General features: G+C 41.0%; 1 protein-coding gene and 1 long non-coding RNA gene across 2 annotated transcripts; one reads left to right on the top strand and one right to left on the bottom strand.

Annotated features, from left to right (window-relative positions):
* Nucleotides 1-39467: 39467 nt before the first annotated feature.
* LOC142071897 (uncharacterized) lies at nucleotides 39468-123967 on the bottom strand. Its single transcript, XR_012668110.1, has 2 exons — nucleotides 123747-123967; nucleotides 39468-39951 (listed from the first exon to the last, which is right to left on the bottom strand). It is a non-coding gene; the product is annotated as an uncharacterized LOC142071897 (long non-coding RNA).
* Nucleotides 123937-142236, top strand: CTSO (cathepsin O). The gene is made up of 8 exons (XM_048847479.2): nucleotides 123937-124195; nucleotides 126880-126988; nucleotides 128870-129003; nucleotides 132505-132672; nucleotides 133660-133781; nucleotides 137238-137401; nucleotides 137933-138025; nucleotides 140224-142236. The coding sequence occupies exons 1-8, from the start codon at nucleotides 124013-124015 to the stop codon at nucleotides 140256-140258; spliced, it is 1008 nt and encodes a 335-aa protein (XP_048703436.2). The 5' UTR covers nucleotides 123937-124012; the 3' UTR covers nucleotides 140259-142236.
* Nucleotides 142237-144179: the final 1943 nt, after the last annotated feature.

Here is a 144179-nt window from a genome sequence, read left to right as displayed (position 1 = left end):
TAATGAGTCATCTCTGAACTAGAGCCTGATTAAGCCACATGTGGTGATAAGTCATTTCTTTGCTAGGCTCTAGCCAATCCACAAGCCAGAAGCTGGTCTGGTGACTCTCACAGCAAGCATATAAGCCACACCAGTGAAACAGCAGCTCAGTCTGCCCCGTGTCACTTCATGACTTAGAATTCTCTTGCCTGGTAGTGGTGACAGATTCCACAGGGCTGCTCTTGCTCCAGCCCTGGTCTAATTTCAGCCTTGTTCCCAGTCCTGCTCTAGCAATGCCTTTGCTCCAACCCTACTCTTACTTTGTTCTGAACTTACTCTTGACTCATGATTCCAGCTCCAACCTTGGGCTCCAGTTCCTGTCCTGGCTGCCACTACTCACACCACTAGGCCTGACCCTCCATATCTTGGTTTCTGACAGATATTTCAGTACAACTGCTAATTTTAGGCAAACATATTTCCATATATGAAGTGTTCAAACTACTTGAGCTGTTTTGATTCAACACATAGGTCCAGGTTTCCATTCCCTGACACGATGAGCTTGACATCATCGGCTCAATGTCTAGTTGGCAGCTGGTATCAAGAGGAGTGCCACAGGGGTTGGTCCCGGGCCGGTTTGGTTAAACTTCTTTATTAATGATCTAGATGATGGGATGAATTGCACCCTCAGCAAGTTTGCAGATGACACTAAGACGGGGGGAGAGGTAGATATGCTGGAGGGTAGGGATAGGGTCCAGAGTGACCTAGACAAATTGGAGGATTGGGCCAAAAGAAATCTGATGAGGTTCAACAAGGACAAGCGTGGAGACCTGCACTTAGGAAGGAAGAATCCCATGCACCACTACGGACTGGGGTCTGACTGGCTAAGCAGCAGTTCTGCAGAAAAGGACCTGGGGATTACAGTGGACAAGAAGCTGGATATGAGTCAGCAGTGTGTCCTTGTTGCCAAGAAGGCCAACGGCATAGTGGGCTGTATTAGTAGGAGCATTGCCAGCAGATTGAGGGAAGTGATTATTCCCCTCTAATTGGCACTGGTGAGGCCACGCCTGGAATAGTGTCCAGTTTTGGTCCCCCCTACTATAGAAGGGATGTGGACAAATTGGCGAGAGTCCAGTGGAGGGCAACAAAAATTATTAGGGGGCTGGGGCACATGACTTACGCGGAGAGGCTGAGGGAACTGGGGTTATTTAGTCTGCAGAAGAGAAGAGTGAGGGGGGATTTGATAGCAGCATTCAACTACCTGAAGGGAGGTTCCAAAGAGGATGGAGCTAGGCTGTTCTCAGTAGTGGCGGATGACAGAACAAGAAGCAATGGTCCCAAGTTGCAGTGGGGGAGGTCTAGGTTGGATATTAGCAAACACTATTTCACTAAGAGGGTGGTGAAGCACTGGAATATCTTACCTAGGGAGATGGTGGAATCTCCATCCTTAGAGGTTTTTAAGGCCCGGGTTAACAAAGCCCTGGCTGGGATGATTTAGTTGGGGATTGGTCCTGCTTTGAGCAGGGGATTGGACTAGATGACCTCCTGAGGTCCCTTCCAACCCTAAAATTCTATGATTCTATGACATTGTAAATGAGAATATTCACACAAGAAAGTAGGCAAATTTTGAAATTTGCTTTTCAACAAATATTCTCCAATATTTACTTAAAGTGTATTATTCTGGCAATCTTTCCTGCCAGTGAGCTTGTTTTCTGGGACACCCACAAAAAGCAAACAAAAGGCACAAATACAGGTAAAGTGGACACATTTAATGTTGGGAACAAATATTTACAAGTAATTTTTCAGCACCTGTCCCATTCTAGTCTTGAGTGAAGTTTCAAATATGAGAAGTTATGTTGTGGTTTCTAATTCACAATAGTCCTAGGATGATCCCATCAAACACTTTGAATTCTGACAGGAGACAGAATTTGAGCACAGATTTACCGAAGTTGACAGCTTGTGCACTAACCGACTGATATGGCAAGTTCTTGGCACTGTTTTACTTACACATTACTATCTTCTATGACTAGATAATAGCAGTCTCTTCAGAGAAGGAGTTGTGAATGTCTGCAAAAAATTTTCATTTCAAAATACGGAACTCAAATTCTCAAAGATTATGGCACATTCCTGCCATCATCTCTGGACTGTACAATTTAACTTTCAAAGTCTAAACAATTATCCCGCTGAGCAAAGTGTGTGAAAATTGGGCCTCCAATCCAGTTTGTAGGGCACTGCCTGAGAGTTCAAGGTGGCTCTTGTTAGTGAGTGACTCATGTCCACTGTGGTTTCTTATTAAGACTTTATATTATTCTTTCCTTACTGTTCCCTTTACAGTAAAAATCATCCAGACTTAAAGTCCATTATTGCTCTTTCTCTATGAAAAAAACATAAAATAGTGCACATCTTTTACCAGATGGGAGAATGCAAGAAGAATTAAGCTATCAGAGCTGCAATATAAACAATTACTGCAACTAGGAGATAAGCAGGTTTAACTCTTGAGACATATTTTTCATAAAACTGTTAAGACTCCAAATTTAAGGCTCAACTGCGAGTTCTTCAGCCCAGTATCTTTTTTTTATAAGCCCACAGGTAAACTGTTAAAGTGGCTAATGGGAGCAGTGAGGAGTTAGCCATGCGACTCCAGTGGACGTTTCACAGTAAAATCAACAGGAAGGGCTTGGAAAATGTATCCCTAACATTAACCATTTGATTCTCCCGACTCTCTTTTGTTCCTTTTTGGTTCCAGGTACGTAGCTGAATTGCCCACCTCACTCCAAAGAAAACTACACACTCTGGTTCCAGTTCTGCAATGTACTGAATCAGGTGCCTAACTTTGGCCTCCTATGAACAGCCCCATTGAAAAGAAATTCAAGTCAGTGGAGTATCATATTTCAGGAAACATTGGCAGTCAGCTACATCCCATTTTTGTTATTACAGCAACACTAAAGAATGTAATCAGATTTGTGGGTCCAATTTGTGCTAGGACTGTACAAACCATGTGAAAATTTCCTGCCCCAAAGAGTTTATGATCAAAGAAGGTCCTGATGTACTTTATGCCACTAATCCTCCTCCTTCCCCCAGAAAAAAACAATTATATTCAGAACATGACCACTGGATCCCTTTCTTGAAAAACATTCAGTTTCCTCATGGCCCGATGCTCCAGTTTTGTGGCCAAATTTTCTAACATAGTACCTGATCTTTATTATTGCAGGTACAGCTGTATTTCCATAATCACTCATGGAGTGCATTTGCTTGGGTGCTCTCACTTGAACACTCAAGTGATGGAATTTATATGCACAAAGTCCATCTCTTGGCTCCATCACAATGGAGTTATACTGGATTTATACTAGCTAAGGATCTGGCCCCATATATTGAAAATTTGGACTTAAATGTATTCCTTGGGTTGATCTTTGTAGCAAAACAGTGCATGAATTCAGGCTTACCATAAAAAAAAGTGGCTACCATGCAAATACTGTAAATCTAGACGTAGGGGACCCTCTATCTGAACTTTCTTTTGTGGTTATTTAAGTGAAAATTGGATTGAAAGTCCTTATAAAGAGTAATAAATTTTCCTGTCTTTCCCTTCATCCCATACATTTGAGATGAGAATTTTATGACTAGGGCATGGGTACTTTATTACTGATCTTCTGGCAATAGCTATCAGTTGAAGATTGCTGCTTCTTCACCACCTTTTCACCATAGTGAAATGACGCAATTTGCCAGATATAATTTCAACCTTATGCTTGCAAACAGACTGTTTAAGTAATTGCCTGCATGAACCATTCAGACCATTATTTTAAAGCTAAAGGCAAAGAAGGTTATAGTCTTTGCCAGTTACTAAAACTGCTGTGGAAGGACTATGTGTGATAGTATTATCACTTTACACATCAGCCCTAAGAAAACCAGTAGCTAAAGTGAGAATGCTGATTGTTTTTTTCCAGAATTGGCTTTTCCTTGCCAATTTAAAAAAAAAAAAAGATTTTTCATGTCACAAAAATGTGACCATGTTTTAGTAGGGTTAGTGTCAGGTACCTTTTTTCTGAATCCTGCTATCTACCCTGCATCTTTCACAATCAAGAAAAGAAAAACGTGTTTCATTGTAGAAGTATTTAAACTGAAGAATCTGTTCAACTATCATGAAGAGCATCTCTATTTTTCAGTGAGATGAGCTGGGTCAGAAATACAGTTTTCCTGCCTGAGCCCGTTTCCATGTACAGAAATGCTCCATCTGTGGGAGATTAGATACTCTAACACGCTCCCCACAAAGGCTTTCAGGTTACTGTCAGTGCCATTGGATGGCAACCACTACACTGAATGCCTTATAAAGCCATATTAATGGTCCCCCACTGAACATCGTATGCTCAAGGACTGAAAAGAATGATTAATTATACACAAAATAATTGACATGGGGGCAGATTTTGATTCCCTTACTCACTCAGGTAGCACCTTACTCTCCAAGTAGCCACTGTAGCCAAGGGTATCACAAGCTGTCCCTTAAGAAAGAATGTTCAGGTTTCAAGCAGGAAAATGGTAAAATGACTTACTGTAAACAGCATCTGAATGGTGTATTAGAAACAAGGGCTTGAAAGAGCTGCTGGAACATCTTTCCCATCACAAATACAGACATGCCCTTTATATTAAATCCCTCTGTACCTTTTGTCTAGTCTATTCCTGAATACTTCTAGTCATGGTGCAGCAATGATCACCCTTAGCAATTTATTCCATTATCTAGCCAGCCCAACTCTCAGAACTCTTTTCAAAGTTAATAGAAGTGTGAATTTTTAACTGCACTGAGATGTTCACAGGCGTTTCAAAGAATAAATGAAAAGCCCTCTATAAAGCTCATGAGCCAACTAGACCCAGAGCCACATTGGTGATATCCCCACAGAGTGTTCTTATCTAGACCCACAGGACCAGATTTTCAAAGATATTTAGGTGACTAAAGATGCAGATAGGTACGTAGTGGGATTTTCAAAAGCAACTTCTACATCCATAGGACTCTAAATAACTTTAAAATCTGGCCCATAGATAAAAGGGACATCTGAGCACAATATAAGCAGTAAATCTGGGAAAAGTACTTGAAGGCATTAAATTTTATATATTTATAAAGTATCTGGTAGGTGGGTAAGCTAATGAATATTGCTCTGATTTAGTGATGCCAGGAGCACCATTAATGCCCAGTTGGATAGCAACAGGGTTGGATGGAAATATGCCATGGAGAATGTCATGGAGAATATGACCCTATTCTAACTTTGCCCTGTCTCTAAACACTTTAGGTGAAATCTGTGTCCACTGAAACTCCCATTGACTTCAGTGGAACTAAGATTTCTCCTGCAGACTCTAAACCAGGGGTAGTCAATTATTTTTTGTCAAGGTCCAAATTTCTTGGTCAAGGTATAGTCAAGGTCCAGTCTCCAGAGAAAATAATAATAAAAACAATAATGATAATAAGTACATTCAAAGAGTTTAGGGTCTGTTCAAAAGTGTCTGGTGGTCTGGATTTGGCCTGCGGTCTGGCCCCTTGCTCTTATCCCTTTAGATCACAAGATGAAAAAACATTATTATACTACTAATGCCAGCATATTTCTGATTGCTTAGTTTAGTAGATTGAATTCCATTTAATAGGAATTTATTAACTTGACAGCACTTGGAATGGAAACCCCCAAGAGAGAATAAATATGGATCAGCATTACATTGCCTGTTATTAATCACTTTTGATCAACAGCCAAATGGGGGGTTTTTTGGTTTGTTTTTTTAATCAAACATGACAGATAAGGCTTTATTTGGAAGTGAGCATATTTCATTGTAACTGAGAGTAACTTTTAATTAAGCTCTTGGACTTGTGATCTTTGTTTTGAGGCAAACTTCCAAATCAGTTCTGTTTTACAATCTCTCGCAGCTTTACAGTTCAACATTAGCCTTACCTCAGACAATATTTGTTGTCAATTCTGAGTGGGTGTGCAATTCCACAGAACATTGTACTGGACTGGTCACCTTCATTCAAGTGTGTCTGTTGTGCAGCTCTGGATGTATGAAGTTGTGGGGGTGGAAGAAAAAGTAATTGTTTTCCTTTTCATGCCAAAGTACCTTTCTGAAGTTTGATACCTCAGCTTAATAAATGTGCCATTCTACAGTGAATTACAATTGGTTCTTTAATGGGTTTGATACACCTAAGTGTGCAGAACCAATGAATAATGGTATTTTGATAGCTTTATCATCCACATGAAACTTCCTTTAATGTCTGTTGTGGGATCGAGTCTCTTACTTATACTGTGGACTTGACTGAAAGATCATTAAGTGTATTTATTTTCTTTTTTTGTAGGCAGAATCATCTCTATCTGTGAGCTGAGAACACCATACCCACTATCACAGTGCCATGCATGACCTTGTGCATTGTATTTTATATGGTATTAGTTGAAAGAAAGTACTTTTACTAATAATACAGTTCTGTTCTTGCTCTATTGTCAGCCTTGAGTCATCCCTCAACACAGATCCTCTCTTCAGACACCAGCTATTTGAAAAGCTAACATAAAGAAAGGTCTCCAGCAAAGTTTTTAGTGTTACCAGTGTCATTCCATAGCTTGAATGCTACCATTCAAAATCTAAGCCACACAATGGCTCGGGCTTGATCTTCTAGGCCACTCTATTGATCCAGTCTTGCGTATATATATTTTTTTTTTTTTGCAATTTGTAGTGTTGTTTGATAAAGAGTTTATGCTGAATAATTTGAGATATTTAACATTACTCACAATAGTTATATTTCATGCACTGAGGAAAAGGCCACCTTTTCTGTATAAAATGCTATTTTTAAGGAGTTCATAAGACTAAGCCAGAATAATTGCATATATAAAAAAAGAACAGATCAAAACAACCAATAATATAAGAAGCTGATCTTGTCCAGTGAAGTCAGTAAGAGTTTTGCCATTGACTTTGATGGGAGCAGGATGAGGCCCTAAAAGACTTAATCTGAATAACTTTTTTTGCAGTTGGACCTAATCCTACTTTCTTTGGAGTCAATAACATTTTTGCAAGTAAATTAAAATGGAAGACTGATCAGGCCTATTTTCAGACATCTTATGGGACCTTATTCAGACAATAGTTTCAAGGTAACATAAATAACCTCACAAGGGGAAAAGGCATTTCTATAAAAGCTTCATTTTAAGCTTGAGAATGTGCAAATAATGTGACCTCTTTAAAAATAGTCTCTCACACCTGGTGCATTTCTTCCTTTTCCTTGGCATAGAAAACTGACCCCATTCTGACTGGTTTCTAAAAATATTTTCAATGAACTGCACCTCTTTGGTTCGGTATCTTGGTGGTGATAAGATGACTGAGCACTCCATAAAAGAAGTTCATAAAAAAAAATGGAGAGAGAGTTTGGATGGGAGACCGGGGCTGCAGAACTATATCCAATCTGTACCGATTTCTACCATTAAGTACTAAAATAAAAGAAAACAATGAAGATGAACTGTTAGACACTAAAGGCACTCTAAAAGAACTCAGCCTTGATTTTTGTGTGTGTGGAAGAAGAGTAGGTTACCTAGGAAATGTTATATGTATTGCTAACTGAGAAGCAAGTGTTTTTAGGAAGCCTCCCTATCCCCCATTAAAATGATGGCAGTGCATCACCCTTTGCATTCCCATTAGTGCAGGACTCCAAATGTGCTTGACACTTGCATGGCAGGTGAAAAAGATTGTACCCCTGCTCCCCTGAATACAAAGGCCTGACACACATGAACTGAGTGATGCACAGCCCTGGACAGTAAAGCCACTGGAGATAGACCCTCGGTTAGTGTAAATTGTCACACCTCCATTTAAGTCAATAGAGCTGACAATTTATACCAGTTGGGGATCTGCCCCATGGTACTGAGGATATCTTCCATATGATCTTCAAACTTCTACCAAGAAGATCACTAGAAGAAAGGAATGACCAATTCTTGCACTTAGATTCAGTCTGAAAGATACCACCTCTGGCAACACTTTTTATTCATCACCCAAATTGTGCTAGGCATTTTACATGAGAAAACAACAAGGCTCTTCAGTTTAAATTAGACAATGATCAGTCAAAGGATGGTGTAATAAAAGTACAAGTGACTGAGAAGTTCTGAACAGAGTTTGTCGTCTTAGTTCCAGATTTTTTAGTGCATATCTCAGAAACAGGACCAGGGTTTATGGGAAAAGTGTGTTTTAAGAAGGGACTTAGCAGTGAACTGCATTGCAGGGTCAGGAAATGAAGTCTTAGGAGACCTGACCCAATGTGACCTAAAAGTCACAGCAGAACTACAAGAGGCCTTCCATCTTCCTGATGTTTTCCTTTTAAAATACACGTCTTCAATTATACCCCCTTTACACTGAATATGAGCAGTTTTGTCCTATGTAGAAGCCCTGATGCAAAATTACAAAATAGTTGTTACTAGCTCAGATCTATAAAATGATTTAGATTTAAAGTCTTTGTGGAAAAAATAATCACAAAATAAAATTGCATAGAGCATTACTGATGTTCTGGAGCCCTCAGCAAATTACTGTAAATATCTAGGCAATCATTCGCTCTCAGCTATTAAGCAAAAAAGAGTCATTTCCATAGTAACCGCTATACTCATAAATTACACTGTATGCTGATAAAAAGCAACTTCTTCAGTAAATCTACACGGTTATGTGAAGGGAGCTAAGCGGGTTGGGTGGGGTTTAGTTAGTTATTTGAAATGTCTAAGAGCAAATCTTGTAGATTCATATCTCAAAGCTGACTGTCCTAATTAGAGCTATGCAAATAACTGATTCTTTTGGTTCTCTGGAAGTTCCAAGACATCCCCAAAAAATCATTCTGACACAAAATGAAGCATTTTGTTTTGACTGAGCTTTATGTAGCCTCAATAGTCTATCTTGATTACATAATGATGAAATTTTGTGTTGTACCTCATAGATTTCAGGCACAAAGTGCACCCATATATATGGAATCTGAAGCCTCAGCTCAGTTGAAAATATTTAAGTTCACATTTCCTTGATTAGTGTAGAATATTTGCCTAGGGAATTTAATATGGATGAAGTAAATAAGATTCTATAGAAATTTCACTAAAAAAAATCCATAATACTTAGTAAACAAAGGAAAATTCATATATAGATAGATTATATCTATCTCTAGATCTTAGAGAGAGTTTGACATTCATAGGAGGTTTTTAAAAGATTCTAGAAAGTATCTTTCTCCCCTTATGGAAAATACCTGCAGAATTTAATAGGGATGTAACCAATAAGATTCAGTAGAAATTCCTCTAAAACCCTAACTAAAAAAAAAAATCAGAAATTAATGGAAAATGATTAGAGTATTCATATAAATAGATATTTTTAGAATATAGAGACTTCTATACCATACTATAGAATTATGAAGTTGGGTTTAAAATTCTATACTATAAACTTTTCTATGGGAAAAAGTAATGTCTTTTTAATGAGACTTTTTTTGGCAAAGCAAAACATCCTCTCTGTAGTACTACATGTCAATATACTATTTTTCATAACCTATTCCAAACCTCAATCTGAAGGCTCCCAATCCTCCACATAAAATTGCTATACCAACAAACTAGTGTGACTTTATCATTAACATAACAAAGATCAAAGTGTAAACAATTTGTTAAGGAACAAGTTTGCAATACTATCTTCACATATAAAGATCTATGAACTTAAAAACTGTATCACTATAAACACCAAATTTATTTTCAGTTATGGCTCTATAAGAACAATCGAACTCTAAATTGGGAAAATGAAACAAAACCTGATGGCAGATTTCGCAAATACGAACAAGGATTTTACTTCCTTTGACAGAACTAAAACAAACTTTTTAAAAAATCTTCCTAAAAGTGGTACTGAACTATTCCTGGGTTTAAGTCTCATTGTCCTTTCACACAAGCATGCTCACTCAGTATTTGTGTTCCAGGACAAAAATAAAGAAAAATTAATTTTAATAGCTTGGCAGGTACATGAACCTGAGGGTAAGGAAAACTTATTAAAGCAGAGGATGTGGTGAATCATCACAACCACTATGGGAAACAGTATCACCTCGTCACAGATTCCTTGGTAATCATTTTTTTCCACTCTATGACTCACCATTCGTCAATGAAGCAGAAAATGTAACTCCTTGTATCTGGACACTTTCAGTGCCAAGTCTTGAAAATTGATCTTCATCTGATGGATGTCATTAGCATTTTGGAACACCTTTTCTGTCTAGGGCTTGTGGCTATACTTAACACAGAAGGGGGTTTTGACCTTTGGAGACAGCATTAGTCAATGTGACAGTGTTATCTGTAACTTTGGCAGAAATACTGGAACAGCCTTTTCTTTATACCAATGGTTAAAATTAAAATACTAACCTGAAAATAGACTATATAAACTTATCTTTTATTAGGGTGGCAAGAAGATGATCTTCAGTAAAGAGTAGTGAAAAGCAAACTGGGATCAATGCCATGCATACCTGAATGATATTTCTTTTTCCTAGCTAGTCTGATTTTTTCCATATTGTATGTAAAGGGAACCAACTCTTCCTTAGTTCACCTAGGGAACCTACCGCCCTAACTCCCCCTAGTATTGTGATAGAAATATAGTTTACCGCACTATGACCTATAGATGTAATGTGCTGGGCTAGGGCATGGGATCAGATTTTCTCCAGTGGTTGGTTCTAGCACCTATATCTTCTATTACTATCCCTCAACTAAAGTACATATTCTTTAGTTCAAGGGGGAAAATGTATAGAATCATAAAAAAGGAGAGCTGGAAGGGACCTTGACAGGTGTCATCTAGACCAGCTCCATGTGCTGAGGCAGGACTAAGTATAACTAGACCGTCCTTAATCAGTATTTGTCTAACTTGTTCTTAGAAACCTCCAACAACAGGGATTTCACAGCCTCCTTGGTATCCTATTCCAGTACTGAATTATCCTTACAGCTAGAAAGCTTTTCTTAATATTGACCTAAATTAAGCAAATTACTTCCTATTCCACTTGCAGTGGACATGGAAAACAATTCATCCTTGTCCTCTTTATAACCATCCCTAACATATCTGAAGACATGTCCCCCTCCACCCCACCTCCATTTTCTGTTCTGTCAAGACTAAACATGCCCAGTTTTTTAAAATCTTTCCTCCTAGGTCAGGTTTTCTTAACCTTTTATCATTTTTGTTGCTTTCCTCTGGACTTTCTCCAATTTGTCCATAGGACACAATACTTCAGCTGAGACCTCAAGAGTGTTGAGTTCTGAAAGACAATGACCCCCTGTTTCTTACATACAACACTCTTGTTAATATACCCCAGAATGATATTAGCCTTTTTCATAACTTCATGACTTTGTTGACTCTTATTCAATTTATGATCCACTATTACCCCCAGATCCTTTTCAGCGGTACTACTACCTAGCCAGTTATTCCCCATTTTGTAATTGTGCATTTGATTTTTCCTTGCTAAGTGTTTTGGTACTTGTCTTCACTGAATTTCATCTTGACAAATTGGAGATTTGGTCTGAATTCAACAAGGTCATTTTGAATTCTAATCCTGTCCTCCAAAGTGCTTGCAACTCCTCACAGTTTTGTGTCTGCAAATTTTATAAGCACACATTCCACTCTGTTATCCAAGTCATTAATAAAAATCTTGACTAGTACCAGAGTCAGGACATAACCTCTGGGGGATCCCACTCCACAGCAAACCATTGATAACTATTGTTTGAATACAATCTTTCAAATGGTTTTGCACCCACTTTATAGTAATTTAATCTAGACCACATTTCCCTAGTTTGCTTATGAGAATGTCATTTCAGACTGTGTCAAAGCTTTACTAAAAATCAAGATATTTCACATCTGTAGCTGATCCCCAGGCACTAGGCCAGTGACCTTGTTAAAGAAGGAAGTTAGGTAGATTTGGCCTGATTTATAATTTTGGTCCTGAAGTTCCAAATTCATTTCTCATTGATGACCGTGGTTTCTGTATGTATTGGACAGTTGTGGTTACAGAAGCATTAAGTGGAAGCCAGTAGTTGATGTTTTACAAGCCGCAGGTGAAACAGAGCAGCTATAAGAAAGCAGAAAAGTGAGACAGAAGCTAGCCTTCAAGCAGCTTTATCAAACAAGCTGTATGCTGACTGATTGGCTGTAGAAACCTGAAGTAAAGTCGATATACAAGTTTCTTAAGGAGAGCTGAAAAGGTTTCTGGGAGTCTTCAGGTCTATGAAAACCCAACTGACCACAAACTCAGTACAACTGAGGGAAAACCACAGAGCCACTTCCTGTATCAGAACCAAAGCACTGGCAAAGTCCGACAGAGAAAAACATGATGGGAGGAAAAAAAGATCTGAGGACTGAAGAAACACTGAGATGTTGGGTAAAAGCAGAGTCTTTTGGCCTTTGAATAAACAGTGAATATTCTTGTCTGCAATAAAAAGAATTGCTATAGAGTTAGCACACTTCAAAATGTTATTACATTTGTTCAGCCACAGAACTGTTCTCACGGAAATCAGTCACAATCTTTCTAAGCTCCCTTCCTTGTCTGATCAACAGAGCCCCCTTTTCACTGTTAAAAGAAAAGGAGGACTTGTGGCACCTTAGAGACTAACCAATTTATTTGAGCATGAGCTTTCGTGAGCTACAGCTCACTTCATCAGATGTATACCGTGGAAACTGCAGCAGACTTTATATACACACAGAGAATATGAAACAATACCTCCTCCCACCCCACTGTCCTGCTGGTAATAGCTTATCTAAAGTGATCAACAGGTGGGCCATTTCCAGCACAAATCCAGGTTTTCTCACCCTCCACCCCCCCACACAAATTCACTCTCCTGCTGGTGCTAGCCCATCCAAAGTGACAACTCTTTACATAATCAAGTCGGGCTATTTCCTGCATAGATCCAGGTTTTCTCACATCCCCCCCACCCCCATACACACACAAACTCACTCTCCTGCTGGTAATAGCTCATCTAAACTGACCACTCTCCAAGTTTAAATCCAAGTTAAACCAGAACATCGGGGGGGGGGGTAGGAAAAAACAAGAGGAAACAGGCTACCTTGCATAATGACTTAGCCACTCCCAGTCTCTATTTAAGCCTAAATTAATAGTATCCAATTTGCAAATGAATTCCAATTTAGCAGTTTCTCGCTGGAGTCTGGATTTGAAGTTTTTTTGTTTTAAGATAGCGACCTTCATGTCTGTGATTGCGTGACCAGAGAGATTGAAGTGTTCTCCGACTGGTTTATGAATGTTATAATTCTTGACATCTGATTTGTGTCCATTTATTCTTTTACATAGAGACTGTCCAGTTTGACCAATGTACATGGCAGAGGGGCATTGCTGGCACATGATGGCATATATCACATTGGTGGATGTGCAGGTGAACGAGCCTCTGATAGTGTGGCTGATGTTATTAGGCCCTGTGATGGTGTCCCCTGAATAGATATGTGGGCACAATTGGCAACGGGCTTTGTTGCAAGGATAAGTTCCTGGGTTAGTGGTTCTGTTGTGTGGTATGCAAACTTCCTCGTGGCTGGATTTTACTAAAACTAGACAAGCCATTTACAACGCACACTTTGCTTCTCTACAAAAGAAAAGGGACACTAAACTTTCTAAACTACTACATGCTACAAGGGGCCACAGCAATGGTTCCCTCACCCCACCTAGCAATATTGTTAACCTATCCAACTATACTCTCAGCCCAGCAGAAGCAGCTGTTCTATCTCGGGGCCTCTCCTTCTGCCCCTCCACCCCCACGAACATGATACAGTTCTGTGGTGACCTAGAATCCTATTTTCGACGTCTCCGTCTCAAGGAATATTTCCAAAATACCTCTGAACAACATACTAATCCACAGAGGTCTCCCTGCCAACACTACAGAAAGAGGGATTCTAGATGGACTCCTCCTGAAGGTCGAAACAGCAGACTGGACTTCTACATAGAGTGCTTCCGCCGACGTGCACGGGCTGAAATTGTGGAAAAGCAGCATCACTTGCCCCATAACCTCAGCCATGCGGAACGCAATGCCATCCACAGCCTCAGAAACAACTCTGACATCATAATCAAAAAGGCTGACAAAGGAGGTGCTGTTGTCATCATGAATAGGTCGGAATATGAACAAGAGGCTGCTCGGCAGCTCTCCAACACCACTTTCTACAAGCCATTACCCTATGATCCCACTGAGAGTTACCAAAAGCAACTACAGCATTTGCTCAAGAAACTTCCTGAAAAAGCACAAGATCAAATCCGCACAGACACACCCCTGGAATCCCGACCTGGGATATTCTATCTACTACCCAAGATCCATAAACCTGGAAATCCTGGGCGCCCCATCATCTCAGGCATTGACACCCTGACAGCAGGATTGTCTGGCTATGTAGACTCCCTCCTCAGGCCCTACGCTACCAGCACTCCCAGCTACCTTCGAGACACCACTGACTTCCTGAGGAAACTTCAATCCATCGGTGATCTTCCTGATAACACCATCCTGGCTACTATGGATGTAGAAGCCCTCTACACCAACATTCCACACAAAGATGGACTACAAGCCGTCAAGAACACTATCCCCGATAATGTCACGGCTAACCTGGTGGCTGAACTTTGTGACTTTGTCCTTACCCATAACTATTTCACATTTGGGGACAATGTATACCTTCAGATCAGCGGCACTGCTATGGGTACCCGCATGGCCCCACAGTATGCCAACATTTTTATGGCTGACTTAGAACAACGCTTCCTCAGCTCTCGTCCCCTAAAGCCCCTACTCTACTTGCGCTATATTGATGACATCTTCATCATCTGGACCCATGGAAAAGAAGCCCTTGAGGAATTCCACCATGATTTCAACAATTTCCATCCCACCACCAACCTCAGCCTGGTCCAGTCCACACAAGAGATCCACTTCCTGGACACTACAGTGCTAATAAACAATGGCCACATAAACACCACCCTATACCGGAAACCTACTGACCGCTATTCCTACCTGCATGCCTCCAGCTTTCACCCTGACCACACCACACGATCCATCGTCTACAGCCAAGCTCTGCGATACAACCGCATTTGCTCCAACCCCTCAGACAGAGACAAACACCTACAAGATCTCTGTCAAGCTTTCTTACAACTACAATACCCACCTGCAGAAGTAAAGAAACAGATTGATAGAGCCAGAAGAGTTCCCAGAAGTTACCTACTACAGGACAGGCCTAACAAAGAAAATAACAGAACGCCACTAGCGGTCACCTTCAGCCCCCAACTAAAACCCCTCCAACGCATTATTAAGGATCTACAACCTATCCTAAAGGATGACCCAACACTCTCACAAGTCTTGGGAGACAGGCCAGTCCTTGCCTACAGACAGCCCCGCAACCTGAAGCAAATACTCACCAACAACCACATACCACACAACAGAACCACTAACCCAGGAACTTATCCTTGCAACAAAGCCCGTTGCCAATTGTGCCCACATATCTATTCAGGGGACACCATCACAGGGCCTAATAACATCAGCCACACTATCAGAGGCTCGTTCACCTGCACATCCACCAATGTGATATATGCCATCATGTGCCAGCAATGCCCCTCTGCCATGTACATTGGTCAAACTGGACAGTCTCTACGTAAAAGAATAAATGGACACAAATCAGATGTCAAGAATTATAACATTCATAAATCAGTCGGAGAACACTTCAATCTCTCTGGTCATGCAATCACAGACATGAAGGTCGCTATCTTAAAACAAAAAAACTTCAAATCCAGACTCCAGCGAGAAACTGCTGAATTGGAATTCATTTGCAAATTGGATACTATTAATTTAGGCTTAAATAGAGACTGGGAGTGGCTAAGTCATTATGCAAGGTAGCCTGTTTCCTCTTGTTTTTTCCTACCCCCCCCCCCGATGTTCTGGTTTAACTTGGAGAGTGGTCAGTTTAGATGAGCTATTACCAGCAGGAGAGTGAGTTTGTGTGTGTATGGGGGTGGGGGGGATGTGAGAAAACCTGGATCTATACAGGAAATAGCCCGACTTGATTATGTAAAGAGTTGTCACTTTGGATGGGCTAGCACCAGCAGGAGAGTGAATTTGTGTGGGGGGGTGGAGGGTGAGAAAACCTGGATTTGTGCTGGAAATGGCCCACCTGTTGATCACTTTAGATAAGCTATTACCAGCAGGACAGTGGGGTGGGAGGAGGTATTGTTTCATATTCTCTGTGTGTATATAAAGTCTGCTGCAGTTTCCACGGTATACATCTGATGAAGTGAGCTGTAGCTCACGAAAGCTCATGCTCAAATAAATTGGTTAGTCTCTAAGGTGCCACAAGTCCTCCTTTTCTTTTTGCGAATACAGACTAACACGGCTGTTCCTCTGAAACTTTTCACTGTTGTTTCTACTGTGTACATTAGGTAATCATCATCCTGCCTCTACTTGCTACAGGACTCCTGTGAGGGATACAAGCTTTTCTATGCATGTATCATCAGCTAAACCATGCCCTTGGTTAGTAAGGCAATTAGTCGTGTACAGCAGGGGGCAGCCATGTTTGTTCACCTCTTTACACTCATGCGGGTAATGTAGACTTTTAAATGTTTCAAAACAATCTATTTTTATTCATAAAAGAACTATTGAATTCTTATCAGCTATGTTGTTTTGTCCTAAATACATACCTATGGAGCAAGCAACAGTGAAATGGTTGACCTATGCTAGCCTCACTTGGGGAGGGAATTTCCTATCCTGACAAGTGCGGCTGCTATTTCTCTGCTACTGATTTTTTATTTCTTACTGTGTACTGGCCAGGCTATAGGAACTGTAACAGCATCTCCCTGTATTATGTTACAGATATCCCTAGTGCTGCGCTTGAAGCCCTGAGTCTCTCTCCCCCTCTCCCCACATCCCGCTGATCTCAGACAACAGAACTATGGCTTTTACAGCCAGTGAGTGGAAATTCCCATAAATTTCCTTTATTATACTGTATGTTACCCTACTGCAGTACACCCCGTTCTTGGTGTACAACTGTGCAGAGGTTACTATACTTTTGTAGTGTCCTACCTTTTGAGACCCGGCCTTGACCATGATGGTCTTGCCTGAGCCTTGAGAGAAAACTAAATATATTTCACAATGTGGTTAATGTCAATATTTCTGTAAATGTGATGGAATACCAGGCAGTGTTTTGAGGTGCCAGTTGTCTGTCTTGGCATGATGTCATCTTAATTTCTGTAAGTCCTGTCCATGAGGGTGAGCTAATTCATTAAGCTAGGTGTAAAGCAAGTTTTTATGCTGTTCTTCTGCTTGAAGAAATCATTCCTGCCACTATTTTGAATAAATATTGTTCATGTGATAATTATGATGGGTCAAAGGGTAACTTTGCATTTCCTAGTAATGGCAAGGCTACAGGAGACTAATTCATTTACAGCAGATTAATTCAACATATTGCTGGTAACCAGAAACACATTAAAGCTCATATTAATGCTTTCATTCAGTCCCTTTATAGACAATGAAATGTACAGTAGGACAATTTCATTTGTTATTTGAACTTCTGCCTATCATCCCAACTCTATGATGGCACTCTTAGGGCGCTTCTGGGCGCCCAGAGCAATAGGGTCACCTATGCACAAGATTTCAGGAAAATATGGATATGAATTAATACTTGGATGTTCCACTTCAGCCTCCAACTCCACTGCACATCCTAAATTTAGAATAAGTAAATAAGCATATGAGTTAGGCAGTCCCATTGACTTCAGTAGTACTACTTCCATGTTTTACTGTTTTCCAGAATCTAGGACTTAGAAATTGTTGACCTAAAAAGAGACACTTTTACTTGCACTATCCTGTACTGTTGAAACGGAGTTAGGATTTTACCCCACTATGCTCTTGCTAAAATATCCATTGTATTGTATCATTTTAGGACAGGGAATGATAAATTACTTCACTTTAGCCACTATCCATGAGTAACTCCAACACACAGTACTAAGTAAGGATTTAGTGTATCCAACTAATCCTTAAATCTGGGTCAACTCATGCCTAAATGGTCAGGATCTCAGTACATGTCATCTACTTCTTGTCCTCTCTACCAGCTTCAGAGCGCATATTGAACCAAACTAGATTTTTTAATAACGGGTAGCTTGAGATCTGCCTTTTTAACTCACCTTGAATGTTTTGCTTTACTCAGTAAAGAGGTATTTCTGGAGCTGCTGCTGTCTCCTATAATCATAGAAATGTAGGGCTGGAAGGGACCTAGAGAGGTCACCAAGTCCAACCTTCTGCACTGAGGCAGGACCAAGTAAATCTAGACCATCCCTAACTCATCTGTTCTTAAAAGCCTTCAATGACGGGGATTCCACGACCTCCCTTGGAAGCCTATTTCAGAACTTAATTAGCCTTATAGTTTGAAAGCTTTTCCTAATATCTAACCTAAATCTCCCTTATTGCATATTACACCCATTACTTTTTGCCCTACCTTCAGTGAGCATGGAGAACAAGTTATCACTGTCCTCTGTATAAAAGCTTATCAGGTCCTCCCCATCAGTATTCTTTTCTCAACTCTAAACATACCCAATTTAATTTTTGCACATAGGTCAGGTTTTCTAACCCTTTCATAATTTTTGTTGCTCTCTGGTGGACCCTCTTCAATTTGCCCACATCTTTAGTAAACTATGGCACTCAGAACTGGACATGGTACTCCAGCTGAGATCTCACCTGTGCCAAGTAGAGCAGGACAATTACCTCCTGTTTCTTACATACAGAACTCCTGTTAATATACCCCAGAATCATACTCTTTCACAACTGCATGACATTGTTGACTCATTCAATTTGTGATTACTATAATCCCCAGATCCTTTTCAGCAGTACTACTGCCTAGCCAGTTATTTCCCATTTTGTAGTTATGCATTGATTTTTCCTTCCTAAGTATAGTAGTTAGTACGTCCCTTTATTGAATTTCATCCTGTTGATTGCAGACCAATTCTCTGATTTGTTAATGTCATTTTGAATTCTAATTCCGTCTTACAAAGTGCTTGCAAACCCTGCCCCCGCAACTTGCTGTCATCCACAAATTTTTAAGCACTCTCTCCACTCTATTAACCAAGTCATTAATGAAAATATTGACTAGTACAAAACCCAGGGCTGGCCCCTGTTGGACCCCACTAGATATGCCCTTCCAGTTTCAAAGCAAATCCTTGGTAACTACGCTGAGTATGGTCTTTGAACCTCTTTTGAACTTGCCATATAAAAATTTCATCTAGACCTCATTTCCCTATTTTGCTCATGAGAATGTCATGTAGGATTGTGTCAAAAGCCTTACAAAATCAAGAGCATGATCCTAATTACTCATTACTGATCAAATCTGACAGGTTTCACAAGTTATTTAGTTATTTAGTTCTAGTATTAAATACTTTTTTATGAGTCAGAGTGATCAAGGGGCTTATAATGGAATGCAGCTTTTCACTTTTAAGTCACTACCTTGATTTAAGTACAAATGGATGTTGCCAAGAGATGGGTGAACCAAAAAGGATTTTGGTTTGTATATGCATACAGAATTTCAGAAGCAGTGCTGAGCTTATGAATCACAGAAGTTAGACATGAAAAACAAATGGAAAAGTGATGAACATCCTAGAAGTTAAAGATGGAAATGATATTTTTCATCTCTACCCAGACTTGCCAATGCAGGACATTAGTCATAGAAATAAGTCCAAAAATAATTTTGAATAATGAACAAAATTCAAGGAAGTCACAGTTCACTCAAGGACAGTTAGGTTAAGATTTTCAAAGGACTCAGCTTTTGCCTGACTTCACTACCAGTAAAGTCAGTGGGAATTTTATCACAGACTTTAAATGGGAACAGAGTTCAGTCAACACTGAGCACCTTTAAAAAATACACTCAGTTATTTGTGCCAACACTAGTCTGTACCATTTGGGGTGGGTTGGAATAACTGACAGAGGCTGTCAGATGAACCTAAAATTGTTTATGCTATTCTAATATGTTTAGTGCAATATAACCTTAGAATCATAGAAGATTAGAGTTGGAAGAGACCCCAGGAGGTCATCTAGTCCAACCCCAACTAAATCATCCCAGCCAGGGCTTTGCCAAGCTGGGCCTTGAAAACCTCTAAGGATGGAGATTCCACTACCTCCATAGATAACCTTGTTGAAGTTCATTAACACTGCATGTTCTAAATTATATTGTTTCTGATCTTGGAGACTATTTGTTTCGGGTAAAATTTAAAATATATTATCTATTTGCTAAGCACGTGTATAGAAATAATCCAAGTTATTGAAGCTGTAATAGCAAGAACCAGCAAGAACCACTATTAAAAATAGACTTGGCTGTATTTCTTAAGCATTAAGTGTTAAGCACTTAGCCACTAAACTGCTAGTCTGTTGATCCTTCAACCAGTCAGGAAGCCTACTACAAGCCAGCTACACTCATTAGGTTACCTAGAGACTGAGTCTGCTGCAGGCCCTGATTCCTGTCACCCAGAGAGAATAATCTTCCTTCAGGCTTCTGCAAGAATCTGTTTATAATTACTAGTGTCTCTTACAAAAGATACTCAGGAATTAAAAGCATATATTTTTTAGTGTTCTGTCCAGTATGGCACGGAGTATTTGTTTTAAGTGATGTAGGTAGAACCCATCTGCTCTCTTAGCATTTAACTCTAGGTAGATAGTACATTTTTACTGACATTTATAGTGCCTTACAAGATAACATTGCCTTTGGAAATTCTGTTTTAAATTGAGTTAATTGAACCTGTAGAAAGTGTGGTAAGTATGCTATGAATCAGCAGCACTGGCTATGACTTTCAAAGGGCAACACAACATAGAAATTGATTTTTTCAGGCTCCCTGAAAAGGAATCCACTTGTATTAAAAAAAAAGTAATCACTGATAGTAAAAAATTAAAGAATGAATAAGCTTGTAGCTACACTAAACCCAGCATGTGGCTTTAACTCAATATTTCAGGCTAGCAATAAGTATTTGTTCTAGTTTTTCCAATGTACCTTGAGAATATGTAATATAGTGAATTCAAAGACAGACATGTCTCACATGTGGGAGACTAAAGCTTTGTGAGTTTAAAATGGAAGGAATTATAGAAACAAAAGTTATTACTAGTTATTAGAAGAGAATACAGAGCCTTTTACTTAGAAGTCACTGGTCTGAATCCAGCCCAGACAAGTAGTGAACAAATGGTAATGTCATTTTGTGCTTGAGATGAATGGATGGTCTCAGTTGAGTGATCATTGGGCAGGGCCCACTAATAAAAGACACCACCACACTTTGCACTAATTAGCAGTCTCACTGAAGTGGCCAAGGATCCAAACTAACTCTTGCTATAGAAGGACTGTTTATGTAAAGTTAGAAAACAAAATATTACAGCAGAGCAATAGCTCTGCTATAGTTAAGATTCAGATCAGCTTTCTGTTTAAAGCTAGACTATGTGCTCTAAAATCTACATGGTTACCTGCATTGAAATTTGGTATGCCTCATGGTGCTGCAGGGTTCTTTAGTTATCTAACTTTGGAGCCAAAGGGTTCCTGAGGTAAAGCACCCCTCCAAAAGCAGCTTTTCTTGAAGTTGAGAGATTCTGGCAACAGTCTTTTGTTCACAGATGGAGATCAACGTAGGCCTCAGATCATTGCACAGGATCTCCAGTACTTGAAGGTAGCAAACAGAGTGCATGGCACCAACCAACCCTTTCTGAAAAATCAAATATTTGAAGAATATTTTTGCTTCTATTAGGTTCACTGAAAGACGCATGTGCTTCTTACTCCTAATAGATTACACTGAGCATGCGCAGATAGAGGAATTAACAGAATTAATTGTTAGCATGAAAATTAGGAGGCGAACTGGATAGCTCAAGTGGATAAAGAGTAGTCTTTCTGAACCTGACCCACCTAGAGAATATCAGCTTAAATTTCACCTTAGGCAGAAATCTGGAAAAGATTGTGAGGCATATTGCTAAAAATCTGTCTATCCTTATTTGTTTGGGGTTTTTTGTTGGGAAGGGGTACTTATCACAAGGAATGGTGGAATGAGGTGGAGAAGGAGTGACATACACACGACTTCTCACATGCTTAAAAAGTTACTTTAACTACCAGGTAATAAAAAGTAAATAAAAAAGAGGGCTAATGTTTTGAGACATAGATCATGGATGAGGTTTCTCTCATTGACTCTGTTAGCAACTATACATTGCAAACATTTCACTATAACAATATGTACAAGAGGTGGGAGGAGCACATAGCCATATGGCCTAGTGGAAACACCAGTGGACTGGGACTAATCCTAGCTCTGCTATTGGCCTGTTGGGTGATGTTGGGAAAGTCACTTCACCTCTGTGCCTCAGTTTCTCATCTGTAAAAAGGGGGATAATGATGTAACTTTGAAATATACCAATGAAAAGCACTATATAAAAGCTTGATCTTTGATCATTGCCTAGCAACAGTAGCATATCAACTGCAAACCTAGTTAAGAACTGCAACAAGCTCCTATCAACATTTCCTTTCAGCTTAAAGAACTAGGAAATTGAATAGCAAAAAACTTCATTAACACAGAGCTAAGATTGCCCTGTGATAGCTTCCAGATTGTTGAGTTCAGCAAAACTCAAACTTCTGAAAGCCAGGAGACAGAGTTAAGGTAAATGTCCACGCAACATTAACTTTGCCCTCTTTGAACGGTGCCCCACAACTCCCATAACACACACTCACATTGTAGTGGACAGGTGCTACCTGTCAGGAATCAGGGCCTGCAGCACTGGCAGGCTCAAGGCAACCAAATGTGTATAGCTGGCCTACTTAGTTGGAAGAGGCAGCAGACTGGCTTTCAAGCCAGCAGCTTACCATCTACACAAAGTATTTGCCCATAGCTACGATAGCACTTCTGCCTTTCTCAGGCCTGGTCTGGCCCCTGCTCCTGTCTTGACTCATTTCAAGTAAACTGGTTTTGACCCTTGGCTCTGGCACCAGGCTACTGACTGATCATGAGGCATGACTACCCACGTCCTAGTCACATAATATCATCTGCGCTTGCCCTACACTCAAACACAGAGCCTACTCCTCTGAAAGAATACCACACTTATCAATTTTAACAACCCCTTCACACTTACACAAAGCATACTTTTATTTCCTGGTTTTTGAAAGTTGAGTTTCACGGAACTTGACATTCTGGAAGGGCACAAGCTATCACCAGGCAACCTCAGCCATTCATTAATGATGGTTTTTTGACATTTAACATACAAAATCTTCCCAAAACAAAAGTTAACCTGGAGTAAGCTGTTAAATATTATTCACCCTAAGTACTTAACAGATATTGAGAATGTACAGAGGATCAAAATGTCAAGTGCTGGAGGGTAACACAAAGATTAACTAAAACAAGTATGCTTGGGCTTTTCCACTATCCTACTCTGTATGGAGGTCAATTAAACCCCCGTACAGAGAGAGTGTAAAATGCTATCTGATAAGAATCTGTTATACCCACTTTGCACAGATGTAAGTGACTACACAAGGCACAGGACAACAAAATCAGGCCCACTGTGTGTTTCGGTAGGTGCTCCTCCCACCCTTTTTTTTGGACAAAAGTCAACATTTTCTGCTGAAGGAAACATTTTCTGATTAGCTCTAGTTAAGTCTACTTAAGGGAGTTAAGTCTACTTAAGGGAGCAAATGAAGAGTTGTAAAGAGATAGTGGCAGGAGGCTTAGCCAATCCAAACAAAATGACAGAACACCAAATCTGAAGATGAGAACTCTGAAGCAAAACAAAACAAACAATAGATCAAACTGAAAAACCACAGGCCAAGTTTGTGACAAAGGATCTATCAGATCTTCTCCCCAGATTATTTCATTCTGCACCTTTACATTTCATTGTTTCTCTTAATGGACCTTTATAATCACAATCAGAGCCTACCAAATCCCCTGCCTGTATAACCCGTTTACATGCTTGAATTGAAGAGATTGTTGGGTTATTTTCCTTTGTGGAAGTAGAACATTGTATAAGTATAACGTTGTATAAGGGGACATGCTGGATACATTGTATATGAGAGGGCATGCCAAAACATGTTACAAAGTATCTGAGGGAGCACACATAGGGACAGTTAGCTTTTGAATGGAGAAGCAATTAAGATAGAGCCAGCACGTCTAAGAAGCAGGCATCAGAATGGAAGGTGTGAAGGGCAATTAGTTAAGTTAACTGGAAGCTGTTAAAGGAGATTGTTAAGGGTGGCAGGTAATTGAAGATACGTGACGGGTCTCAGGGATCTCGAAGGGTGTTGACTAAAATCTTTTTCTTCTTTTGTCTGTAACTTCTCTGTAACTTGTTCTCCAAAAAACTGTATAAATTAAGAGACACAAGCCCCACTCGGGGGGCTCACTTCTAAATGTATTAGCAGAGCAGCTTTGCTAATAAAACAGAGTGGTCTGATAAATTGTGAGTCTGAGTCAAACTTTGACACCTTCCTATTACATTAATGAGCAAATCTTTGTGAATGCAAACAATGCTAAGGAAGAGCTTCATTTTGGTTCCGCAGTATTTACTGTTCTCATTTTCTACTGCTCTTCCCAGACATGGGTATTAGACAAAATAGAATGACTAAGTAAAGAAAAAAGGAAAACCTCTCTTACCGACTCTATGAAACTGCTTCCTGAAGCATACACCTCACAAGAATGAACTCCAAATGCAAAAAAGCTTGTTTCTATTTGTCCATTTAGTGAAATCAAAAGATGTTTTGTAAGAAAACAGAATACTTTATTAAAGGAACAGTTAGAAACAGTATAAGCCTTACACAAAAGTCAACACAATCAAGGATCATCAATTTCATCACATGCCTCCAGTTGACATCAGCCTTTGATTTTGGTTTTTGCTCACTGACTATTTATAATGGTGCCCTTACTTCATGAAGCAGAAAAACTAGTCCTGTTCTACAGCACATGGGAAGAGTTTGATTTGAAGGGACAGCAAACAGGATGCACACTCTTGCATGGCATGCTGCACAGCTCAAGGCAGAGTCACAAGGTGTCAGCACACAGGTGTTGGGTGGAAGTAAGGGAAGAGCAGTATCAAAGGGACAGTGAGAAAGCAAAGTATCCTTGTTTTTTCCTCCCTCATACAGTTCAGGCTTGTTAGGAGATACAAAGAGCTCATCTTCTGCCTCTGTGGAGCAGCTCCACAGCCTTGGGTAGAGGAAGCTTTCTTCCATTCCTCCCACAACTTCCCAGCATCCAATCAACCTTCTGTCTGGGCTTAAGTCAGGGCTGAATTTGTCCCATTAGTAGAGCTGGCTAAAACTTTTCCATCAGAAAATTGGGCTTTGGAGCTAAATGAAGGTTTCAGTGAAACCTGTGCGCTTTCCACTGAAAATGTGTGTTTTTTTGGTAAAATGTTAGTTAGGCTAAGCCACTGTGGTGCCTCATGGGAGTTGTAGTTTAGTTGCCTCATGTCCTCGTTCTCCTCTGTGGGCTAGGCTCCCCAGCAGGACTTCATTTCATGAAGAACCATGGCTTTGGGACTCCCACAATGCACCAAGAGGTGAGATCATGGTGCATAGCAGGCGATTAGTCAAACTAGGGATCTTGGCCTCTAGAGAAAAATGGGAGCATGAGCTACACCTTACTGATATTTCCAAACTGAACTATTTTTAAGATTTACATCAACAACAAAAAAACCCCAACATTTTCCATGGAAAATTCATGAAAGTTAATTTTATTTTTCCTTGAAGTTTTCTGTGGAAACAAAACATTTTTCCAACCAGCTGAGCCCCTTAGCTAGATTCCCTACAGTTTGATCAGAAACCAGAGCACAGCTTCCATTGACTCGAATAAGAAATTTGTGTATATAGTATTCTCAAAGAAGACGCTTTGCTGCATCAGACAAAAATAAGCTATTTGAACTACTGTACACTGTCTCTATACTAACGTAACACTTATTACATTTGCTGAGAGGTGGAACAGACTGCCATTTTGCTATATACATAAGAATTGGAGCTGCTACATTTTATTCAGCAGAATTTTGACATTAACTTCAGAAGATTCTCAGTGACATTAATCCATGGTCTTAGTTGCAGCATCTTTACTTTGGTAGATCTTTGATAATAGAGGAATAATGAGAGGAAGATGGTGCTTCAGTGAAATCACTGGACTGGGACTCCAGCGTAGCTACAGACTTCCTGTGTGACCTTCAGTAAATCACTTAATCTGTATGTCAATTCTCCATCTGTAAAATGTGGATAATGCTACATCACACGCGTGTTAGGATAAATCTCTCTTTTGTGAAGTGCTCAGATGCTATAATAAGCACCAGAGAAAATCCCCTAAATAAACCATTAGACTAATAGCAATGTATAACATCTAGCACATTTTCTGGTACAAAGTGTGATGGATTTATTGCATGTTTACTGTTGATTGGACAGAATGTCATACATGTAGGCTTGGTTACATGAATGGCTGTATCTTTGCCACTTCGTTAGGCACCATTGCTGTAAATAAAAACCATACATGACTTAAAAATATTCTCTGCTATTTCTGCAGGAAATTTGTTGCATTTGCATGATAACTGCATTTCAGTTCCTATGTACAAGCCATGGTAATAATGATTAAGGAAGACACCTGTAAATTTTATATTAAGCTGACACAGTTTTCCTGTTAGATTTTTCACCAGTTCTCCTGTTGTGTAGCTGTCTTCTTAGATCTGCCCTTCTCACTTGTATGATTTGTTCAATGACTCCTTCGAGATTGTTTTGTTCACCCCAGCAGTCCTACTGAAGGCTGCCAAAGAAAGCATGCCACACGCAATTTTGTAGTTAGAATCATAGAATATCAGGGTTGGATGGGACCTCAGGAGGTCATCTAGTCCAACACCCTGTTCAAAGCAGGAACAATCCCCAACTAAATCATCCCAGCCAGGGCTTTGTCAAGCCGGACCTTAAAAACTTCTAAGGAAGGAGATTCCACCACCTCCCTAGGTAACGCATTCCAGTGTTTCACCACTCTCCTAGTGAAAACGTTTTTCCTAATATCCAACCTAAACCTCCCCCACTGCAACTTGAGACCATTACTCCTTGTTCTGTCATCTGCTACCACTGAGAACAGTCTAGAGCCATCCTCTTTGGAATTCCCTTTCAGGTAGTTGAAAGCAGCTATCAAATCCCCCCTCATTCTTCTCTTCCACAGACTAAACAGTTCCCTCAGCCTCTCCTCATAAGTCATGTGTTCCAGTCCCCTAATCATTTTTGTTGCCTTCCGCTGGACTGTCTCCAATTTATCCACATCCTTCTTGTAGTGTGGGGCCCAAAACTGGACACAGGACTCCAGAGGAGGCCTCACCAATGTCAAATAGAGGGGAACGATCACGTCCCTCGATCTGCTGGCAATGCCCCTACTTATACATCCCAAAAGGCCATTGGCCTTCTTGGCAACAACGGCACACTGTTGACTCATATCCAGCTTCTCGTCCACTGTAACCCCTAGGTCCTTTTTTGCAGAACTGCTGCCGAGCGATTCGGTCCCTTGTCTGTAGCGGTGCATGGGATTCTTCCGTTCTAAGTGCAGGACTCTGCACTTGTCCTTGTTGAACCTCATCAGATTTCTTTTAGCCCAATCCTCTAATTTGTCTAGGGCCCTCTGTATCCTATCTACCTCTTCTCCCAGTTTAGTGTCATCTGCAAACTTGCTGAGGGTGCAATCCACACCATCCTCCAGATCATTAATGAAGATTTTGAACAAAACCGGCCTGAGGACCGACCCTTGGGGCACTCCACTTGATACCGGCTGCCAACTAGACATGGAGCCATTGATCACTACCCGTTGAGCCCGACAATCTAGCCAACTTTCTACCCACCTTATAGTGCATTCATCCAGCCCATACTTTTTTAACTTGCTGACAAGAATACTGTGGGATACCGTGTCAAAAACCTTGCTAAAGTCAAGGAACAACATGTCTACTGCTTTCCCCTCATCCACAGAGCCAGTTATCTCATCATAGAAGGCAATTAGATTAGTCAGGCATGACTTGCCCTTGGTGAATCCGTGCTGATTGTTCCTGATCACTTTCCTCTCCTCTAAGTGCTTCAGAATTGATTCCTTGAGGACCTGCTCCATGATTTTTCCAGGGACTGAGGTGAGGCCGACTGGCCTGTAGTTCCCAGGATCCTCCTTCTCGCCCCCTTCCCCCGCCTTTTTTTTTTGCTCCCCACTTCTTAACCAAGAGATTTTTTCCTCCCTGTGAAGAAACAAATCTATTTGCTTTTGTAAGATGATTCACTTAAATTGTAATGGTTTACTTGTTAGCGTTTCATCTCTAAGCCGAAGCTGTCGTCAAACTGATTTTGGTTACATTCAATATTCAGATAAATTCACTCATGGTTTAGTTCCACTTGAACTAACACTGGAAGCTCTGCATCCTTTATACTTTGTAATAATTTTATAAGCATAATGGAAGCACATGGCATCTGCAAAATGAAGTATTTTAATTGCCTTTGTGAAGTCTCAAGGAGTTAGAGAGTATAGGACTGTCCTCTGTGGCACTATACTGACTCTTTTAGAAACAGCTTTTGTTCATTTGAGTCTATGACTTCAAGTACCACATATTCTTTTAAATGTTTTGTAACAAAGTCTCATTGCATAAAATTGATTTTAAAACCTTCAGAATTGAAAGGGACCAGTTTCTCAGTAAGCAATTTAGTATGAACTCAAAAGTCTTCAAGGGTAGTTTAGATTATAGAATAGATTATATTTAGTCATGCTTGTATTCAGCCAACCTGTTCTTCTCAGATTAAAGACATAAGCAATTACAGTGCAGTCAGGAAAACAAGGACAAGAAGGTTCACATAATATCCTGAAAACTGAAGAGATACCAGATATTCTGTAGTTCTCATTGTCTTTGAGGAAAATGGCCTTCTTTTCACAGGTAAACCAAATGGCTAATCATGAAAAACTGGCATTGATCTCTTTTACATTTAAGCATCTGGGGCAATGTGCTGTCCCTCTCTTCTCATACAGATTGCTAACAAAAGCAAAGGCTACAAACAATAAGTGAGGTTTTGTTGCTTGATCTCACAGTAACTTTAGATGTTTAATCACCACACAGAGGAGTCTTTACTTCCTCTGGTCTGCCAGCCTTCTGGATTTGAAGCCCAGTATACTAAACATCCTTCTCCCTTTACATCCATGCACACTTTTAAAAACTGAAATAAAAAAGTTTTAAATAGCTGTTTTGTTCAAATATTTTATACTAATAAAGAGAACAATGGAGAGACATACCTACATGCCAGATTTAAACAGGTGCATTTTTATTGGTTTAAGTGGAATTGCACCTGCTTTGATTAAATTATGTTACACCACTACCATTTTACTAGCCTAACGCATGATTAGCAAGTCTGCCATTAGATTTTGTGTCTTGGACACTGCTGTCTGTGTTGCAGTAACCTTATTGTTTACAGGGAAGACTCTTGTCATAACGTCGTTCTTCCATCTGGGCAATACTGAACTAATCTAGATTACGTTGGACCATGAAGATTGTTTTGGTGACTCACCTTGATACTTATATTTCAGTAGTTGCTATCCACTTCATGCGCAACTACATATGGTTTGTGCACAGAAAGCTCTGTAATAGGAGGCACCCCACATGTCTATATTCATCCTGGGGCCTGAAGTTTTAGCAGCTTTTTCTTTTGTGCTTGGGCATTATATCCTTACTGAGCCTCAGTCTTGCTGTTGCATGACTTAAGAATCAGACTCAGAAACCGGTGATTGGTCCAGTTCAAGACTGTTGAAGCCCTGCAGCACCTTTTCATAGACCAGGGGTCGGCAACCTTTCAGAAGCGGTGTGCTGAGTCTTCATTTATTCACTCTAATTTAAAGTTTCGCGTGCCAGTAATACATTAACATTTTTAGAAGTTCTCTTTCTATAAGGCTATAATATATAAACTAAACTATTGTTGTATGTAAAGTAAATAAGGGTTTTAAAATGTTTAAGAAGCTTCATTTAACATTAAAATGCAGAGCTCCCCCCCCCCCCCCAGATCAGTGGCTAGGACCCGGGCAGTGTGAGTGCCACTGAAAATCCGCTCACGTGCCATAGGTTGCCTACCCCTGTCACAGACCATCATCATTTAAATCAAAACCTAAACTATTTTTGATGTAAACTACCCTAAGAACCGTTATAATCTTTAGCCCAATGATTAGGGAATTCAATCAGGATGTTGGAGACCCTGATTCAATTCCCTTCTCCTGCCATGCCTGATGTGGGGGGGGGGGAAGGGATTTGTGATGCTTCCCAGGATCATGAGGCACCTCTCCACCATCTGCCCTTAACATGGAGGAAGTCTTGTCTGCCTGCTGTGAATCAGCTCCCTGAAGCCACCACCTCTGGCAATACAAGCACTATTTTCCAGGCCTTGCTCTCTGTGCGCAGGCTAACAATAGGCACATAACCACTGTGTCCTCCAAGCATCCCCCTGGAGCATCCAGCCCCTGTTCTGTGCTACACACTCATAACTGCTATTCCCAAAGAAATATTACATGTCACCTTGTAGGATTCAACTCAGGATCACCTCTTCATGTAACACACAGCACTTTATATAAAGAGATATACAGATTACATTATGTAGATATATTGACAATAAGTTTATCAAAGACCAGAGACAAGTGATAGTGAGAATATTGGAAACAAATGGTTACATAAGACAATCATAACATGCTTTCCAGACTCTAACAAGATAACTTACCATAAGTCCTTCCCCTGCATTTTCAACCACATTGGTTAAGATTCCTTCTCATAAGATCAAGCCCACTGGCAACTTGTCCTTCCATATCGAAAGAAGGAGGGTCTATCTCCATACCCCTAGTTACACCACTAAAAATTCCATTCTCCTTTACATGTAAGCAGAGCTTTCCCCTGCTGGTTCCCTTCTTCCTGTAAATTTTCTCTTTAATGATTTCAGTCTTTCATTAGCACTTGGCCCGGACTGTAAAGGGATGCCCATTGTGAACTATACAATACTTAATTTCAGTGTAAACAGAAACGTTTCTTTCCTGAAAGAAAGCCTGTGTTTTTCACCTTTCTGGTGACCAGTCCCTAGTCACAGAACTTACCATCATTTTTAATCTCTCTCTGTCTCTCACACACACACACACACAATCTTTTGCAATGATCATAATTACCATTGTGACACAGGCTCACACATTCATTTCATTACACATGACATTCTTTTGGTGAAACCAGAGGATCCCTCTGCCAGCTGGTATCCGGAGGTTCCTGGGTCATATGATTTAAACTGGGGTTTCCCCACCTTAGTGGGGAACCACTGGACTACAGGGAGATTCTGACGTGTGTCTCCAGTTGAAGTTGTTTCACTTTCCTTAAATAAATATGCATTAGGTCTGAGAGAATGACTCTTTAGAGCCCAGATCCACAAAGGGACTTAGGTACCTAGAGTCCAATTTGAGTTTCATTTACACCATCGGTAACTCCATTGTGGATGAGATCTGAATCATTTATTTTCTAGTCTATGATATGCATAGCAAGGTTAAACCATAAAGAAGAACGGAGATAGGAAAACAGACATCAAGCCAGCTGACATTTTATTTAACTTGTACAAGGAGAGCAGCAACCTCCTGTTCATTCATTCTTTCACAATTTTTACACGCAATTAGATTTAAAAACAAAACCTCCTCAAATAGGTTTCAAGTCAATATAAATTTCATTTGAGTGAATTCTGATAGATTGTATCAGGTCTATGAAGACAGTGAAGTCTCTTCCCCTCTCCCCCCCCCCCCTCCATATCTGTACCTTCAACACTTAAAGTACTTAGGAAAATGAGAAATGCAAACTTCCTAACAGGCCTCTTGTTAATCATTAAGATAGCTATAACATCTTTAAACACTTAGCAAAATGGTTTCTAGTGGTACAGAACAGTTTCCCAGCATTTGACATTATAACAAAAGGAGTTTGGGGAGAGTAACAAAAGCTTATTTGTTTTATGGACTTAGAAACTTAACTGTAATCACTTCTTTTATGAGATGTCTGAAATATTTCATGTATTTGCATGGTCCAAATTCTATTTTCTTAATGAATGTAGATCCATTGTATTGTAAAAAAATATACGCTGATATGCAAGCATCCTGGGCAAGCATGCAAGATTCCAGTGAATGACCCAGCAATAATTTTTCACTTGCTGTACTGCTATATAGGAAATATCTTTACAGAATACAGAAGTTTGGACACTGAAGTCATCACAGAATAGCAAGAGTGAAAGAGACATTCTGGAAGAACAAACCATCAGCTGAGAAAGGACATATGTCTGAAGCCTAAATTCCAACTCTTAAAAATGGAAATTTGCTGTGTTAAATCATAGAACTGGAAGGGACCTCGAGAGGTCATCTAGTCCAGTACCCTGCACTCGTGGCAGGACTAATTATCTTGACCATTCCTGACGGGTGTTTGTCTAACCTGCTCTTAAAAATCTCCAATGATGGAGATTCCACAACCTCCCTAGGCAATTTATTCCTGTGCTCGACCACTCTGACAGGAAGTTTTTCCTAATGTTCAACCTAAACCTCCCTTGCTGCAATTTAAACCCATTGCTTCTTGTCCTATTCTCAGAGGTTAAGAAGAACAATTTTTCTTCCTTCTCCTTGAAACAACTTTTACATACTTGAAAAGGTATGTCCCTTTTCAGTCTTCTCTTTTCAAGACTAAACACACAATTTTTTTTCAATCTTCCCTCAGAGGTCATGTTTTCTAGACCTTTAATCATTTTTGTTGCTCTTCTCTGCACGCTCTCCAATTTGTCCATATCCTTCCTGAAGTGTGGAGCCCAGAACTGGACACAATACTCCACTTGAGGCCTACCTAATCAGAGTAGAGCAGAGTGGAAAAATTACTTCTCATGTCTTGCTTACAACACTCCTGCTAATACATCCCAGAATGTTCACTTACTTTGTAACAGCGTTACACTGTTGACTCATTTTACTTGTGGTCTACTCTGACCCCAGATCCCTTTTCGCAGTCGTCCTCCCTAGGCAGTTAGTTCCCATTTTGTTTGTGTGCAACTGATTGTTCTTTCCTAAGTGGAGTAGCTTGCATTTGTCCTTATTGAATTTCATCCTATTTACTTCGGACCATTTCTCCAGTTTGTCCAGATCATTTTGAATTTTAATCCTATCCTCCAAAGCACATGCAACTCCTCCCAGCTTGGTATCATCTTCAAACTTTATAAATGTACTCTGTATGCCATTATCAAAATCATCGATGAAGCTATTGAACAGAACCGGACCTGATCCCTGTGGTCCCCACTCGTTATGCCCTCCATCATGACTGTGAACCACTGATAACTACTCTCTGGGAACAGTTTTCCAACCAGTTTTGCACCTATCTTATAGTAGCTCCATCTAGGCTGGATTTCCCTAGTTTATTTGTGAGACAGTCATGTGGGACAGTATCAAAAGCCTTACTAAAATCAAGATATAGCAATCGCTTCCCCCCATCCACAAGGCTTGTTACCCTGTCAAAGAAAGCTATTTGTTTTTCACAAATCCGTGGTGACTGTTATTTATCATCTTATTATGTTCTAGATATTTGCAAATTGATTGCTTAATTATTTGCTCCATTATCTTATCAGAAGTTAAGCTGACTGGTCTGTAATTCCCTGGGTTGTGATTATTTCCCTTTTATAGATGGGCACTATATTTTGTCTTTTCCAGTCTTCTGGAAACTTTCCAGTCTTCCATGACTTCTCAAAGATAATCACTAATGGCTCAGATATCTCCTTAGTCAGCTCCTTGAGTATTCTAGGATGCATTTCATCATGCCCTGGTGACTTGAAGACATCTAATTTGTCCAAGTAATTTTTACTTGTTCTTTCCCTATTTTAGCCTCTTCTGATCCTACCTCATTTTCACTGGCATTCACTACATTAGAAGTCTGGTCACCATCACCCTTCTTGGTGAAAACATAAACAAAGATGTCATTATGCACCTCTGCCATTTCCACATTTTCTGTTAGTCTCCCCCGCCACCCCACATAGAGTAATGGGCCTTCCCTGTCCTTGGTCTTCCTCTTGCTTCTAATATATTTGTAGAAGGTTTTCTTGTTACCCTTTATGTCTCTAACTAGTTTGATCTCATTTTGTGCCTTGGCCTTTCTGATTTTGTCCCTACATACTTGTGTGTGTGGTTTTTTTTTTTTTTTTTAATATATTCATCCTTTGTAATTTGACCTAGTTTCCACTTTTTGTAGGATTCTTTTTGGATTTTTAGATCATTGAAGATCGCCTGGTTAAGGGTGGTCTCTTGCCATACTTCCTATCTTTCCTTACAGCTCCAAATACTCAATGTATAGTTCGAGGATTATTAGGAAATTGATCACAATTTCATGAAACCATCTGACTTTTTTCCTTTGTGTTTCAGATTATTTATTGTGACTAATGTGTTTCAGGAACTCCAGTTTGATCAGATATTTTGAATAAATGTCATAATTAGACACACACACACACTCTATTTTTCTCTTGAAGAGGAGATCACAGTTCCCTCATAGGAGCTCCTTCATTACATTAAAAAGGCAAGATTCATAGCTTCAGAGGTTGTTGAATGTCAGGAGGTCTGTGTGTCAAAGAGCAGAGGCCATTGTAGAAAATGTACAACCAACACTCTGCAAGGAAAAGTCCTTGCAGTAACATAGTTCATACTGTTTAATCTGTGCTAAAGTTTCCTTTAAGACAATAAATTGACTGCAGAACTGGCCTAAGGTCACATTTTCATGACATATCAAAATATTGTAAAACCCAACAGCAAAGAATTAATTGGTATTTCCCAAAAATGGCACAAGACTTTTGGAGCTCAAGGAAAGCCATTCACAAAAACCAACAACAACTACTATCCTTATGTTTAAGCAATAACCAGATACAAAGGACACAGGAAATAAAAAGGACATTATCCTTCAAAATGAACAGGTTCAACTGGCTATAGATCTAATTGCCATAAGCAAACTTCTCTGAGCTCTTGTTCTGGTGGAACATTGTTATTAGTATGAATACATTTTTGGTTATAGTGGCACCTGCTAGCATTTCTGTAGTTGATGGTCTGTCAGTTTCCATTATAAACCCATATTCTCAGGAGTTTCGCTCTGCTATAAAATATTGCTCTGAGCTGTAACTTTAGAATAAAAGGCTCAGATGTGGATCTCTTATATCCTATTTCATTTAAATCACTTTAGCGTAAAGTATGTAAGCACACAATAAGGGTCTCCTATAAATTCAAAATCATTCATTTTTTAAAAATAGTAAGAGTGACTGGGCTCGTTTCATTCTTCCTCATGCTCCTTGACACTTTCTACTCTCCTTCCTATTCCATCCACTTCTCTGTCATCACTCTTCCCTCTCAAATCACTATACAAACTTGTCACTTTCTACAGAGCCATGTCTGCCTGTGAGAAAGCCTTGCTGTGGGTTGTCTACCCTGTGGGGTTTTGCACTGGGGTAGCTATATTAACAGAACAGCACTGTACTGATGGCGGGGGGGGGGGGGGGGGAACATGCCCGTGCAGTTTGCCCCTGTAGCATGACAGCTACCCTAAGGATCTGGATGGATTCAGCACCTGAACAACTACACAAATGCAAAACACCCTTATATCAACAAGCCCATGTGTAATTCTGCTCCTCCTCAGCTCTCCCTCTTTTCAAATACGATCTAAAAAATAGAGCTTTATTTCCCTGCCCCACCTCAGTTCCTTTTCCATTGTTATTTATTTATATGTAGAAAAAAATATGTTTTTAATAAGAAGAGTGAAAGTGCCACATAGATTGAGGGTGGCTGTACATCAGAGGGAAAAGATCTAAGGAAGTTATGCCATTATTAATTCATTTTTTCAAAGACATTTAAGATTTAGTTTATCAAAAAGTGTCTGGTTTTTGTTTTTTTACTCTTCGGGATTGACTGTAGGTGCAATCCTGCTATAAATACTCCCTTCCCCCAATCTAACTTGCATTTATGACATTGTGTTTGCCACCAAACACATTTTTCGAAGTTGATTGGTGTGACAAGTTGTCATATTATTTACTTCTGATGTTGAAACAGCTCTGTATTTTGTAAATGGGTCACAAGTTAATTAAAAGCTGAATGCTAAAATAAATGAAGGGCCAGGATATGAATTTGAATGAACTAGAACACTTCTAACTAAGAAGAGAAGATTCTTGAATAGCACATTTCTTTTTGTCTCATTGTCCATTACCAATGAAATGGACATAAGGCTGAGGTGACCTCTGTAGTACTTTATTTACATGTTAAGAATGAAAGTGCTGTATTTTGTTCAAGTCCAATTTTACATAAACCTACAGTGTATATATATATATATATATTTTTTTGCTGTAGATCAGTTTAACAGGGAAATAACTTCTCTATTTTAGAGTACTAATTGCTAATGATGGGAGGTTTGGACCTGATCCTGCAACGTTCTTGGTGTTTCCTGAAAGATAAGAGCCTTAAATACAACTTAAGGAAAGTCGGGGAGCACCTTGTATTGTCATACACTTTGTTTGGATAAGCATCCAAAACATTTATTCAAATCTCTTTAGCTATATGGCTAAAATTTCACATGACCCAGGTCTTGCTAAGATTTCTAGTATTTCCATATTCCATCTCACTGCTACTTTGGTTATTTGTTTTTGTCAATGCTTTGTATGAGAAAGCTATAGTCAAGTTTTAGTCCTATCGTATCTTGCAGCCTCTTTCTGGGAGTGGTATAAAACCCACGATTAGTCTTTATTTTAAGTAGGACTTGCAAAAATAGAGCAGGTTGGAAAATTATGAGAACACTAATGTCAAAACAAATTTGCAAATATGTGGCACAAGCCAAACGTAAAGGCCCCCATGTAAATATTTAAAATTAGAGGGAAACAAAACGACAAAACACTTTTTAGTTTAGGTGCTTCTCACTCTGTAGAGGGGAATGTCCTACTTCCTTTCTACCCCAGAAAGACCGAAGGAACATTAACCAGTGGACCAGCCCCTGGCAGTTGTCAAGGGACCAGGGAAGGCTGGAGGGTTCACAAGGAAGACTAGAGCATAGAGCCTTCACATGGATAGCTGTTTTCCGAAGCTGATTTCCAGAAACTGTGAGGAGGGGTGGGGAGGAGAGATAGAAAAATCTAGTCAACAACAACAACAAAAAAAAGGAGTTTCTTATATGGGTCTCTCATGAAGGTGCAATCTGACCCCCATCATTTCTGAACATGGAAACACTTAAGGGGGCTGATCCCCGTTTTAAACCAGTGAAGGAGGAGCAAATCGTGTCAGGTTAACATTAGCAGAGTTTAAGATTAAAGATTGAGTGATCATCTGATTAAGTCATAAATCTGGGTTTGGATGTAAATGCACTTGGAGTAAACAAGTACATTGGTGAAATCATTATGACTTCCCTGCATTGCTCACAGAGAGCAGCTTCCAACTGAGACAAGCTTACCACAGCTGCTACTGCCTCAGGGAAAGATCTAGGTTCACTTCCTAGCTCTGCTTCAGAGTTCCAACAACACCTGAATAAATCACTTACAGATGGGAACTGAGGCACAGAGAGTAAAAGGGAGATGGCACAAGGAAGGGTTACTATCTGGCTTGCCTATTTAGACAGAAAACACGTTGAAGTGACATTTGATTATATATGTAGTAATTGACAAATCAGAGGAACTGTCCCAGATTGAGGTGTCAATAGAGGAGATTTTGGAACAAAAGTTGATAAGTTAAACAGTATTAAGTCACCAGGACCAGAAGGTATTCACCCAAGAGTTCTGCAATTTCATATCTGAGTTCCTTCAGAACAACTAAGTATGGTATGTAATTTATCACTTAAAATCACCCTCCAGTCCTCTGATACAGAGGCTATCTAATGAAATGCCTATTTTAGAAATGCTCCAGAGATGATCCTGCTAATTACAGGATAATAACCAAACTTCGGTACCAGACAAATTGGTTGAAAACTACAGTGAAGGACATAGGTGCTAGAACTAGGGGTGTGGGGCGTGCTGCCACATCCCCTGGCTTGAAGAGGTTGTGATGGTTTGGACCCCCTGTACTGGGATTTCATGAGCCTCTCTTGCTCAACCAGCCTGTGTTCCCTTTCCCTGCTTTGCTGAATTAGGCTCTTCAGCCTCTTGAATCACGCGTGCGCGCGCACACACACACACACACACACACACACGTAGGGCCACACCCCACTGGAGTCATCGAATATCAGGGTTGGAAGGGACCTCAGGAGGTCATCTAGTCCAACCCCCTGCTCAAAGCAGGACCAATCCCCAACTAAATCATCCCAGCAAGGACTTTGTCAAGCCTGACCTTAAAAACCTCAAAGGAAGGAGATTCCACCACCTCCCTAGGTAACGCATTCCAGTGTTTCACCACCCTCCTAGTGAAAAAGTTTTTCCTAATACCGAACCTAAACCTCCCCCACTGCAACTTGAGACCATTACTCCTTGTTCTGTCATCAGCTACCACTGAGAACAGTCTAGATCCATCCTCTTTGGAACTCCCTTTCACGTAGTTGAAAGCAGCTATCAAATACCCCCTCATTCTTCTCTTCCGCAGACTAAACATCCCTAGTTCCCTCAGCCTCTCCTCATAAGTCATGTGTTCCAGTCCCCTAATCATTTTTATTGCCCTCCGCTGGACTCTTTCCAATTTTTCCACATCCTTCTTGTAGTGTGGGGCCCAAAACTGGACACAGTACTCCAGATGAGGCCTCACCAATGTCAAATAGAGGGGAACGATCACATCCCTCGATCTGCTGGCAATGCCCCTACTTATACATCCCAAAAGGCCATTGGCCTTCTTGGCAACAACGGCACACTGTTGACTCATATCCAGCTTCTCGTCCACTGTAACCCCTAGGTCCTTTTTTGCAGAACTGCTGCCGAGCCATTCGGTCCCTTGTCTGTAGCGGTGCATGGGATTCTTCCGTTCTAAGTGCAGGACTCTGCACTTGTCCTTGTTGAACCTCATCAGATTTCTTTTGGCCCAATCCTCTAATTTGTCTAGGGCCCTCTGTATCCTATCTACCTCTCCTCCCAGTTTAGTGTCATCTGCAAACTTGCTGAGGGTACAATCCACACCATCCTCCAGATCATTTATGAAGATATTGAACAAGACAGGCCCGAGGACCGACCCTTGGGGCACTCCACTTGATACCGGCTGCCAACTAGACATGGAGCCATTGATCACTACCCGTTGAGCCCAACAATCTAGCCAACTTTCTATCCACCTTATAGTCCATTCATCCAGCCCATACTACTTTAACTTGCTGACAAGAATACTTTGGGAGACTGTGTCAAAAGCTTTGCTAAAGTCAAGGAACATCATCAGTCACAGACTGAAGTCAGCTCTGTGTGAGAGGACTCTCCCAGCACTCACATGCACGCTCATTTTGGGAGATAAACCCAAAATAATACTGTCTTGCGCTGTATGGAAAAATCTACCCTCTTCCTTAATGCGAAGAGAGATGTGCATGACTCCCCCCCCCCCGCCACCCTGTTAGAAATTACATGAAGTGGGTATCATCAACTACAAAAAGGTGAATTTTAAATGGTTAAAGGGATAGCAAACAGAACAAAGCAAATTACATTAGTAAATACACAAGAACTGAAGAGTGAGCTTAACACACTAGATAGGCAGGATACAAATTAACAAATTCTCACCCTGAGTGATAAACAAGCTGGCAGATTCTTAAGGCACAAGTTGCCTTGGCTTTCCCAGGTTTTCTTACATAGGCTAAAGATATTAGCCGTGGACCATCACTTCTCACAGTTCAGTCTTTGTTCCTCAGGTGTTCTATAGGGAGAGTGAGGACCCCTCATGTTGTCATTGTACATCTTTTATATCTTCCCCGCATTTATAGAAAAGCTTTTTTGCTGTGACCTGGGTCAAACAGTTCCCATTGTATAGAGCTATCTCAGAGGTTTCTCTTCCACACAGTTCCTGGGGTAATGTTTGTGTGCATTTCTTCAACGAGCCACTAACATTGTTTGGCTTCATCCAACATTGCACGTCTGAAATACAGAGACATGGTCAATATTCCCAGCTTCAGATATAAAAAATGATACATGCATACAAATTGGATAAACACATTCAGTAAATCATAACCTTTCCAATTATGCACTTTACGCAAGATGGCTCATGTAAGGTATCTCAGTTATGGGATATTCATATCATAAGCATATTTCCATAAAAAATATGGAGTGAAACATCAGCGGTTTCCACCATATACAGGGTTTATAGTGTGGTTCAATGACTCAGTGCCCCCACTATACAAATTGTTCCAGCACCCCAGTAAAGAAAAGAATTATCAGACACATAGATTAACAATTTGTTGGGGGAAAAGTCAACACAGCTTTTGTAAATGTAATTCATGCCTCACTGATTAGAATTCTCTGAGGTGGTCTGAGGCGAAGCAATGACACACCAGCATGGCTCCTCCTGCTGGTTGTCCTGGGAATTAGCTCTTCCAGCCCAGAGCGCCCTCTGCAGGCCAGTGTCTCGCCTGCCGCTGGCCCTCTGTGTCCCTCCCAGACCCTGGTGCCCTTTATCTCAGGGTTCTGCCCTCTGCAGTACCCCTGCCGTCTTTGGGTCTCCCCTTCCCAGGGAACCCCCAACCCTCTATCCCCACCTTGCCTCAGTAGCTACTGCCAATCATCATCTAGTCCCCCCACTCACTGCGGCAGACTGCAGCCTAATCCACTCATCACTGACAAGGGGGGTTTGGACCTGCTTTGGCCTTTCTATCAGGCCACTGCCTAGGAAGTCGCCAGGCCTGTGCTCCCCAGCACTGCTCCATTCTTTGTACCCTGAGCTCCCAGGCAGCCATGTCCATCTCCCTCCAAGGTGGAAGAGAGACTGACCTAGCTCCTGGCTCACAGCCCTTTTATAGGGCCAGCTTTGGCCTGATTGGGGGTGGCCCCAGCTGTGGCTGTTTCCCCAATCAGCCTAGCCTTTCACAGGAGCAGAGTAACTGCCCTGCTACATGGTCAAACAAATATGTGGACAAGGGTGATCCAGTAAATATAGTGTACTTGGGACTTTCTGAAAGCCTTTGACAAGGTCCCTCACTAAAGGCTCTTAAGCAAAGTAAGCAGTCATGGGATAAGACGGAAGGTCCTCTCATGGATCAGTAACTGCTTAAAAGACAGGAAAAAAGGGTAGGAATAAATGGTCAGTTTTCACAGTGGAGAGGAGTAAACAGCTGGATAAATGATCTGGAAAAAGGAGGTAAACAGTGAGGTGGGGAAATTTGAAAATGCCAGAAAATTACTCAATATAGTTAAGTCCAAAGCAGACTGCAAAGTGTTGCAAAGGGATCTCACAAAACTGGGGTATGAGGCAACAAAATGGCAGATGAAATTCAATGTTGATTAATGCACATCACAATCCCAAGTATACATAGAAAATGATGGGGTCTAAATTAGCTGTTAGCACTCAAAAAAGTGATCTTGGAGTCATTGTGGATAGTTCTCTGAAAAACATCCACTCAATGTGCAGCAGCAGTCAAAAAAGCTAACAAAAAAAAGTTAGGAAGCACTATATAAATCTATGATATACCCATACCTTGAATACCGTGTGCAGTTCTGGTTGCTGAATCTCCAAAAAGATATTTGAATGTGAAAAGGTACAGAGAAAGGCAACAGAAATGATTAAGGGTATAGAACAGCTTCCCTATGAGGAGAGATTAAAAAAAAAGACTGGGACTTTTGATCTTACAAAAGAGATGACTAAGGGGGAGAGGGAGAGAGAGAGAGAGAGAGAGAGAGAGAGAGAGAGAGAGAGAGATGATAGAGGTCTATAAAATCGTGATTGGTGCAAAGAAAGTGAATAGGGAAGTAATATTTACTCCTTTACATAATACAAGAAGCAGGGGTCATCCAATAAAATAGGTAGCATGTTTAAAACGAACAGGCAGTCAATCTGTGGAACTCATTGCCAGGGGATGTTGTGAAGACCAAAACTATTTTTTTTTAACCCTGGTATAGATAGGTTCATGGAGAATAGGATCATTAACGGCTTTTAGCCAAGATGCTCAGGGATGCAACCCCATGCTCTCGGTGTCCCTAGACTCTGATGGTCGGAAGTCGGGAGTGGACCACAAGGGGATGGATCACTTGAGGATGTCTGGTCTGTTCATTCCCTCTGAAGCACATGGCATTGGCCATTGTCAGAAGACAGGATACTGGGCTAGATGGACCATTGGTCTGACCCAATATAGCCATTCTTATGTTAAGTAGAAGAAACAGCCTGAGCTTCACATAAAAGTTTGACATGCAGTGCTGGCAATTAGGAAAATCATGTCTTTACTTACAAACTGATTCAAATAGATATTTACTGATTTATAATAATGAGCCCATCATCATCACTGGGTCCATTTATAGTTTTTAAATTTTATTTTGAAACACCTAAAATTGTTTTTAGTCCTGCAATTGAGAAGAGAACACACATGAACAAGTACAACACTGAACTGAGAAGGATGGTCTGTTATTACTTATGATCTAACAAGGTCACATAAGCTGAAGCGAACAGGAGCTGCAGACTGGTGGTCCAGAATATTACTGTATCCAATATAGATCATGTGGCACTCAGCAACTGGCCATAAAGGCAACATGTTTCCGTGTCAATGACTGCCCCTCATGGCTGATGCTACTTTTACAATATTGCCAACGTCAAGAGTTGAAAACTTATGAAACAAGCCCCCCCAAAATCATGAGATTGAACCAAAACAGTAAGTTTTGGGTTCTTTTTATTTACTTTCTGAGCTTTCAGGATGCATGTGGGATGCATTTTCAAGATAAATAGAGTTAAAACTTTGGGGTCTTATTTAATAAAAGCAGATATTTTCGTATGGTCACTTGGCATGGGGATTTACGTAAAGCATCAAATGTCATGAGACTCATGATTAAAAACCAAGTTAGCAACACTCCTTATAGTTTTCTCTGTGCGCATCTCTTCCATACACCCAAGTGAGCTACTAAACTTGGGTGACAGGATGACCAATTAGAACTCTAAGAAAGAGGTACTACACATTCACCACTTTCACAGGCTATCCCTATTCTATTCCATCATGCTTAACTTCCCACTAACTGGAGAATGCTGCCCCTGCAAGTCTCTCAGTTTTGTACATTTAGCTTTCTATGCACACCCATCACTATGGTATCCAAATATCAGAAGAAAAAATAAATAAAACATCAAGGTAATTCGACAGGGTCATAGGGGCAGGGATAGCTCAGTGGTTTGAGCATTGGCCTGCTAAACCCAGGTTTGTGAGTTCAATCCTTGAGGGGGCCATTTAGGGATCTGGGGGCAAAAATTGGGGATTGGTCCTGCTTTGAGCAGGGGGTTGGACTAGATGACCTCCTGAGGTCCCTTCCAACGCTGATATTCTATGATTTCCAGTAATTTATCTGGCTATACAGTAGCTCCAGTTTAAACAATTTAGGAAGATTCAGTCATGTGAAGTGCTGAACCCCCTCAATTGCCACAGACCATTTCTTCCACAATAGTTCTTTCTACTTCCTTTGTATAGGAATCAGAATCCAGTACCAAACTGGCATTATAAGGGACTAGAGTGGTTGTATTAATTCCTTCCTCAGCCCTATTCAATTAAATCATGCACTAGATCAGCTCAAGGGCCACATATCCAACAACCAGTCTTTAAAATAGGTCTCCATTCATACTGCTTGTTTCTTTTTAATTTGAGGACTTGCCTACAGTCTGGGCTAGAATGTACAAACTTTCCTTTCCCTTGAAACCTTGGTGGAGCAAAGCTAAGGCTCACTGGCATAGCACCTCCTGCTGATCATCTTGGGAATTAGCTCTCCAGCATATAGAAGGCCTCCTCCTGGCCGGTGTCTCACCTGCTGCTAGCCCCTCCCGGACCCCGGGGCCTCTTTACCTCAGGGTTCTGCCCCCAGCAATACCCCACAATCTGGGTCTCCCCACCCAAGGGAACCCCCAACCCTGTAGCCCCACACTGCCTCAGTGGCTACTGCCAGTCATCATCTAGCCCCCTCACTCACTGGGGCAGACTCCAGTCTGTAAACACTCATCACCAGCAAGAGGTTAGGACCTGCTGCCTTTGCCTATTCCCAGGCTGTATCTCTGCAGCCCCAGTACGTTTGATAGGCTTTCAACAAGGCCTTCAGCCTGGGGAGTTACCAGGCTGGAGCTCCCCAGCTCCTCTTGCCGCTCCCCAGCACTACTCTACCTCAGGTACCCATCTCTCCCAGGCAGCCAGGTTCTTCTCTCTCTCTCTCCAAAGAGAGAGAGAGAGAGAGAGAGAGAGATTGACTGACTCAACTCCTGGCTCACAGCCCTTTTATAGAGCCATTTGTTGCCCGATTGGGGCATGGCCCCAGCTGTGGCTGCTTCCCCAATCAGCCTAGCTTTTCCCAGCCACAGCCCTCTCCAGGGCTGCTTTTAGCCCCTGCTTTCTGGAGTTGGGCAGCTGCCCCACTATACTTGTGTCTAGTCATATCGTATTGGGCCATGTCATAAAACTAAAAGGAATATGGAACAACATGACATGTTGGCAAAGAAGCCAAACAGGAATTATATTAAGCCATTCTACTCTTTTCCCCCAGAGAGGCCTTATTGAGCCATATGCTGAACTGAGATATACTCCACAGAGACTCTAAACATAGATAGATGTTAAAGAGGAAAGACCACAAATCCCAGTCCAGTGTTTTTCCATACAGGCAGACATCAAGTTCTGGTAGTAATCTGAGTAAATTAAAAATTTCTCTAGAGAATTATTCCATTTTAATTATCCCTAGGTTGTTTACTTGAGTTAGTTTGCTACTTCTAGATGTGTTCAGGTGATAATTCATATCACCAGTAGTTTTGCTTGGAATCAGATATACCAGAGTGCCAAATGAACCTTAAGTACTGGTATGCATAATGCAGCTAAAATAAAATTCAGTGTGGTAGAAATAATGCACAATTGATAGCTGACATGAGCTGATTTTAGATCATGATAGACCACATAAAACCACATAGTTGTTGGTAATCAGTACATTTATGTTAGAGGAAAAAAGTAAAGAACTTTTGAAGTTAAAACAGGATATAGCTTTTATAGACAAGTCATTCTTGCTCATTAAAAAAACCTCATTCTTGTTAAATAGGGTTCTTGGACTAGATCAACAAAGGCACTCAGGCATTGCAATGGTCACTGTTGGAATACTTAATTTTAGATACCTTCGCACCCAATAGAATCCACATCCCCAAGTTAGGGACCCAGGCTCCCCTATACAAGGCATGGAGAGAGTTTAGGCCTCTAAGAATGGGATCTACAAAAACCAGCATGGTCAGCAGGGAGCCATCTAAGCTAGCCAACAGTGGTTGAGCCAGGATTTGCAACCATGGGGGCCAATGAGTAATTGGTGGTGAGGGCTGGAGACTGAGTCCACCCCACACTCACCTGGGTGTGGCAGCTCCCATCCTGCAGGCTGGGTCTAGCTCCCTACTCTGGATGTTGCAACACTCTGTCCCAGTTCCACTGAGATTTGCCCCACCTGTCCCTCCATTGTGTGCCATGTCACAACACCAGGAGCTGGGCCCAGACCCATGGAACAGGAGCCACTACTGCCAAGTGAGTGCAGGGCATGCTCACTGTTCTCCAGCCCCATGTGAAATGGATCCACATCTATACCTAAGAGATGCTGGAAGGGGGTGCGGGAGGGGTCACCCCCATGTCCCCATTAGCTCTGTTACTGCTAGCCAATAAGAAATGTCAAGGAGAGGGGTTTGGCCTTAGTCCTGTCTCTCTCAGGAAGTTAGGCACCTGAGCCTGGGCCAGAGGGAGCTGCCTATCTCAGCTCAGAATATTCAGCCATGAACCCACAGCCACGGGCAGCTGTGGGGCAGCCATGCCTGCAGACGGTGGTGTAAACAAACAGTCTCGCAGCCTGCCAGCAGATTACCCCGACGGGCTGCACGGGCTGCAGGTTGCCCACCACTGGTTTATAGCTATTAGAAAACAATCCCCTCCAAAACCTGGAATTGAACCTAGGAGTCTTAAGTCAACATTCCTCTGCTCTCAAACATCTGTTAACTGCACATGCCTCAGCCTCCTTGCATGCCTGATCCACAGATGAGGATGGCCTCACACTGCCACCAGCTATTCTGCTAACTCAAGTGGCAGTAGTTGGTCCTATGGACTTTAAAGTACCAATCCTGCTGATGACCCATGTGAGAGGGTCAATTTGGTCCACAAGACTGGTGTGGGGTTTTTTTTTAAACCTTTTAAAAAACTAGAAAATTTTACACAAAAATCTACATTAAAGAACATTAAGGTCACAAAGTCAAATACTCAAAAGTTAAGAAATGAAATAATTAAGTTTATGTAACCTTAATGTGGCTTTCTTATGTGTACACATTTCAATACATTGTTTCATTACATGAGCGCATACATATATTCCACAGGATTCCTGCCTCATTCAGGGCACAGGATGAAAAGTGCTGACTCAGAATTTTGTAGTGAATGAGTCTGTTGCCTGTAGGAACCCTTCCTGGTTTACGGGAGAAGACGGAAAGTGTGTAGTGAATAAGTAAAGAGACTGAACGTAGAGAAGGATGATTCTGTGGTTAAGGCTGTTGAGTGCCACCCAGGAAAACTGGATTCTATCACTGCCTCCGCTACAGAAGTCCTATGCGATGCTAGGCAACTTAGGCAAGTCATTTGAACCAAACTTTCACCTGTTTAATTGCGTTCCTGACTTCAGGTGTCTCAAGTTCAGCAAATTTTGGCTTCTAGTTGCCTAAGGACTGAGCTGTTATAGCTATAAACTGAAGTCAATTGGGACCCAGTTTTGAACATAGGAAGTGCTATAAAAATGCTAAGCACTCTGAAAAAGTTAGATAAAATTGTCAGTGTCCACTAATTTTGTGTGCTCAACTTGAGACACCTAGGCCCTATCTCTGTCTGTACAAAAGGGATAATACTGCCTCACCTTACAGAGGTATTAAGATAAATTCATACATTAAGTGAAATATTCATACTGTGATGAAAGCACCATGAAGAAATTGATAGTTCTATATTTAGAGCAGGTTTTGAATAGGGTTCTGTAATTAAAGAGAGGGGCCAGAGATGGAATGCGTATTAAGAGAAATATTGAATAACTACTTATTCTGTGAGCAGCATCCATCCTGTGTGCTGAATGATGAAGGGGAAAAATAATGTGATCATGTAATTGAAGACTATCATAATGCATACTCACAAGGGAAGCCAAGTTTAGGTTGTCCAGGCAACATTAATTCTAGCATTTCCTAACTTCTGAGCGCTAGACTTTGCGACCTTAACATTAACAGGTTTTTTTTTGTATTTAATTTCATAAGTAGGCTGAGATGTCAAAGTTGCCATATGCTATTTGGATGCTTAATTGCCATTAACATTGACGGGGGAGGAGGGGAAAAAAACAACAGTGGAAGCCTTTCCAATTACTTTAGAGGTCTTAACTTTATATTCCACCTGTTTTCTCATTAGGATAGTGCTCACTCATATGAACTTAAGCAAAATAAGCTATTGCATACTTAGAATATTCTATATACCTATTAATGTATGTGTTTTCTTATTCAGACCTCCCTTCAAGTTTGAATGACAGTATGTAAAAGGGATCCCAGCATGGGATTTTTTTGTCAAGTTGCTTTATCAAAGTCTTTGAGGTGTTCATGCCTTTTTTAAAAAAAATAAAAAACCCTTAATAAGTAGAAATTGCTTTAACAACAGGTGAAAGTATTTTGCTAAAGTTTGCCATGGATGAAAGTAAACACCAGCCCAGAATGGATGCCAACAAGGAGGCAGAATCAGGTCAGTGATATTGCTGCTACAGTTATTGCAAGTACAATAAAATGAGAAACAATGCTGACAATTTAAAAGTGAACACTTTTGTACTTGTGACACCACGCGAAAAATGCATGTGTCCTAAAAAAACCCCTCTTTTTAATTTAAACAGATTACCATACACATTATTCATAAATGGTTATTGCGTGGCATCACTAGAGGTCTGAGTTAAGGTTGGGAGGGTATTTAATTATACATCTCTACACTAGCATCTTTGGACATTTTAATCTTACCTCAATTCTTAATTTCCTGGGTTTATTATGCTTATTTTAGGGATATTTACAACATCCCTGTAATTCCCCCCATCCCCAGAGAAATACTCTACTGTAGCTCCATTTTAGTGTAGTGTTTCTCTGAAAACTAAACAAAATAAACATTTTCAGTTTCCTTATCATGCATCCTGAGGGAATAATAGAATTCAGTTAGAAACCCTAATATAGATAAGACTAAAATCTCGGCTCTATTTCACTTTGGAATGGTAAAATGCATCTATTCCATGATAAATAAACCTTGAATGTTCAGGCTGGCACAGAGCCATAGCAAAAAGAATTCTGGATAAACCACTTGGAGTTTGTTAATAATCAAATGTAGGAAAATTAGAATGTTTGGTGTGAAATGTATATGATTTATATCAAGATCTCAGCATCATTAATGCAAAGCCTTATTCTTATTGACAGTACGGTGCCTTTATGTTACTCAGCACGTGGTACATGAAACATGAAAGGACTCCATGCTTGTAAAACTAAACTGATTCTTTATTAAGAGAACCATTTATAAAGGTGCTGCAACTGCAGTTAGCATTCAATCCATGTGCATGTACAAATTGAGTTCTTGGTGCCTCATCCAAATTCTCCCCTTGTGTAACCTGCTGTGCTCCTCCCTCCAACTTCAAAGGGACCGGTCTTTCTCCTTATACAAGTAATGAAGTACAAGTGACAAGTAATAGCAGTGGTGCGGCTGGAAACTGAACAACAAAATCACTGGGAATTTGAGATACAAAAGATGCAATCAAAATGAAACAAAATTCAAGATCCATGAGTGCAATTTGTATATTGGTGAACTCTTACTCAAACAAGTAGCCTTATTATAATCATTTTGAATGCAAGTGAAGCCCTGCTTTCCACATCACTAATATTGTCAGTGGGACTACTTAGGAGTGTTCACAGTGTGAGTAAAGGTTACACACTTTGGCTCGTAATGTAGCTATCATCAAGCGATAAGTATACAGAATCCATTCTATATACAAATTCCTAAAAATAGGACAATGTCTATGAATTCCCTAATAAAATGTAAAATAAACTGTGTGGGTGGACACTCATTCTTTCCTCGTGAATTATAGAACCCAAAGCTGTAACTATTAAAAAGGTTTCCCCAAAAACAGAGCTTCATTAGAAGCGATACTACAGTTGAGTGCTATTTAAATTTCAACAGCTGTTAATTACTGGTGGATTGGGAATAGTGCTCTTTAAAAAGGCACTTTAATTCAAACACTGTATTCAAGGTGATTCAGCAGGAACTCATGATCAAGAATGTTAAAATCCACCAGACTTATAAAAAGAATCAAGGTAGATATTCAGCAGAATACAAATGGGTGAGGAACATTTCTGAATATAAAATTTACTGAAGTGGTACCAAAGGGTTAAGAAATGAAACTTTATTGCTCCAAATGTAGTGTTTTCCAGTATTGTTTCTAGTTGCTTAGTTTGATTTTAAATTAGGACTGAAAATGGATCTTTCCCTCTTGTAAATGGGCTCATGGGATATTTTGCTGACATTCTGTATGTTAAGTAGTTAACCTTGCAAGGTACATTGCTTATGGTGTTACTGCTGCAGCATTTTGTTTTAATAAAAGGCTCTTGTTACTAAAAGTAAATGCATATGTTCTCACTTTATGTCTGCTGGAAATATCAGTCCATTACCATTCACTACCCCTTTAAACTCATTCCCTTAGGTCTAGAAGCAGACCTGTTTCCATTCAAAATTACAAGTAATGTAAAGAAATGTTAAAAAAAAAAAAAAAACAAACCTAGGAAGAAAAAAATCTTTGCCTTTAATCTACACTAAAATTACAGCAAGGAGTGTGAATATGGACTGTGGAACAATTTGAAGGAACGCTTTTTTTAGCTTTAATTACTGCCGCAGGGCCCCCCCCGCCCCCGGTAGCCAATAAAACCCTTAAAAACCTCATACTCCTTTGTTACAACATAAAGAATATAATAGTTTCCCTTCCTATCATACAAGTAAATTGCACTCTAGTTACAAATGTCTGTATATACAAAAAAGAGAGGACTTTATGCTAGTAACTGAATGTGTCACAAGCATATTCCGCCTTAATACACATCTCCCATGAAGCCTACCATTGCCAATACGCCAAGCAATGAAGTACTGTCACCCTTGTTTACAGAGAGTAAAATACATTCTGCATTGCTTTGTGATAAATCCTTTGTCTGATTTCTAGATACTGTATATCATGTGTCAGAATGATGCCTGCTCATTTAGGCCCAAAATTAGGTATGCACTTAGGTACTTTCCTAACTTTAAGCATGTGCTTAAAGACCTATGGAAATGGATGGGACTACTCAGATGCTTGAAGTACAGTACATGCTTGAGTGATTCAGTCAGTCAATGAGACCTTAGGCACCTCTTCAGAAAAAATAAGCAAAAGCAGAAAGCATACGGGGAGTGAAAAATGGGAGGGATTAGCAAGGAAAGCTACCTTCCTAAGGTCAGAACATGTAGGGATAAAGTGAGAAGGGCCAAAAGCCATGTAGAGTTGGACCTTGCAAAGGGAATTAAAAGTAATAATAAAAGGTTCTATAGCCATATAAATAAGAAGAAAACAAAGAAAGAAAAAGTGGGACCGCTTAACACTGAGGATGGAGTGGAGGTTAAGGATAATCTAGGCATGGCCCAATATCTAAACAAATACTTTGCCTCAGTCTTTAATGCGGAGCCCAGGGATAATTGTAGGACGACAAATGGGAATGAGGATATGGAGGTAGATATTACCACATCTGACGTGGAAGCCAAACTCGAACAGCTTAATCGGACTAAACTGGGAGAGCCCGGATAATCTTCATCCAAGAATATTAAAGGAACTGGCACATGAAATTGCAAGCCCATTAGCAAGAATTTTTAATGAATCTGTAAACTCCAGGGTTGTACCGTATGACTGGAGAATTGCTAACATAGTTCCTATTTTTAAGAAAGGTAAAAAAAGCGATCCGGGTAACTACAGCCCTGTTAGTTTGCCATCTGTAGTATGCAAGGTCTTGGAAAAATTTTTGAAGGAGAAAGTAGTTAAGGACATTGAGGTCAATGGTAATTGGGACAAAATACAACATGGCTTTACAAAAGGTAGATCGTGTCAAACCAACCTGATCTCCTTCTTTAAGAAGGTAACAGATTTTATAGACAAAGGGAATGCAGTGGATCTAATTTACCTTGATTTCAGTAAGGCATTTGATACAGTTCCACATGGAGAATTATTAGTTAAATTGGAAAAGATGAGGATCAATATGAAAATTGAAAGGTAGATAAGAAACTGGTTAAAGGGGAGACTACAGCGGGTCACACTGAAAGGTGAACTGTCAGGCTGGAAGGAGGTTACTAGAGCAGTTCCTCAAGGATACGTTTTGAGACCAATCTTATTTAACCTTTTTATTACTGACCTTGGCACAAAAAGCGGGAATGTGCTAATAAAGTTCGCGGATGACACAAATCTGGGAGGTATTGCCAATACAGAGAAGGACAGACATATCATACAGGAAGATCTGGATGACCTTGTAAACTGGAGTAATAGTAATAGGATAAAATTTAATAGTGAAAAGTGCAAGGTCATGCATTTAGGATTAATAAAAGAATTTCTGTTATAAGCTGGGGACGCATCAGTTGGAAGTAACAGAGGAGGTGAAGGTCCTCGGAGTTTTGGTTGATCACAGGATGACTATGAGCCGCCAATGTGATATGGCTGTGAAAAAACTAATGCGGTCTTGGGATGCATCAGACAAGGTATTTCCAGTAGAGATAAGGAGGTGTTAGTACCGTTATACAAGGCATTGGTGAGACCTCATCTGGAATATTGTGTGTAGTTCTGGTCTCCCATGTTTAAGAAAGATAAATTCAAACTGGAACAGGTACAGAGAAGGGCTAGTAGGATGATCCGAGGAATGGAAAACCTGTCTTATGAAAGGAGACTCAAAGAGCTTGGCTTGTTTAGCCTAACCAAAAGACGGATGAGAGGAGATATGATTGCTATCTATAAATGTATCAGGGGGATAAATACCATGGAGGGAGAAGAATTATTTAAGCTCGGTACCAATGTGGACACAAGAACAAATGGATATAAACTGGCCATCAGGAAGTTTAGACTTGAAATTAAACAAAGGTTTCTAACCATCAAAGGAGTGAAGTTCTGAAACAACCTTCCAAGGGAAACAGTGGGGGCAAAAGACATATCTGGCTTCAAGACTAAGCTTGATAAGTTTATGGAGGAGATGATATGATGGGATAGCCTAATTTTGGCAATTAATTGATCTTCGACTAATAGCAGTAGATATGCTCAATGGCCTGCAATGGGATGTTAGATGGGGTGGGATCTGAGTTACTATAGAGAATTCTTTCCTGGGTGTGTGGCTGGTGAGTCTTGCCCACATGCTCAGGGTTTAGATAATGGCCATATTTGGGGTCAGGAAGGAATTTTCCTCCAGGGCAGACTGGCAGAGGCCCTGGAGGTTTTTTGCCTTCCTCTGCAGCGTGGGGCACGGGTCTCTTGCTGGAGGATTCTCTGCACCCTGAAATCTTTAAACCAAAATTTGAGGACTTCAATAACTCAGACATAAGTTAGGGGTTTGTTACAGGAGTTGGTGGGTGAGATTCTATGGCCTGCGCTGTGCAGGAGGTCAGACAAGATGATCATAATGGTCCCTTCTGACCTTAAAATCTATGATTCTATGATTTCTCACATTCTGAAAGTTAAAGTATGTGCATTAGTACTTTGCTGAATTGGAGCCTTGGATAGTTACCTGTCCCATGGGTTATCATCTTTCTTCTGCAAGTTTTGAAGAACACTGAGTAACAATTGTCACTCAGCTATAACAATCATGCTACATAGCAGCATTATTAAACAAATCAAATCAAGATTGCACATATACAGACCACAAGTCACCCTTAAATACATGGGCTCCTTCATTATTGTCATGTTCTGTTCACTTAGTACCTTAGGAATGCAGTAAATACTGAGCTAACATTATTTAGTTATCTTAGGAAACTGACAAACATTTGTAGGGTGACCAATGCGCACTGGTATGTGAGAGAGAGCCATACATGAGACGTGTAAGTAACCCTACAACCAAACTAGTTTTGCCAAAGCAGTTTGTTTGAAGGAATTATTAGTGCACATGGTTTATGACAACATATTTTAAATTTAAAAGGTGGTATTTTACAATGGCTTTTTACTGCCTTGATGGCTCATATGTTCTCTCTTTGCATTTGGATAGAGGCAGAGGTACTCTGCCAGATTTTCTTTCAATGCATAAGATGAATGGGTAAATAAGAACACATATTGTAGAAGGGCATTAGGTCAGTATTCATTCTGCAACCTATTTTATAGTTAGAGATTGTGCATATATATGTATATATATTTGCATCTTACCTTCAAAGTGAAAATAGAGGTTACACAATGTAAACAAGTCTTTATTCTGATCCATCTTAATACTTGCCAGATGTAAGGGGAACAAGAGAACACTTTCTCAGGCTACTGTTATGGCCAAGTCTAACCTCCCAAGAGAGACTTCTTCAGAGATCAGTTCCTTATGCTCATAAAACAAATGAGCTTGTGTGAACCTGTTCTTAGTAGTTGCAGAGTTAAACTATGCATGACTCTTGACTGCTCATAGCATGAGCAAATTGCAGCGTTCCATGAGTAATTTTTACCTTTGTGCTAATATTTAGGTTTTCTTGTGGCTATTTAACTTTGTAGTAATACAATCAGGCATATTTATAGTGCATAATTACATCTAAATAGCCATTCATTCTTCTGGGCTAGAGTAAAGAACCAGCGCTGTTATAAAGCTCGCTTCACCCAGTTTTAGAAGCAACAGGGTTTTCTTTGTAGTTTTTCATAATTTTCACCCCCTTATTGTTTCATATGCAGGTTTATAAGCCAGTATTAGTTCATAAGCATAGCAAGATTTTTAAAAATATAGAGAAATATATCCCCCTACAATTTAAATTACACCTCTCCTTATATAGGACTTTTCACACAGATCTCAAAGCACTTCCTATCATTATCCCCATTTTACACACCCAGATACAGGGAAAGCAACTTGGCCAGGGTCACCCAGCAAACCTGTGGCAGAACCAGGACTTGACCCTTATTCTCCCAAGTCCCACTCCAGGTCCCTATCCACAGTTTCAAGCTTCAGAGGGGTAGCCATGTTAGTCTGGATCTGTAAAAGCAGCAAAGAGTCCTGTGGCACCTTATAGACGTATTGGAGCATGAGCTTTTGTGGGTGAATACCCACTTCGTCAAGCATCCGACGAAGTGGGTATTCACCCACGGAAGCTCATGCTCCAATACGTCTGTTAGTCTATAAGGTGCCACAGGACTCTTTGCCGTTTATCCACAGTTTAATCTTTTGGCTATACTGCCTGCTGCAGTTCTGCTTAAGCACAATTATGCTACACGGAAGCAGCTCAGCACAGTACAACACATCAATAAGGAGAAGCAACAGTATTCCTAGCTTGAAATATTCAGTATTTTCTCCTTCTACGCAATCTGCAATGTATCCAGGTAAAAGTCTATAACAATTCTAAAGCCCAAACATCAGCTGCCAGAAAAATTGGAGATCATGGCTAGGAGAGAGGCAAAAGGTGGCAGTCTGTGATTATGCCAAGAGAAGAAAGTTGTAAGAAACAAGACAGCTAATTCTCTAGTAAAGGTTATGGACTCTTCTGGACCTGATCTAGATTAGCTGTTGCTAGACTGTACGTCGGGAGATGAAGCCATCAGATGTTTGTGACTGTACCTTGCTAACATACAAACAAACAAAACCAAACAGCAATACTACTTCATAATCTTAACACAGTGTACGAAGTACTTTGATTATTTAGTGTCATTTTGGTCAGAAGATTGCATTACGATACATTGAATTTTACTTTATTGTGCACTCCAGAGCAGACTGATGTTCCTCATACCAATGGACTCTTTGAAATACATTGATACTGTCTTAGTCTGCTATTTTAGAATCCCATAAACTATCAGTTCAGTGGGAATTACATGTTAATCAAAGACTGAAATTAACAGGCTAAATTCCGGCCTCCTTCGATCTTGAGTTTCAGGGAACAATCCTCTATAAGATTATATGAAGTGGTGTGGGGCAACTGTGTCTCACACACCACAGAATAACATGATGGAAACTGGGCAGAAATTTATTGAGCTCCCCTCCTCCCACACGCCCCATTTGTGAATAAGAGACTGTGCCTCATATAAGGATTACAGGATTTGATTGTCTAGCATCAGATCATACTTCCATTCTACCCCCTCTTCGTTAGCAATGAACCAACACTAAAACTTTCTCAGCATCCAGCTTCTTGTTAAAGAATGATTAAGATGAAGCATGTGGTGAACTGGCATTTGCCTGAGTACATAAGTATTTGTTTAAAAAAAGAAAAAAAAGAAAAACAATTTGAAAAATACTGTCCAGCTCAGCAGTCTTCAGATACAAGGAACAGCCACTACATAGCAATTAAAAACCACCGCCACTCCTCAGGACATTTGCAGATAAAACTAGCCACCATTTTCATGTTGTCAATGAATGGGAAACAAAACAATATCTCATTATATTCTTCTAGTAAGAGCTTATCTAAATGGAGGTCACTATCTGCTAAATGGTTTTAAATCAGCTTTTACTCCTAATGTTTATTTTACATAGGCAGAAGTTATGCCAATTTCTTACCTGGAAGTTAGCATCTTCAAGTCCTGAACTTGTTTCACCAAAAAGAACTATAAGGTATTTCATACATAATTTTCCAAAAATGTTATCTGAAAATATTTTCACTTTAAATTATGGCAGCTTCCTAACTTATAATACAGCTCTCAGATGGGAACATACATTTTTCCTTTTTTAACAGTTTGCACATTAAATAAAATGAGTTATATTTATCTTGACTCACTCTCAGGCCTTTCACAGCTTTGGTTCATTGCATTCAGAATAACCTGTTCAGTCACACAGATTTCTGTTATTAGGAAATATAATTTTCTGTAGTTATGCAAAATTGTATTTCAAATTAGACAGTGCTGCACATCACATATTAACCAAATGTATTTTGAACTAAAAAAAAAAAAATCTCTTTCTTAAGCACAGTAAGCTTCTATTTAGAATCTATGGGCCCCATCCTGCAAGCACATATGCATGTGAGTAACTTTAGTCACATGAGGAGCTCATTGTCCCCAGGTAATTGTTTGCTGGTATCTGTAAATATTTAATATATGGTAAGGATTCCCTTACTGTATCACTATTTATGGGATTGAAAGCTAAACAAGTGTTGCCTATCTATTTGATATTATTTTACACAGGGATTTATGAAAGACAAGGTGGGCAAGGTACTATCTTTTATTGGACCAACTTCTGTCAGTGAGAGAAGCTTTTGAGCTTACACAGAGCTCTTCTTCGTGTCTGGAAAATATAATCAATGTCACAGCTAAATATAAAGGTCAAAGTTTAGCATAAGTAGTTAGCACAAATTCTAAAAAGACAGTTCAAGGTGAAGTGGCCCATTAACACCCTTGTTAGGACACAAACGGGGAGGAGGGAGTTACTTGGTTACAGTTTGTTGTGATAAGCCGTAAATCCAGTGCCTTTATTAAGACCATGATTTTTAGTATCTAGCAAAACTTATTAATTTAATTTCCCAGTCTCATCTCTTGATGAAAGGGTTGAGCTGGTTTCCTTGGAGGATGAGAACGGTGTGTGTGGGGGGAGGGGAGGGCGCGGGTGTCAGATATAGACTTAACTTTGTGAAAAGTGTTCATCCACAGGTGGTTGTGTTTTGGTCTTATTTTTATCATTGTTTTGTGGGTTCATTTGAGAGCATAGTGATTGTCTGGTTTCACCCACAGTTGTTACTAGAGCATTTAGTGCACTGAATGAGGTACACCACATGTTGATAGGAACCATGAATCTTGACAAGTGTGTTGATCATTGTAGCAATGGAGATATCATAGAATCATAGAATATCAGGGTTGGAAGGGACCTCAGGAGGTCATCTAGTCCAACCCCCTGCTCAAAGCAGGACCCATCCCCAATTAAATCATCCCAGCCAGGGCTTTGTCAAGCCTGACCTTAAAAACTTCTAAGGAAGGAGATTCTACCATCTCCCTAGGTAACGCATTCCAGTGTTTCACCACCCTCCTAGTGAAAAAGTTTTTCCTAATATCCAACCTAAACCTCCCCCACTGCAACTTGAGACCACAACTCCTTGTCCTGTCATCTTCTACCACTGAGAATAGTCTAGAACCATCCTCTCTGGAACCACCTCTCAGGCAGTTGAAAGCAGCTATCAAATACCCCCTCATTCTTCTCTTCCACAGACTAAACAATCCCAGTTCCCTCAGTCTCTCCTCATAAGTCATGTGTTCCAGACCCCTAATCATTTTTGTTGCCCTTCGCTGGACTCTCTCCAATTTTTCCACATCCGTCTTGTAGCGTGGGGCCCAAAACTGGACACAGTACTCCAGATGAGGCCTCACCAATGTCGAATAGAGGGGGACGATCACGTCCCTCGATCTGCTCGCTATGCCCCTACTTATACATCCCAAAATGCCATTGGCCTTCTTGGCAACAAGGGCACACTGCTTCATATCCAGCTTCTCATCCTCTGTAACCCCTAGGTCCTTTTCCGCAGAACTGCTGCCTAGCCATTCGGTCCCTAGTCTGTAGCGGTGCATTGGGTTCTTCCGTCCTAAGTGCAGGACCCTGCACTTATCCTTATTGAACCTCATCAGATTTCTTTTGGCCCAATCCTCCAATTTGTCTAGGTCCCTCTGTATCCTATCCCTGCCCTCCAGCGTATCTACCACTCCTCCTAGTTTAGTATCATCCGCAAATTTGCTGAGAGTGCAATCCACACCATCCTCCAGATCATTTATGAAGATATTGAACAAAACCGGCCCCAGAAATGTCTGCATATTTGCATCTGTTGTTCTGGCAGGGTTTGGTGCTGCTTTGAATTGGTGTGTCCTGGTCTGTGGGGAGCTTGCTTCTGATGAGCTTGTAGAGATTGTGAGTTGTCTGACAGCCAGAAGAAGGGAGTTCAAGAAAGATTTCTTTCAGATTGGGATACCCATCGAGTATGTGTTATAGTTTGATGATCCCCTGTATGGGTTTCAGTGTGGGGTGGTATGTGACAACTAGGGGTGTGTAGTCAGAGGAGGTACTATTTTTGTATTGAAGCAGGTTCTCTCAGGGTATTTGGGTGGCCCATTTCATGATGTGATCTGCTTCTCTGGTGGAGTGTCCTTATTTTGGGAAAGTAATTTTGAGTGTGTTAAGATGTATATCCTGGACTTTTTCCTCAGAGCACATTCTATGCTATCTGAGTGCCTGGCAGTCGATAACAGATTTCTTGGTGTGTTTTGGATGGTTACTGATCAATGAACTTAGGAGTGGTGATCTGGGGATTTATTGTATATAGTTGTCCATTGTAGAAGCTGATTGTGCTGTCCAGGAAGTCGATGCTGGTGTGGGAGGGTTCCAGAGAGCTTTATGGGAGGGTGATGTTGGTTATAGTCATGATGAAAATCTGAAAGAGTTTAGGTCATCTGCCCAGAGGATGTGTCTTGGGTAGATCACTGGTTTTGTGGTACATTTGTCCAGAAATTTCTCAAGCTGGCTCATGAAGAGGTTGGCATATTGGGGAGCCACAGAATCATAGACTTTAAGGTCAGAAGGGACCATTATGATCATCTAGTCTGACCTCCTGCACAATGAAGGCCACAGAACCTCACCCACCCTCTCCTGTAACAACCCCCTGACCTATGTCTGAGCTATTGAAGTCCTCAAATCACGGTTTAAAAACTTCAAGGCGCAGAGAATCCTCCAGCAAGTGACCCATGCCCCACACTGAAGAGGAAAGGAACAGAAAACAACAAAAACAAAAACACAACCCATGGCCTCTGCCAATCTCCCCTGGAGGAAAATTCCTTCCCGACCCCAAATATGGCAATCAGCTAAACTCTGAGAATGTGGGCAAGACTCGCCAGCCAGACACCCAGTTACAGATCTGTAGTAACTCAGATCCCACCCTATCTAGTATCTCATCACAGGCCATTTGGCATATCTACCGCTAATAGTCAAAGATCAATTAATTGCCAAAATTAGGCTATCCCATCATACCATCCCCTCCATAAACTTATAAAGCTTAACCTTGAAGCCAGATAGGTCTTTTGCCTCCACTGCTCTCTTTGGAAGGCTATTCCAGAACTTCACTCCTCTGATAGTTAGAAACCCTCGTCTAATTTCAAGTCTAAAGTTCCTGATGGCCAGTTTATACCCATTTGTTCTTGTGTCCACATTGGTACTGAGCTTAAATAATTCCTCTCCCTCCCTGGTGTTTATCCCTCTGATGTATTTATAGAGAGCAATCATATCTCCCCCTCAGCCTTCTTTTAGTTAGGCTAAACAAGCCAAGCTCTTTGAGTCTCCTTCATAAGACAGTGGGGTGGGAGGAGGTATTGTTTCATATTCTCTGTGTATATATAAAGTCTGCTGCAGTTTCCACGGTATGCATCTGATGAAGTGAGCTGTAGCTCACGAAAGCTCATGCTCAAATAAATTGGTTAGTCTCTAAGGTGCCACAAGTACTCCTTTTCTTCATAAGACAGGTTTTTCATTCCTCGGATCATCCTAGTAGCCCTTCTCTATACCTGTTCCACTTTGAATTCATCCTTCTTAAACATGGGAGACCAGAACAGTACACAATATTCCAGATGAGGTCTCACCAGTGCCTTGTGTAACAGTACTAACACCTCCTTGTCTCTACTGGAAATACCTCGCCTGATGCATCCCAAGTCTGCATTAGCTTTTTTCACAGCCATATCACATTGGCGGCTCATAGTCATCCTGTGGTCCACCAATACTCCGAGGTCCTTCTCCTCCTCTGTTACTTCCAAGTGATGTGTCCCCAGTTTATAACAAAAATTCTTGTTATTAATCCCTAAATGCATGACTTTGCACTTTTCATTATTAAATTTCATCCTATTACTATTACTCCAGAAGGTCATCCAGATCTTCCTGTACGATACCCTGGTCCCTCTCTGTATTGGCAATACCTCCCAGCTTCATGTCATCCGCAAACTTTATTAGCACATTCCCTCTTTTTGTTCCAAGGTCAGTAATAAAAAGATTAAATAAGATTGGTCCCAAAACCGATCCTTGAGGAACTCCACTAGTAACCTCCTTCCAATTAACCTTTCAGTATGACCCATTGTAGTCTCCCCTTTAACCAGTTCCTTATCCACCTTTCAATTTTCATATTGATCCCTATCTTTTCCAACTTAGCTAATAATTCCCCATGTGGAACCGTATCAAATGCCTTACTGAAATCAAGGTAAATTAGATCCACTGCATTTCCTTTGTCTAAAAAAATCTGTTACCTTTTCAAAGAAGGAGATCAGGTTGGTTTGGAACGATCTACCTTTTGTAAAACCATGTTGCATTTTGTCCCAATTACCATGACCTCAATGTCCTTAACTACTTTCTCCTTCAAAAATTTTTCCAAGACCTTGCATACTACAGATGTCAAACTAACAGCTTTTAGTTACCCGAATCACGTTTTTTCCCCCTTTCTTAAAAATAGGAACTATGTTAGCAATTCTCCAGTCATATGGTACAACCCCTGAGTTTACAGATTCATTAAAAATTCTTGCTAATGGGCTTGCAATTTCATGTGCCAGTTCCTTTAATATTCTTGGATGAAGATTATCTGGGCCCCCTGATTTAGTCCCATTAAGCCGTTCGAGTTTGGCTTCTACTTCGGATGTGGTAATATCTACCTCCATATCCTCATTCCCATTTGTCATTCTACCATTATCCTTAAGCTCCTCATTAAAGACTGAGGGCAAGTATTTGTTTAGATATTGGGTCATGCCTAGATTATCCTTAACCTCCACTCCATCCTCAGTGTTTAGCGGTCCCACTTCTTCTTTCTTTGTTTTCTTCTTATTTATCTGGATATAGAACCTTTTACTATTGGTTATAATTCCCTTTGCAAGGTCCAACTCTACATGGCTTTTGGCCTTTCTCACTTTATCCCTACATGTTCTGAACTCAATAAGGTAGCTTTCCTGGCTGATCCCTCCCATCTTCCACTCCTTGTAGGCTTTCTGCTTTTTCTTAATCTCCTCTCTGAGATACTTGCTCATCCAGCCTGGTCTACAACTCCTGCCTATGAGTTTTTCCCCCTTTCTTGGGATGCAGGCTTCTGATAGTTTCTGTAACCTAGACTTGAAGTAATTCCAGGCCTCCTCCGCCTTTAGATCCACAAGTTCTTCAGTCCAATCCACTTCCCTAATTTCCTTAATTTTTTAAAGTTTAGGGTTTTTGATTTAAAAAACCCTAGTCACAGATCTATTTTTGTTTATCCTTCCATTTAGTTTGAACTGAATTAGCATCATGGTTGCTTGAACCAAGGTTGTGCCCTACAACCATTTATTTTATGAGGTCCTCACTACTCACCAAAACCAAATCTAAAATGGCTTCCCCTCTTGTTGGTTCAGCAACTACTTGGTGAAGGAATCCATCAGTTATCACATCGAGAAAAATCTGAGCCCTGATATTATTAATAGGACTTGTCCTCCAGTCTATATCTGGAAAGTTAAAGTCTCCCATGATCATACAATTCCCACTAGTATTTACTTAATTAAAAACATTAAAGAGGACTCTATCCATATCCAAATCGGATCCCGGCGGTCTATAGCACACCCCAAGCACTATCCCAGGGGGACTCCAGTAGCTTTCTTCCCCCATGTGATTTTTGCCGAGACAGACTGTCTTATCCATTCCATCACTTCTTATTTCTTTACAGTCCACCTCATCATTGATATACAATGCTACTCCATCACCTTTGTCTTTATTTCTTATCTTTCCTAAACAGCACATACCCTTCAATACCTGTACTGCAGTCATGACTATCATTCCACCATGTTTCTGTTATCCCTATAATATCTGGTTTCACTTCCTGCACCAATAGCTCTAGTTCCTCCATTTTGTTACCTAGGCTCCTTGCATTAGCGTACAAACATCTTAATTTTTGCTGTTTGGCTTCTCTCCCATTCTTTACCCGAGTACGCACAGACATTCTACCACCAGTATCACCTATTAGACTGGTATATACACTACCCTTCCTCCTTATGTCCATTTTCCTACCGGGCTGTATCCTTTCTTACTTCGTTTTCTTCCCTCTCAATGTTAAAATCCAGCGTGGAGATTATCTGGACATCTTCCAACCATCTCCCCCAAATTCCTAGTTTAAAGCTCTCTTAATCAGCTGTGCCAGCCTCCATCCTAGAAGTCTATTTCCCTCCCTACTCAGGTGAAGTCCATCCCGAGAGAACAGTCCTCTGTCCATGAATGCTTCCCAGTGGCCATACATCCCAAAGCCCTTCTTATAGCACCACTGCCAGAGCCATCTGTTGATCATAATCTTGTCACATCTTTGTTGCCTTTCTCTAGGAACAGGCAGAATCCTACTGAAGATCACCTGAGCCTCAATTTCCTTAAGCATCTTCCCCAGCCTGGCATAGTCTCCACTGATAGGTTCCAGCGAGAATCTAGCCATATCATTTGTTCCCACATGAAGGACAATCAGTGGATTCTTTCCCGCTCCCATTAGGATCCTCTTCAGCCTCAGGTTCACATCCTGAGTTTAGGTCACCTGCCCAGAGGATGTGTCTTGGGTAGATCACTGGTTTTGTGGTGCATTTGTCCAGAAATTTCTCAAGGTGTCTCATGAAGAGGTTGGCATATTGGGGAGCCATCTTAGTACCCACGGCTGTTCCCATGGTTTAGGCAAACTCTTGAATACAAAATTATTATGGGTAAGGATGAAATGGATACATTTGGCAATGTGTTTGAGCTAGATATTGAAGGTTGTCCATCATCCTGTAAATACTTGAATCAGGCAGCTATGCCTCCATTGTGAGGGATGTTGGTGTATAGGGAAATGACATCCATGATGACAATGATGTGTTCTGAGGAAGGATGTTAATGTTGCAGAGTTTGTGGAGGATGTAGGTTATGTCAGGGAGGAATCTGGCCCTTTGTGTGATGAGTGGTTTGAAGATACTCAAGGAATATTGGGACTCATAGAAACTAAGAATGTCATGTCCAGATATGATGGGTCTGCCTGGGTTCCCTTGTTTGCGTGTCTTGGGAAGCATGTGGAAGATCTCTGTGGTGGATGTGTGGATGAGTTTGTAGGAGTTTCTTTGGGGAAGACTTTGATGATATGCTTAAATTCCTGAGCAAATCGTGATGTGGGGGTCTTCTTTGATTTCTTTATAGTAGGTGGTGTCAGAGTTGTCAGTTGGCCTCATTCACATAGTAATCATGGTTGAGGACCACAATGACACCCACTTTGTCAGCTGGTTTGATTTCAGGGACTGTATAGCCAGTAAACTCTGTTTGACATTGAGCATCATAGTTAATCAATGCCTTTCCCAGACCTAAGGAAGAGCTCTGTGCAGCTCGAAAGTTGGTCTCTCTCACCAACAGAAATTGGCCCAATAAAAATATATTACCTCACACACCCTGTCTTTCTAATATCCTGGAACTAACAGCTACAAGACTGCATACAGGGATTTATGAAAAAGTTATTTGGTATTATCAAAGAAATTTCACTCTAGTAGACACAATATAATTGTCACTGGCTTATAAAATATTAGCAACTCTCTAGTCCACGAGCAATAATGATTTTTCTGGAAGTCTACCTTTCAGGTAACAGCCATCCTAAGACTGTTAAAGACCTTAGGAAAATCGGAGTATTCTTAAATCACTATAACAGTTTAATCTGTAGTTTATACCGGTCAACTACCCACCGCCCCCCCAAAAAAGAAGACTTACCCCATAATATATAGACATCTCTTTCCCAGCTGGATCCCAAAGTACTTCATTAAATAATGGGACAAATTTCAGCCCATCATGGAACTTGCTCCTACATTAATGGAGTATTATGAGTCTATATTCTGACCATCACTTCCAGCCATTTGGACTGTGGAAGATTACCCTATTAGGAGCATGATTAACATATTGGTAATAGTGATTGATCTCAATTGACACAGGGTGCGGGGCGGGGGTGGAGGGGTGTTCTTGCACCAATGTGAGGTTCATGCTAGCTGACTCCTAGGCCTTGTCCTGGAATGACCGTCCACGACTCCCATTACAAAAGGCTTCTAGGGTCACATGTCTATACATTTATTAGAGACCCAGAATCATCATCTTTCATATTGCAACTTGAAAAGCAACACTGAAGGTCAACATCCAAGTTTTTCCATCAACCGTGTGGCTTCTGGTGATGTGGAATGAATCAAGACTGCCACTCTGGAGAAAAGGCATAGGAAGCAGCAGCAGTTCATTATATGTTCCATGGTTTAGATGTTTTCTCTACATTTACATATTGGACTGTCCATCATTTTTCCATTTGTATAGTAGATAATTGCAGTACCTGTGAGGTTCCGATATAGTTTTCTGTGATCCATATGTAGCATGGTGAAGCCATGTGGTTTGTCTTTAGGATCTGTAATCATGTCTTAATTCTTGACCCCACTATTTTCACACATCCTCTGTGGACAGTCCCAAGATTTAGGCTGCTAACCAGAAGGGGTTCCTGGATTCAAAAGTGGCATCTTGGGGGTGGAGAAATGAGGGAGGAAGTAAGACAGATGTGTATATCCTACCACCATCCTGCTGAAGAGAAGCAGCAATAATACAAGAACACATCTTCATGATAATGAACCTAGACTTCCCAAGGACAGGAAGCCAGACTATAGGCATTGACTTCTGAACTTCTGTGACAATTCTCATGGCAGTTTTCAACTGGACATTGACAAGTTTTCTAACTAAGCTACCTCCCCATACTGGCACACAATATTCAGCTGCTGAGAAGACAAGGGCCAAGGTAGCTGACGTTAAGGTCTGAGCCTGTCCTCTCCAACTAGTCCCAGCTAGTTTGTGGATTATATTGTTCCAAGACTTAATCTTGGCAGTGGTCTTCAGGTGTTGGCCATATGCAGCATTCTGATTTGCAATCCAGAACCACTCCAAGATATTTCAGGAAATCCTCATATCTAAGTTTGATATTGCAGAAGGTGAAATTCGGGGACTTGTGTGTTGGGTGGTTGCTCAGGTGGAATTTGGAGACCATTGGGTTTATGAGGTTTCTGTCAGTCACCATAATCATTTTTTCAGATCTTCTGTGAGGGTGCATTCCCAGAATAAAGATAGAAAAATTTCCACTCTACACTCCCCCAGTTGGTTTTTTGGTATGCTTGTAAAGTACAACCATTAGTCAAAAAGTTTGTCTTATCTGGTATGTGTGTACTGTTTAGGAAGGGACTTTTGTGCCAGCATATAAAATGTTACTGGGTCTAGTACCAGTACAAAGAATTAACTGAGTTCACTTTACATAGTAAATACAGCTCAATTGTAGCCAATTCTGGGGTTGGAGATTGGCAATTAAATAGACAGCTGATACACACCACCAGAAAGAGAGAAAGGATTGGCCACTGGTGAAAATCCCTGTTCTTTCAAAAAGCAGACAGAACTGTACTGTTGTGCTCAGGAAGGGAAACACACCCGTGGATAATATTATTCTTGGATATCGTTGTTTCCCTAACTTGCACACAATTTATACTGGCTAAATATTTTATCTGAGAAAAGGAAATTTTCACTTGAAGGAGGGAGTGAAGATAAAACCGAAGTATTAGCATTCAAACCAATTTTTTCATCCTCTGAATATATATTTCTCCTCCTGTTGGAGCCTTAAAAAAGCCATATCACCACCTTCAAGTTGGAGGCAGAGGGATGAAAACCTGCCAGATCCCCAGACTGCACATGTGGAATAGGGTAATGTCATCCCTCTGAATCACTCCCCTTTCCACAACCTCACAGAAGCCCTTGAGAGCTTGGGCTCTACAATACAAGAGAAGGTGAATCAGATAAAACCACTGGCTCTGAAAAACCACACACAATTCTAAATGTATAGGAAGTCTAGGACAGCAGGGTAAGGCAGCTCTGAATGTACTTCTGTATGGATACCCTAAATAGGTCCTTTTATTCCTCAACTTGGCAAGGAAATTTGGAAGGGTAATAGATGCAGAAATCTGTTGCTTAAATGACTTCTTAAACCTATCCAATTTACAAACCTACCGTTACAAATAAAATTACACACCCACACACCACATTCACTTTCAAGCATACTGAAGGAGCTCAAACACCACACATGCTTTTTGCAATAATAATCAGTCTGGTAACATTTTTGTGGAAGACACCATCCAGCATCTCAATGTAACACCAGGCAAAGAAACATTTTTCTTGTGCAACATTCATTCCACAGAGGGACACCATGAGATTTCTCATGCCTATAGCATTTTAATAAGATGGCAGCAGGTGCAGCCTACTGCCCTGCGTGCCTCCTTCCTCTAAGAAACAATGATATAGTTCAGTCCAGTGTAGTGTTCTTTAAAGGAGTCTTTTCTATTGATTCAAAGGGTACCACAGGGAAGGAAGTCACCAAAGTTGCAAAGTCTCATCAAGTCCAGTAAGATCTCCCAGTATTATTTCACAGGAAGTATTCTCTTAGAGTGCTCCCTCAGAAGGAGGTGCCCTCCTGTTGAGGTAGCTGTGAACTAGTGAGCTGAGTCAAGAGACCTGGGTTCTTTACCTGAGTGCCACAAACTTCCTATACCTTATTTAGGAGCTGGGGATAAGTGCTTTGAGATCTATCAAAGAAAGGCATGACTTAAGTGTATTATACATAAATAATACCATTTCTGCTGTGAGACTGAACATTCTCTGAAAAGATCCTGCCTTTGTTACTAATGTGACAGCTCAGGGGCCTCTTGGTATGGAGGAAAGTTCTGAAGTATGACCCAATTCCATGGTAACAGTTAATATGAGAAATGTATAATTGCTTCAGTAATAAAAAGGGGAAACAGAAGTATTGCTAGTTCCTCTTACTAGCTGGAAAGGCAACAAGAGGAAGCCAGGTGCAAAATGGCCACTTGTCTCTGCTAAATTTAAAGGGCCAGTCCTCAAAAGGGGTGCTGGGAAAGAGTTTATATCAGGTCATAATATTACATGGGGATTGCTTAGCAGAAACCAGACACGTACAAAGAAAGGCACTTTCATGGAAGGGATCATTTCTCTATCATACCACTATATCAGAGCTGGCTATTTTATAAACACAGATATTTCCAGAGAGGGGAGTGGAAGGGCCTTGACAAATGACCTGAGGCAGTGGAACACAGCAAATAATGCCAAACAGGGACTTGTATTTCCGTTGAGGGTTTTATTTGGGGGGGGGGAGGGAAGGAGGGTGCAATATTTACTATTAAACTACAGAACCTAAGACTTCATTTTAAGTGATTTTAGATTTCTGGATATTTTACTAACAGGTGTAGCCATTCAAGTGAGCTAACACCTGTAAATCCAATCTTGCAAAAAGACATTCAGTGAGATTCTGTGCGGTACCTCCAAGAAGCTCAGCATAGAACTTGTACCTACATGGAGAGGATGGAGGCTAAAGTGGCTATAAATTCAGAGGGGTAGGAATAGCTCTTGGTGTAATTTAGCAAGCTCTTCACATGGCCAAGGGACAGCAGCAGTGCTCAAGAGCTCTGTGGTCCATGGCCTTGCCCAGGCATGCCACGATGCCCCAAGCATGTGGCCAAGCCCCATATGCCAAGGCTTGAAAGGGGGTCCTTGGGGTGGAGGGAAGAGGAACAGCTTTATGGCTTCTCAGTTCTTGCCTCTGATGAATTCTCCTCTGGCCATATCTGGGGCTTTTAGAACCTCTTTATAACACTGACCTTTTTACCTGGCATAAAAAGGATCCAAAGCAAGGGTGAGGAGCTCATCTATTGGCTTAAGTGATATCAGAGTTAGGGCAAGACTGAGCACTTTTGAAAATCCAATCCCAGTAGTAAAAGAGTAAGGCTAGTCCTAAATATAGGTCTCTTACTTTTCTAGCTGATAGGAGGTTCTCTGTAGCCCTAGCTGCTGAATGCTTGAGCATAATTACTTATACCATTTTGAAAAGGCAGTAATACCTGACTTGATCTAGGTAAATAATTATGAACAACATGTGAATGACCACCTCAATTTGTTGCAAGAGTAGAGCAAAAATTCTTGCCAAAAAAAAAAAAATTAAAAAAATCCTGCATTTTCTTTTTGGCCCTTCCAATTAAGGGAGATAATGCTGCTACCAACTTTTCAAATGCAGCCTTCATCTAAAATGTTAGGGTTAAAAATGAATATGAAAACCAGCTATCCTTCCAAGGTAAGGTTAAAGTGTGAAAAGCATGTACTGATTGTTTGACTCAAACAACACTTTTACTGCTGTCTGAATCTCAGCTTGACAAAATAGAATTCAGACTACGGCCCCTGGAATGCTAATGTAGCCAGGTGAGTCATATATGTCAGTGTCAGATCTAACACATAATAGTATTTTTAAAAAATCCCAAGGATATGGAAGGAATTAAAAACAACCCACAACTCCAAAATCCTTCCTAGGATATCTGCATTCACTGTTAATTAGTCTCTGTTTCATATAGAAAAGAGTCACTACAGAATGGAGCATTAACACCTGCAACCTCTTGACTGATACTGTATCAGTATATATTATGCATATAGTTTTGCACTGAAGTCTGTTTTCCTCTTTCAACAAGTTTTTTATTTCCTATCCTCCCTTGGGTTCCTGTAGCCTGAAGTGTTAGCAATGGCATATTCTGTTTATTGGGAGCTCTTAGAAAGTGATATTAGCAACCTTGTCAATAAACTGAAAGCATTTAATTGAGTCAGGGCTAGGTTTTAAATTTATGCTGATTAACTGCGACTCCTTACTGCTATTCATGTGCTGTACTTTTCTAACCTGACCTTGAGGTAACCTTTCAAAGAGGTGCATGGAGCAAAGTAACAAAAGGACCCTTTCACAATTTACTACCCATGAAGTGTTAGTTTACATTTAAATTTTAATGTGGGGTTTGGACTTCTGCACAACAGTCCCATTAGAGTTCAAATTTATTTTTTTTAAAAATGCAGAAAAGTTACTCCTTAAAACAGGATATTTTTTCTCCCCAACAGATTAAGAGATAAAATGAGTATTTAATACCATCAGCACAGCTGTGGAAGTTTAAGCCGTAGTCTACTTTACAGTTGTAAAATCCAAATATATGGCATGATGTCATTGAGTTCTCACTGGAATGGTTGTGTGCTTCTGAGCCCCTTGAGCGTCAAGAAAAATGTCAGTTTCATTAGAACTTACAAAAGCAGAACCTGGCTCCCAAATGGGGATGGAAGGTGAGAGCGGGAGTAGAGATGAAGTTGACCAGGATCACGATTTTTTTGTTTACATCTAGAATGGTAAACAGGAGAGTGGGCATCTTAACCATTTTAATTTTGTAGATCCAGACAGGAAGGGAGGGGGAAGAATTTTTTTTAAAAAATGGTGAGTGTGTTATATATCCATACATTGATGGATATGCACAAGTCATGACCCTGAAAATCTCTCAAACAGTACACTGTTGTTTTAATCCAGCATCAGTAAAATAAGGCTGAGAGTAGGCACAAGTAAAGTCTGTCCCCAGACATAACTCTTTGCACTGAATGATGATTAAGTCAAACACTTGTGCACCGAGAGCGAGATTCTGAGTGGCATAAAAGGAGCCTAAAAATACCACCACAGATGCATGGTAACACTTTTCTCCCATCCTTCTTTTATAATTCCACAGTATTTTGTGAATCATGTTTTATTTCCCTCATCAAGCTGACCCACATGCTTTTTTGGGTAACTGCATGCTAAAATTTGAAAGGTGGTTTCTCTGGTAGGTGACATATACCACCAAAATTGGATGGCAAAAGATGTTAATTTCTTGGTAATAAACAGCCACAAACCTTTGATCAGATCCTGTCACCCCCACTACAGTCTGGTATTTAATGTATTTAAGCAAAATGAGGCAAATCAAAGAAAAAAGTTTTTAATTGGTGGTTTAACTATATGATTAATGATGTCTCTTTAAAACAAATGGGTCTCCAGCTTCAAACCCCCGTTTTTGAAAAAGTCAGCTTCTTCTCCTTAATGACTCCATTTAATCGATAGGCAAGCTGAACAACATATTGTATGAAACCCATAGGTTTAGCATTTTCACAGGAGCGGAAAAGTCCCGTGAATGATGTGTTACTAGTTGTTGATAACCAGTCTGGAAGTGATGAATCACCACCACACAAGCTGTAATTCAAAATGAACAGTAGCTTGCTTTGAAACATACAGCATAACAAAAATAGTTTCCATATTAAAGTAACCTACGACATTTATGATGAAAAGTGAAATTTAAAGTGCAAAGAATGTAAACCTCAGACTTCTCTTTTATTCAGAAAGATAGGAAATTGTGGGCAGTCCTGCCAATTTGGAAGCATGCATATGCGCCACCCCTCAGGATTTCAAAATTAGGCCTAGTCTACACATGAAAGATTTGTTAACGGCAAACTATTCGTGTAGACAGTTTCTATTGTCAAAAGTGTCCTTTTGCCATTGTAGCTTATACCAGTTCCTGTAGCAAAATAAGCCATTCCTGGCAAGATATATACTACTTTTTGCTGGTGTAACTGTATTTATACTAGGGCATTTCCCAGCATAGTAAATATGGGGAGGGGGAAATCACACCCTTAAACATAGCAATTCCAGAAAAAATTTTTTAATGTAGACCACGCCTTAGAGCCAGTAGATTGATCTGACCCCCTTGAAAGTCTCCCGAAGGGACTATAGAATCTTACTCTACTATTTTTAGGGATAATTCAGCTGATAGGTCCATGGAGGGATTTTCAAAGGATAAATGCCCATGAAAAGTAACGACTCACCAAGGGAGGAGGTGGCTGAGGGTAACTGAACAGCTAGGTAGAAGAATGACATCTCAGAAGTAAAGGCATAATGTTAGGCTCACCATGTAGAAAATAAAAGGTATTAGTGACATGGCTAATAAATAAATTGCAAAATACACTATATCGAGCATTTAAAGCTCTTTTGAATATTATACTTGTAATATCAAACAATGGAATGTATAAAGATGTTGGGGGGGGGTACCATCAACATGAATAGATTAGCAATATGAGCAATCACCTCCATTTTAGTGCTGAGTTATTAGCGCTCAGACTCTACTGAATGAGAGTTCAGTGTTGGGATTTGAATAGTAGTGGATCCATTGGCCTCCACCTTCTCCTTATACAAGCCACTTGTGTGGGCTGTCCCTAGCCTAACTGCCTAAGGTGTTTCTAAGATGCCTATCACCTTGGTACCCAAGTACCAAGACCTACAGTGAAAATAGTACTAATTCTCTCTGTCCCCATCCCACAAACAGGGGTGTGTGACCTGTACTCATTCTGTTGCATTCAGGGCCCACCACGCCTGCAAGGAGAAGCAGGCCAGGATTTGTTCTTAAACATCACTGGGGTCTTAATCCTAGAAAATGCTGAGCACGAGAGCTGCTCAGGAGCTTTTCAACAAACCATTTTTTCCATTACCAAATGATGATTCATCAAGAAGGTTTCTCACATCCAACCTATGAGAAAGTCAGGCCACCCTCTTCAATAGCCCACTGATTCAGACCACCACCAACTTACGTCAGTCTCTCTCCTCTTGGAGCTGTTCCACTTTGTATAAATAATTAAATATTCACTGGGGTAGAGGGAAACAACACACACGCTACATTGCCCTAACGTCTAGATTATGGAATCCCTCTCTACCCCAGTGAGCATTTAATTCTTTATACAAAGTGGAAAAGCTCCAAGAGGAGAGAGACTGACCGTATAATTTGGTGGTGGTCTGAATCAGACAGGACTTGCTGGGTCTGCCACATTCCAGGTACATACCCTAAAAAAAAAAAAACAAAAACCCTGACTAAAAATTTCAAAAGGTCTCTCACTAGGCAGGACTTCCCCTCAGCTTCTCAAGGACTCACTACCATGCCCACAGTCTCTTCCAGATAGTTTTATTATCTAAGCTTAGACAAACAAGCAGCTCCACAACTCAACTTTCACATCTCAGGATCTTGCTACCTCCCAGGGGCCTCTAGAAGTCTTGCTTCTATATGCATACAACTAGTTCTGATATAGTGGCGGCCTCTCTGATCCTTTACAGCCTCCCGTGAAGACCCACCCAATTAATTGATCCAACTGGGAGCACCTGTTGTGGCATAGGGTGCTGGACATACTTCAGTTATAAGAGCCAGCTACCCACCTTCTCATTTGCACTCTACATAGGGATAAAAAAATATACCAAAACCTCAAAAAAATTAACAAAATGGAATACTTGGCTTTTGTCTACTGAGCACCGTTGCCATAATCCAGTAAAGCACACATATAGTCCCATTGAAATCATTTGCTGAAAGTTCAGCACATACTTAAATATTTCGCTGAATAAGGACAAGAGCATTTAGCACCTTCCAGGATCAAATCTGAAGTTAGTCAGAAGGGCGGGTTCCAAATATTTGAAGTTTCAACAATTTTTGGGGAAAAAAATGCAATTTATGTTGCTTTTCCAACCACCTTTTAGAGTGACTGAAATGTTTTCAAATTTTTCTGTTAGCCAGCACTAAGAAGCCATGTACAATTTTACAATGAGAGATTGTTTTTGTCATATTTGTAATTAATTTGAAAGATGAACAGGGTAATTCCATTCTCCAGCCATTTCACAATTTGGAACATTTCAGCCTGTGGGCCATAGTAGAAATGTTACTGGCATGAAAGCAAAAGGAGCTTTATCATAGCTTATGAGTCTGTAACAAAGTACTCTTGGACAGAAAAGTGATTTTGGAAATAAAAACTATATAAAGTTTATAAAATGTTTATTTTGTTGTTCAGTGCAAACCTTTACATTAATTTAAATCTTTTCATGTAATGTAAAATCAAAGATACGTTGTTTCCTCATTTCTACTTAGGATATTTTTGTGAGAGGCAGTAGGGCTTTTTGCTATAATGAAATAAAAGCTTGAAGAATTCTTCATACTGCTCTATACGTAGTTCCTAAGATGGTTTTATAATGAATGTTTATAGATTTTCAGCATTATGTCTTCAGAGTTTCCCCTACATTATCTCCAAAAAGTGACTCGAGAACCTGAATTCATAAGAAATTTGTTTAAAACAATTTAAGTATAATGGTATACTTTACCATTTAACAATTATACTTAAACAATTTAAGTATAATCTTCAGCCTATGTAAATTGGTGTAGCAATTTAGAAGTCAGTCAGTGGAGCTATTCCCATTTACAGGATCTGGCTCTATATTTGTTAGGGATATGGACTTTGTAAAGCCTGGATACTTTAGACCATACCATTACCTTTTTACGTGCTCAAATGCAAAACTATGAATAGATCTCAGATTATTCATGCAATGACTTTAAAGGGTCAAATATACTTAAATATGTAATATAAACTCAGAACTCCTGAAAAAATGAAATGTTGTGCAGTTATGATTTACCAATTTTTTTTACATACAGACTAAAATGGAAGTTCTTCCTCACGCAAAAGTACTGAAACCAGTCGGTGTTTTGCCGGAATAAGGAGTTTAAGACTAGGACCACAAGGATTTTATTGTGATTAATAAAATGCAGTTGTATGCACATAGTGGAGACGCAGTGCAGGTAAAAAAAAAAGTGTTACAGTAGAGGGGAATGTAGCCTCAATATAGAGGGCTGGGCTGTCACCTCCATTTACACTCTGGGGGGACCCTATGCATGGTAGGAAAGTGAAGAAGGAGATGCACTCTGTCTAATACCATGCTTGCTCTCTTGTTCCATCAACTTGTGCCTGCCCTTGTTCCATGAGGAAGGAACTTCTCATATTTCAGAAAGTGGGGTAGGCAAAATAGCATGAAGACCTTAATATTCTCTGTCAAGTTTTCTTCCCCACTCTGAACTCTAGCATACAGATTTGGGGACCTGCATGAAAACCTGCTAAGCTTATTTTTACCAGCTTAGGTTAAAACTTCCCCAAGGTACAAACTATTTTACCTTTTGCCCTTGGCCTTTATTACTGTCACCACCAAGCGTCTAACAGATATATAACCGGGAAAGAGCCCACTTGGAAACGTCTTTCCCCCCAAAATCCTCCCCAAACCCTACACCCCCTTTCCTGGGGAAGGCTTGAGAAAAATCCTCACCAATTTTCATAGGTGAACACAGACCCAAACCCTTGGATCTTAAGAACGATGAAAAAGCAATCAGGTTCTTAAAAGAAGAATTTTAATTGAAGAAAAAAAGTAAAAGAACCACCTCTGTAAAATCAGGATGGTAAATACCTTACAGGGTAATCAGATTCAAAACACAGAGAATCCCTCTAGGCAAAACATTAAGTTACAAAAAGACACAAAAAAAGGAATATACATTCCATTCTGCACAGCTTATTTTATTAGCCATTTACACAAAACAGAATCTAAGGCATATCTAGCTAGATTACTTACTAAGTTCTAAGACTCTATTCCTTTTCTGTTCCTGGCAAAAACAACACACAGATAGAGAACCTTTGTTTCTCCCCCCACTCCAGCTTTGAAAGTATCTTGTCTCCTCATTGGTCATTTTGGTCAGGTGCCAGCGAGGTTATCCTAGCTTCTTAACCCTTTACAGGTGAAAGAGTTTTTCCTCTGGCCAGGAGGGATTTTAAAGGTGTTTACCCTTCCCTTTATATTTATGACATTCTCTATGGGTGAAAATTGGGTTGGGCTATAGAAAAATGTCAAATGAACATCTTCATTGCCTGATCTCCACAACAAAACTGTTTGTTGTCTGGGTATACTGCAAAAAGGACAGGAGACTTGTTATGGGTTTTAATCATGCCGCACCTTTATTATATAGATGTCTGGGACTACCCTGCAGAAAAAGCGTACAGTGCAGGAAAATCCATGCTTATTCAAATAAATTCTCTGGGGCTTTCACCAGCCCCCCTTTGTTTAATCCATGCTTATTCAAATCAATTCTCTGGGGCTTCCACCAGCCCCCATTTGTTTCCATCCAGGTCCGCCAGCCGACCCATGGCTTGGATCTTACCGTCCTCCAGCCTCGTCAGTGGGTTAAGGAGGGCTCTGAGAACGGGGAGCGTGTTGGCTCCCTGCCATACCAATTATAGGAGTCCCCGAACCCCCTCTCCTGTTCTGTTCCTTTATCCAGTACCTCCTTTTAAGTCCTTTACCAGGCCATTTATCTGGTCACTGGCTGCCCTCCCGATGGAGTACCTGAACTGAACATCCGCCCAATATTACAAAATAAGTTGCGACATATGGCCTACCACCTTTTCTATTCACCAGAAAAGGTCCATCTTCACACCCACTGTGAGGAAGGCAAAAAAACCCACTCCACTGAAGCCAATTCCGGTGGTGCGGGAAAAATTCCTTCCCAGCCCCCCTTTAAAAGGGACGACTAGTGTAGTACCCAAAGCAGGTCCAGAACCCAGCCTGCCATTTGCCTCCACTATGGGAGGGAGGGTGGGCGCTGGCTTCCTCGCTGCTTGGACATAGAGACTTGCTCCACCCAGGTTTTGTACCTTTATGCACATTCCTGGTGTTGAGGGGGGTGAGTCATTTCTGCAAAGCTGACCACCAAGCACCTTTTACAGCACTTTCTGACCTTCTTCCTCTGCCCCCCACCCAACCACAAAGCAGAGCTGCCCTTCTTTGTGTAAGCCCAGACAAATTCTGCCCCCCTTTAATTGTGGTGCAGTCAACTTCAGCAAGACCCCTCTCAACTAAACTAAGAGTCTCTGCAAAGTGTCAGAATTCCTCCGTTTTTCTATCACATGGACTGTGACCCAACGGGGGGAAAAAAATCAAATCACCAGCAGTACTCGCCACCCACCCACTATTTTTCTTACCTGTAATTAAAGAATCGTTTAACTTCTCAATTAGGATTTGCCAACACCTTATCAATTTAGAGATACTGTTAGAAGGAGAAGCAGTCGCTTTTAGCTGCATTGTTAATAGGCTTCCTAAACTGCAACTTCTTGCCCCTTGTTTACATTTACAAGCTGCTATTTTGTGCATTCAAATCAGGTATCTGCCAGCTGTACTTACAGTTGCCTGTTTCAATTCAAAAATATGGGGCTTGCAAACAGACACATTATCAAATATTGCAGCCCCACTTAAGAATGGCCATTGGAAATTTGTTGTTCTTTTGTTATACAGTAAGCAGCAATGGAAAGCATACTATATGTGATTTTCACAACACATAATTGTGTTAACCTTAAAAGGAAAATCTCCATGTTGTATTTTAGGTTAACAGTGAATTATTTTGTTAAAAATGAAAGGAAAATGTGATTTGAAATGTCCTGCTTTGTGTGCAATTTGATAATGAGTTGTATAAAATACGAAATAAAATAATCAGTTGTCTAGCTTAATATGTTTACCTACATAAATATAGATGCAGCTGTGTATGTACGGAATTACTCATGGAGTAAAATACAACTCCACTGAGTAAAACTGGGAGATCTAAGCCCATAATCTCTTATTTGAAGATTTTTGTGACAAGTTTAAAGGATATATTTAAAGCATGTTAAATATTCTTAGTATATCTCCTAATCTTAATTTGTTTATGAATAAAGTAAGAGGTTAAACACAGTACCATCCTTATCTTCAACTTCTTTCCTTTTGACAGTTCTTACCTAATACTAAGAGTGGAATAAGTTTACTTTATAGCCTGTGAATAGGTTTCTTTCTTCAAATGATATCCTTTTTTTTCTTTAAATTTGTTTTGGTTGAATATATTTACCTGGTCTCTGAATGTTTATTATTAGGCTAAACATGAATAAAGAAGCTTGGTGTTTTATGTCATCCACTTGCTTTTTCAGAAGTCGTGGCATTTTGTTGGTGACAATAATTACATAGTTTAATATTCATATAATCAAGAAGCCTCTACCTATCTATATATAACAATCCTGAAACCATAAAAGGTTTTGAAGCAAACAGCTCTGCAAAGTTACCCAACATACCAGAAAGAGCCATTTCTAACATCATTCAGGTTTTTTCCATCAAAGCAATGATTATTTTAATGGTTGCTGGGAGGGATTGCTGTTTCAAAACACTTTCCATTAGAACTCCCTTTTTTTAATATACCTTGCTAACTTTCCAAAACTTGCATCTTTTTAGGCTGAAGTTTTCTGTATATGCTCTCTGAAAAAGAAGGTGATATTTGTGTTCATGAACACATGTATATACAATTTGAGCAATAGCTATTAAGTCAGAGTCATTTTTTAGTTTTGAATATTAATATACATTAGTGAATATTCAAATATATTTCTCTCCTTGTGGAACAAAGTTTCAACAGCAATTTTCTGAACAGAGCTATAGCAAAATTGATTGGAATTTCAAACTTGGCATGGATGTAAGGCAGAATCCTCCACCCTCTGAAGGAAATATAAGTTTGTATTTTACTTCTGTGAGTGCAGGATCAGGGCTTAGGTCCTTTTAAGGAACATATACATGCTTAGCTTTGGCTTGGGGGGAAAATAAAAGTAAAATAGTTAAACTATTGAAACCACTTCTGAGCATGCTCCCTGACCCCTTGCTAAAATTTCTGTACAAATTCTATTCAATTTCTTATACCACCTTCATCAGTAGAGTACCGGAACACCTCCTAGTAATCCATTTAGTGACACAACTAACATCTGTCAGGTGTGGTTTAATCTCTCTCTAATCCTCTACCAAGGGAGAAAAAAAAACCTTCAACAGAGCTTAATGAAACCTCTTCTCTTTGTGATGTTATTGCACAGTCTGCCTGCCTGGCCTAGTGGTCAGAGCAGGTCAGAACCAAAGTCAGAGTCCAAATTCCAAAGCCAAGGGTCAAAAACAGAGTCAGAGCCAGAAATCAGAGCTGAGAGTCAAAACTGAATTACCTGGAATCAGGGAAGGTAGAAGCAGGACTGGGAAAGGACTGGAACAAGGGAGGGTCTAGGCTGGAGCAAAGCTGGGTGCAGGGCTTGAAGTGAGGCAAGCACAGGGAGGCAGAGAATCCACAGACGTGCATTTGGCAGCTGCTGATCTTTTGTCGTTGTTGGTGCAGCAGTCCCATCGTACGAGGCTACGACCGCCACTTCTTCATTCCTTGTTAGCGTGGAGTTTTTTAAAGATATACATCCTCTTTGTTTAGTATCTTTAAAGAAATGCAACAAGGCTTTTTTTTGCACTAGTCCATTTTCCTGACATTCTCACTAGTCCCTCCAGGGAAAAATCTTTGATTCCAAGTTTACTCAATTTTTCATGAAGAAACATTCTTTCCATAGAATATTGCCCACAATGCCACAGAATATGATCAACAGTTTCTTTGGTTTGATACAGATTAAACAGCCCACCTGTGTGTCTTTTTAATGAGTTTAACATATCATTTAATGCACAATGTCCTGCTAGCACTCTAAAAATGACTACTTCACTTTTTCTATTATGCCTGGATTGTAGTACTCTCTTTGATTTTTGAGCATGCATCATAAACCTTTCATAGAATCATAGAATATCAGGGTTGGAAGGGACCTCAGGAGGTCATCTAGTCCAACCCCTTGCTCAAAGCAAGACCAATCCCCAACTAAATCATCCCAGCCAGGGCTTTGTCAAGCCTGACCTTAAAAACTTCTAAGGAAGGAGATTCCACCACCTCCCTAGGTAACGCATTCCAGTGTTTTACCACCCTCCTAGTGAAAACGTTTTTCCTAATATCCAACCTAAACCTCCCCCACTGCAACTTGAGACCATTACTCCTCGTTCTGTCATCTGCTACCACTGAGAACAGTCTAGATCCATCCTCTTTGGAACCCCCTTTCAGGTAGTTGAAAGCAGCTATCAAATAACCCCTCATTCTTCTCTTCCGCAGACTAAACAATCCCACTTCCCTCAGCCTCTCCTCATAAGTCATGTGTTCCAGTCCCCTAATCATTTTTGTTGCCCTCCGCTGGACTCTTTCCAATTTTTCTACATCCTTCTTGTAGTGTGGGGCCCAAAACTGGACACAGTACTCCAGATGAGGCCTCACCAATGTCAAATAGAGGGGAACGATCATGTCCCTCGATCTGCTGGCAATGCCCCTACTTATACATTCCAAAATGCCTTTGGCCTTCTTGGCAACAAGGGCACACTGTTGACTCATATCCAGCTTCTTGTCCACTGTAACCCCTAGGTCCTTTTCTGCAGAAATGCTGCCGAGCCATTCGGTCCCTAATCTGTAGCGGTGCATGGGATGCTTCTGTCCTAAGTGCAGGACTCTGCACTTGTCCTTGTTGAACCCCATCAGATTTCTTTTGACCCAATCCTCTAATTTGTCTAGGGCCCTCTGTATCCTATCCCTACCCTCCAGCGTATCTACCTCTCCTCCCAGTTTAGTGTCATCTGCAAACTTGCTGAGGGTGCAATCCACACCATCCTCCAGATCATTTATGAAGATATTGAACAAAACCGGCCCCAGGAGCGACCCCTGGGGCACTCCACTTGATACCGGCTGCCAACTAGACATGGAGCCATTGATCACTACCCGTTGAGCCCGACAATCTAGCCAGCTTTCTATCCACCTTATTGTCCATTTATCCAGCCCATACTTCTTTAACTTACTGGCAAGAATACTGTAGGAGACCGTGTCAAAAGTTTTGCTAAAGTCAAGGAACAACACGTCCACTGCTTTCCCTTCATCCACAGAGCCAGTAATCTCATCATAGAAGGCAATTAGATTAGTCAGGCATGACTTGCCCTTGGTGAATCCATGTTGACTGTTCCTGATCACTTTCCTCTCCTCTAAGTGCTTCAGAATTGATTCCTTGAGGACCTGCTCCATGATTTTTCCGGGGACTGAGGTGAGGCTGACTGGCCTGTAGTTCCCAGGATCCTCCTTCTTCCCTTTTTTAAAGTTAGGCACTACATTAGTCTTTTTCCAGTCATCCGGGACCTCCCCCGATGGCCATGAGTTTTCAAAGATAATGGCCAATGGCTCTGCAATCACATTCGCCAACTCCTTTAGCACTCTCGGATGCAGCACATCTGGCCCAATGAACTTGTGCTCGTCCAGCTTTTGTAAATAGTCCCAAACTACATCTTTCTCCACAGAGGGCTGGTCGCCTCCTCCCCATGCTGTGCTGCCCAGTGCAGCAGAATGGGAGCTGACCTTGTTCGTGAAGATAGAAGCAAAAAAAGCACTGAGTACATTAGCTTTTACCACATCCTCTGTCACTAGGTTGCCTCCCTCATTCAATAAGGGGCCCACACTTTCCCTGACTTTCGTCTTGTTGCTAACATATGTGAAGAAACCCTTCTTGTTACTCTTAACATCTCTTGCTACCTGCAACTCCAGGTGTGATTTGGCCTTCCTTATTTCACTCCTGCGTGCCCGAGCAATATTTTTATACTCTTCCCTGGTCATTTGTCCAATCTTCCACTTCTTGTAAGCTTCTTTTTTTGTGTTTTAAGATCAGCAAGGATTTCACTGTTAAGCCAAGCTGGTCGCCTGCCATATTTACTATTCTTTCTACACATTGGGATGGTTTGTCCCTGTAACCTCAATAAGGATTCTTTAAAATACAGCCAGCTCTCCTGGACTCCTTTCCCCTTCATGTTATTCTCCCAGGGGATCCTGCCCATCAGTTCCCTAAGGTTGTCAAAGTCTGCTTTTCTGAAGTCCAGGATCCGTATTCTGCTGGTTTTCTTTCTTCCCTGTGTCAGGATCCTGAACTCGACTATCTCATAGTCACTGCCTCCCAGGTTCCCACCCACTTTTGCTTCCCCTACTAATTCTTCCCGGTTTGTGAGCAGCAGGTCAAGAAGAGCTCTCCCCCTAGTTGGTTCCTCCAGCACTTGCACCAGGCAATTGTCCCCTACACTTTCCAAAAACTTCCTGGATTGTCTGTGCACCGCTGTATTGCTCTCCCAGCAGATATCAGGGTGATTGAAGTCTCCCATAAGAACCAGGGCCAGCGATCTAGTAACTTCTGTTAGTTGCCGGAAGAAAGTCTCATCCACCTCATCCCCCTGATCCGGTGGTCTATAGCAGACTCCTACCACGACATCATCCTTGTTGCTCACGCTTCTAAACTTAATCCAGAGACTCACAGGTTTTTCTGCAGTTTCATTCCAGAGCTCTGAGCAGTCATTCTGCTCTCTTACATACAATGCAACTCCCCCGCCTTTTCTGCCCTGCCTGTCCTTCCTGAACAGTTTATGTCCATCCATGACAGTACTCCAGTCATGTGAGTTATCCCACCAAGTCTCTGTTATTCCAATCACATTATAATTCCTTGACTGTGCCAGAACTTCCAGTTCTCCCTGCTTGTTTCCCAGGCTTCTTGCATTTGTGTATAGGCACTTGAGATAACTTGCTGTTTGTCCTGCTTTCTTAGTATGAGGCAGGAGCCCTCCCCTTTCACGTTCTCCTGCTCGTGCTTCCTCCCGGTATCCCACATCCTCACTTACCTCAGGGCTTTGGTCTCCTTCCCCGGTGAACCTAGTTTAAAGCCCTCCTCACTAGGTTAGCCAGCCTGCTTCTGAAGATGCTTTTCCCTCTCTTTGTTAGGTGGAGCCCGTCTCTGCCTAGCACTCCTCCTTCTTGGAACACCATCTCATGGTCAAAGAATCCAAAGCCTTCTCTCTGACACCACCTGTGTAGCCATTCGTTGACTTCCACAATTCGACGGTCTCTACCCAGGCCTTTTCCTTCTACGGGGAGGATGCACAAAAACACCACTTGCACCTCAAACTCCTTTATCCTTCTTCCCAGAGACACGTAGTCTGCAGTCATCCACTCAAGGTCATTCTTGGCAGTATCATTGGTGCCAACGTGGAGAAGCAGGAAGGGGTAGTGATCCAAGGGCTTGATGAGTCTCAGCAAGCTCTCCGTCACATCGTGAATCCTAGCTCCTGGCAAGCAGCAGACTTCTCGGTTTTCCCGGTCGGGGCGGCAGATAGATGACTCAGTCCCCCTGAGGAGAGAGTCCCCGACCACCACCACCCGCCGCCTCCTCTTTGGAGCAGTGGTCATGGAACTCCCATCCCTAGGACAGTGCATCTCATGCCTTCCAATTGGCGGAGTCTCTTTCTGTTCCCTTCTTTCAGATGTATCATCTAGTCCACTCTCTGCATTAGTACCTGTGGAGAGAACATGAAAACGGTTGCTTACCTTTATCTGCACTGCTGGTACATGGACGCTCTCCTTTCTTCTTTTGGAGGTCACATGCTGCCAAATTTCTTCACCATCCTCCTGTCACCGCTGCACAGCCTGCTCTGAATCTTCAGAACATTGTGCCCGTAGAAGCATATCCTGAAGTCTGTCCAGGAAATCTTCAGTTTCTCTTATGCAACTTTGTGCTTTTGTTTCCTTAGTTCATAGTTCTTGCCACTCCTTTGAAAACTCCTATGTGACTACACTTTTAAATTCTTATCTACTCAAAGGTATCTTAATATTCACCTCTTCATCTTTTTAGAGCTTGTTTTGCTGCTTTGTCAGCCATTTCATTTCCAGATAGTCCGATATGCTATTGTTACAGACACTTGCATGTGCTATTTCTGTTGTTAGGGACATTATTTCACTTATGTCATTTCTGATTTTCAGAGTCCTTGTTCTGATTGTCATAATGCTGGACAAGAAAATCAGATAAATTACAGCTGCAGCCAGTCGTACATCCCTTACCCAGGTTAGTGCCAATGTTATCCCCATTAGTTCAGCCATCAAAACAGTCACATAATTTGATACCCTTTCAGATTTCTGTATTCCAGGATTAGGAACACAAAAGGCTGTTCCCACTCTACCGAAACTGTCTTCTTTTGATCCATCTGAATAAACGTGGCAAAGTTAGATCTAGTAGTTTCATCCTCAGATTTATAGGTGCTTCTCCAGTGGCTATTTGCAGCACATACCCTTGTGTTATCATTGCACCACATGCCAGTCATAGAGCTTGGGCCTGGAGCAGTTCCAATTTTCTAAAGAACTGTTTGATGCTAAACCAAAAGCTTGGCATCTGTAGTCTAAAACTGATCTTATTAATGTTCTATAATCATCATCAATACCTTATTGGCACCCCCATTTGTTTCCAGCTACACTTTTAAATAAGTTCATCCTACTTTTATACTTTTGTCTGATATTATCTACGTGACCTTTCCAAGTTAATTTATTATCAAACACGACTCCTAGGAACTTAAACTTTTGAACTGTCTGAATATTTTCACCATAAAGAAATAAGTCCCAGTCTTCCCTAATTTTCTTCATGGTTAAAAGCATCCCCATAGTTTTTGTAAGTGAGAATTTAAATCCCCAATCATTTCCCCACTTGGAAATTCTCTGGAGTGACTCATTTGTCTTTTCCACGGCTACTTTAAGTCTTTTATGCTTTGTCCATACAGCACAGTCGCCTACGAAAAAGGAAATATCTATTCCTGTCTACACACTTTCCAGGAGGTCATTTATCATAATGGAAAACAAAGTAGGGCTAATAATATTCCCTTGTGGCGTTCCATTTGTAAGCTTGTTGGGTTTTGATAATGCTGTTCCCACTTTGACTTGTAGAGTTCTATCACTTTAAAAGTCCCATATCCACCAAAACATTCTTCCTTTCATTCCAACTTTGGCTAGTTTATACAGGAGGCCTCCCTTCATAGCATGTCAGGTGCTATTTCAATGTCCAGGAAGACTTATAAAGTTCTTAGTCCTTATGCTTTTTTGTTGTGCCATTTCTAATCTCCCTATATGGTCAACTGTGCATCTTCCTTTTCTGAAAACACTTTATAGCCCAGTTATAATATTTTTTCTCCAGGGATTCCATTTGTCTTACATTTATCATTTTTCCATGATTTTCCCCACACATGGTGTGAGGTCTATAGGCATCAGGTTTTGTATGTACCTTGCCTGGTTTCCTAATTGGTATCACCAATGCTTATTTCCATTCTATCAACAGCAGTCCTTCCCCTCACCCCCCGCCCCAATATATCATTATATAACTACAATAGGATCTTTAGACTCCCTTCTGACAAGAGTTGAAGCATTTTGTTATTTGTATTATCTTTATCTGGGGCTGTATTTTTCCTTTTTGTAATGCCTGCAATAAACTCCTGCATACTAAAATTTTTGTTTAACACATCAGTATATTCTCTGAAGTCATTTATCAATTTAAAGTTTTATTCAGTAAATCACCTTTTTTTTTTTCATGAAACTCATTGCTTTAATTTAAATCACTATTGACCTTTTGGAATTCTTTTGCTGAAATGCCTGTCTTTGCTAAGTTTACAATAAGATCAGGTTTACATTGATTTTTACTTAAAATTCCATTCATTCTTTGAATTTGCTTCTATATTTTTGAAAGCTTTGAATCCTTGTTCAATACCCCACAGAAATTTCTCCAATTTTTTTTGGCTTTTTGATAATCCTTGCATCACCACTTTACATATTTTAGAATTCATTAAGACTTTACTATTCAATGTGTGTTTGGCATGCTTATATGCCTTATTTATTTGCTTGATTGCTAATTTGCAATCTTCATTCCATCAGGGAAACAAATTTCTAAGTCTGGGGGAAATACGATGATTTGTAGCTGGCCAGATCAGCTGCTGCTATCATTCCTTTTATTGTGCTGTTATAGAATTCTGTTAGGTTGTCACTTGTACAATCACTACATAAATATTTAACACATTTAATCTTGGAAAGGCCACAACCAGCTTTTTGAAAATTCCAGCTAGGAATCTTTACATTTTCTACTTTTCCTTGGCCTTGATGCTCAATATGAGTGATCACTTTGCCATTCCATCTTCTTTAGGAATTTCTCAGCTGCATTTACTAGTTATATTATTTGTTGCAGTTCCCAAATCCAAACCAGAAAATGATTCATCCACTATTTTAAATCTTGTAGATGCTCCTGTATTCAATATTACCAAGTAATGCCTATCAATACATTGCACTGGGTATTTACCATTTAGGTCAGTTTTCTTAATTGCCCTTAACTCATTATGACTATTAAAATCTCCACAAATTATTAATGGGTTTTGGAGTTATTAGTTAGTTTTTCTAATTCTGGAATAACTAATGTTTACATGTATTTTAAACATTATAAATCTGTACATAAGTGTTTTTGTTCTGCATGAATCTCAATAGAATTATATTCAAAACCTAGTTTTTGCACATCTATTTCAATCTAACTAAGTGCCTCTTCTAAAAATATACAGACTCCCCCACCCCCACCCTTCTCTTCTGGTACCTGCTCAACCCCTTCAGACTATACTGTATTTTGGTAGATTGAACACGTTTACTCATTAGCTACATTTTTTGCATACATATGACATCAGGCTTTTTTCCCCCATTTCAAAGATGGCTTTCTAAAATTCCTGTCCATGCATTATTAAACTTCATGCATTCCAACTAAGGGTTGTTAAGAACATGTTATACAAGCTGCATTTTGCCTTATTTAAAATAACATGATGCGATCTATTGAGAGGTTGTCTATCTTTAGATTTTTTTCTGCTGGTTTTGTTATGATTTTAATCCTTTCATTTTTCCCCTCATCTGCAAGGTTCACTTAATTACTTCAATTTTGAATTGTCTTATAGACCTGGATCTTGGTGTCCTGCCATAGGTCACAGTCCATGAAAACATGTCGGAGCAATTTCCCAAAGGAAGCACTTGCGCACTGGATCCTGTGCTGGATCTCACTGTTGATTTTTGCATTTTAAGAAAGTTGGCTACCAAGGTAGCAAAAGTTCTCAACTGTCTCCAAAGTCTGACCTTTGATGGTGATTTGTGGTGGGTCATGTGCAAGGCCTGAAGCAGGTTGATAGAGCACTTTAGTCTTCCCAATATTGAGTGAGAGTCCTAGGCTTCGGTAAGCTTGTGCAAGAAAATCCAGTATGGACTGAAGGTCATTCTCAGTGTGCGTGAGGATCTACACAGGGTCAGAGGTACACAGGATGTAGCAGGGTCAGATGGCACACCAGCTGAAGTTGACAAGATTGACAATTATAGCACCTCACAGGAATGTGGGGAGAAATATATGGTGTAAACCAGAAAGACTGATACTCCATTTGGATCCTATCCAGAAGTGTCCCACCTTGAAGCATTATGTGTACAGGCATAGATGTCCAGTTTTCTCCCTCTCTCCTACTAAGCAGCCATTTAAAAAACAATACTTCACCTAAACTAAATCTTCACCTATACTCTTTTTTGATATCATCCTCAGATAATCCTAGTGACACTCCTTATATAACCCCTCTTGCTCCCATCAGGAATTTAGGCAGTTGACAAGTAACTTCCATTTTCCCTCAGGTTTCAGTTTTAAGACATTTTTCAGCTTGCTCCTTGTGTGTACATTCTATCAATAGATCTCCACGCTGCATTCTTTTAGCTCTTTCTATGGCACAAACACTTCTTATCCATTCTGCCATTTTTCAGGGGGTTAACATCGCCTATTTTCACATCACTGTCACTGATTTGACATTTTTGTTTTTAATTTCTATGCATTCATTCTTGTTCAAATCTTGATACAGCTAGTTTTCCCCCTCCCCCCGCCACCTTTCCTGCTCTGAGACCATTCCTTATTCCCTGTGGCTTCTCCTATAGTCCAAGGAAATTTTCTCTCCCTGGCTGGCATTGTCAATTTCAGTGATCAACCTTGTTTCAGCTGGGGGCCAAGGCAAGCCACAGCCCTCCACTCAGCTTGCACCTGCAGCACATCATCCTCACTCATACATTAGCAACTGATCCTCTGCAGCAGCTGGGCTTCAGATCAAGCCACCTGGCTGCCGTAGCCAATCAGGTGGTTCTGCTGAGGCCCAGCAGTGCTCATTGGCTGTCTGACAATTGGGCAGGCACAGCTGTGGCCCTTATTCCTGAGGGACAGAGCCAGGGTCTATGGCTCTCATGCTGATGTGGAGACAATAAGCCTGAGGGAGCACTGTTTAATTTAAAAGCATATCAACATCCTTCAAGAAGTGCCTTAATAGCAGCAACAGAAGAAAATGTGTGAAAAATATACCATGGATGATCAGTAGCGTAGCTGGGGGGGAGCAGGGCAGCGACCGCTCTCCCTCCGAGCGGAAGTGGCGCCTTTCTAATTTTTACTCACCCGGCGCTGCTCTGGGTCTTCGGGGGAGGGACAGGCGGCGCTCCGGGTCTTCAGTGGCACTTCGGGTGAGTACAAGCGGGTGGTGACTTTTTTTATCTCCGCTCCCCCTGTTTTTTTCACCTGGCTATGCCACTGTGGATGATGTGCTTTTATGATTGCTCCTCAGTTTCGTGTATATTATACTGTTATTCAAATTAAGCCTTCATTTTAAAAAATTAATAAAATCAGATCTTTTTCCACTGTGAAAAAAGCTACAGCCATCACAAAGAGCACCAATGTGCTGCTGTCCTAGCAACCCAGCCTTCCAGAATGCTCTCTTCACCCACAGATCCATTCTTAGGCCTGTCCTTAAGTGTGTGCATGAATAAGTCCTATTCACTTTACAGGGATTCAAGCATCTGCTTAAATGCTGGTGTGAATAGGGATGGACTTAGGCATAGTCATAAGTGATTGCTGAATTGGGACCTAAGACAACAAGTGTGGGGACTCACTACATAAAATAACGTAACATTTTCCTACATCCTGTTAAATAATATCAGATTGTGCTCTGCTTCACTCTCCTATTCTGATATAAATACTTTTAATTACAATTAAGACAATGTAATTGCTTTATATTAATTTGCCTACTCTGGTGCACTGTAGTGTTAGATATAAAATAGCACCACAGTAAAAAAATATATTTTTGCATTGCAGTCATTATTTGAATGGCTGTGTCACTAATCTTCACCATCTCTGGAAAACTTCCTTTATTATTTGGAAGTTTATATGACAAAATCACTTTGGAAAATGTTGCACTACTTCTGATTGTAACAAATTAGGGCCTTTTCAAAATAATGAGACATTTTAGTTGAGTTTAGACTTTTTATATTTGCTGGTTTATAGATAATAATTTGGGCAGGGACAGTATGAATTAATCTTAAACTGCTGTTCGTGGAAGCAGAAAACTGGAGCAGAAAGAAATTCAGCAATTATTAAACTATGCCAAGCAAGAAATCTAGAAGGCCAACATGCACTTAAGTCAAGAATTTTGGGCTACATGTTCGGTTCACCAAGTGCTGAAGAGCAGAGCAAAATCAAACTGATGGAGGAGAGCAACTGATTCACTGCAGATTAACACACACCCATATGCAATGGAAGACCCTGCACTCCAGGTGCCCACAACATAGGGTCAATGGTTTGGGGGAAGGAGTTTTTGGAGGTGGGAAGGGACCAAGAGCGGGGTAAACTGCCCTCATGCCCTTTTGGAATTGGCAGAAATCCACTTAAGTGTTTATAGAACCCTCTGATTTCTACTCCTGGGGAAGGGATTACCAGGCAGGCATGAAGTGACTGTTAATGGCTACATGGATCTCACAGGGCTATGTGCTGCCAGGACTGAAGAACAACTGAATGGTGCTTGTCAGATATGGTCCAGGATTGGCAGGATTGTGAGTTCAGCAAAATCTGGGGGATCAGCTTAGATTCACTCCACTGCCAGGTCACACTTCTTCCATGCAAGGCAAAACTTAACCTCCCCACTGAAAGGGAGAGGTCACTTAAATGTCAGGAGTGCTACGCCATGGAGTGTTGGGTGCATATTTTATCCTCCTGTGGGTTTATCCACAGAAGTGTAGCATGTGGTCCATTATTTTCTCACCTTTATTCCTTTCCTGCCTGTGGAAAAGTTAGAACCAACATGCAAGATGACATTCTTCACTGGGTTAGGTGTTTTTTTTAAAACACATTTCAACTAGAAAATGTTTACTGGCACACCATTTCATTTTAATCCTCTAACTGTGCTCCGATGCCGCAGTATCTCTTGCACTAAGCTGTGCTATGCAAAGCAATATGATGTTATGAGATAATCCTCACTGGAAGTTGACAAGATGTAAAATATATGCTAAAAGGTAACCTACATAAACATTAATAACAAATTCATGAAATGAAAAATAAATAAAAGTATGGACATAAATCTGGTCTAACTTCCTAAGAGCCTTCTGCTGCTGAGCACAGGGAGCCATTCACCAGCCCTTGTTTGTGCATCCTTTTTTGTACTTGACTCTCAGTTCCTTCCCTCTTCGTTCAGAAGTGTATTTAGCAGGGAAGATGAAATGGAAAAGTAGAGATTTAAACCGATGTTGGGGTGAACCACCTGCAACATAGCCAGATTCCTTACGTTTGTTACCAAATTTATTTTGGAAGTAGGCACGCCATGTTCTGTTTTCAATTGAATTAAGTGTCTTTGGAACTATTTAAATATATTGCTTCCACAAATTCACAGTTAAGCTTCCTAGGTTCCTTCTAACATTTGGGGCAAGAGGATGGGATCTGTAGTTCCTCTTCATTGCACTCTACAGGGCATGCAACTCCAAGGAGTTCTGGAGGTATGCACTGTTTTGAAGTTTTGGAATAGCCTTCCAAGGGAAGCAGTGGGGGCAAAAGATCTATCTGGCTTTAAGATTCAACTCAATAAGTTTATGGAAGAGATGGTATGATGGGATAACAACATGATTTTGGTAATTAACTGATTTTTAAATATTCATGGTAAATAGGCCTAATGGCCTGTGATGGGATGTTAGATGAGGTGGTTCTGAATTACCCAGGAAAGAATTTTCTGTAGTATCTGGCTGGTGAATCTTGCCCATATACTCAGGGTTTAGCTGATCGCCATATTTGGAGTCAGGAAGGAATTTTCCTCCAGGGCAGATTGGAAGAGGCCCTGGAGGTTTTTCGCCTTCCTCTGTAGCATGGGGCACGGGTCACTTGCTGGAGGATCCTCTGTTACTTGAAGTCTTTAAACCACAATTTGAGGACTTCAATAGCTCAGACATAGGTGAGAGGTTTTTCGCAGGAGTGGGTGGGTGAAATTCTGTGGCCTGCGTTGTGCAGGAGGTCAGACTAGATGATCATAATGGTCCCTTCTGACCTTAGTATCTATGAATCTTGCTTATAAATCACTGTGGAAAGTAAAAAAACGGTTACTCACCTTCTCGTAACAGTTGTTCTTCGAGATGTGTTGCTCATATCCATTCCAATTAGGTGTGTGTGTGACACATGCACAGTCATCTGAAAGTTTTCCCCCTAGCAGCACCTGTCAGATTGGCTGTGGAGCCCCCTGGAGTGGCACTTTCATGGCGCTCAATGTATGAGCCTGCCGACCCAACGCCTCCTCAATTCCTTTTTGTCAGTTACTCCGACAGAGGAAGGCATGTGGGTTTGGAATGGACATGAGCAACACATCTCAGAGAACAACAGTTACAAGAAGGTGAGTAACCATTTTTTCTTCTTTGAGTGATTGCTCATATCAATTCCAATTAGGTGACTCCCAAGCCTTACCTAGGCGGTGGGGTCGGAGTTATGGAATTGCTGAGTGGAGCACCGCTCTACTGAATGCTGCTTCACCTTTGGCATGCTTGATGATGGTGTAATGGGAGGTGAACATATTCACCAAGGATCAAGTTGCTGCCCTGCAGATTTCTTGTATCAGGATCTGGGCCAGATGAGGCCTGTGCCCTTGTGGAGTGTGCCATAAGTGTCGGGGCTGGTATCTTGACCAGCTCATAGCACATGCGGATGCAGGATGTGATTCAGGAAAATATTCTTTGAGATGAGATGCAGAGTCCTTTCATCTGGGCTGTCACCGCTACAAACAACTGGTTCGACTTCCTGAACGGCTTAATGCACTCGATGTAGAAGGCTAGCACCCGCCGAACATCCAGAGAGTGCAGCCTCTGCTCACAGCTACTGGCATGAGACTTCGGATGAAAACCAGGCAGGAATAAGTCTTGGCTAGTATGGAAATGTGACACAACCTTAGCAAGAAAGGCCAGGTGAGGCCTGATTTGCACCTTTACCTTGTGGAAAACCATTTAAGGTGGGTCAGAGGTAAGGGCCTTTAACACAGACACCCTCCTTGCTGATGTAATGGTGACCAGGAAGGCTACCTTCCAAGACAGGTAGAGAAGGGAGCAAGTTGCCAGCAGTTCAAATGGAGCCTCATTAGTCTGGAGAGGATAAAATTAAGGTCCCACACAGGAACAGGCTGTCTAATCTGAGGATGTAGCCATTCCAGACCCTTGAGGAACCAACCAACCACGGGGTTGGTGAAGACGGAGCGTTCAGATACTCCCAGGTGGAAAGCCGAGATAGCAGCAAGGTGTACTTTTATGGATGATGATGCCAGGCCTTGCTGTTTCCAGGTGCAGAAGGTACTCTAGGATGAGGGGTATAGGTGCCGTAAGTGGGGGTGTATGATGCTGGTCACACCAGCAAGTAAACCTTTTCCACTTTGCCAGATATGTGGCCCTAGTGGAGGGTTTCCTGCTGCCGAGTAAGACCTCCCTTACCTGTTCTGAACACAGAAGCTCCATGGGGTTCACCCATGAAGCTTCCAGGCTGTGAGGTGGAGATACTGGACGTTGGGGTGATGAAGATAACCATGGTCCTGAGTGATCAGGTCGGGGAGGAGTGGCAACATGATCAGGGCATCCACTGACAGCTCCAGGAGCATGGTGTACCAGTGTTGTCAAGGCCACACTGGTGCCACCACAGTTATCTCCGCCCCATCCCTGCAGATCTTGAGTAGGACCTTGTTTATGAGAGGGATCAGGGGAAAGGCGTAGAACAGGAGGCCTCCCCAAAGTAGCAGGAATGCATCCAAGATTGAGCCTGGGCTGTGGTTCTGGAAGGAGCAGAACATTGGGCACTTTCTGTTGCTCTGGATGGCAAACAGATCGACCTGGGGAAATGCCCATCTTTGGAAGATGGAGTGTACAACATCCAGTTGAATGGACTACTCGTGATTGCGGAAGGATCTGCTGAGGTGGACCGCCAGTGCATTCTGAACTTCTGGTAGTTAGGATGCTTCCAAATGAATGGAGAGGGTTATGCAGAACTCCCAGAGCCAGAGAGGGCTTCCCAGCATAGGGGAGATGAATGGGCCCTATCCGCCTTGTTGATGTAAAACTTGGCGGTGGAGTTGTCCGTCATAACTGCCATACACTGGCCTTGTAGCTGGGCCTGAAAGGTTTGACATGATAGTTGCACTGCCCTCAGCTCCTTGATATTGATATGTAGGGAGAGCTCGTCCAGCGACAAGGCCCTGCGTTTGGAGGTCTCCCAAATGCATGCCCCATCCTACAGCTGACGCGTCTGTTACCAGAGACAAGAAGGGCTGGGAGCTATTGAAGGGGACTCCTTTGCACACCGACTGACGGTCGAGCCACCACTGGAGGGACTCGAGTACTTACTCTGGCACTGTGACCACTGAGTCCAGGCTGTCAAGCCTGGATAGGCTTGGGCGATAGGCTGAAGCGAGCCACACCTGGAGCGGCCTAAGCCTCAGTCTGACATGCCAGATCACATAAGTGCAGGCTGTCATCTGGCAAAGGAGACTCAGGCAGCTCCTTGCTCGGGTACCACCTGAGGCCTTGAATAATGTCTGTCATGGCTTGGAATTGGGTCTCCAGCAAAAACACTCTTCCCTGTACTGAGTCCAACACCGCCCAAATAAACTATATTCTTTGGGTCAGTGACAAGGTTGACTTGTTCATGTTGAGGAGGAGACTCAGTCTCTCAAAAGTGCATCTGACTAATCGGACTTGAGACTCAACCTGCTCCCTTGTGTGCCCTCTGAGCAGCCAGTCATCGAGGTAGGGGTATACCTGCACCTGCCTCCTTCGGAGGAAGGCTGCTACGACCGACATGCACTTGGTGAATACTTGGGGGACAGCTGACAGTCCAAAGGGGAGGACCATGAACTAATAATGTTTGTGGTTGACCACATACCGTAGGAATCATCTGTGTGCAGGCTGAATAGTTATGTGAAAGTACGCGTCTTTCATGTCGACGGCGGCGTACCAGTCTCCCAGATCCAGAGAAGGGATAATCGTACTGACGGAGACCATGCAGAACTTCAACTTTAACATGAATTTGTTGAGTCCTCGCAGGTCTAGAATGGGTCTGAGACCCCCCTTGGCTTTGGGTATTACGAAGTATCGGGAATAGAATCCCTTGCCCTATAGCTCCCGGGGAACCTCCTCCACCACTTCGATAGTGAGGAGTGCCTGCAGCTCCTGGATAAGGAGTTGCTCCTGAGAAGGGTCTTTGAAGAGGGACGGGGAAGGGAGTGGGCGGTAGGAAGTAGAGGAGCAGAACTGGAGAGAATATCCCACTTCTACTGTGCAAAGAACCCAGCAGTCCGATGTTATTTGGGACTAAGCACAGTAGAAGTGGAACAGACGATTCAAGAAAGAAGGGGAAGGATCTGGAATCGTGGCTGGTGTGCCATCCTCAGGCACACCTTCAAAAGGCCTGCTTTGAGCCGGACTACGGTTTGGTCGGGGCTTGGTCCTGCTCGGACAGGGGGTGGGAAGGCTTACGCCTGCTGTTCCTGCCCCTTCTCCTAAAGGGCTCCTGCCTCGGCCGAGGAGGATAGGAGTGTTGCTGCTGTTGCTGTGGCTTAAAATGTTTACATTAGTTTGCAGGGGTGTGCATACCCAACAATTTCACTGTAGCCTGCGAGTCTTTTTGGCTATACAGCCAAGTCCATCTGCTCCATAAACAGGCCTGCCGCACCAAAAGGCAGGCCATGCATGGTCTGTTGGACCTCAGGTGGAAGCCCCGAGGCCTGCAGTCATGAGCTACGCCTCATGGCGATTCCAGAGGACAAGGATGTGCCACCGAGTCTGCAGCGTCCAGTGAGGTCTGTAAAGAGGTCCGTGCCACTGCCTTGCCCTCCTCCATGATAGCTCCAAACTCCTCCCTGGACTCTGATGGCACCAGCTCCTTAAATTTCAGCATCAAGTTCCAGGAGTTGAAGCTGTATCTACTCAGGATTTCCCGCTGGTTGGCAATCCTGAGTTGTAAATCCCCAGTGGAGTACACTTTGCACCTGAACAAATCCAGGCACTTGGTGCCCTTTGACTTAGGTACTGGGGCTTGCTGTCCGTGCCTCACCCTCTCTTTTACCGCAGCCACCACCAATGAGCAGGGTTGCAGGCGTGTGAAGAGGTATTTGTACCCCTTAGAGGGGATAAAATACTTTCTCTCCACACCCTTCGCAGTGGGAAGGATTAAGGCCAGAGTCTGCCAAATGGTCTTTGAATTAGCCTGGATAGTTTTGATAAGGGGCAGAGCCATACTCGATGGGCCTTCTGGAGCCAAGACCATTGGGTCCTCTGACTATACCACCTCACCCATATTCCATGCTACCCTCTGCATGCCCAGAGACAAGGAGGTCCTGGTAGGCATTGCTGTCTATGGGGGGTGGTCCCGAGGTGGAGGTGCCCACAACCACCTCATCCAGGGAGGATGAGGAGGCAGCTAAAGGGGGAATGGGGTCCTCCTGACCTTCTTGGTCCCCAGGAGCCTCCTGCCCTGCCTCTATTTCAGGGCCAACCACCCCAGGATATGGCTTGGGGATGGGGGTCTGTTTCACGGGACGTAGTGTGGCCAGTACCCCCTCAGCACCCCTAGGGGTGGGGCGAATGGCAGATGCCTCCAGCACCCTTGGTTTGGAGACCGCCGAATGGGTACCCTTGGATTGGGTGCCCAGGGCCTGGTGGTATGCTCCTGGGATCCAAAATGGCCACTGCACTGGTGCCTGCCACTGTGCAGGCCATGGCCCTGCACGTATATCAGGCCTTCCCCGGGCCGACCGGTGCCGCCCAAGTCCAAGTATCTAGACCCTACCTCCGAGTCTGAAGACAGTGCCGAGTGGAGCTGGGCTGGGGAGCGGTGCCGCGAGGCTAGGGAGTGGTGCCATGAGCGAGGTCTGTGCGGAGACATGGACTGGTGCCGAGAAGACCATTGCTGTGAGTGGGACCTGCTGCGCAGTGGGGATCAGCATGAGGATCAGCATCGTGACTGGGAACACTGGCACGACCTGGAGTGATGCCGCAAGTCTGACCAGTGCTGTGAGTCCGACTGGTGCCGCAACTGTGAGGGCTGCCAAGACTCTGAGTGACACCAGGACATTGAGCAGTGCCGGGACTCAGAGTGGTATCTTACCTCTGCTGGCAGTGCTGAAGGACAAAGCATCACTGGTTTGCCTCGAGACAATATCGCACAGTGTGGCACCAGAGGCAATTCCATCACTTCACATGATCCAACTGGATCGGGTTTGACGGTCCCCCTTGCAGGGCCAAAATTGACGGTGCCAGCTCCAAAATTCTCGGCACTGGGTGTTCCTCCCTGGAACGCGCCCCATTGGTTGGCTCCGAAGGGGTGGGTTCCAGAGTCAGAGATCCACTCCTCGCTTTTGCGCTGGGGAATGGGACCGGTGCTGGGCTGTTCCCACTGGTTTCGGTGCCGGGCAGTGGTGGTGCCATGGATCTCTTGCAGAGTCCTTCCATGGTGCTGCTTATGCCACTGCTGTGGGGCACTGCGCACCGATGAGCTTGGTTCCAGGTCTTGCTGCGCCGATGCGGGTTGCGGTATAAGTGCTGCCTCCATAAGGAGCTGCTCTGGGAAGAAGTCCCAATCCTTTTTTGTTTTGGGGAAAAACCCTTTACAAATCCTGCACTCGTCTGCTTGGTGTGCTTCCCCCAGGCACTTTACACAAGCTTTGTGGGGGGTCGCACATTGGCATGGGCTTCTTGCAAAACTTGCAGGATTTGAACCCCTGGTACTTAGGCATACCCTGAGTCCCCAAAGGGAGAACGCGGTCCGGGTGGTGGGAAACCCCCACTCCCAACACCTATCTGTTGCCTACCGGAAAGTAATTAACTAAACTGAACTGGGCTAGAGAAAACTGTATTACTACACTAAACTGAAAGACTAGGGAAAATGAGGAGAGCTTGCTAAGCAAGTCACCACAGTTCCAACGACCTTCACTGGCGATAAGAAGGAACTGAGGCAGCGCCAGGTCAGCAGGGTCATATATTGAGTGGCATGGAGGTGCCACTCCAGCAGGCTCCACAGCCGACCTGATGAGTTCTGCTAGGGGAAAAACTTCCCGATGACTGTACACGAGGCCCACACACACCTAACTGGAATTAATACGAGCAATCACTTGAAGAAGAACAAATAAAATGTCAAATTAATCCCTAGTGTGCCTATATTAATGTCAATGGAGTTACACCAGTATGAATTTGGGTCATCTTGTTTATAACATTAGCAAGTAAACACAGGCATGTTTCAGATATTGGTCATATGATTTTAAATTTCAAAATAAAACCAATACATTGGATGATGAGTCAAATGATGTGATCTTTCCCAACCAATTTTCTTTAATTAAAAAAAAATTGTAAGAATAAAGCAGACTGAAATCCCGTGAAAGGAACTACCTTAATGAACTACCCAGAGAACAGTTACATGAGGAGTGAGCAAGATATGTGTTTGTTAGGGACTTTCAGTAATTTAGGAGCAGGGGGGCTGAGGACTTGATCCAGAGCCCACTGAAGCACCACCTTCCAGACATAATGTGATACTGTGATACAAACACAGTATAAACTGTTAAAACAATTTCTCTGAATAGTTCAAAAGTAGAAGTCAAAGATTTTAAAAATGGTCCTGTGATGAGGTTCACTCACTAGAGCAGCACCTCCTACTGGCTGTCATGGGGATTAGTTCTTCCAGCTTGTGCACCCTCTCCAGGTGGTGCCTCTCCTATCTCTTCTCCACCTGCAGACCCACCTCAGTCTATGCACCACAGCATCCTGTTCATGACTCGGCCCTCCAGCCATGTCACCATCTTTGTTTCTCCTCTTCTAGGGGTAGGTATCTCAGTCCAATCCTGCCACATCCCCAGGCCCACCCACTACTCCGGATCCCAGCACAGGGAACCTGTGGATAGCAACCTCCTGCTGCACCTCTTTAACTTCTGTCTCTGTTGCTTCATTTATCTGGGCCACTTGCCTGAGGTCCCAGCACCTTCTTTTCACTCTCCTCAAGGCCTTGAGTCAGCTAGTCCCTGCAGCCAGTCAGGAGCTCCCTCTTGCTCCCCCAGTCCCTGCTAGCAGCTGCTCTATCCAAGATACTATCCTATTCTCTCAGGGACACAGTCCTCACTCCCTGAGCACCCAGCAGCCACTGACCTGCTCTACCCTGCAACTCCCTATTATGCGAGCCCACTGGGCTCTGATTGGCTGCTCCATGCAGCCTCCCTCCAATTGGCTGCTTCCCATGCAGCCTCACTAGGCTGTTTTGGAGGACTCACTGCTCCTCTCTGAGACAGGGTGTGGCAGGCCCATGACGCCTCCATTAACCTGTTGCTCTTTGGTGTGGGTGAACACCCTATCACAGGTCTCTATTCAAACTGACCAGAATAACAGTGTTCAATCCATGTTTTCAGGAACCATTTTAAACCCCATTTTTAAGTTTCTTACAGAAGAAAATGTCAGTCCTAGATATATAGAGAAACATGGTGCTCAGGTTCTCTGAATAGAACAGAATGCTCCAAAGTTAGAATACTTTTCAGAAAGAGGTAAAGCCTTAAATAGGGAAAGTCATTTGAGATTCTGCCACACCGTCTGTTGAGATAAAAACCATCACAAAGAGGAAGGTGGAGAGTTAAAAGATAGATTTGAAAGATGGAAAGTTTCAATAAACTATTCCAAGACTTAAATGTGAACAAGGTGAAATGTTCCCTTATTAATATATTAGAAAGGGAGGCTGAATAAAATAATGATCCTAACCAGGGCAAGTGGGAAGAGGAACATTAGAGAGGTAGGTTTTATCTTACAGACAACTTGTGGATGGAGAAAGGACAGACTTATTTTAGGAGGGTTTTTCTCCTCCATGCCCACAAAGCAGAATTCTGCTAGCTGTGATAGTGGTTTTGTCCATGTAAAACATTGACACCACTCACACAGAAAAATAAGACATTCAGACACCTATATAATGCTTTTAGCATTCATCTCGCCCCTTGAAAGAGACCAATGTCACAAATGCACAATAGGACAGCAAAAAATCTAATTAACCCACAAGCAAACATTTCATATGAAACTAACCAGATAGTGTTCAAGTTGTTAAAGTTGAAAGATCCCTTTACAGTTACAGTAGATTCTCTTATCTTTCTCTGTCTATGTGTACATGCTGACGGGAACTTACTATTAGTATCCATCTCTGTTACAAGATAGATTCTCCATTACATCAATTGACAGTGTGATGACCTGTTTGCTAGTAGCAGGCTTGATTGCTCTGCTGTGATAAATGGGTGAATATTGTCTTTTTATTCATTCACTTTTCTTCATCTTTATCATATATCCCACCACAAGTACAAATGACATTGATATTCTCTTTTCCCCCATTAATCACAAGCAGTCTGTTCTTTCATTTGCCCCAGGAAATCATGTAATCTAATAACTGGAAAAATGTAAACAAATGTCATCTTTCCTTTTCTTTTAGCGACCCTGTGTCTCTCTCTTTAAACTGGTGAAAAAATACATTAAAAGACATCCAAGATGTCTTGTGACCAAGAAATTTAATAACTTAACCTTTATAACCTGCATTTGTGAACAATGTTTTAAATTACTATTTATTATAATCAAATTCAAAGTGTACTGTTATCTTTCGGAAGATCAGCATTCTAAACCAGCAAACAGATTTTGTGTGTGGGAAGCTCATTGTTTCATGAAGTGGGAGCATATACATTTTTTAACTCCGTTTTGAGGAACTTAAAGATTGTCTATGTCAAGGAATCAACAGCTGAAAATGACAGTTACCCTTTCTGTGAAGGGAAAGGAAAAAAAACAGAGTGGGGGAGGGTTTGGGATGAGTTGAAAGATGGTGACCAGTTGCACAGTACTTGCTTTTCGTTTGGCCATTATATGATAGAGCCCAAACATATCTGTAAAATTAATATTATTTTGTCATTTATCTCCCACTGTATTAGATAACTGAACTGACTTACAGGAAAATATAACTGTGCTTGCTATCCTCTTCAATTCTGAACAAAACAAACAGTTCATATATTAAAATGCAAACTCGAATTCTAATCCAAAAAAGGATCACTTTTCATAAGATTCGTGTAAAAAGTCATTGCAACCTCATTATCAAAAAGAGAGGAAATACAGAGAAGAGCAACAAAAAATATTATTTGGCTGGAGAAGTTATGATCCTCACACCCAACTCCAATCATAGAAAGGGACTTCAAGGGGCCCATGGACCTACCAGAAAGATGTGAGCTGGAAAACAGCTCTGCTCCTCTTGCCAATCACTGAGCGTTTGACCAGCCAGTTGTCAGAACAGTGGGTGTAGGGAGTTCCATAACAGCCAGAAGCTAGAGGTTAAGGGCTTCCACTGCCAGTGTGAAGAACTATTCTATCTGACTCAGTCAATTATGCAGGGATTGCCCACAAAGCCAGACCTGATTTTTCGTTGCCCTGCTCAAGGGCAAGGCCACTTCCAAAAAACCCTTACTTCGCAAAGGTCATATGTGTTTCATGGGAGTTATAGCATGTCACATTTTAATATGTTAAAGGACTGCAACATTCACAACAGTTAATATGAGTGACATAGGTCCAATGGAGTAGCCAAGACACACTGGAGGTACTCAGACACTATGCAGATAGGCACCAAAGAAATGCCGGCATATGCTAATTTTATAGTATTTACCTATCTGTTTACATATTTACTCTCATGTTAGGACTGTGAGGAGAATTCAGCCTTGCTTGGTGACCTTCTGAAAATCTGCAAAAGAGTGGGTTGGTACTCCACAGTATGATGAAGATCCATAGAAAAGCCTCTTAGTCCTTCTGAATGTATTTAATGTTTATAAGGAAACCCTGGGGCTGGGAGAGGTAGGAATGAACCTGAGAAGAAAGGGGACAGGTAGGGTGGGAGAATGTTGTTCAAATTTCATCAGTCCAGGTTTCCAGAATTTGGGGTGATCAAGTTCTGAAGAGGAACACAGACCAGACTTAATTTGGGGTGAGCCTGGGGTTCTGTGTGAGCATGTCAGAGAGCTCCCGGATTCCTCTTTGATGGTAACCTCTGGTTAGCATCCATGAGTAAAGTTTCTACCACCTCTGGCTGACTAGGATACTGTTTATTCTTGCAGATAATTACTTGGTCTTAGTTTTACATGCCTTTGTCACTTCCAGTGTGTCTACATCAGTGCAATATACCTGGGAATGATGCCATTAGCTTTTAGGAAACTCCAACTAGTACAAAACCCTGCAGCTAGTCTCTTCAGCAATGCACACTATTGTGAGCACCTCACATCTGTCCTCCATTCTCTACACTGGCTTCCCATAAAACATTGAGTCAAATTCAAGGTCTTGGTTTTTATCTTCAAGGAACTCAATGGTTAGGGCCAGGCATATCTAAAGGATCACCTTAAAGAACCAGGATGAAGACCCTGACTGTCAACTCTGCTCCTCAGATAGGGGAACTTTCTACCATCAGGTTACAGCTCCTATGTACAGGAGACAGAGCTTTCTCAGGGGCCAGTCTGAGACTGTGGAGCAAGCTCCTAGAGGAACTAAGTACCACTGTCTACTACTCCCAGTGCAAGACATATTTCTTTGACTTCCCTTCTGTAAAGCAAACATATAACATCATGTATATATCATTGAGCTATCATGAGTTTAAATAGCTATGTCGCCACAGTAGCATAGACAGTGGTAGCAAAGGCATGACTGAGCCACGTTGAGTACAAACCCGCCTGAAACTGGTACGTATGTTCTCGTCCCAGCTCAGCGGTATCTCCACTACCACTACGCATGCTACCACAGCAGCACTGCTATTTATACTCACACCAGATTGATGAGAACTCGCTATTTATACTCACGCCAGATTGATGAAAACTGAATATGTGTATGCAATATGGGTAACCCCTAGCTCATAGTTTAGGCATAACCTTCGGTAACCAAGCAGGTGTCTAAGTTACACTGCTCCCGATAGCAGCCCAGCATAAGAAACTAACATTTTCTTACGCTCTCCTGTTATTTACTTTTTCTTCCTCCCTCCACTATTCTGGTCCCTTGACATGTGATTTACAGAAACCTAGATTCCCTTACACTTGTTAGGCTCAGGGAGCCACATTCAGAGATGTAATGGAAGAGGGACATTTAATTACATGCTGGTAAGTGGGAGAAAATCACAGTAAGTCAGACATGGGGAATCAAGATAAGTCTAAGGAGGTGTAGAGGGAATCAAAGCTCTGGTAACATACTCATTTAAAGGGGTTTGTAAAAGATGTAAGTTACAGCAGTATAGACTCATGTAAACACCTAAGAATTTGTCCCATTCTCTTACTTCAATACCAATATTTCTATGCTTGTATAAAATAGTATTAATAATGCACAAAGGTATAAATCACTATACAAAGTGCAAATCAGAGGAGCATCTGAGTCTGGGGTTCCATCCATTAAATGAATGCTTTCCAGCAGTTAATCTTGACTGCAGTTTTCTGATGCTAAAATATGACTTGCTGTGTATAGCTACTGGAGACTGGAACCATCTAGTATGAAGAGCTACTATACTGTCCTATTCGGGCAGGGGTTATCAAACTGTGATCTGTGGATCACGAGTGGTCCACAGAGAGTTGGCAAATCATGACTCCTCCTTATTATTTCCTCTTGCTATGTTGCATTTTAAAAAGCTGAAAAATAGATTAGTTTCCTAATGTTATTTTTCCAGGGAAGCAATTGCTGTAGTAGCCATAGACTGCCATGGAATCACAAGCAGGAAGGCAGGCCGTCTATAAGACCATCTCTGCATCAAATGTTTCCAGTGTCTATGGGGATCTATGATATACACCCAGGCCGGAGAGGAGAGGAGACTCCAGGGAGAAAATTCACAAGTATGTTCAAACTGGCATGTCGATGGTATGAACAGAGAGATTGTCTTCTTCTCACAAATTATCAATTTATTAATGTCAGCTGTGGTGTATAATCTACTATCTGAAATTCAGTCATCCTTCATAAAGAACATAGAACACTCCTTACTTTCACTATGTGCCTTTGCTAATGTATTCCCCAAGGGATAACAACCCTTAAAGGAAATTAAGGCATCACATCCTCTATGACTGTCTCAATTGCTTTAATCTTTTATGCACTTGTTTATACATCTCAGAATAGTCTGTACATTTCTAGTTCACCAGGAGAGATTTGATGAGATTATGGCAGTATTTAAAACACTGTCATTTTCATATGTTGACTTAATAAAATGAATTCATGTTAAGATTAAAAAGAGGCCCAAGAAAATGTAATAAATGCATCTGTGCAGGTATTTCAGTGCTGCTAGCATTGCTCTTATGGTGGCACAAAATCATGGCCTTATTCTTCTCACCAGTATTAGGAGAGAAGGGGAACTAGATCAGGTAGATGAAGTGGAACAGGTGTGGAAGCCGGTTGAGCATAAGACTCTGCAGTGTGATCCCCTTACTTGCTGCGTACACAGAAGCCCCTTCATTCTAATTGTGTAAAATCAAGGTTCTGAGAGTCAGAAAGGAACATGACCAGGATAGAATGAGGAGGAACTGGAGAGAAGCCACACTGCATTGTGCCTTGGGGGCACAGCACCTGATGAAGCCCTATTGCTCAAATACATTTGTTAGTCTCTAAGGTGCCACAAGTACTCCTTTTCTTTTTGCGGATACAGACTAACACGGCTGCTACTCTGAAACCAGAGGATATGATGTGATTGACAATGCATCTAAGAGAATCAGTTCTCACTTGCAGAGGCTCAGAGACCCAGTGGGTTGGAAGCAGTGATCCTTTTGGGTTCTTGGGCTCTGCAGATTTGCCCCTCCGCTGAGGTTAGGAGGAAACCTCTACTCCTTGCTGAATTTCCTGTTCCCTCTATCCCTCTTTCATGAATTTTCCCTCAGGAGGGTATAATATAGACCTCAGAAAAGAACAAACAAGTCAATTTTATTTATGTCTGCAATTCATATAAGATATTAAGCCTGGTATGTACTAGAAACATTTTTAGAAAGCTCAGTTCTGATCACACAGACCAAACAGAGAGGCATATATTGTAAAATCAGCTACTGTAATGCTCAGCAGCACATCTGAGATCAGAATTTAAATCAAAACCTACAGGTTGTTTGTGCTGGTTGATCAAGCAAGATCTTTAAAATAGAGAACTCATTTAAAAGCAAGTGTTTTGTCCATGGAGGCAGAGTATTGAAAGACAAAAAGTCAAACCCAGTGAGTCATGGATTCTAAGGCCAGAATAGACCATTGTGATCATCTAGTCTGATTTCCTGTATAGCATAGGCCATAGAACTGCCCCAAAATCATCCCTCAAGCATATCTTTTAGAAAACCATCCAATCTTGATTTTAAAATGGTCAGTGATGGAGAATCCACCCCAACCCTGGATAAATTGTTCCAATGTTTAATTAATCTCACCATTAAAAATGTTCACCTTAGTGCCACTCTGAATTTGTCTAGCTTTAACTTCGAGACATTGGATCATGTTATTCCTTTCTCTCCTAATTGGAAAGCCCATTATTAAATATTTTTTCCCCATGTAGGGACTTATAGTCTGTAATCAAGTCACCCTTTAGCCTTCTCCTTGTTACACTAAACCGATTGAGCTCCTGGAGTCTATCACCATAAGGAATGTTTTCTCATCATTTAATCAACTTGTGGCTCTTTTTCTGACCCGTTTCCAATTTATCAACATCCTTCTTGAATTGTGGGCACCACAACAGGATACAGTAGTCCAGCAGCAGTCACATCAGTGCCAAATTCAGAGGTAAAATAATCTCTCTGCTCCTACTCAAGATTCCCGTCTGATTATCCACTATAGCCCCAAAATTTTTTCAAAAAGAAAAGGAGTACTTGTGGCACCTTAGAGACTAACCAATTTATTTGAGCATGAGCTTTCGTGAGCTAACAGCTCACTTCATCAGATGCATACCGTGGAAACTGCAGCAGACTTTATATATACACAGAGAATATGAAATAATACCTCCTCCCACCCCACTGTCCTGCTTCCCAGGATAGAGTCCCCAATCCTGCAAGTATGGCCTACTTTTTTGTTCCTAGATGTGTACCTTCAGAATTGTCAATTTTTAACGTTCTCTCTAAAAAGCTCATGACCTTAATACTAACCATTTCAGCTGCAAAGGGTTAACTGTTTTCCAGCCCTGTTTAAAAATCCACAACATAGACTTCTTCATTATTTAACTATTATTGATCTTAAAATGTATTCTAGTTTGAACGTGGATAGAGTTAAATGTGAAAAGACTTATATAACACTCAAATGTTCTGGCTGTTTTAAAACTCCAGTTATGTAACAGTTTTCAGAAAAACTAACACAGAATGGTATAAGAATAGCGTAACCTTTTCTCAGGAGTTTCCATAGCAACCCGCTTGAATATCATTTTAAACAGAACTTCGGTATTCCTTTTTATTACTTTGAAGTTTATCTTACTGCTTTGGTTTATAATGCAAGACAAAATGTTGCAAAATATGAGTTAGAAAACCCTGCTACTAAATTTTATTTGCATATAAACAATAATTCACTGATGTTTATATTGATATAGTAGATACACAGATATTTGTGCATGTAAGAAGCTATGCTGTATATATGCATGTATATATAGTAGGTGAAAGCAGTATGGCATTTTGACCCCCACTGTTTCCTGAGTGGAGCATCCAGCATAATAAAGCTTAAAGAAAATGTACTGAATACTAGTCATTAAGCTCACATATAAAACACTAAGGATAAAAATTTCCCACTGCCATACGTGATTTTGATAATTTATCCTGCTAAATTCTTCTATGTTTTTGTTGTCATTATTTCCAACTGTACACAGAGCTGTATACGGAGGACCTGACTGTGCTCTTGCTCATGTTGTGAGACACACTGCAAGATGACCTCCGACCTGAGCAGCTCCTGACAGCTCATACCAGTTGACTTCAGTGAAATTATTCCTGATTTTACAGTCAGGCTCCAAAATTTTAAACATTTTACTCATTTCATGTTTAGTAAATCACTGGGTGGGTACAGGAAAAACACTTCCTTATAAATAAGTTAACTTGACAAACTGTGATGGCACAGTACTGGCTTAGATTGTACTTACCTAAAAGTAAAACATCCAATTAAAGCTGGTAATGCATTTTCGGACAGCCCTTCAATAAATGATGGAGTCTCGCTGGGACTGGATTTAGGAACACTGTTGCTGATTTGTAAATGATTTATCTTCAGCTTCTTTTGAACAAGAATTTATGAGAGAGCAGAAGACAAAAATATGCCCAGTACTATTTCAGGAAACAGGAACTGAATAGTTATTGTATTTCAGTGAGTGATATATGGGCAAAGATTTTAGCAGTATGCAGGACACATTCAGCAGATATAAGTTTACACTACTACTATGCTGAGACTCATGGTGATGCTGCTGCATCATCAGACTCTAGAATACATGCAAAGACTCAGCTGCACTGGAAAGGGATATCAAAAACATGTAATCTCCCTAAGAACAAATCACTTGCAACTAATCAGTTTTCTGGGGCTAAACTTGCATTTGAATCACTCTATTTTCTTCCTTACAATTACTGAAGACCATTTCACAGCCTGAGGCCTAACACTTCAATGAATTGTTGACACATTCATAAAAGATGCTTGATGTATCAAGCAGTGTGCGCATATTAGATTTTTATGGTCTCATCAGATTCCCCTTTCTAGTGCACAAAGGTGGTGTTTTAATAACAAAAGGGCCATTCCCACACAGAATGATTATAGGCCAAAACCCACTGAAGACATTCTTAATGTACTTTAGGAAAGCTAAACAGGCAAAGTTGAGATATATGTAACTTACCAATGATTTACAGACCAGTGTATGTTTAAAGCTTGTCTTTTCAGTTAAACACTGAGATTACAAATAGATTAGTCCTTCAAAAAATGTTAATCTATTTCATATTTTGACCTGCATTAGAGATTGAAGAATTATCTCCTCATCTCATCTATTTGAGGTCGGGAAGGAATTTTCCTCCAGAGCAGATTGGAAGAGGCCCTGGAGGTTTTTCGCCTTCCTCTGTAGCAAGGGGCACGGGTCACTTGCTGGAGGATTCTCTGCTCCTTGAAGTCTTTAAACCACGATTTGAGGACTTCAATAGCTCAGACATAGGTGAGAGATTTTTCGCAGGAGCGGTGGGTGAAATTCTGCGGCCTGCGTTGTGCAGAAGGTCAGACCAGATGATCATAATGGTCCCTTCTGACCTAAATATCTATGAATCTAAGACAACCAGAAAAATTAATCCATCAAAAATAGTATTAGTGATGATAGATCCTTTTAATTAGTGCTGTAGAAAGTCCTATTGCACTACATGCAGATTTTGCAGTTAGCTTGCAACAAAGATTAGTTTCAAAAGTAAAAAGAAAAGGAGTACTTGTGGCACCTTAGAGACTAAGCAATTTATTTGAGCATAAGCTTTCGTGAGCTACAGCTCACTTCATCGGATGCATACTGTGGAAAATACAGAAGATGTTTTTATGCACACAAACCATGAAAAAATGGGTGTTTATCACTACAAAAGGTTTTCTCTCCCCCCACCCCACTCTTCAAGCTATTACCAGCAGGAGAGTGGGTTGGGGGGGGGGAGAGAAAACCTTTTGTAGTGATAAACACCCATTTTTTCATGGTTTGTGTGTATAAAAACATCTTCTGTATTTTCCACAGTATGCATCCGATGAAGTGAGCTGTAGCTCACGAAAGCTTATGCTCAAATAAATTGCTTAGTCTCTAAGGTGCCACAAGTACTCCTTTTCTTTTTGCGAATATAGACTAACACGGCTGTTACTCTGAAACCTTTCAAAAGTAAAGGATTGCATTAAGCATAATTAGAAAAATCACACTCCTAAAACACATAACAAAACAAACCAACCCTTTTGAAAGAGTGAAAATTATTAGGAAAATCTGAACATATCAGTGGTCTGAAATGGTAGTGATTTTTAAAACTCTGGCTGAAATGAAGTTAAAGTACAGTTTGAGACAAATACATTAGTTTTATGTATATTTGAACAAATATTGAAAAATGTTTCCCACAAATATTTGTTCAAATCTTCTAAAGAGGTTTTGTTTTTACTTTGGACATGTTGGTGCCCTATTTGTGATTGTTTTTCATAAACATTTGTGCAAATGACTTTGGCTACCACAGATGAACATGGAAAACAAATTTTAAGCTTACATGCTCAAATGTTCAGATCAAGTGAATTTAAAAGTTGGTTTCTGCTGGAATTTGTGCTAGTAACTGCTCATATGGAGTTACAGAGGGCAGTGTTGTGATCTGGGAGTCTTAAGTGGAAGAAGAAAAGGAGTACTTGTGGCACCTTAGAGACTAACCAATTTATTTGAGCATAAGCTTCCGTGAGCTACAGCACACTTCACTGGATGCAATCTGTGGAAACTGCAGAAGACATTATATACACAGAGACCATGAAACAATACCTCCTCTCACCCCACTCTCCTGCTGGTAATAGCCCATCCAAAGTGACCACTCTCTTTACAATGTGTATGATAATCAAGGTGGGCCATTTCCAGCATAAATCCAAGTTTAACCAGAACGTCGGGGGGGGGTAGGAAAAAACAAGGGGAAATAGGCTACCTTGCATAATGACTTAGCCACTCCCAGTCTCTATTTAAGCCTAAATTAATAGTATCCAATTTGCAAATGAATTCCAATTCAGCAGTTTCTCGCTGGAGTCTGGATTTGAAGTTTTTTTGTTTTAAGATAGCGACCTTCATGTCTGTAATTGCGTGACCAGAGAGACTGAAGTGTTCTCCGACTGGTTTATGAATGTTATAATTCTTGACATCTGATTTGTGTCCATTTATTCTTTTACGTAGAGACTGTCCAGTTTGACCAATGTACATGGCAGAGGGACATAGCTGGAAGAAAAAAAATCTTATGGCAACCTTAATCAGATCTGCTTATAACGCACCTTAAAAATATTCTCTATTCTCAGAGTTGGGATTAATTAAGTATCTCTTACTAGAGCAGTTATTTTTCTTCTGGACTGACCCCAACAGTCTTTCGTTCCACATGCTTCAGGATAGAATCAGCTCCAAATTCCAATGCACTGTTAAGGCTGAGAACATCTCAATTATTTAACTGTTGGGGCCAGTCAGTCTAAGCTTTTAATGCTGAAGAGAATGTATTCTGTATTTTAGGAATTATCCTGCAAACAGAAAAATGGGGATAGTTAATTACATCAACATTTGCCGATTCATGTTGACATTATTCCTTTGACATAATGGTAATAAATTACTCAAAGTACATTTAAATTGTACTCAAATAAATTCCACTGCCTAGCATCTAGTGTAGTCCCTTAAATCTATATGAGGTGGGTGTAAAAAATCTGATTTGGAAGCATTTTACACCCACTTTGCATTCACTTTACATGGGGTAAATTATGACACAAAGTACCTGGTAGTAGAAAATCAGCCTCTTAATATTTAATCAAATATTGAAGGTATAGCAAAATAACGGTATAGCATCAAACTTAAATACTACTACTACACTAAGACATTTATTAGATCAAGTCATATCAGACATAGCTGCAGAGGGTTGAACAATAAGGTGGGCCCCGCTCCTCAGTTCTTAGAGGCTTTGAACTGATGACTTCTGAGCAATCCCAGAGCTGATGCATTATTTCAGGGATAGGAAGTATCAAAATTGTTGTTGCACCTCCTGCTGTCACCGGAGCTAAGGAGTGGTTTCAGAGTAGCAACCGTGTTAGTCTGTATCCTCAAAAAGAACAGGAGTACTTGTGGCACCTTAGAAACTAACAAATTTATTAGAGCATTTTAAGCTTTTGTGGGCTACAGCTCTTTTCATTGGATGCATAGAATGGAACATATAGTAAGAAGATAGATAGATAGATATATACACAGATAAGTTGGAAGTTGCCATACAAACTGAGAGAGGTTAATTAGGTAAGATGAGATATTATCAGCAGGAGAAAAAAACTTTTGTAGTGATAATCAAGATGGCTTATTTAGACAGTTGACAAGAAGGTGTGAGGATACTTAAGGAAATAGATTCAATATGTGAAATGAACCAGCCACTCCCAGTCTCTATTCAACCCCAAGTTAATGGTATCTAGTTTGCATATTAATTCAAGCTTAGCAGTTTCTCATTGGAGTCTGTTTTTGAAGCTTTTCTTTTGCAAAATTGCCACCCTTAAATCTTCTACCCAGTGCCCAGAGAGGCTGAAGTGTTCTACATTGTTTCAGGCCAGGGGGTTAGGATGTGTATACAACACTCTCCTCTTCAACCATAACTAAGAGAAATTCAGGTTACATTAAATTATACAATAGGAAATCTAACACCAGAAATGAAAAAGAAACTGTATCTCTAAATGGTAACCTGTCAACAAGCAGAGCAGTGGCTGAGTCCAGACCAGATGGCCACATGCCATGAAAAATAAACAGAATGTTTTATCTTAAATAGACAAGCAGGAATGTATTCTGATCATAATTACACATTAACACCTGTCTGTGAATTTCATTTCTGTAGCCCCATAGATTACTGTGCAAAGGCAAATATCATAATTAACACAACAGGACATTGTCACCAGCATTATTACAAACTAGTGCCACATCAACAGCTTACAGGACTATTGTCAAGGTGGATAGCCCCAACAACTTAAAGACTGACTTTTATATTAGCTTACGCTTGACAAACAAAGAACACTCAATATAAACATATTTCCAAAAACATTATACTCCTTCAGGTATACCTGTATTAACTAGAGCTGTCTGGAAAACAGAAAACATGTATTGACAAAAAGGATTTCTTATTTTTAATTGAAATTTCAAACATTTCTGACCATCTCTAATATTAAGGATTTTTTCCCTCAAAACCTAGCATCAGCGATGGTGTGGAAACAAATGTGATGTTTCAAATGCCAAATTATTTTATTACTGCCCTGAAGCATCCAATAAGATAAGATGGACTGAATACACTCTTGTTTTATACTTTGTTTGGTAATTAAAACATGCAAAAAAAATTGAGACAAAAAACGAAAATATCAAATTATTTCTCTATTAAGCTGGATATATTTCTTGAAAGCCTTTTTTTATGAATGACCTTTTTAATGTTCTCCCAAGTCTCCCTCAAGACAGAAGGTTGCAACTTTAATAAACTCCCAGCCACTCAGCTAGAGGACCCAATTACAACAAACCTGAAGTAATAGGTTTCTTCTCGATCATGAGAGGCATGTGCAGAGACAGTTGCTCTTCAAATTTGCCATCTGTTCAGTTACACATCAAAACAGCAAATAGCATGAGCTGATTGATGCTGAGATCTTTTGAAAATCTGGCTACATCACTTAGGAATCTAAATGGTAACAGAGCTCTTTTGAAAGTGTGATTTTCAGAGCCCCTACTCTACGGGCAAAGCCAAAGGGCAGTGTGATATATTCAGGAACCAGAACAATGCTGATGGATCTAAGTTGAAGCTTGATAGATTTGACAGTATTCCTTTAAAATTGGGATTTTAAGACCCAGTAACACAGGAAGGGTGGAATAAATTCTTAAAATGTTTAAAATAATCCCAAATAGAGTAAATATTCCTGAGTAATTAATGGAACTTTGTTTCTTTGTGGAATGGTTTCTGACATCATCTAATTTTTTCAAAACAATGTAATTTAATCTTCTGGGAAACTTCACTTGCACTACCATTTAGGGAATTCTGCTGAAAGCTGAAATTATTGTTTTGTAAGAGAAAGACTAGAGCTGTAAAAAGATTTTATCCTTCCCCCAACAACTGAAGCTGCAAGCCAAGGTCCATAACTGAATAAATACATAAGACCTGATTCTACTCTCTAGGTCAGACACTGATTTTACATCAGGGAAATTTCATTGACATCAATGGAGTTATTTTTGTTTTACATCCATGTAAATTCAGAATGAGGCCCACAAAATAATTGTGAGAACACATATTTGTTTACAGTGCTGGAAAATGCATCAATTTTACAACACAGTCAATGTTTCATTTGAAATAATTTTGAATATTGCTTAAATCCAAACATATGCAACGAATAAATAACCCCACAATTGTTTTGGCTGAGTGATTTTCATGCTGCTAAAATTTATATGAACTTAGTTCATTTTTGGTACTTCCTTCTGAGTTTCAAATATGCTCAAATTCTTATTCATAAAATGATAGGTTTTCCTTCACTGAAATGAGTGCAATCTCAGCCCCTGGGCATTCTGCCTTTCAGAATAGTAAACAAATATTTGCCTTTAATTTTGGCTCCCAATTTTTAATCTGTGTAATAACTCTGAGCTCTTTGTATGAGGTGCATTTTTATTACTTGTTTTTTCCAAATAGCAACATTTAAGTCACAAATAGCCCAAAATAAAGACGGTATTCAACAGAAAGCACAATCATTGAATAACAGAAGGGACCTCTCTAAATGTATTTCCTCACCTCTCAGCAGGGTACTATAGCTGGAAATGAATTGTTGGGGAAAGTGCAGTATTCAATAAGCAATTTTCAATAGTTTTTTTTAATAGTTGCTGTGGCTGTAGTGCCATAATGTAGATGCTTCCTACAGCAATGAGAGGGGTTTTTCTGTTGTTGTAGGTAATCCACCTATCCAAGTGGCAATAGCTAGGCTAACAGAATAATTCTTCTTTTGTTCTAAGTGTGTATACACCAGGGTGAGGTTGGCATAGCTGTGGCTCTCAGGGGTGTGAATCTATAGCAAGAGCTAAACATTACTAGATCCACAGAGGTCACCCTAACATCCTTTCAGTTACAGCTTTAATTTTATCCCAGATCCATTTACTCTGGCTAACCCTGAAAGATATTAACACACACAAAACAAACAAAAAATCCACCCTACGTTAAAATACAGTACAGTATTAGTGCATGGATGGCATGTTTGTTCTCAACTTATTCTCAAAGCACAGTGCTACCCAAGCACAATGATATGGGTTAAGTTTGTAATAAGAAGCCTTAACTAAGAATTTCCTACATTTAAGTCAGATGTCTAGTGTTCGTTTTTTATAACTGTGTTTAATTAGACACACTACAAGAAACGCTCACTGAAACCAGTAATTTCTTGCTCAAGAACAGTTAGAAGAAACATGTCTAATATAGTTGTTCAACTGCAATTACCATACACAATGTAGAAATTAAGTAGAGCAAAAAAAAACCCCCAACAACCTTGCAGCAGCAAGTCAGAGTCCAGGTCAACAGACTCAGTCTCTCAAGTCTTGAGCTGTGGGGCTAAAAATAGCGTAATAGACATTCAGGCTTAGGCTGGAGCCCGGAGTTGAGGTGCTTCCCCTCCCTGCCCCCCCAGCCAGGTTTCAGAACCCGGAATTAGGTTTGCCAACTTTCTAATCTCACAAAACCAAACAGCCTAGCCCCACCCCTTCCCTGAGGCCATGCCCCACCCCACCCCTTCCCCGAGGACCTTCTCCACGTTCACTACATTCCCCCTCCCTCGGTGGCTCACTCTCCCCCACTCTCATTCACTTTCACTGGGCTGGGGTAGGGGTTTGGGGGGCAGGAGAGCAGACTCTGGGATGGGGCTTTGGGCTTCGGGCTGGGGAGGGGTGGGGGGGCTGAGGGATCTGTCTGGAGGTTCAGGCTCTGGGATGGGGTCAAGGATGAGGGGTTTGGGGTGCAGGAGGGAGCTCCAGGCTGAGGGGTGGGGCAGGGGAGTCCAGGGTATGGGACGGGGCTCTAGGGTGGGGCAGGGGGTTGGGGTGCGGGAGGGGGTGAGGGCTCCATCTGGGGGTGCAGGCTCTGGGGTGGGTCCGGGGATGAAGGGTTTGGGATGCAGGAAGGGGCTCCAGGCTGGGGGGTGGAACAGAGCAGCTTAGGGTGTGGGAGGGGGCTCAGGGCTGGGACTTGAGGTTGGGGCTCGGGGTTCGGTTGTGGGCTTAGAATCATAGAATATCAGGGTTGGAAGGGACCTCAGGAGGTCATCTAGTCCAACCCCCTGCTCAAAAGCAGGACCCATCCCCAATTAAATCATCCCAGCCAGGGCTTTGTCAAGCCTGACCTTAAAAACTTCTAAGGAAGGAGATTCCACCACCTCCCTAGGCAACGCATTCCAGTGTTTCACCACCCTCCTAGTGAAAAAGTTTTTCCTAATATCCAACCTAAACCTCCCCCACTGCAACTTGAGACCATTACTCCTTGTCCTGTCCTCTTCCACCACTGAGAATAGTCTAGAACCATCCTCTCTGGAACAACCTCTCAGGTAGTTGAAAGCAGCTATCAAATACCCCCTCATTCTTCTCTTCTGCAGACTAAATAATCCCAGTTCCCTCAGCCTCTCCTCATAAGTCATGTGTTCCAGACCCCTAATCATTTTTGTTGCCCTTCGCTGGACTCTCTCCAATTTATCCACATCCTTCTTGTAGTGTGGGGCCCAAAACTGGACACAGTACTCCAGATGAGGCCTCACCAATGTTGAATAGAGGGGGACGATCACGTCCCTCGATCTGCTCGCTATGCCCCTACTTATACATCCCAAAATGCCATTGGCCTTCTTGGCAACAAGGGCACACTGCTGACTCATATCCAGCTTCTCGTCCACTGTCACCCCTAGGTCCTTTTCCGCAGAACTGCTGCCTAGCCATTCGGTCCCTAGTCTGTAGCTGTGCATTGGGTTCTTCCGTCCTAAGTGCAGGACCTTGCACTTATCCTTATTGAACCTCATCAGATTTCTTTTGGCCCAATCCTCCAATTTGTCTAGGTCCCTCTGTATCCTATCCCTGCCCTCCAGCGTATCTACCACTCCTCCCAGTTTAGTATCATCCGCAAATTTGCTGAGAGTGCAATCCACACCATCCTCCAGATCATTTATGAAGATATTGAACAAAACCGGCCCCAGTACCCCCTGGGGCACTCCACTTGACACTGGCTGCCAACTAGACATGGAGCCATTGATCACTACCCGTTGAGCCCGACAATCTAGCCAACTTTCTACCCACCTTATAGTGCATTCATCCAGCGCATACTTCTTTAACTTTCTGACAAGAATACTGTGGGAGACCGTGTCAAAAGCTTTGCTAAAGTCAAGCTTACCTCCACGTCTCCCAGTCAGCAGCATAGCGGGGGGCTAAGGCAGGCTTCTTAGCCTGGCTCCTAGGCGGAGGCATGGCAGGCAGCTCTGCGCGCTACTCTCACCCTCAGAGACTGCCCCCGCAGATCCCATTGGCCGTGGTTCCTGGCCAATGGGAGTGCAGAGCTGGTGTTCGGGGCAGGGGTAGCACATGGAGCTCTGGGCCCACCCCCAACCCCGCCTAGGAGCTGCTGCTGGCCACTTTCAGGGCCCGGACAGGACAGAGCCAGGACAGGTAGGGACTAGCCTGCCTTAGCTCCAAAGCACCGCCAACCAGACTTTTAATGGCCCGGTCAGCGGCGCTGACCAGAGCCGCCAGGGTCTGTTTTCGACCAGGTGTTCTGGTTTAAAACTGGACACCTAGTCACCCTACCCAGGATCCAGCCCAAGCAAGGACTTCTACACTATTATTTTTAGCCCTGCAATGTGTGTGCCCCTACCCCAAATCAGCTGACCTGAAACTCTGAGTCTCGCTGCCCCAGCTCTTTTTTTGCTGTGTAGACATACCTATTAGTCTTGTCTACACTGAGAATAAGTCCCAATCTCAGCCTTCAAACATGATTCACATCATGGAGCTTGATATTGGGTAAGTGTCCTGGATCAAATTCTGACCACGTCTAAGTCAATGGCAAAACTCCCATTGACTTCAGTAAGCCCAGGATTTAACCCCAGGAGTGCAAATGTGGTTTACCTTGTCTACACTCAGGATTTATATCAGTGCAACTACATTGGTAACTGGCATAGGGCATATTCTCAAAACATGCAAGGCATTAGGCGTGGTTTACATTACCAAGTTAGGTAAATGTAAGACAACTTATGTCGACCTGTAAATGTCTACATTACAATGGTACTCCTGCCAAAGTAAGTTGCTCACTACGTCGACTTTATAACTCCACCTCTGCAAGAGGCGGTAGTACTTAGGTCGATGTATTTAGGGCAACGCAGTGTCTGTGTAGACACTGCATTACGTATATTGCCAGTTGGCTGTCAGCTCCGCACGGGGTTCACAGCTGCTCCCATCCCGCCCTGGTGCTGACAGCCCAACTTGGGGCGGGGAGGGGGCAGCTGTGAGCCCTGGACCCAGCTGACAGCTTGGGCTGTCAGCACAGGGGTGCGGGGTGGGGGTCCCAGCTGAAAATAGAGCTGACAGCTGAGGCTGTCAGTCTCAGGGCTGCCAGGCTCCAGCTGCCAATGTCCCACAATGCCTCACCTCACGTGGTGGAAGAGCTTTTGGTGAGGATGTGCACCACCCACAGAAAGAGCATAGTGTGGATGTGAATCGCCACTTTAATTACTGCGGTGGCTATATGTCGACCTAACTTAGGTCGACTTAATTTTGTAGTGTAGACAAGCCCTTACACTTACTAAATCATTACGACAAATCTTCTTAGGACAAATTGCTCAGGGCTTGCCTACCCTTAGACAGCTGCAACAATGCAGCTGCGCCACTGTAGCAGTTAGTGAAGATGTTAGCACCTATGCTGACGGGAGAGCTTCTCCCAGCAGCATAGGTTCTACACCTCCCCAACCAGCAGTAGCTATGCTGAAGGGAGAACCCCTCCTGTCAACATAGCTCTGTCTACACTGGGGATTAAGTCTTTATAACTGTCCATACCCCTGAGCAACACAGTCATACTGACATAAGTTCCTAGTGTAGACCAAGCCACAGTTTGCCTCCAGGTATGTCATTTGAGAGTTTGCAGGTGGACATAAAATGTCTCTTTCTGAAAGGTTACCAACAGTACAGTATAAAAAGAAGCTATCTGGCAAATTTTGCACATTATTTTAACATCTTATTTCCATGGGAATGCTGTTCATAAAAGTTAATAGACCTGGTTACTGCTGCTTAACTCCCTATCAGAATTGAATTATCTCACCAAGTGCCTTAACCAGTTGCTATTTAACACAGCTCATTATTGCCTATGGGTTTAACACCTTCTAACAACATATCTCGTCATCTCAGACATAACTTACTGAATTAAATTTGTAAATCTACCTTTCTCTGTCATTTGCTACGATAAAGTAAAAACTGTATATAATTCTTATCTTTGACCTCCTCACACTCGGGCCATTAACAAATCTTAGCTGAAACTATTTAAAACTCTGGGCATCTTCTAAACAGCAGCATTTTAAAAGACAATAGGCTACAAAATATTTATTTTTTGCCCTCTGGTCTTGTGGAATTGCTCCTCTTCCCCCTTCTCCCCCCACCCACAATAACATTGTTCTGAGGTTCATGACAAGACAGAAGTGGGTACTTCATATCATCAAGAAGTTGGGCGTTTCCCTTTGTAATCAGACACAGTGCTTCGCTCATAGCAAGGTATTAGCCTTAAAAATAATAATAATAACAATAAAAATAATAATCAGCTTTACATGTTCCTAAAATGTAATATGAAGCTGGACCCCTGAAGTGAAAAGGACATGGCTTTCCAGGAAGGTAAAAGGATATTGAAAAACACCAATAAGATCAATTAAATGCTGAAACCAACCAAATATAATTTTACATATTTCTTAAACTAGTTTTTCTGTAAAATATTGTGACATAAAATACACAATAGATGGTACAGTAAAAAGGTTTTAATGGTGCTTGTTTGGGATTATCTGTGTAATTAATTCATGGCTTTCCTATGTAATACAGTCTATACAAACTCAAGTAAAGAAGACCATTATGTATCCCTCTTTATGGGTTTGATTCTGATCTTACTTATACTAGTGAAATTCTTTTAATTTCAATGGAGTAAATCCAGATTTACACTGGAGTAACTCAGTACACAATTAGGTGTTACAACTGTATCCATCTATATCTATAAGGAAAACAGACTGGAAAAAGATAGCCTTGTGAAACAGAACAACAAACCAGTACTTTGCTTTGTCAGTCAGTCCCCTACTGTTATTTGCTGTTCTTCCATTCTCCCAGATAATACTGAGAGTCATCAGAGAAGGGCACAAGCATTATTATTAACACTGTCTCTCTGTCCCCATGAGCAAGATAAACTGACACACCTGTTTAGCACACACAGAGGGCAAACCCAGCAGAAACACAGTTTCCTCCTGATCTGCCACACAGAATTTTTATTGTAAATTAGCCTCGGATACATGTACTTTTTCAATAAAGGCGAGTTTTATAACAGCGCCTTCTACAAATGTTTTCAAAAGTCCTTTGCTGCCCTCAAGCGTTTAGTAAAATATTTCCTTCATACTGAACCTTGAGATTGGCTATGCATGAGTTAGTAAAATATCTTTCCTCAGCAGGACAACTGAGGCATATATTAAGAACAATTGTGTATAGTCATCAGGTAGAGCCAAATTGCCTATTTTAGGGTGCAAAAATTATATATTAAAATTAAGCAAATACAGTTAAATTTGTAAGCATCATTTGCAAACAATAGATTCCCAGTTATACTGGTATAACGCCAAATGCTCTGCTGGCAAAACTTCATTGAAGTCAATAGTGTTAGGCTGGAAGAGAATTTGGCCCACAGTATTCAAGACATATTGGAACAACTATAAAAGTTTCCATTAGAATTAATTTCAATGTTATATTTAAATGCGTACATCTTTGTGCTGTTTCTGAAGTGACTGGCAAAATGAACTGTCATGTGCAATTATATTCTTCAGTGCAAAAATGATGTGAATGCTATTTTAAATCTGAGATTTTAAACCCACTAGTCAGGAAATTCAAAAATCAAGATTCTCACAGAAGTCTCATCTCCGACCGTTATAATTACACTACCAAGTAACGTTGGGTCATGTGACATAATAGTCAGGAAAGGCTGACTTTATAAATATTGATTAACTCTGTGGAGATAGTTTAACCAGACATATGTGGGGTAATGCTGAAGATATGTATTGCTTGTTATATTTTGATGCTGAATAATGCAAATGTTAACCCACAGTTTTCTTGCAAAAATTTCACGATAATTATAAACCGTACAATACTCTTATTGAAATGAAATGACATGACATGACATGAAAATTTTCAAATGAATATTTTGTATATATATTTGTATGGATTGTAAATCATGTATCAGATTCCATGGCTAAAATATGAATTGCAATTAAATATATCCAGTGGGCGTTTTTAATGATAAAACCAAACTTGGACTTTTTAAAAGTACTCATTATTTTTATATAGTCTTAAATACTGAAAATGACTTATCAGAAAGACAAAGGAAGAAGAAAATAACTTTTCTGAAGATTCATTTGGACATATGCAGCAGTGCTCCTATCTACTCTTCAGTTATTTTAAGAATACTATGATCTGCTTGAGCAAATATAGCATTATGTCCTCTATTTTTAAAATACTTAGAATTGATAAATGCAAGTGATTTTATATTTTTAAATAAAATTGCATTGCACTTAAACCAAACGTTCCAAATGGCTTCTGCATTGTGAGCTTGAATTCAATTCATTCTACTGTGGAACTGTAGAGGGGAAAATATACAGAGAGCCAGATTCTCTCCTATGTTGGGAAGAAACCCTCAAAGGAGGCAGGAAACTCCTTGAGTTTTATGTGCACAGTTTCTTCATGGTTATTTCATTAGAGAGGCAGGGCTGCCCTAAACTCCCACAGAGAGGACAAAATGATTGGTAAGTCCCCTAACGCAGAGGATCCTGTCTGATTAAAATCATGGTTATAGACTTTGGTTATTAAGGTTCAATATCTCCACTCTCTACATTCAGGGTGAGGGCCATTCCAGCTCCAGCTCCTTCTCTCTGACTATGGACATTCCTTTCTTGTCATTTCTACTAATGTGTCCCGTCAAATGGACTAAAAAATATTGTAATTTATGCAACCTGTGGGGCAGCAACAATGAATGCACAAATTGGAACTTGATGGTATCGGGCTACCCAGATCATTACACCCTAGGAACCAAAGATGAAGAAGAAAAAAACTTGTATGTATCTACTTGCTTACTAGCTAGATACAACCAATTGCTCAGGGAACTGCAATAAGTTGAATGTGCTAAAGATGCATCTTTTCAGTCCAACTGCCTTGTAATCATTTGATTAATAATTTCATTGATCTTGTATGCGGTGATCACATTCAGTCTGCTCTTTGGGCCAAGATCAAGAATCACATTATGCTGAATTATCTCTGATCTGGAAAAATGTTGATTCTCTTCAAGCATTTTTTTGTGTGTGTGTTCCTGACCAGAAAGTAGGCAACTAGCTTATGAGCCAGGACACCTTCCATCATAAAATCTTGTACAATTGTCTACATTCAAATCCAGCTATCTACTAGGACATATGAATCAGGCATTTTTTCTGCCCAGTGCAAAACATCTACTGGTTGAATTAGAAAAATATCACTACACTTATACACCTGGAATATCAGACAGGCTCAATGGCAGATCAGAACATATCAAGTTGTCTAAATGATGTCAGAGGAACAACCATTGAGCTCTTGGAACATCTTCCAATAGTATTTCTAAAAGCAGAGACTGTGGCGTGCAATAATTGACTGTTCATCTGTTTAACCTTTGCATCTGTACATTTGCTATCACTGATATTACTCCTGATATCCGGTTCCCATTCTAATCCTCTATTATGTGTACGTCCACATTCTGGTCTCCATTTCCCCACTGTAAGTCAGTGGTAACTTCACTTAAATCAATTCTGGATTTACATCAGGGAAACAACTATCAGAATCTAAATGGCTCAAACTCTCCAAGCTCTTGCATGTGCCTCAAGATATTCTAGCCAAAGAGAATTACACTCCCAAAAACAGCACTGCTCTAACTTAAGCAGCTGGAATGGTCCCCTGACAAGTGTTCCGCTGGGCCAGAATCACCTGAGTTTGGTGAACTCTAGTCTTACACTTTCCTACCCATGGTCACAACCCTGGCCCACTCCTGAACACTACTTATGTGGGGGGTTAGGAAAGGGGCCATAAAGCCAGATATGATCGCTTTACAGTGCTGGGAGACTTATCTATGACAAAAACTTCTGTGGCTTCTATTGTGATTACTGGTTTATTCTGAGGTATATACATGTAACTCTGCATTCCAGGTCTAATATTAGGGTTCTTTTCAACTGTCTCAGCCTTACTTTTCAATTGCAAATAGTACGTTAATCTTCTTCTCTATTGGCCCAAGTACGTTGAAAAAATTGCGAACTACAAAACCAACTTTGTTTCTCAACTTTCTTCTGAGATGGCGGAATATTACTCATTTTACAACCAAAATGTGCTCAACTTAGTTAGAAAGTTGGTTTTGTCAGGTAAGTTTCTTTAACCAAACACAAACAAACACAGAGATCAGAAACAGAGGAGAAAAGGAAAGGAAAAAAAGAACAGATGCTTCTTTGGCAGTCTGGTAGGAGTTAGCTGGCAACCCTTGTCAGCTGCAGGTGAAGGAGCAGGATCTTATAATTTTACTATAAGAATAGAGGTACAAGTGTATGTCTTGATTTCATTTTACCAGCCACCCTTTTTGAATAGCAGAAAGGAATGACCCTCTGGGACATTGGTAGGAATGCATCTGACAGACTGCCAGTGTCTGTACTGATGTTACAGCAAGGACAGACCAGAACAATCCTTATGACTGATTATGGTCACCCTTTTGTTTTAGGATAAGTTATAATGTCTACTATATGTACTACAAATTAGACACTCTAGTTAAATATAGATTTCTTTGTTTTAAGGTTTAGTAAGTAAAAAGACAGGATCTTGTACTATGTCTATGTTAAGGAGATCCAAAATAAACTGATACTGTTTGTATTCTCAAAGGTCTCTGTAAAAAGACTGTTTGTGCGAATGAGGAATGTATACATCAGGAAAAGATAAGGTGTGAAGGCCATTGTTATAGCCAGATGGTCAAGGAAAAAGGAGTAAAGAGACTTAAAGACACCAGAAAATCATCAATGCACATCCATAATGAAGGAAGGGCAAATTGATGACCCTGAGCTGAAGGCTGGCACAGCCAAAGACAGGACAATCGATTAAATCAGAACCAGGACAGGATAACCCTCTCGGAGGTGAATTGGAATGTTTACATCAGAAGATAACACCAATTAAGTAGTAACCTGTCACAGACTGACACAGCAAAATCCATAGACTTCAACAGAGAAAAGGAACTATAAGAATAGGGTGCTTTGCCATGGGATTTTAGGTTCGTCTTGCCACTACTCCAGGAGCATCGGATCACAACCAACAAAGCCCAGCTCCCCTCTGCGACCATTCTGGCTGGCCACTAGATTGATCCAGACTGGTAACTATAAAAAACATCAACTGGCAGGACTGTGTGCATGATGTGTATGTGTGTGTAGCTGAAAAGCATAGGCTAACTGTTGTATTTTCAATAAATATGGTGTTTTTGCCTTCTCTCTTATAAAAGATCCCGTGTGCTTTGTATAGCATAACACAGGCTGGAGTGGTGGCTTTTCCCCCCAAGTAGCCAGGATCTCTAAACCAACTAATATCAGATTGGAAAGGCTGATTCAGAGGTGTAGTCACACTGCTAGATAAAATTTCTCTCTCTCGCTCTCTCTCAATGGTAGGAACTCACAGAGACAGTGTCTGAGAAACAGACAAAACCAAATCTTGGACTGTACATTGATAAAACCCAAAAAACATGCTGGCTTGACATTGAATAGGCTTGATATTTATAATATGGATCAGAAAATAAAGACAAGCAAAAAAGGACAGACACAAAACACAACCCAATAAAAGTAAAAACATAGATGAAATAAGCCCTTGCCCACTTTTGGGTTGTTCTGGGTTTTATGCTACACATTCCATGGAAAGCATCAAAATTATTTACAGCAGCTTGACTAGCATTTCCAATAATCCTTGTAGTCCAAACAATCTTAAATCAGATTAAGAAAACCTTGAACAAACTCAAAATATGTGTGCCTTAGCAGCCCTTCAACATAACAACAAATGTCCATTTCTTGAAGCAAAGTTCAAACAATGTTCCAGCATGAACTGGGGTCTTCACAGCATGATTGGGTAAATGATTTTTAAGCTTTTCCTCAAAGTTTAGGAGAATAATGCATAGTTCATCGGTCTTAAATCTGTTACAGTAGCTCTATGGGAGGTAGGCTAATTTGGTTGATCCCGTTGTAATGATGACACTTATCAGATTAATAATGGGAACTGGCAAGCCAAAGGACATGCACTAGCTAAAGATAGACCAGCTGGTAGCTGAACTCCCCAAAGAGTTGCAGCTACCAGGCTCCTCATCTGCCTATCCCTACAAAACAGATACCTGCACTTCAGTGAGCAGTACAATTACAATACCAACTCCCTCTACAGTTCCACAGTCAGCAAATCATCAACCATTAGCTGGCAAATGGAAGTCAGATCAGAGTAAGCACTGAGGAGAGTAAGAATGTGGCCGTTGAAAGGAAGGACATAAATGAGCATACTCGCCACTGTTTTCCACACAGACACATAGCTTACCACTACCGGTGTACACCACAGTCCACTAACCACAACCCTAACTCTGCCCCCACAGGGATAACATCCCTTTCCAGTAACTCTTACTCCATCCAATACACCAAAGTATTCCCCAACCCTTCCTTCTAATCAGTGGTAATAGAACTATGCCCTGTATCATTGACTGACCCTTTTCATTATTTTTTTTCTGGCAGTTTTCTCCGTTACCCTAATTCTCCTTTGTTTGGGGGCAAAAAGGAGAGGGAAAGGCAGCTATTTTTGTTACTATGACAAGTAACTTCTTTTGATGCCTGAACAAATGCTTGTAAGTTAGACACTTTTTATACAGTAGTCCAAAACTGAAATTTACAGGTCCTACATTTCATTTAGATGGCATTTTTTTCATTTATGTTTATATTGTCAGCAGAAGCACTGAATGTCACAAATGGTCATCAGCACTAACATTGTAGCTTGATTTTTAAAGGCAGATACTATAATTATAATTATATTATAGTGTACAAGCAAAGGTAATCAGCTTCATGGTTCAGACCATTTACCTTCAGAGTCAGTAATAACAACCCTACTTCCTATCCACGGAATCACAAGATTGGCTAGTTGTATTATGGCCAGTGAAAGAGAATGCCTTTCCACATTTTTATTATGCTTTAACAAATACATGAGGGAAGGAGCAGAAATGTTTAAGAAATCAAACCAGCTGGAAAGCAATGCAATAAATGTAATCATGTAAATGTATTACTTATTTATAAATAAAACCTGAAGTATCTAAAACCTTCACTTGCTAGAGCTTAAGTGATAGAAATTTACAAAAGGATTTTTGTCCTCTTCACATACACTCAGAGTGTAAACATTCATAGGCACCACTCCTGCAAACACATACCCACATGCTTAACTTTAAAGTCCTGACTAGTCTCATTGAACTTAATGGGACTGAAGTCCTTAATGTTAAACATGCCTATAACTGTTTGCAGGATTAAGTGACAACCCAAGATAACCAGGAAAAACAAAAACCCAAACAAACAGAAAAAGCTGTTTGGACAAGACAAAACCGTCCAAGGGTCAAACACAATTGTGCTGGAAATCCTAAAGCTATTTTAAAGTAGTCAGGAAAGATGAGGGCCTATTTAGGAACATAGGATTTGCCAGACTGGCTCAGCCCCATAGTGCAGCAACTTGCTCAGTATCTTGTCTCCAACAATGGCCTTGGGAAAAGCTGTAAAAACCCCACAATAGGAAGATGTGTGATAATCTGCCCACGGGAGAGTCTCACCCCTAGGAGGTAGCGGCTGGATTAAGGCCCGAAGCATGACGTTAGTTGTCCCTTCCTACAGCAGGGAGCGGGAGGCTGCAGACGCCTGGTGAAAGTATCAGTCAGACTAAAGCCGGGGGGAGGGTGGCTCCAGTGAGGCGCGCTCCTAGCGGCGTGCTGCACACACTGCCGCCGCCGGGACAGGAGGAGGCGGAGCCGCCGGAGCCCGGAAAGTGAAAGGGAAACTAGACCCCCGGGTGCTGGCGCGGCGAGCAGCCCCGAGCTCCATGAAGCTGCTGGGGCTCTGGCTCTTGTGCCGCCTGCTCGCCGGCGGGGGCGGCTCCTCCCCGCGCCCCGCGGGGACCCAGCCAGAGGGGAGCAGTGGCGGCCGCACGGAGTTGCCCGGTTTCCGGAACCTCACCCGGGCTCGCTGGGGCGGCGGGGATGGGCGGGAGGAGGCCGCCCTGCGGGTAGGTACCGACTGCTCCTGCGCTCCCCCGGGGGCGCTAAGGAAGGGGGTTAGGTCGGCTTCTGCCTCTCCGGCCGCAGGCCCGCCCCGTCTCTGCCGGCAGCTCCCCGTCCTGCACCCTGCCACCCCCGGCGCCTCCCTGCCTGCAACCCAGCCACCCTGCCCGTGTACCTCCCCAGAGCCAGCCGCCCTGCCCTGCCCGGGGCCTCCCACCCACTGCCTCTGCGTGGCAGAACGGGTCAGGAAGAGGGCCCACTATGTGCCACCCACCCACACGTGGCTGGCAGCTCTTCCCCCATACTCGCCATCAACCCTTCCTGCCGGCCGGCCAGCCCCCTTTGCCTCCATACCCACCACCAATCCTGCCCGCTGCACAGCCTCCACACCTGCCATCCATGATCCACCCCTCCTGCCGGCCTGCCAGCCGACTGCCCAGCCTCCACTCCGGTCACCCGCCCCTCTGGCTGGCCGCTAACCCTCCACACCTGCCTGCCAGCCACCACGTCTCCATAGCTGCTACTCCTCGGCCTGCCACTCAGCCTCCACACCTGCCAGGCACTCCTGCCACCCAGTCACCCATCCCTCCAGCCTGCCAGCCACCCAGTCTCCATAGTACCCCCCAGCCTGCCACTCAGCCTCCATAGGTGCCACCTAGATCTCTTGCCTGCCAATCACTCAGCCTCCATACTCACCACCCACCCTGCCTTTTGGCTGCTCAGCCTCCATACACGCCACCCAGCCCTCCTGCCTGCTGCTCAGCCTCCATATCTGCCACCTACTGCCCTCTCCCCACCTCAGCTCCCAAAGCTGTCCCTTTGCATGGTCATAAACTGCTGCTAAAACATTCCCCCACCATCGTGGCCATTCTTGATCCTATAGCTGACAGGAAGCAGTATATGTAAATTTCAATCAGTGTTGTGTGGTGGGGGGATTATGTAGTATGTGGTGAAATGGGAACAAGTCTTATGTGTCTCACACATCTTTTAAAGGTAATATGGAAAAGGAGGGAATTGTGGTTTTTTGCTTTTAGATGTATTAAAGAAAGAATTAAGATTTGTTTTTAAATTGATGCCTGAATTTTCACATTAAATATATGCCTTATTCTGCACTGTCTTGCACCTTGTGTAATGATTTACAAAGGTGTTAAGTGGGTGTGAAATATCAGCAAATCAGAATGGTTATGGCTTCTGCATTCTTTGCACGGATATAAATAGATAACACAAGGGAAAACATAGTGGAGAATCAGACCTATCTTGTCTTGTCTACCTTGTTTTTCCCCCAGGAATTTTATGGATGACTGAGAATGAGTGGAACTGTAACATTGCAAGTGACAAGTGATTACAAATGGATCAATTCACGAAGAAAAGGATATTTAGTCAGAGGATTGAAAACACTTTGGGCCTCATTCACCACTGTGTACTAAAGTTTGCATTGACATTTTAAAGAAAATGAAAACTGAAATCTTCTTTCAAAATAAGAGTAGAGGCATAGCAATGGATTTCCTGGGCCACAAAACCTGGCTCTGTTTGGAGGAAAGATTTCCCCAAACTACTATCTGTACTTTTCATTTCCCCCATAAGGTGTCAGCCTTGATCTTACAAAAAACCCTGAGTTTGCCCAGTTCTCTGTCAGATGATGATGGTGGCGTTTTTGGTGGTTGGATGTGTAAGTGGGAGTGGGCAGGGGAGAGATGAGGAATTGATGGGATAAGTTAGAAGAAGCATGCATCCGATGAAGTGAGCTGTAGCTCACAAAAGCTTATTTTCAAATATATTTGTTAGTCTCTAAGGTGCCACAAGTACTCCTTTGCTTTTTGCGGATACAGACTAACACGGCTGCTACTCTGAAACCTCTTAGGAGAGAGAGAGAGAGAGTGAGTGTGTTTGTGTGTATGAGAGAGAGATACAATCAGTACATAAAATGTGTTAGAAACAAGAAAAAAATTACAACTTCAAAAACAATTGCCCATCATAATATTGGAAAATGCATTTCCAATAGCCCATAGCTGAATTGAGCCAAATCATATATAGAGTATAATATCTAAACTCCAAACAAAGGCATACAACCACTAAACATAAACAAAACAAAGAACATCAGCAACCCCAGTACCAGATAACTTACATCTTCTGTTTTCCAGAATGGCCATATTTGCTTGACCCAAAATAAAGTTTGCAAAGTATTCTAAATATCTATTTGTGAACCTATACTTAGAGAGAGGGAAGGGGTAGTGGAAGAAGAGAAAAATTATATATGGGAGGAGAGAATAAAAGAGAAAGTGGTATGTGATATAGAGAAAGGAAAAAAAGATGTAAGGATTTTAGGTAGAGAGAAGGAAAAGAAGAAATGAGACACCAAAGACAGCAGAGGAAAAGATATACTGTGCTCTATAGAGAAAAGAAAAGGTAAAGTGAAGCCAAGAATGGAAAGAAACTACAACAAAAGTAAGAGACAGTTTAAAACACAGAAAGTTGATAGAGAATGTTACAACTAAATACAACACATAATAAAGATGACACAAAGTTTTTGTCCCTAAATTCTGCAAGCACTTGTGGTTTCATATTAGCCCTTGGTTAATATGCTTAGTACTCAGACATGTAGATGTTGGGTAAACGCTACAAGCCCTGCAAAGATGGTTAAATTTCTTAAATGAATAGAAATTCAGGAATTTGTAATTTTCTTTTCTAGGAAAGTATTAAAAGAATTAGGCGTTTGAATTCTTTATCATCAGGTGACAACATGACTGCTTTTTATGGAATAAATCAGTTTTCTCACTTGTTTCCTGAAGATTTTAAAGGTAAAGAACTAACATACTGCTAATCTCATATTTTTATTATTTTGCTCTGTAATTCTTGCCCTCCCCTCTTCTTGTCATATTAACAAACAGTTAACTATATTTAGAACTGATTAAAGTCTCTGTAAGTATTTCTGAATGCTACAGCAGTGCTCGCTTGGGTTCGCAAGGTTGGATTGCCACAGAACTTGAACCTGATTCAGAAACCAAACTGTTGTCTGTTTCTTTCTGTTGGTGTTAAGAAGGTCCTTTAGCTACAGCCATCAAGTTGAAAGGCTGATCTGTTACACACGAAGTATTAAAAGAAGTGTGCTGAACCGCTTTTATGCTGTGTGAGAAAACATCTAGGTGTTCTCAAAGATTGACTGAAAATACTTCTGCATTGTGATGGTCCTTAAGGAAACACACACGTTTGCTATATATGTTGGTCTAGCTGTGTTAAATCATTTTTAGGCTTTGTAGGACTGACTTTCCAATTCAGTGCCTGATCCAAAGTTCACTGAAGTAAAGGGAAAGACTACCACTGACATCAGTGGGCTTTGGATCTGACCACACTGGTGACACAATGGAATTGCCAATCCGTGAAAGAGGTTTGGATGAAAGGTCCATTGCCAACCCACCAAACCTCTGTCAAGCACCACCACACAAATAAAACTATACTTCAAGTGGAGAGTCATAGAGTATGGTTTTATGTACAGACATACAAAGAAGCAATTTTACAAAATCTGATACAAAAAAGTAAAATTAACGCCCATGACTTTTTAAAAAATCAGTCTTCTTTTGCCCTAAATCTTAAACTTTCTTGACTGTTATCTGTTTATAGCACAGTAATAAGGCCTAGCTCTTCTGCAGTACTTTTAATCATTAGCTGTCCTTATCCCCATTTTTCAGGTGGGGAAACTGAGGCACAGAGCGGCAAGGTGATTTGTCAAATGTCACCCAGCAGGCCAGTGGCGCAGCCGGGAATAGAACCCACATCTCCTGAGTCCCAGTCCACTAAGCCTGGATAAATGTGTGGCTTAGGTGGCTATTGCCTATTGCATTCATAAATGTATATGTTATACACTTTTGGGGTTAAATCCTTCCCCTTTGAAGCTTTTCTTCATCACTTTATGGAACTGAAAACTGTGCATCATCTAAACTGGAAAAAACTTTGCCTGCCACAGCTGTACTTGTTTGCAATTAGATATCTGTGATGGCCAAAATATTGGTGGGTTTATTTATTGAAATTCGTGGGCTGTTTTTCAATCCATCAGCCTTTTGGAAGGAAAAACGATAGCCTAGACTGAAATGATGAGTGAAATAGACACTGGCACAGGCTAGTAAGATCTAGAACAGATCAAAAATATTTTTGCTGAAAGATGAGGTTTCACTTGCAATGAACATTTTAACGAAATTTTTCATTTGACAGGCATTTGTTTTTCAGTGCTTATTGATTGTTTTTATTCCCTCCCTCCTTTTTCCAGTGGGTGGGGGGGAGCGAAGGGAAAAATTAAGAATGCATGGGATTTTTTCCACGAAAATGAAAAATAACAAATTTTGTGAAAAATTTAAAAGTGAAAAAATTCAGGTTGTTTTCCAAAAATCAATTTTTGTCCAATTTTTTGACCAGCTCTAATAGAACCCCCTAATAGATAGGCCCACACTCAAATTCCAGAGGTATCCCTTTTGCTAGGAATACAGTTTATTTTAAAATAGATCTAGAATATAGTAATTGTTTTGGATTACTTGAATTTTATCTTTATATATTTGAAAAGAATTTAAAATGCTGTATGGTACTCAAAACTAAAGCTCACAAACAGATTTTAATAACTTTCCAGTGTTCTTTCTGTAATGTTACACAAACTATTACAGCTTAAAAATTGTTTGTATGTCTGTGTTTAGCTATTTATTTAAGAAGCACACCTTACAGAGTTCCCAGATACACAGAAGTGCTGAAGAGAAAGGAAACACTGTTACCAACAAAGTTTGACTGGAGGGACAAGAATGTTGTCACCCAAGTGAGAAATCAGCAAACAGTAAGCTCTGGATTTTCTTTTCTTCCTAACATTCAGTATTTTATTGTTGCACATATTATGGACTAGGATTAATAAATGTCTCCTACCTGGACTGCTCCTGGTGGCATGCTCAGGCTTGAAAAGGAGTTCTACATGGCATATGATACATTTCAGCGTACATCATTGTCTGATTAATTTGTAGAGTGGCATTCACTGGAGGAAGGCTTAATCTAAGGGTCCCGTTCAAATTCAGATTATAGAGATTATATTTTGCCTACCTAAAACTCACACGTAGTCTCTGTTTGTTTGCTGTACACTAATGTTGCTGTGCTCTGCTAAAAAATCAGTTTATTCGTCCTCAGAAATGGCTGCATTTCAATGGTGGATGTTATCATTTTTATGTACTCTATTTTAGGATCCTTCTAGATGAAAGGCACTGTTAAGCTTAAAATTTCATTTAAAAGGGCATTATGATCACAGAGATGAGAAGGGGATATACAGATATATAAATGACAGGGATCATTTCCCAAAACAATGACAATGAATATCTGGAGCTGCCTTAATTGTATTAAATAATGTGACTACCATGTATCTATATACTGGAGCTAATTGGAAATTTTCTGTCTAATGGTTTTTCATAGAAAAATGTGTCTTCTGCAAAACCAAAATTTTCTGTGGAGAAAATGTTAATGTTGCCAACATTTTTTATTTTCCTTTGAGAAAATCTAAACAAAATATTTTATTTCAAGTTGGTCACCCTAAATCAAAACATGACCAGGGAGTCCATCCCACAAAGAGCAGTTGGGTCATGAGGTACCCTAACCCTGACATGCTCCTGTAGCTCAGATGGACACAGCTCAGTGATGAACTCAGTTAAAATGAAATGTTTTGATTTGCTGTGAAAAACTGAAATTAAATGTTTTTGATTTGGGAGTGTTGGAATATTTTGTTTCAATAAAAAGTATCAAAACAAAACACTTAAATGCTTCTAAATCCAAATTTTTCAGAACTCTCTGTTCTCTGAAAAAGTCAATATTTTGACTTTTGTCCCAAATTGGGATGGAAATTCTGATTTTGAGATCAGTTCTACTATACACTTTATGTATTACTGACTCAAGAGCAGTTCTTTGAATGCAGTGCTGACATGCAACAGGAAAGCCTCTTGAGATTTAAACAGTTTGTTTTCACAAGTGCATGGGAGGGCTTGTCTGAAAAAAATAACAACATAAACCCAATAAATGTCTAAATTCATTAAAAAGAAGAAATCCAACTGATATAAAAGTATTGAAAAAGGTATGTAAAAGGTCCTGCTTTGAGCAGGGCGTTGGACTAGATGACCTCCTGAGGTCCCTCCCAACCCAGATATTCTATGATTGATAAGAAAAAGCTCTAATTAGCTAGATTTTACAGCATAATGAAGTTTCTTGGAATATATAAAGGACTTCTAAACTCCTTTGATTATAGGCAACAAACATTACTTTTTAATGTATGATCAGAACAAAAATACCTTGATATAGTATATGGTTTGCTTGTGTACTGATTTTTAAATTACACCAGTATAAGGAAAGGAATTATTCCCATATACATTATAATTGAGTACCTTTACCTGTGTAGAGGTCAGTTAAAATGTCTACAAGCTATAGAGTTATATAATAGTATACACTTGATACATCTATGGTTTTTAAATCTCCAGTCTAAAACTATTTGCACCCCCAGACTTACATGCTCAAGCCTTTGTATTTTTCTAAACAGAATGAGACAAATTTACTACCCAGCCTTGTTATTCGTTTCTATTAGTAGCTCAAAAGCGAGAGGCTATTGCTATGTTAACTAGTTAACTATAGCTAAACAGAAAAGGAGTACTTGTGGCACCTTAGAGACTAACCAATTTATTTGAGCATGAGCTTTCGTGAGCTACAGCTCACTTCATCGGATGCATACCGTGGAAACTGCAGCAGACTTTATATATACACAGAGAATATGAGCTTATAAGCTATTACCAGCAGGACAGTGGGGTGGGAGGAGGTATTGTTTCATATTCTCTGTGTATATATAAAGTCTGCTGCAGTTTCCACGGTATGCATCTGATGAAGTGAGCTGTAGCTCACGAAAGCTCATGCTCAAATAAATTGGTTAGTCTCTAAGGGGCCACAAGTACTCCTTTTCTTTTTGCGAATACAGACTAACACGGCTGTTACTCTGAAACCTATAGCTAAACAGACTCTCTGCTAGGAATTCCCTCAGTGTGGGGAAGTCTCCAAGGGATGTAGAATTCAATTCCAGTGCCTCCCTTTCCACAAACCCTACAGGTAGTCTGTTGGGAGCAGGCAGGGACATATCAGTGGCAGGCAGAAGGGTAGCCATAGCAAAGTTGGTTCCAGCTATCTCAACCTAGTTACAGTAGCCTGCTGAAGCAAACACTAGACTCCTCTAACCTGCACCGAAGACCAGGAGGAGAATCAGGGAGTCATTATTCATTCTCTGATGCCCCTCGTTCACTGTTGCATTAACTGTAACTTGTATAAAGCTGAGAACCTGGCCCAGTATTATTCTCTTTTGACTCTTCATAGTATAATAGTCCCTCTGGGTATGTCTGCACTGCAATAAAACACCCGTAGCTGACCCAGGTCAGCTGACTCAGGCTCTTGGGTCTTGGGCTGCGGAACTATAAAACTGCAGTATAGATGTCCAGGCTTGGGCTGGAGTGTGGGCTCTGGGAACCCATGCTTGGGGAAGGTCTCGCAGCCCAGGCTCCAGTCCAAGCCTGGACATCTGCTCTACAATTTTAGAGCCCCCAAGCCCCGTGAGCCTAAGTCAGCTGATCTGGACCAGCAATGCGTGTTTTATTGTGATGCAGACATACCCTAAATCATGCTCCTCCAATCATTTATGCCTTGTGCCTCACCCTTTATGTGTTGTCGTTTCATTCTTTCACCTAATTGTTGCTTTTCAAAATATAAATTAGACATATCAACTTTCTGTAGCAAGCATTATTTAAACATAACTGTTGAAAATAGACTAGATATATCCTTATTAATTACATCATGTTAATTTTAAAAAATTCCATCTAGTTCTAAACAAAACAAAATTATTTGGTAAAAAAAAAAGTTCCAGTATAAAAAAAGAGTCAAAACCCAGATTAGGAGAATATTATTCACAGGACAGAGAGTGGTTTAGGGTCTGTATACAGAAGAGATCATGTTAGTGTTAGTAAGGATAAATTGGAGAGGAGTATAGAAAGAGTTCTTAGAACAGGAAATTAGGAATGCTAAATCATGGAGGAGTACAGAAGAAAATTCATTGTTCTGTAAGAAATAGTAAAAAGGCTAAGTTTAATTTTAAAACATGATACTGGATACAAGAAGACACTGTTTACTGTGATTTTTGTCTGATGCTGCAATAATTAAAACAATAAGAAGAAACATACTCTATTTAAGCTACTTCCTTTTCTTTTTTTGTTTTGTTTAGCAGTTATAGGCAGAAAACTGTTCAGTGACAAATATTGGATTTTTTCCCCCCCAGTGTGGAGGCTGCTGGGCTTTCAGCATTGTGGGTGGAATAGAATCTGCCTATGCAATCAAAGGGAATAATCTGGAAGAACTCAGTGTACAACAGGTCATTGACTGTTCATACAACAATTACGGCTGCCATGGTGGCTCTACTGTTGGTGCTCTCAGCTGGCTGAATCAGGTCTGAGTCTTTTCATAAATCTTAAACTGTTCCTTAGAGATTTCCATACTAATATATTTTATAAAAAAAAAACAGCAGATAGCACAAAATGTGTATGGATTACAACATGTCTAAGTTATTGGGACCTAGTTAGTTCCACATGGAATCCAGAGTACCCAAAGTTTGAACTGTGTATAAGTTGGAAGATTTAAATTCATTGCTTATGAATGCAACAGATCAGCCCTCAGGGATCCACTATGAGCAAAACAGCATCTGGAATTCAACAGCATCTTAATTTCAATTCACCATGAATTTTAGGGTCTGATTTTCAGTGGTGTTAAGAACCTAAGCTCCCATTCAGACAAACAGAAGGGGCAGGCACTCCATGCCACTGTAAAATAAGCCATTTATTTAACTGTCATAATATGGATTTACATGCCAAAGTATTCTATTTAAAGAGCTCTCCCTTCCTGAGGAATAAGGTGGATGTGAGTCAGGATAGTAACAACTCCAGATGACAAATTTAATTTTTTGTTATATGGGGTGCACATCCCCATTCTTGCAGGACTCCTTGCATGGCAGCTCAGGAAGCTGAAATGGATAGAAACATTGCTGCATAGGTCCTCTTCCCTCCACCAAAGGCATACAAGGCATACAGAGGGTGTTTCATTAGCCAGTAGATGGAAGTAGCCTGTGTAGAAGGTTCACAGCTGCACTGTGGCTGGAGAAGAAGGATTCCTCTCTGAGTTCTCCCCTGCCAGCCCAGCCCCAGCTGTTCAGATGCTGGCTTGAGGTTTTGGCCATATAAGATGAATTGTTTGTGAATACAATATTTTACAGAGGTACTCATGAGGTGTCAGTGGTTCTTAAAACTTCTGTAGGGGGTTAGTGTGCATGAATGCACAGGCTCCACACCACTTGGAATTCTGCAATGCCAGGAGATTACTCAAGAGACCAGCTTTTATACCCTCTTTAGCACCAAACATTCATTAATATATCTTCTTGCAGACACAAGTAAAATTGGTGAAAGATTCTGAATACACGTTTAAAGCTCAAACTGGACTGTGCCATTATTTCCAGCCCTCTGATTTTGGAGTTTCAATCACAGATTATGCTGCGTATGACTTCAGGTAACCACTATTGATTCTTTTTATTTGCTGTACCTTTTCCCTGTGTCCATGGGCTATGAAGTGAAGCCAGAGCCTTCACTGCATTGGGAAGCCAAAGGTTATTTTTACTTATGGCATTAGTCAGTCATGCAGGTATATGTTAATCTTGCCGCCGTACATAAAATCTTACTCATTTGGGCATTTGTGGTCCAGATCCTTTAAATCGCAGTAAGAGTAAAATGCAGTTGTTGTAGCCATGTCGGTTCCAGGATATTAGAGAGACAAGGTGGGTGAGGTAATATGTGTTACTGGACCAACTTCTGTTGGTGAGAGAGACAAGCTTTTGAGTAACACAGAGCTCTTTTCAGGTCTGGATCATAGTAAAAATAATTTTCAGCTCCTAAAAAGTCAAAGTGCACTCTCTCTTTGGTTTCAATTTTATGCAAGTACTTTTTGAATGTTAAGTCACCTATGCCTCATGAACAACGGATCCTAGTGCTAAGTATCAGAGGGGTAACCGTGTTAGTCTGGACCTGTAAAAGCGGCAAAGAGTCCTGTGGCACCTTATAGACTAACAGACATATTGGAGCATAAGCTTTCGTGGGTGAATACCCACTTCGTCGGATGCATGTTGATTCTAGTGCTGTCATCAAACTTCACGGAAAAAAAAAATCAGCAAGCATTTGATTACTTCAGTCCATATATATTTGCATTCCTTTCCACTGCAAACATCCCTCACTTTCCAGCCTGTGACTTGAGCAAACACTGCTATTGACTGAAATTGGTAAAGACAACTTGTTTTCTTTTTAATTTTGCACTAGGTTGACTTTCTAATTTTTTTCAATTATTGTCAGTAGAATACAATTTGCTTTCAGAAACACCATATGAAAAATCATTCCAGTAGCAGGAGGATGACAATCAGACACAAACAGGTAAAAATAAAAAACAAGGAGTCCTTGTGGCACCTTAGAGACTAACAAAGTGATAGGGGCATAAGCTTTTGTGCTCAAATAAATTTGTTAGTCTCTAAGGTGCCACAAGGACTCCTCGTTGCTTTTGGTGATACAGACTAACATGGCTACCACTCTGAAAGCTAAAAATAAGTAATTCTGTAGCTTTATTGTTGAATAATTTTGGTAATAACCAAACTAATCATACTTAGAGTGGCTGAGAATATTTCAGGGCCATTGCATAACTCCAGTAAAAAAAGAATTGTGAGAGGGTCTTAATCACTTGATTTAACTGCTTGTGTTCTGAGAGCAATACATTTAAAATAACTACAGAAAAGTGTAAGTGGACAAACTAATTTAGAAATTCCCATTAATGATTGACTAGTGATGTTACCCAACACATTCGTTGTACAGCATACCTTTTTTCACTAAAATATTTAGTTTTATATTTCATTAGAATTGCAGTTTTGTTAGCTAAAATGTAATATTTAATACATATTCTAATACAGCTTTGGTGACCAATTGTCCAAAGCCTACACTTTGGGGGAAAAGCTGTTATCTGGGTATACCGCAAGAAGGACAGGAGACTTGTTGTGGGTTTTAATCAGGCTGCAACTTTATTATATAGATGTCTGGGACTACCCGGAAGATAAAGTGTACAATGCAGGCAAATCCATGCTTGTTCAAATCAATTCTCTGTGTCTTCCACCAGCCCCCATTTGTTTCCGTCCAGGTCCCCCAGCCGACCTATGGCTTGGACCTTACCACCCACCACCCTCGTAAGAGGGTTAAGAAGGGCTATGAGAATGGGGTGGGGGGTTGGCTCCCAGCTGTACCAGTCATAGGAGTCCTCAACCCCCTCCCACATTCTGTTCCATTATCCAGTACCTCCCTTTAAGTCCTTTACCAGGCTATTTATCTGGTCACTGGCTGCCCTCCCTATGGAATACCTGCATTGAACATCTGCCCAACCTTACAGAATAAGTTCTGACATATGCCCTACCACCTTTTCTTCTCACCAGAAAACATCCTCCCTGACACCCGTTGTGGGGAAGGTGAAAAAACTACACTCTATCGAAGCCAATTGTAGTGGTTTGAGGAAAAATTCCTTCCAAGCCCCCCTTTAAAAGGGGCAACTAGTGTAAAGCCCAGAGCCAGCCCAGCCTGCCATTCGCCTCCACTATGGAAGGGAATCATAGAATCATAGAATATCAGGGTTGGAAGGGACCTCAGGAGGTCATCTAGTCCAACCCCCTGCTCAAAAGCAGGACCCATCCCCAATTAAATCATCCCAGCCAGGGCTTTGTCAAGCCTGACCTTAAAAACTTCTAAGGAAGGAGATTCCACCACCTCCCTAGGCAACGCATTCCAGTGTTTCACCACCCTCCTAGTGAAAAAGTTTTTCCTAATATCCAACCTAAACCTCCCCCACTGCAACTTGAGACCATTACTCCTTGTCCTGTCCTCTTCCACCACTGAGAATAGTCTAGAACCATCCTCTCTGGAACTACCTCTCACGTAGTTGAAAGCAGCTGTCAAATCCCCCCTCATTCTTCTCTTCCGCAGACTAAACAATCCCAGTTCCCTCAGCCTCTCCCATAAGTTATGTGTTCCAGACCCCTAATCATTTTTGTTGCCCTTTGCTGGACTCTCTCCAATTTATCCACATCCTTCTTGTAGTGTGGGGCCCAAAACTGGACACAGTACTCCAGATGAGGCCTCACCAATGTCGAATAGAGGGGGACGATCACGTCCCTCGATCTGCTCGCTATGCCCCTACTTATACATCCCAAAATGCCATTGGCCTTCTTGGCAACAAGGGCACACTGCTGACTCATATCCAGCTTCTCGTCCACTGTCACCCCTAGGTCCTTTTCCGCAGAACTGCTGCCTAGCCATTCGGTCCCTAGTCTGTAGTTGGGAGGATGGGCGCTGGCTTCCTTGCTGCGTGGAGCAAAGAGACTGTCCCCACCCGGGTTTCGTACCTTTATACACATTCCGGGCCGGGGGGCGGGATGTGAGTCACTGCTACAAAGCACCTTTTTTACAGCAGTTTCTGACCTCCTTCCTTCCCCTGCCCCCCCCCGCAAAAAAAAAACCCCACAGAGCTGCCCTTCCTTGGGTTTGCCCCACTTTAGTTGTGGTGTAGTCACTTTGAGCTTCAAAAAATGTATTAAAGACTCATTAAAGTTTTCTTCGTAGTGTATTAACATATTTTATGGATTGTCAAAAGCCATTCTAAGTGAGGAGGAGGAGAGTCACAGTTACACAGTACCTACTGTTCCCCTACAATTGTACCCAAAATCTACTTAATTATCATTTCTTTAATACAAACAAATTCTTTGCTTTGTATCACCTACTTTATCCTGTTTTCATCTTGACATGTAAACCTGTGATATTTAACTTTGACAGGAAACAGCTTGGTTATTTGAATATTAAATTGGACAGAATCAGCTGAGTGACATGGAGTTGTTTTGACACATTAAAGTCTAACAGTTTTGAATTATGACTCTTCTCTTTTTCATAGTGGCCAGGAAGATGAAATGTTAAAGAAGCTTGTTAACTGTGGACCTTTGGCAGTGACAGTAGATGCAGTTAGCTGGCAGGATTATCTGGGTGGGATCATACAGTATCACTGCTCCAGTGGAAAAGCAAATCATGCTGTTCTTATCACTGGTTTTGATAGAACAGGTAAAATTTCATTAGTTAGAGTCACAAAACTGTGGCTTTTATATTTATTCTGCTTCACTGAATAATTTTATCTTTTATAAAAAAAAAAGGTGGTTAGAAATTAGTATATTTAAGCTATCTATCTTAAAACAAAAATAGTTAAACGTTGAGCCCATATAGGCTCTGTACTTGCAATGTGATCCATGCAGACGGACCCCCTCCCGCACCCCCTCCTGCACCCTTGCAGAGTCCCACTGACAACATAGCAATAAGAATACAGGTTAGCATAAATTTTGTCAGTCTAGTATATAATGTAAGTATAGTGTTTCAACATTAGTTCCTCAAGAATGAGGCTATGCTATACCAGCAGCAGTATGACATCTGCTTGTTGGCTATACTGTTAATAGTAGATTCCACTACCCTTACATCCAGTCACCATGAACTGAAAAATTATAATGACTGATAAAACTCTTAATGCATTGTCTAACTTATCAGGTTTGCGAAATTTGCTATTTTCTGTAATTATTTATGAAAACGTCTCTCCTTTTACAGGTAGCATCCCTTACTGGATTGTACGCAACTCGTGGGGACACACATGGGGAATAGATGGTTATGCCCATATTAAAATAGGTAGTAACGTCTGTGGTAAGTCAAACAGTTGGTTTGAACAGTAAAGGCACATACTGGGCAATATTTTTCCATATATGTGAAAGGACCTGGAAAACACTTCAGCTAGAAGTTCAGATTGTAAAAACACAAAATCACTTTATTTATAAAAAGAGGACGAGATGAGTGCAGGTGAAAAACAACACGTAAATAAAACAAAATCTTTGCTAGTGGCACTAATTCATACATTTAAATAATTAGTTAATATTCATAAAGCTCCTTGGAAATTTAAAGCTCTAAGGCATAACAAGTTAAAGTACATGTTAGTTTAGTTAAATTACATGGGCATGGAGAACCTTATTATGCAAGGATTCAGTCCTGCAAGCAAATCTGCAACCATGTACTCTTATACCTGTGCGCAGCCCGGTGATTCTGCAGAGATTGCAGGGTTCTTGCCTGCAGGTTTTCCTTCAATAGTCCCTAAATTACCCGTCACCAGGTCTCCTGACAAAGACCATCTGCCATTTTTATTCTGAACTTTTTTAGGGTCTGATTCTGTGAGGGGATGAAGTCGCGTCAGCAGCTCACGAGATCAGACCCTTATTCCTAAATGAGGGTCTCACATCGGATTACAATAATTGGATTAGTAGTTAGTCTGACTACCTTTTATACAGGAATCCTAACAGCAACTAATGCAATGTTGGGTTTGTTAATCTGTCTCAGGTTAGGTGTGTCAGTTTTTTGGACTTACCTACCATATTTTACACATACAGGGCCTGATTCACGATTGCTCAGTACCTTGGGTAGTCAATTACAGTAGTGCAAAGTGAGTATAAAATAGTATCAGATCAGCCTGAATAACATTTTGCACCCACTTTCCGCTGATGTGATTACATAAAGATCAGGGCAACACGAATCAGGCCCTAGGACCAAGTCCCTCTTGGAAGGAAAATTGGGCCCTTATTTAGCTGTTTAAATTTGATAATATTCATTTATTATTGTATGAACTAGCTACCTGATAACACTGTTGATTTTGAGTCTTGATAACTAAAGCAAGCCAACTGTAGAGGTGGACCAAAAAAAAATCAGTAAAATTAAAGCTCACTAATTCAATAATTCTCACATTAACCCACTTGTCTCTTCATCTTTCTCAGCAAAGAAACAAAACCAAATTGCCTGTGCCCTAAATTCAACATAGAGGAGCAGTAGAAATTCTATGAATCTATTAATCTTAGTTTTTCTCTGTTCTTAATTTCTCTTTTTTGAACTAGACAGTTCTTCCTGATTTAGGACTAGATTGTGACAGGCTCTTCAATTGATGCAGAAGCTTTCCCTTCCATCTCCTACCCTCCTCATTTTGGACAAGAGCCTGTCACAGTTGCAGTCAGGTAGAATTCAGGGACTGTTCTTTGGTGCACCTTTGGGAGAAGTACAGCTACTCAAAGCGGGTTGAAATGAGTGTGAACAGGGGTGTGGACTTCTGCACCCTGGGCATCATCGGGAAGGATTGTTGGGTCACTTTTTTTCCTGGAGCTTTTGGTGGTGAAAATGTGGCATGCCCACCACTCACTACACAGGGCTGTTTAACTCACCCTATCTGTCCACTACATTTTTCCTGGAGGACATTTAGGAGCACTAATAAGAGAGTAGAAAAGGAGGGACAATTGTAGTAGGGCCCCCCAAACATCTGTAATTGGGATGAAATGGGGGTAAAATGGGAGGGCGGGGCTCCAGAAAACATGCTATACTGGGGCCACAAATTTCTCTAGATGGGCCTTGTGTAATCTGTGGAGGACCTAAAACATGGCAGCACATCTGAATGGTAAAATTTTACCAGCAGTTTTTCCAGTCCTTAGGGGAAAAGGGAAAGGATTTTGAGTCTTAGGCTAGGAAAACTACAGCTCACATTTAAACATCCAGTTGTGCTAACACTTTGTAAGTTCACCAGAGTTGCATTAAGAAAAGAACCGAAGATCTCTAATGTTAAAATAAAGGAGAACTCTTTTATTTTATTTGGGGAGGTGAGATCTGTAGCTGTTTTCATACAATATAAAGGAGTAAAAGGGAAAACAATTTAGTTTTGTTTCCTTTTTCTTTGTATTTCACCTATCCTGGCTCATGAAGTAGGACTTTTGGGGGTTAAGTTTCAGTTGGTTATTTGAGACAGCAAGTTTAGTTTGAAATAAATGCGTTCTTAATACTTATTCAACATCTAGTTTGTGTTTTACTTCTTCTAGGTATAGCAGACACCGTGTCATCTGTGTTTGTTTGACACCGACTGGCCGAACAAAAACGCACGCTGCTAGTAGTCATTTGGCAGATACCAGGATTCTGTAAATTTACACTTCTTCAATATGAAGATATTTTACTTCAAAATTTTAAAAAATGATTTTTGTATGAGGGGTTGGTCTGCTGGGCATTACAGACATGGCACATCCAGAATTCAGGAAGATGCTTCAGCTTCCAGAGTCTGTGCCCCTAAATCTGAGTGGGGCTGCACAGACAACTCTGCAGAATACCATACACTTAACCCTCTGTTCTGAGAAAGAAAGAAAGATGAAACAAGGGTCACACTGTGGTGGTCAGTTTGGAAGTTTGAACTTTACACAACGCCTATTGAAATATTTGAAATGGGAACCCTAGATGGAAGGCATGGAGCAGTGGAAGTTTCTCGGTCCCAAATAATACCCACTGACAAATCTTGGCAGTGAGTCCTAGAATGTCACTAATATCACAATTGGTTCAGAATGAAATGGAACAAGGGAAGAAATGACAGGAGATGATGTTGTTTGCTGGAGGTTTTCAATCCAGAAATCTAGCAGTATGACAGGGTGCAGTCTGAAGGCACTTTAATATGAGGCGAAGCATGATATGTCTATCCATTTCCTCCTCTTTTATTTTCAAAAACCTTGTGTGAAATGACAATTCTTTATCACTCCTGTACTTTCTGAAGTGCCTGAATTGGCTTTTCTTGTAACTTTGTTTGACAGCAGGTGCTGTTTGCACCAGCATGGACTTTCTCTCTTTCTTCTGCTTTCTCTGCCTCTCCTCTTACGGGCCACTCTGCATTATATACCTAAACAAGCAGGTTGCAACCACATTATAATCTCTCCTAACAGCTCATTTGTATTATGAAGGCTAAAAGAAGCAGGGGGAAGGAAAGAGAGCATACCACACAGTGATGGAACCATCAAAATGTATATATGCCTTCTTGTGTAACCATGCAACTTCATCTCTGCTCACCCTCTCCCTTTGAGTGTCTTTGACCCTCACCTCTCATGTCTTATTAAATCTAGTTTTTTATGCTCCTCAAGGCAGGACATTTTGGGGGGGAGTGCCAGGGCATTTTGGAGAATTCAGAATGGATTAATAGTTCTTGTAGTCCCATGTACTTGATTACCTATTAGTTCAGAGAGCACTTAGCCAATTAGGGGTACTGCAATAACCAACCTGAGATACAAAAGCATATCTGCTGTACCCTCTCTTTGCATGTAAGGTTGCGGATGGGCCATTTCATTCTTTAAAAAGTGTTGGAGTAGCACCTGCTTCAATCTCCTCTCTCTACCTCCATTAATTACACTTCTGCCAAAGCAAAAGGGGAAGTCAGACTATGATTGTCATAGCTCAAATATGCCTATAATTCACTAAGTTTGTGTTTTACATATTAATATCTGTCTTCTAACAGTCTATCCTCTTCCAGGGCTAATCATCAGTTGTTGCTAATTATTAGCAGGAGAATGAAGAACGGCTACTGAGATACCTCATTTTCTCTCTGTATTTCCCCAACCAGTACCTTTAACTGGCTTATCGCAGAGATCATCCCACTAGCCACAGATTGCTGGATTCATTTCTGTACAAGACCCATTTATCTCTGCCCTTCTCCCGTGTGTTGGTCAGAGGAAATCTCTGAAACGTGATTATAAAGGCATTGAACTTTTTGATCTGCAGAATATAAGAGTAGAAAGCAATGTCATTTCTGAATTTTAAAGCATTCCAGTATCATATATTTATTTAGTAACTTTTGTGAATTTTTGTTTTTCTTGTCTGTGGTAGTTTGTTTTTGCTGTGCAGAAATAATTGTGAATCAATAGTTAATTTTTTATAAAAACAGATTTGTAACTTTTAGTTGAATTGTGAAGAGATTTTTACAAATATTTTGCACTATGTTCACTTTGAACAGGTTTGCTAATTACAATGTTGAATATGTGTTTTAACAATATTCTTTCTAAATAAAGAATTTTGAACATTCACTTATATCCTATTCTTATATTCGAAATATGCTAAAGGGATAAGAAAAGCATAATGAAGTTCCAGTAATGGCTGCTGTTTCTGTTTACTTACAGTTTTGCTAACTCTCCCCAGTTTATCCTGTGTCTCACAATATTTGCTGTTTGTGTTAGTGCTATGCTCCATTTGTCATTCTGGCTTAGCAAAGAAAAGGTTAAGGAGTGACTTGACTACAGTCTATAAGTATCTACTTTACTTATAAGAGGAACAAATATTTAATAATTGGCTGTTCAACCTAGCAGAGAAAGGTATCACATGATCCAATGGCTAGACGTTGAAGCTAGGCAAATTCTGACAGGAAATAAGGCATATTTTTTTAACAATGAGTAATTATTCATTAAAACTACTTACCGAGGGTCGTGGTGGATTATCTCTCTCTGACCATTTTAAAATCAATATTGGATGCTTTTCTAAAAGATATGCTCTCGGAATTATTTTGGGGACGTTCTATGGCCTGTGTTACCCAGGAGGTAAGCCTAGATAATCATAATGATCAATTGTGGCCTTAGAATCTATGGATCAGATCTTGGATTATCAAAATATAGGAGGGAAAATTCCTGAGTGCAAAAGTACTGTTCCTTTAAGTTGTCTTGCTGGTAACTTGTTCTGCTAGCAAAATTGAGTTGGTAGCAATGCACGTATTTAGGCTAGCAAGAGGGAGGTTGCAACTTCACTTTTGTAAACCAGTGAGGTAAGGCCACTCAGTGGAGATACCAAAAAGGGTTCTAACTACAGGCAGTTACTATGGCATCCAGTTTCTGAAAGGCAGACTTTAGAAACTAAAACACAAAGGAGGCCAAGTATAATGCTTCCATTTGGAACAGTTTTCTATTTTTTCATAGAATTATAGAACCAGAGATTAGAAGGGACCGCGAGGGTCATCTAGTCTAACCCCCTGCCAAGATGCAGGATTTGTTGTGCTTTCTAATGAAGCCCCTTTGCTGTAAGAGAAGTTTTCCTTGGATATGAAAGACTGGTGAGGACAATTAAGCAGTAACATTTATTACTTATTGGAAGAATAGCATCAGTACAAGTTCTAGCTGAGGTCTGATACGAGCAATAATGATTTTTTTGTGTTTGGGTCTTACGTTTAAAAGTTGTTTCCATCTAACTGCTATTGATAGTCTATTTCTCAGTGAACAAGCATGAAGAGTATTAAAAACTTCACCTGATAATTTATGCCTCAATCTCAACAGGTTGTAGTGTTCAAATACAAAGATTTAATGGACAAGAATACCTACTGTCTCCACATCCTATAAGGTAATATGTTTTAGTCCTGATTTGAGGCAAATTGGCAGAACGGTTTGATGGAACTTTGTATTACTGCTACCCTTGCTATACTAGTACTTTGGATAAATAAAAAGGACTTCTCTTTCTAATGCCTTCATTCTGGAACCATTTTATACAACTAAATTCCTTTAAAAAAAGAAAAGAAATAAAGAGCTTTAAGGTTTTTAACAGCCATTTATTTGAAGTGAAAAAATGAAGTATGGAGACTAAGTATTTAACAGAATATCAGATATTTATTTTGTTACTCTTTTACAGTTATGCATTATTACACATTTTTATTATGACACTAAGAATCAAGATTTTTCTCTTTTCATATAAATTATTTTGGGACACTGACAGGTCCAGTTTGGCTCAATATTTAGACTTTTTAGCTGTATAAAAATCTCAGTACAATAAAAATGTCTTTTTAAAATTTAAGGAGGGACATATTTTAAAAGTAAATCCTCATCATCCTAAAGCATTTTTTAGTGCATGAAAACCTGAAAATTGACGAGAAAAGAACTAAACAAAAGTAAAACTGATTAGTCCACTTTCATTGTCCAAGCTGCCAGAAATGCAAAAAGAAGCATAAATATAGAAAAGTAAATTGGATTATTTAAAAGAAATTTTAGAAATC

Source organism: Caretta caretta, chromosome 4, assembly GCF_965140235.1.
Source record: "Caretta caretta isolate rCarCar2 chromosome 4, rCarCar1.hap1, whole genome shotgun sequence".
Classification (NCBI taxonomy): Eukaryota; Metazoa; Chordata; order Testudines; family Cheloniidae; genus Caretta; species Caretta caretta.
Note: the sequence above shows the minus strand (reverse complement) of the source record. Positions and strands in the feature narration are given on the sequence as shown.

Excerpts from the sequence above, each read along its gene's own strand:
- CTSO (XM_048847479.2), top strand. The coding sequence starts at position 124,013 with ATGAAGCTGCTGGGGCTCTGGCTCTTGTGCCGCCTGCTCGCCGGCGGG. Across the intron at positions 124,196-126,879 it reads GGGAGGAGGCCGCCCTGCGG|GAAAGTATTAAAAGAATTAG; the intron begins GTAGGTACCGAC and ends TTTCTTTTCTAG. Across the intron at positions 126,989-128,869 it reads GTTTCCTGAAGATTTTAAAG|CTATTTATTTAAGAAGCACA; the intron begins GTAAAGAACTAA and ends GTCTGTGTTTAG.